The sequence below is a fragment of the Emys orbicularis genome, chromosome 5 (genome assembly GCF_028017835.1).
Source record: "Emys orbicularis isolate rEmyOrb1 chromosome 5, rEmyOrb1.hap1, whole genome shotgun sequence".
NCBI lineage: Eukaryota > Metazoa > Chordata > Testudines > Emydidae > Emys > Emys orbicularis.
In genome coordinates, this window is record NC_088687.1 from 32,618,512 (window position 1) to 32,750,799 (window position 132,288).

General features: G+C 41.0%; 1 protein-coding gene across 1 annotated transcript; it reads left to right on the forward strand.

Moving 5' to 3' along the window:
- The first annotated feature begins 58,781 nt into the window (after positions 1 to 58,781).
- DKK2 (dickkopf WNT signaling pathway inhibitor 2) lies at positions 58,782 to 114,326 on the forward strand. Its single transcript, XM_065405643.1, has 4 exons — positions 58,782 to 59,039; positions 112,057 to 112,207; positions 113,354 to 113,503; positions 114,076 to 114,326. The coding sequence occupies exons 1-4, from the start codon at positions 58,782 to 58,784 to the stop codon at positions 114,324 to 114,326; spliced, it is 810 nt and encodes a 269-aa protein (XP_065261715.1).
- Positions 114,327 to 132,288: the final 17,962 nt, after the last annotated feature.

A 132,288-nucleotide genomic window follows, 5' to 3' on the forward strand; every position in this document is an offset into this window, starting at 1 on the left:
ATTCAAATGCTGTGCAACTGGTTGAACACCATCAATCCGTGCAGACCATCTAGTTTTGGACATCCCATGCAGTGAAACAGGAAGATATTGCTTCAGAATTTCCCACCTTTGTGGACTGCTACTGAAGAGATTGTACATTTGCTGAACAGTTCCAAAGTAAGTAATTGCCTCCTTGCATGATTCACCACAGTCAACACCTACAAGGTTTAGTGTGTGGTTTCCACAGCTGGAGAAAATACAGTTTGAATTATGCTCAAGCAGAGCTGCTTGTACACCTTTGTACTTCCCATCCATTGTCATAGGCTTGACCAATGCAGATTTGAAAACCTAACTTAAAACCTTCTAGAATTGCTAGCAGTTTCTTTTCCAGTGTTTCTTGTGAAATTATCAAATAAAATAAACCTTTCTTCAATTGAAAATTTTGAGCTGTCTACAATCTTAACATATAGAATAACCATAGAAGTCTGTTCCTTCTGAGAACAATCTGGAGTGGCATCAACAATGATTGAAAAATACTTGGCATTTCGAATCTCATCAAATTATTGTTTGTATGAATGACCCACATAGCTCAAACTCATTTTGTAAGCGTTTGGAGAGATAATGGACTTGCATGCACTTTTGACTCTCTCATGATTCTCAAACATGTTTAACATGCTCTGATAAAAGTAAGTCATATTTGCTGAGGAGCTCAACTATGCCTAGAAAGTTTCCATTTGCACAATCACCAATACGTTGACTGGAACCAAAGAAAGCCAATCCCCACTCAGAAAGAAAAAGGATGACATTCAGGATGCGCTCAAGAAGTTTTTTTCCAGTTATTAGTTTCTGTAGAGTTTTCAGTCAAGAGTGAATTCTCAACTGAACTTTCAGCTGATGCTGCCCTACTGGCTGATTTCCATGCAATATAGTTTTCTTTGTGTAACGTTGAACGTTTCTTTGTTGAACGTAATGTGATGGTGTTCGGTCTTTCAACTTCCTCCAACCTCTGTTGATGCTCCATCCTGATTGATCAGAGAGAACTGATACATTTTCAGCACTTTTGTTCAAAATGAAGCAGGATGCACAATACAGAGTGTTGTTCCATACTCCAGCATAACCAGTCTCTTGTGCAGGTCTCACCATTTGGAAGAGCTTTTGTCAGCAGACAAGTAGGGAAAGCATGATTATCAGCATCTCGTGGAATGTCACTTGGAATTTCAAAACAACTAATTTGAAGAAAAGATTGCATTTGGGCAGCATTGCTCTTGTCAATAATTCCAATGTCAGTCACAGTCAAACCTGTAGTACTCATGAATTGCTCATGCTGCGTAAGATCTACATCTTCCAGTTGCTGTTGAGTTTCTTGATCATACACAGGATCTTCTGCTGCATCTGTTACTGTTGGCACTTCTCCTTCTTGACTACTGTCCTCATGTTCAGGTATTGGCATTGAAATATCACATGTTGCAGTTGCGGAGTTTTCATTATCTGTAGCATTGTTTGTTGGGTAAGGTGTGTTTTCCAGTGATTTGAGAAATGAAGTTATTGGCTTTGAGCTCTTAGTTGCTGCTTCACTAAGTTGTTTTTGCCATCTCTTGCTTGCACCACTTTCAAATCTCCTCTTCATAGTGATCTATCTAGTCAATATGTAGCCTATCCACACTTGAAATATTCTGCTGTAAATAAGTAGCTTATCTACACTTGAAATCGTCTACTGTATAAACATGTACACAAATGCTGAATGGTACACAAATGCCGAAAAGACTTAAAACGAAGGAATACTAATTAAGAACATAAAATGAAACAGTCAGGTTATTATCCTTATCACTGAATCAAAACTCAAGCACACAAGGTATAATATAACAGGCTGAGCTGAAGACAAAGGGATGACCTAGCTATATAACTAGTAAACACAGATACAGAGGGATAATGTCCAAAAATTTCAAACGTGCGTCCTCACGAAACTCACTGTACAAGATTGTCCTAACAAATTTTCACCATGAATCTGGGCCTATAGACTACGAAAGCCTATGATGATGGCCAAGCTACCAAGCTAGGGCTCAACCAACCAACCAGTCACCTCTTTAAGCTACCTATGAAGATAATAATGAGGAATTCTCACTCATAAATAATTCTTTAGTCAACTAGATGTAAAACTATAAAGACACTAAAATGTAACAATTCTGTACCTTTCAACACACATTTGATCTAGCCATAAGTAGTGGTTTGTTTATATAATCAGCTGATCTGAGAGGAAACATTCATCATGGTCTAATCTTGTGCCATCAGAATCAATATATTTTTATTAATATTTATGAACATTTTTAACTCTTTAATATGACAAAATCTATATCAGATAACAAAAAATTGTCTTTTTTACCAAATCACATCTCTTATTTGCTTAAATTTGCAGCTCTAAGCTGAGCGAGTGTCACGTTTTGGTCCGATAGGTATGCACAGAAAAACAAGTTGCGAAACTTATCAAATGCCAAAAAATTAGTGTCTAAATTTGAGGCCCCCTTTGAGCTTGAGGCCCAGGCCAAATGGCCCTCCTGACCCCTCTCTGATTGGCCTTGGCTATGTCTGAGGGCTTTTAATATACTGCATCCTTTCATTAGAAAATTGAGACATATACGGTCTGAGGAATCACATTTTTCTTTTTCTCTTTTGACAATAATAACTAGGGTTACCATACGTCCGGTTTTTCCCGGACATGTCCGGCTTTTCGGCAATCAAACCCCCGTCCGGGGGGAATTGCCAAAAAGCCGAACATGTCCGGGAAAAATGCCGGCCGGGCACTTCCCCTCCCGCAGCTGCTCTGCTCCTCCCCTGACTCTTCGGCTCTGTTTAAGAGCCGAGCTGCCCGAGCGCTATGGGCTTCAGGCAGCCCCCTTGCCTCCGGACCCCAGCCGCCGGCTGGGCACTTCCCCTCCCGGGCTCCGGCGGCGCAGGGTCCGGAGGCATGGTGGCTGCCCAAAGCCGGTAGCGCTCGGGCAGCTCGGCTCTTAAACAGAGCCGAAGAGTCAGGGGAGGAGCAGAGCCTCGGGCCGTGGCGGGTCTGCTCCTCCCCTGACTCTTCGGCTCTGTTTAAGAGCCGAGCGCTACGGGCTTCGGGCAGCCCCCATGCCTCCAGACCCTGCGCCGCCGGAGCCGGGAGGGGAAGTGCCCGGCCGGGGGCGCAGGGTCCGGAGGCATGGGGGCTGCCCGAAGCCCGAGCGCTACCGGCTTCACGGTTTGCCGGGCACCCTCCAGACCCTGCACCCCCGGCTGGGCGCTTCCCCTCCCGGGCTCCGCTGCGCTGGGGAAGCACCGGCCGGGGGCGCAGGGTCTGGGGGCTGCCCGGCAAACCGTGAAGCCGGTAGCGCTCGGGCAGCCCTTTTCGCGTGGCTGGGAGTGGGAGGGAGGAGGGGGCGGAGTTAGGGCGGGGTTGGGGCGGGGAAGGGGCGGAGTTGGGGCGGGGCTGGGGGTGGGAAATGGGCGGGGCCAGGGCCCCGTGGAGGGTCCTCTTTTTTTATTTGTTAAATATGGTAACCCTAATAATAACTGTTAGGCATAGACGCTGAATCTATTATGGGGTTGGGGTGGGGCCGAGGGGTGGTTATAGCTACTGTATTTCAAAGTTTGTCCAGTTGACCTCACTTACAAAATTTGTTCCAGTGATTCTAGTAGCTCAGTAGCTGTCAGATTCCATATCAGGTTTCTGCCAATCCATACTCACTTTATTAAAACACAGAAGAAAGTACTCAAACTAGCACACTTAAATGTAAATTTCAGCAAAACCTGTGATGTACTTTAAAGCAGAAGCCAATGGTTGTGTTTCACTTTTCAGTCACACAACAAAATTGGTATTACTGTAGCTGAAATATATTAGGCTTTTGCATATAAGGCATAAAATGTTTGAGAGATTCCAGTGTGCAGATCTGATTGATAGTTTGCAACAAGTTCATATCTCAGAAATGAGTTGATGCAGTTCAATAGCTCTACTACCTGGCAACTGTCCACTCTAATATGTCTTACAAGATTCACTGAGGGCTAGGTATTGGCTGCATATATTTCCTTCTACTAAAACATATTTTTATCACACTGTAAAGATATCAAAATTGTTTGGGCTTTTTCATTCGTGGTGGTTTTGACCCTGAATAAAGCTTTACATTCGTTTGACAGGATTACTGCAGCTAACGCTAAATCAGTGACCGGTGACAGTGAAATGTCATTGAGAGACACCTGAGGTCAAGTTAAGCGTGATGAAGTGTTTTGTATATTTTACCACTTTGGAAGTTATATTTCACCTCATACAATTTTTCCATAATACTCAATATTTCATAACAAATCCAAGGTGACAGTTTGAAGGACCCCTCTATTGTTGCATGCTTTTCAATAGGGTAGGAATGGATTAAACTTGTAATGAGTTCCAGAAAACCAAAAAGAATTTTCATTGTGCACAGTATCAAAAGATCATGCTCAGCAAGAAATACAAAAATAATATAGCCTGTGGGACTGGATAGCACAGGGGATTCATAATAGGATATAGAGCGTATAGTTCACCTTTTAAAATCTAGTCCAGGCGAGTAGTAACCAAAAGCTTTTACTGTTTAAATGTGATTGGGTGGCTTATGTGAAAGGAGATTAATCTCAGTCCTGTTTCCAGTGAATGAAAGTCCACATTAGAAAAAACACTAATTGGCACCAATTCTTTGAAGTTAATAGGAGTTGATGAATCAGGCTCTTTGATTGAAATCTCAGTGAGAGGCTAAGGATTAAATTGACCTGCACACAAAACTATCTTGTGTTTCCAAGAGGTAGTCCCTTCAGTTCAAGGTATGTGGAGGGGCATGTACTGTACTGAACCTGTTTGGATAAAGATCTGGCTGCTCTGAAATCATTGTTTAAGCCATCCATTGTTCGTGGGAATATTCATTATGTTCCTATCAGCTAGGTATTTGAAGTATATCATTATGTTTTATCATGTGTACTTTCAGTTTTGCAGGTCTCTTAGATCCTGGACTGAAGCCCATTGGAATCAGTGGCAGTCATGCCATTAGTTGTTTGACATACATATTTATTTTGATCTATCAGAACAGTGGTGAATCTAAAAAAATGTAAGTGGGAGTATCTTGGTGTTTTTTGAGAAATACGGTATCCATAAACATCTTACCATACTTGATGTCTTTTAAGATATCTACCCTCCTCAGAGATTTCCCTACATTGACTGATCACTTATTTTATATCTGAATAAAAAATTGCTTGAAAATATAAGGATATTTTAGCAACCGCTCTTATGGGATATGAAATTATGTTTTTCCTTTTTCATGGATGTTTAAACTACTTTCAAAGAAGCACACAAGACAGGTAGTAAGTGCCCTACTATTGCATTACATGGACTCAATTGTTTACATCCACTAATTTAGGTGACTTGGTTTTTGGGTGCACAACTTGAGATCTATAGGTGTGTACCCAAAATTAGTAGAATACTTTTGAAAAAGTAAGCCATAATTTTTAAAAAGCAATGCACCTTCTGTCTGTTTTCTGGATTTTTTTGAGGATTTCACTTGAAGTACTTTAGTTATAGGATATATCTTTTTAAGCACAAGTTCATCGTAGGTAAAGAACTGACAAAGGAGCTAGTTTAAATAACAATATACCAAAATTGGGGGGAGGGTGGGAGAATTACTTCCTCTATGTAAGATTAGTTACAAGAGTTGAGTGAATTATTCATAATGAAGTCTGAAACCAGGCTAGAGTCACCCTGAATTTTTGTTTTTAATTACAAACTCAAACCTCAAACTAACTTTCCTAAAGTTCCTGGGCAAACTTTTTGGTTTTACATAAAATTAGGCTAAATTCACACTTTCCTGTGGTTGTGGCATCAGACCAAGTGAAATTCAATATTTTGGATTAATCAGGATTAAATACATAAGTGAAGAGTCAGAACTAAAGAAACTAGGTTTGCCTGAACCCTTGAAATGAGTTTTGTACAGTTCTGTTAGCTACAAAAAGGATGGGTGGCTTCGTTAGCCACAACTATTACAAGTACAAATAGACACTGAGTATATTTCTCAGTATATATTTCAGTGAATATATTCAATCAGAAGCAGTAAATATAAGTTAGGGTTACAAACATCTCACAGTCCTATGATGGCTCTCCGTGTAAAAGCAAATTTCAAAGAAGTTCAGTGTGACAGCACCTTTTTTTTCCCCTCCCAGCACAAATCTTTATGCCAGCTTCTCTTGTACCCCTCTGTTCCCTGGGGAACTTGGGTTCACTTCAGTATTGCTGGATAAGAGATAAAAAGGATCTGTTGAACACGTGTAGAACAGATGCTTAGGGAGAAAAACAATCATCTTGTTCAATTGCAGTATTACTCATTTCCGCTGTCTCACTGTCCATGCAAGCACTGACCTATATGGAGCTAGTCTTTGGGCTTTTCCCATGTCAGTAGCAAAAAGCCCACCCAGGAGATCATTGCTGTAAACATTCATGTATCAAAGAAGTTGACACCTGCTTCCATAGGGAAAGAGGGCTATGCAGAGAAACAAAATGTGAATAGAATCAAACAGTGAAAGAGGTCAATCCTGCAAGATGCAGAGCATGGTGTGCAGCAGCACAGAGGTGAAAGGAGCACAGTTGCTCAGCACCAACATTGGCTCAGTGTGGTATGCATCTAGGTGCACCATGCTGAGCAAGACTTGCTGTTGCTAACTACTACACATGAGTACAGGGTTGCTCAGCAGCCAAAGTGGATATTCCAGTGGGTGGAGTTGGGAAAGGGTTAGGAGTCACGTGCTTATGTGGTGATCGTAGGCATGTATGTAAGGTGCTTAGCATTGGCCTAAAAATAACTTATTTTTTCAATGCACAGTGACTTCTTAGGCAAGTGCACTCAGCTACAGGACTTAGTGATTCTGAAGAGCACAGGCAATACTTCCTCACAGAAAAAAGTAATTGGGATGTGAAATACCTGAAGGTTAGTGAGGGATTGTCAAGTGAGAGGGGTTCTTTTTGCTTGGTATTATGAGGAAGGAAGTATACTGCTAGATATGGTTTTTGTAGTTTGCCTTGAGATCCTTATTTGAGAGTCCAGCTGCAGCATCTGTGGCTCTTTAATAGCTATCTCAGTAGGGCTTAGAGGGTGGGACAAAGCTGCCATGCATTGGTATATGGAAGCATGGATTACAATTGGTTATGAGGACTGCAATCTCTGGGGTAATAAAGATGAGGAGAGAAAGCAGGAAGAAATTGCGTGAGGCATAAATGAAGACTGAAATGTTGCATTTTGATTACATTGGTTTCACCTGTACACAGGAACTCCTGCAATAATGACCGCAAAGCAGAGTTTGGCCAATTTCTGCTGCTAATTAACACATAGAAAACAATATTTAATTTCTTTGCCACCTCAGCCAAAGCAGCAAACACTCTGTCCACTGCAAAGCACTATAGTATCAAAAACTAAATCCAAATGAAAACAAAACCAACTGTTATATCATTGGTTCCTAGGCTCAACTCACATCAGTGGAGCAAACAGTCAAACTAAAAAGATGCCGAAGAAGCCAGACGACTACCTAAAATAGAAATATATGAATCACTTGGAAGAACTAATCAAAAACATTAACAAGTATACTGCTATAGATCCCTGTGCAGAACTATCATATTAGCAGACTACTGACCAGAGTGAAATATGCAAAACTAAGGTTCTAACCAAATACAGAAACTGTGCGGCACATAAATTAGAAATAGAACTTGGGAGACACAAAGCAAAGACTAAATCCAGGAAATATACAAATGAGGTCTCAAGAATGAAGTCACCTGATTTCTCTCAGGAGGGTGAGATGTTAGTGGACAAGATATCTGGTCTTTGGTCCATGTTGGTAAATGTAAGGTCACTGGTTAATTTTATTTAACCATGATTTTATTTAAAGGCAAGACCCCTAATTCTGCAGATATAACCAAGATCTAGTTGGATGGCACTATGGTATGAGTTTTGGCACCATTGCCCCAGCCGGGTATTTGTGCAGCATGATACATAGAGGCCATGTGGCTCCTGCCCCAAAGATAGATCTAATAAAGTGTGTCTGTCTTGTGTTTATCTTGTATGTGAGTAGTCCATAAAGATTTAGTAAGACTCAATTGTCCTCAGCAATTGACACAGTGGACAGCTTTTCCCCCTGACGTAGCCTTCACAGTTCAGCCTGATTCACGGATGACCTATGGCAGCTGAAGCAAGCAGAAAGATGGCTGGATAGCTGGTAGCTGAAGTTTTGTATTGAAGCTGATTGATGGTAGCACAATGATTTCTTGAGGACTTATGCTGTGTAAAGAGGTAAGGAATAGTTCTGGGTCCCTTTTCTGCCAATGCCTGTTTGAAGGAGAGTAGTGTCCCGGTTAGCTTTAAGGAAGTACTTGTTTGGTCTGTACTTTGCAGTTAATAACTTGTCCAATTTTTGCCCAATCTCCAATATTGTAATATATTTTTGGCTACAATGATAGAGAAGGATGAGGCAAGACAGCTTCCTCAATATTTGGATACCTTGGAATCCTCAACCCTTGTCAATCTGGGTTCAGGTTTGCATAACGCACACAGACTGCACTTCTTGTGGAGCTTGAGAGATGCTTCCTGCCAATGGATAAGCAGATGTCTGTGCTGTAACTGTTAGCTCTATCTGCTGACTTTGTTACTGTAGGTCACGAGGTGGTGTGGACTTATAGTGATCTAGATGGGAGTAAGTGAGAATACTTTCAGGCAGTTGCATTCCTTTCTTTCTGAGATATAATCCTAAAAAGTAATGTTGGATTGCAGCTGTCCTAGCCCAGTCACATTCTCATGTGCCACTAGATTCCATCTTGTTGCCAAAAGGGCCATGGTAGGTTCTGAAGATTTCTGGGGAGTGGGAAAGCCCCGGCCATATTTCCTTGTCCCCAGTCACAAAGGCAGCAGGGAGAGGCATTCACATGGAAGCTGCTTTGCTGGCACTAAATTCTTAAAAGATCTCTTTGTGCTCATGTGGCCAGTTATCCAAGCTGTCTAGCTACCTGGCACTAGCAGCACCTTGCAAAGTGGTCTCAATGCAGGGGAAGTTGTGGGTCATATATTTTGCATGCGAACAGCATTTTAAAAAATGCACCAGCAGATCAAGTAGCTATTTTAGTCAATTAGCTTGTCAGAATAGTAGTTGATGCATGTGCAATTTTTGCTTTTTGTGGACACAAATATACACAAAATTGCAGGCATAAGTGACAGTCCTCCAAATGTGACCATAGTAATCTGTAATCTGGTGTTTTCAGTAGCAGTGAAATGGTTTAAAAGAAGCTGTATGTCTTCAGATGAGTGATATAGTCCAACAAATATGCCATACTGCATTGCTGAGCATCATATTGCATTGCTTCCTGTGAAGTGACTTATGTTTGCTTGGCTCAAGAAAATGAAATGTATAGTAGCTATAATGTTGTGATGAAGATCTTAAATATAATATGAGTAGTTCCCAAATCAAGTGACCAAATGGAAAAATAGTCCAGGTTCAGACATGAACACATTACTGATGACTTTGGTATATTTTTTTTCCTCTCCTTCCCTCACTGGCACTGAAATTACTTACTGCTTATCACTGAAAATGTTAGCTACTAAGTTTAGTTTATTTCCTAAAACTGTTTCAGAAATAAACTCTTTTCTATAGACAGAAAACCTCTATATCAGTGGCTATCAACCTTTCCAGTCTACTGTACACCTTTCCGGAGTCTGTTTTGTCTTGCGTAGCCCCACGTTATACCTCACTTAAAAACTATGTGCTTACAAACTCAGACATAAAAATACAAAAGTGTCCCAGCCCACTATTACTGAAAAATTGCTTACTTTCTCCTTTTTACCATATAATTATAAGATAAATCATGTGGAATATAAATATTGTACTTACATTTCAGTGTATAGTATATCGAGCAGTATAAACAAGTCATTGTCTGTATGAAATTTTAGTTTGTACTGAATTCACTAGTGCTTTTTATATAGCCTGTTGTAAAACTAGGTAAATATCTAGCTGAGTTGATGTACCCCGCAGGGGTCTGCATATCCCTAGGGGTCTGCATACTCGTGGTTGAGAACCACCTCTCTACATTAGCAGGTGAAACAAAATAATAGTAAGGAGATAATGACAACTGCAACAGACATGGCAAACAAACATGGAAAGAAAAGCTGTAATATGTCAAACTCAGGTTGCAACACCCACATTTTGTTGAACACAAAAGAACCTTATAAACTCATGGCCTAGATGTATATACATGTGCATTTTTCTGAAGATCTTTGCATGGAATAAAAAACATGGTCAAGTGGCTTTACTTTTTTTATAGTTTCCAAAACTATTGCTATTTTAGAGAGATTAGTTCCACTGAAGTCCCAGGTTTCCTGTTTTTATTATCCACACTTCACATGGTGGTTTAAACTAAATTACCCATTGCAGACTTTGGAAAGCATTCTCTTCAGCTCAGTGTAGTGTATTGCTACTTTTCATAGAAATCTCTCTGGGTTTACATTTTGAGACCAGTTATTTAGAAACATAGTTTTTAGATCAGTCTGTTCTCCTGTGCATACACACTCAGATGCTGCCTTTTGCTACATCCTGGAATCATAGAGCTATTCATTTAATAATTTCTAATTCAGCTTTGTTTTCAAAAACAAAGTAACCTCAAGCTCAATTATTTGAGTACAGAACTTGGTCCCCATTGAACAAGGTACTTAAAAGAACTCACCTAATTTTAAGCATATGACTAGTCTCCTTCAATGTGGGTACTCACATGCTTAAAGTTAGACATATGCTTAAGACCAGAATTGGGGACCTCTACTGTGTTCCTAGACATTTCACAAACTTCATATTCTACAAAATTTTCTAATATTTAAATATCAGTTTATTTTTTCTATGGTTATGAGTACTCATATATTACCTACCTTTTTTATAGTAGTATTAGTTAATTTAATGCGATGAAAATATATATATTTTATATCTCTCTCTCAGAGAACCCTGTTCATACATAGGGATTCTAGACAGTCAATATTTTTAGTAGATTTTTTCGGGGGAGGAGGGGGTTGTTAGCATAATTTCCTTTGTTCTTTCCTGCACTCCTGCTGTATTGTGGATGGATAGTAATGCATGTTAAATGTAGGAATTGTTAGAGAAGAATAATTATTTAGATTTTTATTGAGTACAGTATGGATCTGAATATATTTTCTTTAGTGTGGCTGTGAAACTCCCTCCCTCACCACCTCTTGCCTCAAGGATTAAAAAAAGGTTAATCTGAACCTAAAAATCCAAATGAAATTAAAAAAAAAATGGATTATCCTATAATCTACAAAAGCACTACAATATATGAGCTGTTATGCAATTTAAAGGAATGCCGTGGAAATGATAATGTGTGCCATCAAACACTGAACACAGATGTTCATCAATATTTTTTCCCCACAATGAGATGGTGAACTATCAATGACTTTTACACATTTGATGTTAGTGTTTAGGTAGGACTGAGGCTGAATTTTCTTTATGCATTTTGTCTTCCCATTTCTTATTGTTTTTGTTCAGTAACAAGTGAGGAATCCTTGTTTTAATAGGTAACAAAAAGAGGTGTCTTCCATGAAAAAGCATGAGAAATGGCACAGAATGAGATAAAACCACATTTTTTAGACTGGTGTTATTTCTCTAAGTCTCATAACATAACAATTTATCTCAAATGTATACCCCTCTTGTATGCACATCCCAAATTTGGTTTATTTAGTGAATGTTCTCCAACTAGCATGCCCTTTCTCTTCAAGACCCTCTGCTCATTTTCTCTTGAGACCCATTCTCTGCTTTCTGGGTGATCTCTCTCTCTCTCTCTCTCTCTCTCTCTCTCTCTCTTCCTCCTTCTCCTCCTCCTCTCCTTTCAGGATATTGTCTTTTTATTTCCTTCTCTCTCTGACTCAGTCCCACTCTCTGTTACTGGCGGTTCCAATCTTACTTTACTTTCCCCAGTGAAGACTCTCCATTCAGCCATGGGAGGATGTATCTTGCTAATCTTAGTTTGCTGCTAGGTTTTAGTGAAAGTAGCGTGGCTTTAATGGCATGATTAAAGCTGATGGAACCTCTCAAATGATGTGATGGTATAATATGTAGACTGAGCATTTCAAAGTCATAGGGCCAGATTGTGTTCTCAGTTGCCCCCATGGTTTGTCAAGTCAATGGGGTTAGATGACTGTAGCAGGGGGAAGGATTTGGCCCAAAACATTTTATGTGGGTGCACAATGTACTACTATTCTTACAGCCTTGTGTTTTATACAACAGTCTGTTCTATTCCATAGTGCAATAAGTGTATAATTACCTACACTAATATAATTCTTGGGGTCTAGATCAAGTAATGATTTATCTTTCTCTTGATGGTTAAAAATCCTTACCATAAACTTCAGCATATGGTAATATTCTTCCCAGATTTTCTTATAAGTTTTCTTTTCATGCATTTATCATAGTATTATACATATATTCTTGCAGCAGGTATTACTCTTAAAAATAATTTCAACTCCAGCCAAGGGTGTCCCTCTCCTCCTGTATATATTTCCGTCTACTTGTTACACACATAGAAGTGTTCGTTGGTTCTTCGCCAAATTTTGACTTACATCAGATTACATAAGCAATGTGAAATCTCATCCATTTTGGGGATTAGGGGATATTTAACAACAAAAATCACAAACTGGATAAATGTAGCAGTTTGCTCTTAATTTAATATCTGGGGCTGTCTCCTGATTGGCAAAAATGTTAATCTTCATCTTTATACATTCACACCGACTTAAATCTAGAGTTGGTAGAAATTTTGTGAATTTCAAAATTTCAGTGAAAAATTGTATCCATGTTTTAATGAAAAAATGACAAGAGTTTAATACAGTCCTCAGTCCTCCCTATATTTTTGACCAGTTCTACTTAAATCTCCTCCACTGCCTTTCAAAACTGTCACTAGATGTCTGCTATCTGAACAGGATAGAAGAAGGGAATTTAAGACCACTTTTCATACACACTTGTATATGGTATTCCATTGTACAAATTTGCATGTACTGGCGCAATGCAAATTTATGTCACAAAGAAGGTGATGTCGTATGTCGAAATGTAACTCAGTTTATATATTCATAAGTGATCTCATTATATGCTGCGATTTTGGTGCCCCTGCTAAGTATCCTGCAGCCATATTCTTGAAATAATAAAGACCGATGAAATGCATTAAAAGGGAGGTGGAGATTTTCATTAATAATATTTGTCTTTATAACATAAGTTATGGGTTTGAAAGAAAAGCAATGAATCTTTTTCATTTTATTAGTTTTTGTAGTAAGCTTTGCTATAAAAATTGTTCAATTTTGAATGTTATTTTTTAAATGGGCTGTTTGCCTTCAGTCCAGATATTAGTTATAGCTTGATCAAACTCTTGCTAAGTATGTGTCTCAAAAATAGTTCTCTGCTTGCTTTATATTAGGATATAGAGACATGTCTCCCCAAGTAAGCCCAGACAGTCATAGAAAGCTCTGTATTATATCAGGATTTGACTTACTAGGAGAGAGACATTATTAATAGAAATAGAAGAAAAATGAGGGGGACAACCTATGCGTCTAATGGACAGAAGAAAGAAGGAAAGAAAACTTTGATTTAATCTATTGATTTGCTGTTAAATAACAGAACACCTGTTTTCTTTTATGTCCCTGGATAAAATTCAGTAGGCGCCAGTAATACTTTTGGACCCATGGCTTCTGATAAGACTGAAAATTGACATCTGTTCTATTGTTACTAAATGGATATGGCAGGTTACTCTGCTGTAGGTGGCTAATTTCATGGTATTTTTAATAAAAAACAACAACAACAATATCTCTTTTCCTAGACCAAGACAAAACCAAGAAATATTTAGCCAGGAGTTTTTCAATGCAAAGACATGTCAGGCAGGATTTGAAGTCTTCCCATGAAAAGTGTAACATTTACAGTAGGCAGTTTCACACACAAATTTGATTTGCTCTAAGGCTGCACCATTCCTGGTGCCTAGAGAAAGAATAGCTTATCTTTGTCTGCCTTATTTCTATCGATCAGCGACCTCTTTGAATGTCTAATTCAATAATTATCTATAGTGGTTCTCAAGGCTATATTATTGAAATGCTGAGGTGTTGGAATGAGGTTGTATTAACATTGTCTTAGTTTAACCAACTTCCTCCCCCTCCTTCATACCCAAACATTAACCAGATCACCATTTAATGTAAGTTCAAAGGCTTCCCCAAAAGGTTCAGAAGGCTCTGTGATCTCTAAAAATACATGATTTTTGTTCACCTTGGAAACCACTTGAAGCAGCATAATTCCAGAACTCAGACTGTCTCCTGGTGATTGTGTTTGGGCCTGACATAATGGGCTTTAGACTGAGCCCTAAGGGAAAAAATTAAGCTGAATCATCCATGTACACATGAACTAGACACAGATTACACATGCTTATAAATATTTACACATATAATTGATACAAAGAGGATGAATTCGTGCTTTAAGTGCAAAATACAACTCAGTCATAACTCCATCATTCCAGTCTGTCAATATGTACCCAGTGTGTGTAACCTTGCTGAGGTGTCAGGAGTGACTCTATAATTAATATATTACATATTTTTATAATATATATTATATACATATAAATATGTTATAATTAATATAATATAAAAGCAACCTTAAAGCAGGATTAAAATTCCTATTTTGTATTTTGATGACAAATTAGCTCCCACATTTGGTACAATAATTCTTCATAGGTAAACTGAATTTTTGCTGTAACTCTTTAGTAAAGAATTTTCTAACTTTTTTTCAGAGGAAACATTTGAACATATTCCCATTTTTAAGTTTGGCCCCATTTTTATCATTTTTTCTTTGAGTTCCTTTTGCTAAATAGTCACAGTCCCCCAGAAACTGCAAATTTTAAAACACACATTCTTGTATCACCTAGGAAATTGGCCACTTTTGAAATTTTGAACTTAAATGCATAAAGAATTATGCTCCTCATTCATGATAACCTAAATGAGCTATGTAAAGAATATCCTTGAGAAGAGCTGATAAAACTGGAGCTCCAAGAGGAGTGAGGTAGTGTGGTGGTTTGTTCCCGTAGCACAAAGGGGCATAAAGCTGCCCTGAGTGGGCTGCTGTTGATTCCCCTGCTGGCATTCCCTGACTGACATAGGGCTAGGATATCCAGCTCTACATGACTGGGGAATTGTATAGTTTAGGGTAAACTGAGTTTAACCACTTCTGGTTTGGGGAATATGGTGTTTAGTTTAGGTTAGTTTACCCTTTTTTTTTTTAAACCACTACACCACAGCTGGGGAAGAAGTTAAGCATGGGGGAGTAGTATGACTGGATCACTACTGTGTTCCAGCACTCCAAATTTACATAATGGCCCTTTGAGGGCCTTTATTAACTGGCAAACTTTAGAACAGCCCTGGAGTTTCTCTAACCTATGTTGAGGGCAGAACCGGTCTAAGGATATCACAGGGATCAGGGAAGCTCTTTCCATCCAATAGTAGGGTTACCATACGTCCGTTTTTTCCCGGACATGTCTGGCTTTTTGGTAATCAAACCCCCGTCCGGGGGGGATTGCTAAAAAGCCGAACATGTCCGGGAAAAATGCCGGCCGGGCACTTCCCCTCCCGTGGCGGCTCTGCTCCTCCCCTGACTCTTCGGCTCTGTTTAAGAGCCGAGCTGCCCAAGCGCTACGGGCTTCGGGCAGCCCCCATGCCTGCGGACCCTGCGCCGCCGGAGCCCGGGAGGGGAAGTGCCCGGCCGGGGGCGCAGGGTCTGGAGGCATGGGGGCTGCCCGAAGCCCGAGCGCTACCGGCTTCATGGTTTGCCGGGCAGCCTCCAGACCCTGCGCCCCCGGCTGGGCGCTTCCCCTCCCGGGCGCCAGCTGCGCTGGGGAAGCGCCGGCCGGGGGCGCAGGGTCTGGGGGCTGCCCGGCAAACCGTGAAGCCGGTAGTGCTCGGGCAGCCCTTTTCACGTGGCTGGGAGTGGGAGGGAGGAGGGGGCGGGGAAGGGGCGGAGTTGGGGAGGGGCTGGGGGTGGGAAATGGGCGGGGCCAGGGCCCCGTGGAGGGTCCTCTTTTTTTATTTGTTAAATATGGTAACCCTATCCAATAGGCCCTCAAAACCCACTCCCCAACATCACTTCTGTCTTGTTACTTTCTTTTAGGGAAGGATTAGAGGCCCACTTCTCCTTTGTTAATGTTAGATGGGTGTCTGCAATAACTTAGTCCTACTTCCCATACCTGTCAGAGCAAGAGAGGAGGTGGGGAAGATCTGTGCCTTAGATGTGAGTTTCCAAGTCACAATGCCTCCCAAGGCTACTCCAGAGTCAATGCAGCTTATGCACCAGCAATCGTTCAGGGCTGTGCACAATCAAGGCACAATTAAACTTTGTGTCTAGGTAAAAGGCAACACATAAAAGCACACTGTGAGGCAAACCTCGAGACATGGTAAGAATGGCAATGGAAAGAGTTAATTTTGAACTAAACGAGGAGGAACCACTTGGGCAATCTTGTCTGTGCAAAGCTGGAATTTGGATAAATTCAAATGCAAATTCTAGCTATTTTAATTTCACAGAGATTAAAAGGTTACAGTCTATGAAAGAGCCCAAAAGTACTACAATTAGATTTCCAATAAATATCAAATTTTCATATTTTTAAGGAAACTAAATTTATCGCTGATTTTAGCTGAAACAACCCAGTTAAATCTTGGACTGCCGACACCTGGGATTTTTCAACACTAATATCACCATCTACAATGTTACAAAAATGTAAGAGGCAAAACTGCATAAAACAGTGGTTTTTCACTTTTTTTTTAAACATACTGTGGGTTGTCTGATTCTCAATATGGAAAATAAGCATGTTGCGTAATGTCTTTTGTGGTATTGGAAAGAACAGATTTTTCCCAGATGTGGTGATGTGTAGTAAGCAATTAATAGGCTCCCTATTTTACATGTTATCATAAGGTCATTTTGTCCTATGCTGAAAGCACAGCTAATTCCATATATTGTACTCTATGCAGAAAAAAACTCATGATGAAGAACTTAGCAAAAAGAACTGGGCTAAATACAAATACTATACTTGGAATCCAGCCTTGACACTGTAGTTACTCCCTACGGGTGAAGTTCATGGCAGTGCAGACAGCTCGTGAAAGGTCCTCCACACTACCTTAACCCCTTGATGGAGGATTTAAGTGGCAGGACAAGAATTACTTTCCATTCTTGGAAAGAAAAACAGAGAGAGACTGCAAGCAGCATAGTACAAATTTTGAAACTGTAGCTTGTTCATGAAGAGGTCCAATATAGGTGCTGAATATAACCCAATTGAAGTGGGCTTGGCACCACAGTATTGGAAGCAAATCAATGAAATGGAATTGGAATTTAGATTTAAATAGCACCTTTTTGCTTTCAAAGTAATTTGAAGTGCTTCATTACTGTAGGTTCTGGTAAGAGTATGTGACAGTCATAGCTCTTAAACATCAGGATATCAGAGACAGCTTTCTTGAGAGAAAGAGAGAGAGAGAGAGAGAGAATGTTGGTGGGGACATTGGGATTATCCCCTACTTGAAATATCCCACTAGATCTTTAACTTCCACTTTGTTCAGCTTTACCTGGGCAGACATCAGAAATTGGTAGCTCCATATAGATCTTGGTTTAGGTCGCATCTCAGCAAAACATTTAAACACAGACTCAACTCTAAGCACCTGAGTTGCCCCATTTAAGTCACTGAGATTAGTGAATGGAGATCTATATTCCTAGATTTCGAGGCCAGAAGGAAACTATTGAGGTGATCTAGTCTAATTTTTTGCATAATACAGGCCATAAAATTTCACCCATTAATTCTTGCATTTTAACTCATAGCTCTTGTTGAGGCAGACCGTATCTTTAAAGATTTCCAGTTTTGATTTAAAGACTTCAAATTATGGAGAATCCATCACATCGTTAGAATAGTTGTTGTATTGGTTAACCCTCACTGTTAAAAACTTGGCATCTTATATCTAGTCTGAATTTGTCTATCTTCAGCTTCCAGTCACTGAATCTTGTTATGCTGTCATCTGCTAAATTAAACAGACCTATTCTATCAGAACTCATTTCACCATGTAGGTATTTATAAACCAGGATTAAAACATCTCTAATCTTCTTTTGGATAAAGTAAATAGACTAAGCAGTTTAAATCTCCAGTGGACTTCCAGACCTTGAAAATTTCTTGTAGCTCTATTCTTAACCCTTCTCAGTTTTTCAACACTTAAATATACTTAAGTGCTTTTCTGAATTGGAGCCATTCTGCCTAATCTGAAGCAGCAACCTTTCTAAAATGGTAGCACCCTATCAAGCCTCAGAATGTTCAAAAATTTGATTTGGATAAGAACCCAAAAGTCTGGTTTCTTAATCAACCTTATCCAAACTTTCCACGCATTTTAAGTCTGGAAAGCTGCGCTAGAAATGCTCAAGTGAACAGTTTTTTTTTTAACATAAGATTTGTGATGCTTCAGGGGAGAGGTATATGGCAATGGAAAATGTGTGTGCTAATCTATAAGCATTTGTTTACTATCTACATCTGTGTAAACAAAATAGTGTTATATTGCTGAAATGAACTCAGTCAAGTAACTTGGTTTTGGTATGCAATATTAATGTGGGACAAATTGAACTATCATCATCCAGATTTAGGGTGACCAGACAGCAAGTGTGAAAAATCGGGACGGGGGTGGGGGGGGGTAATAGGAGCCTATATAAAAATCCAAAAATCAGGACTATCCCTCTAAAATCAGGACAGCTGGTCACCCTATCCAAATTCCAGAATGGAGATTTCAACATGCAGACGTCCAGACCATACTTACTATCTTTAGAGTTTTTTCCGTGGAGGTCAATTAAACTATTTATATTAGATTTTCACTAGGCACTAGTTGAACTGACTCTGCATGGTAGAAATATAATAGCCTTGATGATGATCTATTTAATGCTCCAACCATAGAGCATAAATCTATCCAATTATAGATTTGCTTATCTGACGAGCTGAGGTTCATCTTTAAATCAGTATCAACCTGGTATATTCCTTGGGACAGCTACAAAAATATACAGTGGTGATTCACCTAACCTACCACTGGATGTCAGTGTTTACTGTACACAAATACAAGTGTATTAAAGGCTATTGTCTGGCAGTAAAAAATGAACTCTTAAAGAAATCAGCTGATATGTTAAAGTTTAATTAATTCATTAGTCTGTGGTAAGAATTTGATACTTTCATGGTGATCAAGATCAGACCTTATGGCAGTGCTTTGTGTCAGAGTAGCATCCTCTGTGATGCATGCAAGGTGAACATAAATCTCCCTGTCCTGTTATTCCTCGTTTGAAAAACTGCAGATCCACGTCATCAAATCAGAGAGTCACGTTATAATGTCATCATGACTCGGTGGTGGTTAGTAGTGTGGTGTTGCATCAGCAACAACTCAATATTGTCTTATGCTGATTGAGCCTTAAGCACCAGAATGCAGATACCAAAGGGACAAAGCCTTTGAAATATCTAAAGATGTTTAGGTAGATAATGTTAGGAAGTTGTGCCATGACTGTTTTGTAGCTCTAGGTCGGGGACAATATCTCCCACCCTCTGTCCCCCATCTTTCCTACTCCTCCTAGCTTCTGGGAGGGAGTTAGGGGAGGTGTTTCTTTTCTCTCTTCCTTCTGCTTTTCCCAGCTCTACAGTCAACAGGTTGAGTATTGAAGCTTTAGCAAATGTACTGGCCTATCACTTATTCTTGTTTAATTCATTCTGTAAATGTCTGGAGACAAAATCTGCAATGATTCTAGAAAGATTACAGAGTGACAATATTCTGTTGGGAAATTAAGAGACTCAATTCCATGAATGCTCTTTGATTGAAGAAAAATCTTAAATTGGGGTGGAATGAATCACTTAGTAAAAACAAGTCCAGTGGAAGTCATCTCATTTGAGACTGACTCATCCCTAAGGAGGACTCAAAGACTGTGTATAGGCGAGACTGAGAACACACTACCCTAATGGAGTATTTACAGACTAACATTTAGTTGGTGATTTTAAAATACAATCTTTAATTTCTTGATTTTTTTTATATATTTTGGTTTTAATTAAAATGTTTTACCAGAAATCTGTGCAAAAACTTCTTAAATATCTTAAAGTTCCAAAAAGGAAACAAAAACATAAAATGTTTTATTTGTATGTCTGATTGTGGAACACTAGATTACTGTTGACTTAACCACAGAGTCTGTACCATAGCTCGTTTTATTTTTTTTACCGTTGGTTTCCTGGTATAAACCGTTAAGGGTTTATTAATGCACATTTTGCACTTGGTGACATAGTTTGTAATTTTTCATAGGGAGAAGCCCCCTTTTGTTTATGTGAACAGTAAGTTGTGTGCATTTTTCAATAGAACTATCACTTCAACTCCCTGTAGCGGGATGGTCACCTCGCTCATGCCCTGAAGGGCTTAAAACAGCCCTGGGAGAGGGTTGGGGCAGGGAAAAAGCTAGGCTGATTGGGGGAAGCAGCCACAGGTGGGGCCACACCCCAGTCAGGCCACGGCTGGCCCTATAAGAGGGCTGAGGGCCACAGACTGGAAGACTCTCTAGCTTTCTTGAGAGAGAGAGAAGGATCTGGCTGCCTGGGAAGCTGAGGAGGGTACCTAAGGTGGAGCAGTGCTGGGGAAGGGCAGAGGGAGCTGGGGAGCTCCAGCCTAGCAAAACCCCAGGCTGCAGGCCTAGCTAAGGGCCTACAAAAGGTATTGGGGCTGCAGAGGGACAGCCCAGAGATAGGCAGAGGCAGCCGGTCCCAAACCCCCTTGCCGATGATGAGTGGTTTATAGACTGCAGTCTGCCCCAGGGAGCGGGGGCTAGATGATGACTGACAGTAGCCACTGAGGCAAGGTGGGTTTAGAGGCTTGGGGGTTCCCCAGAGAGGGGAGACCCAGAGTGTGGGGGTACTGCTGGGGCAGAACCCTGATGTAGAGGGTGCAGGAGGGATATGGGAGGGCCAGCGGCAGGTGAGACACCAGCCTGCAGAGGGCGCTCCGGGCTAGAAAGAGCTAATTCACTAGACAGCCAGCAGGAGGCACTGCGTCAGTGCATCATCGCCCCGCCACACTCCTTCTTTAAGCTTTGACTGTTCCTTACATTTTTTGGGCATGTACACACTGTCTTAGTAACTGAGCACGCCATTTTTAGGTGTGAAATTGCACAAGTATTTTTGCATGTGCACCTTGGGCCTTTCTGAAAATTTGCACTGCTTTATTCAGAATTTAGTTGGCAATTTTGCTGAGGTGATATACAAGGCAGAATAGAATTCAGTTATCTTTTTCACACCTGTATTTACACTTCAGGGCTAAAGTTAGTAAAAATACTTAGCTGCTAACAGGTAGGGCCGTGTAATTTCACGGACGTTGAAATAAACCCTTCCCTGTGAAATCCAATGTCCCCTTGTTCCTAAGCGCGCCCAAGCAAAGGAGGCTCCTATCTCCAGCTGGGCAGGGGAGGGACAGGACTTGTCCATCTCCTGCACAGCTACTCTGGGGCAGGGGAGGGAGATCAGACCACTTCCATCTCCAGGAACTTCCTGCGGCTGCAGGAAGCTCTGCAGTTGCTGCCTTCAGAGTCCAGCTCTGAAGGTAGCACAGAAGTGAGGGTGGCAATTCTATGACTCCCCCCACAACAGGTTTGTGACACACACACCCCAATCCCCTTTTGTTCGGGACCCCCAAGGTTACAACAATGTGACATTTCAGATTTAATCATCTGAAAATGTGAAATTTACCAATTTTCAAATACTATGGACGTGAAATTGATCATAATGGACCACGAATTTGGTAGGGCCCTACTAATAGGGCTGCATGTCTCTGAACTGATTTCTTGTCAGCAACATAAGAAGATATGAGTAGAAGACATACAAAAAGCAGATATGCTAAATATTAAAGTGCCGATTTTACACAAACATTTTCCTGACCGTAACACACTAGAAAAATATTTAACACATTGAGTTTGTGGGAAAAACTTTTCAAAAACAATGCAGAAGATATACTGACAAATTTAGAAGGCTGGCTAAAGCTGCTTTGAAAATTTGGCCCACAATCTTTTTTGAAATCAAAGTGGAATATTTCTATTTGCTTTAATTTCAAAATCCCCAAGATACTTTAAATATAAAAATAAATCTTTTCCCTCTTCCATTTTTAAATACCATATTGAATCAATTTTAATTAGTTGCAAAATCTTATAAGGAGGATGTCCTTAGATCTCCCTTGAATTAGTTAACATATGAATCATGCCAACATTTGGTTTGAATTCTGTAAGCCATTTGATGAAAGCTAATGAGTAAAAGGAGAAAACTGAAAATTCTGATGCATTTCTTAACACTATTGTGAGTAATTAAAACTGGGAATAAAGTAATGATTATCATGAGAATCAAAAGCTCAGGAACAGTTTATTCTTTGTACTTTTGAGCACTCCGTAAATTAAATGATACATTCCATTTTAATATGCATTTAATTTAGTTACAGTTGACACTTGTAATAAAAACATTTGAAATTGAACTCAATGTTATTTTTGTTGTCTCATCACCGCTATAGATTTGTTATGTCTCAGTGGAAGACTGTCATGTTGCACAGTTTGCCTTAGCCAGTTCTAACCAACATATATGTGATTCATTTAGGGTCCAATCCAAGTAGGGTAGTAAGTAGGAATAGATAAACCGTTTGGATAAAATAAGAATCCATCCTACCCTTAACTTTTGTTGAAAACCTCTCTGAGGCTCTTTGAGTGTCAAAAGTTTGGCTCTCTTCCTAATAAATTTTTAGCAATACTTAAATAATAAACCATTTGTTCATATAACTCTGATTAACCCATCCTTAACGGAAGAGGTAAAAGATACTAAATACAATCCCCAAAACGGGTGGTTTATTGTATAATTAGATTCACCAAGCCAGTAACAAAACAGCTTCTGTAATACCTTATTGGTTACTAAGAAGCTAAAATACAGTTTCCCTTAAGCAATCCAGCCTTTGGCTACCACCCAGACAGCCAGTCTAATATAGTGAGGATTGCTTAAAATCTTATTCATCAGATATAAAGTTCTACCAATCTCAAGAGATCGGACACATTACCCATCAGACCAATGAATATTTCAGATCTTACCCGAATACACACTTACAGACAATTCTTATTAGCTAATCTAAGATTTATTTTAAAAAGGAAAGAGTTACTATGGTTAAAAGATCATTATACATACAGGTATGAATAAAGTTCTTGGATCTGTTCCTAACAGAGATGGTGAACTACTGATTATATAAAAGTCCTTCCAGAATCAGTTAAACAGGTTATAGTCCATGTGCAGAGTTTATTCAAATTCTTCCATGAGAAATTGCAGGAATAATCCACATGGACCTGCAGACCTCAGTCTTGCAGCTTGAACTTCCCCTGACAAAATTTAAGCAGATCTGAGATAAAAAAGGACCAGGCCCTAGAGTTATTTTATAGTTCTCTAGCAAGCTATGCTAGCCTCTTGACAGCAGATATCACAGCAGGCATTCCTTGGATGAAGAATAGGTAACATACATTGTTGCTTTGAAGTAAATCTCTATTTCCTAGGCACACACCAGTAACTAGCTGCTTTCATTAGCATAAGGTAATTAACCATTCAAACAGTTCATAGAGAGTTTACTACAGACTTCAAAGAGAAAAATAGACAATATTACACCCCAAGTTTCATCTAGATGTTAATATTCCCTTTTGATCTCTGAATCAATAGAATATAGTAACAGACAGGAACAGAAGTTTATGATCTAACAGATATAGGTAAACACAGACAAATACAATTAGAGCTACTTGTTGTTCTCTGATAATACAGGTTTATATTTCAAAGACTGTAGTGTACTTAATATGGCTTCAATAACTATCTACTAAAATTGCCCTGTTTACCATTTCAATACTTCTCTAACATGTCTTTAAAGGTTGATTTTGGGTCACTTAGCCTGCTGGCTCAGTGTCACACCTATAATGGAGCATAGTATTAGAGCCAGTAAAATCAGAGCTCTACAGAAGGTAGACACTTTAAAGGAACCCAATACCATTGTGATGGACACTGTAGAAGAGGCAAGATAGACAGGCATGGCACTGCTAAAGATGCACATTCTTAATTGGCCATGTTGTTACAGTCTGAAACTGCTGATGCACATTACTAGTTTCAGTCTTTATTATTTCTACTGAAAACAATAGCTTCTAATTACCACAGCATGAAATATCATGTAACATCTTGTGCCAGCTCAGATTAGTTATGGAAAGGGGATCAAATAAAGAGAGAGAGTACATAGTTCAGTCAACAATATTTGATGTTGTTATTAGTCTTTTAATTCTTCACTCATCTTTATTTCTCTTCTCTTTTCGTTGTCATTTGGAAGTGGCACTGAATGCTGATAAGGCCATTTATTTTGCTTTGTCAAATCCCAGCTAATCATTTTCAGGCAATTAATTTAGTTTCCAAGTATTTTCTGAGGTACCAGATGTTAGCTGCCAATAGGACAATAACAGATTACAAGTTTGGGTGCTATTTCCTTCCTGCTGTGTGAGGTTGGGCAAGTCACTATGTGCCTCTTTCTCTCTCGTGTCTAAACTGCAAGTTCTTCAGGGCACGATTTATATCTTATTGTATAGTTTGTTCAGGGCCTCATGCAATGAGGTCCTGACCTTGACTGGAGTCTCTAGGTACTACTGTAATACAAATAATAATAATTACATGTATTCTATTTTTGACTCTAGCCCATATTTAATTATTGATCCTTTAGTGATCATCAATTTGACTGACATATATCAGCTTTCTTCTGATAGGAATTTCAGTGTAGGCTTATTATTTTAAGTATCTTAATTGAGTTTCAGTTCCAAAACATCATTACAAGTGCATTTAGTCACCCACCTCTTGCTGTACTTACATATTTCTTAGCCTACTGTACGGCTGAATAGATTTTTCAGGACCACATAAAAATGCTACTGTAAACTCATTTGCCCTTCAGCTCACAGTTTATGCAGACTAAGCAAGACTTAAGGCATGCAGAGTGTTGAGATGGTTTTTTTTTTTAAAGCATTTTTTAAACATTCAAGTACTGTTCCATCTTTAGCTCTGTTAGAGACAGCATGTTTAAATAAAACAGACAAATTTAGAGTGGGATTTTTGCTCTGGAGAGAGCTAATTTGATCAGACAGCTTCACATATTGTAATGGGTATTGTTTTTCCAACTGTCAGACATGTTATCCCTTTGAATTAAACCTAAATTTAAAGATATTTTTTTCCAAAATTAAGAATACCAAAATAGCTAAATTTCTGAATTAAGTCTTACAGAACCTTAGCGGATAAAAGGAGAGTGATAGAACGTTGTGCATGAAATTCTTTCCTAATGAAAGACACGTTGCTTGTATGATGGAGTGACAGTTAATGTTTAAGACAATTTAATATTTCTGTTACTAACAAGCACCACCTACATAAATTACATTAGTTTGATCCCTTAGCTTACTATTAATTGTACTGTTTAGCCACTGTGTCAATGTACAAATTACTAATACTCTGAATTTCATTCTAGTCTTAAATGTTTGGATCTGAAATTTTGATTCTGCCTCATAAAAAGCCAATAGGCAAACTTTGGATCTGTTGCAGGTTCAGATGTAGAGCACTTGATGTAGGGTTTAAATTTGGACCCATCTCTATTTATTTGGGCCAAATTCAATTAACAGCACATACTATCTCTTTGAAATGAATAGAAAAAATGCTATAAAACTGCTTAAATCAACCTACCAGTGATTTTGTTAGCAGTGTGTATAGGCTGACTGAGTCTGGAGAATGATTCCAATATAGACAAATTCACATTGCTCCTCCTCCTGTTAATTTATGAGAATTTAAGATTTCATTTAGCTTTTCTCTACACATCAGAACTAATTTCTTATTGTGAAGTGGCCCCCTGGATTAACTCTGCCAATGATATTCACCTTGATCACCCATTTTCCCCACAAGCATCTTAGTGCTTTTTCCTATGCCAGCCCCTCTGGGAGAAAGTAAAAAGGTGCTTTTGGTACAAGCCCCTTTTGATTTTGCTTATTGAAATTGGACACTTTTTTATTTGGAAATAACTGTCCACATGGACACTTGCAGTAAGATGACTAAAGATGTCGATGAAAACTGATTTAGATAGTTCAGTGCAAATTTGTTTATGGACCAGCCTTGAATACGTTGAGACTTGGTTACCTCCGAAGCCACCTCATTCCTTGAGTGAAGTAGCTGCTATTGTGATGTAAGGATGAAGGTGTGGCTGAAAAGACCAAAGCCCATCCTCCATTTTGGAAGGTGGGCTCTAGACTACAGGGAGCTGTAGGCTGAAGTCAACACCAGGCTCTGGTTGCTGTTAAATTACTTTTATTTAAATATTCTATAACATAAGTGCTAAATACAAGGTCTCCCTGCCTTAATATGAATAGCAACACACTTTGTTTGATAATGAGGAAGCCTGAGATCATCTCCAGTGCTGAGCTAATTGGGATGGGGCTGGAAGCAGGTCATACTCAGTGAGGAGGCCTTTAGTTGTGGAAATTGCATCATTCATCATTTTGTCAAAGCCCATGTAGTCCTTTGGGTCACTGCAAGGCCAATTTGTTCTCCAAAGCTTTTCCTGGAAGGAAAAACATAGTTACATTTTGAATGTGGAGATGTGGTAGATTTGAGAAGGTTCCATTTGTTACTGATTGGATGTAACTATTTATAGTTTATATTTATAGTGAATACACTCAGAGCCCAAACTGGACACACATTTATAAACTGAAATAAATATACTTCTATTATTTCCATAATATAGGAAATCTCTCAGTTTTAGCCCTAAAAACTTCTTCATCAGAAGGTTTGCAACGGTATGCATGCTCCCTCCCTGCCCAAACCTAAGAGCTTGTCTCAACAGCAATTTAGTGTAGCAAGCTGGTGTACTACTTGAAACCGGAGTACATGAAAATGCACTACAGAATTTTTAATGCACTGTAGCGGTGTCCACATGTTGAGTTAGCGTATGGCAAGCTAGTGCACTGTACAGTTAAACTCTGGCTTGTCATGCACTAACAGTAACCTGATGTGTAAACAAGCCCTAAGAAGACTTTTCTCGTGTATCCCATGAGACACCTAAGGAATGAGTGGCAGCTTTGCTTATAGACATGTGTTATTTCACATATACAAATTTCCTCCATTAGCCCTATATGCCTTTTTTCTGGCTTCACCATTTCCTCCTTGATATTGAGCTGAAACACATGAAATGTAACTAGATGTGGCATTTTGTTTCTAAATATATATAGCTAGATTAGTCACACTTTATATTAAGGTTCCATGTATAAACAGTTTATAAAGGATTTATAAAAGGTTAATCAATTGTTATAGATTCCAGCAAGTCAATAGGTTGTTTATAACCATAGCTTATAATTATCTATAGCAGTGGTTCTCAACCTTTCCAGACTACTGTACCTCTTTCAGGAGGCTGATTTGTCTTGCGTACCCCAAGTTTCACCTCACTTAAAAACGACTTGCTTACAAAATCAGATATAAAAATACAAAAGTGTCACAGCACACTATTACTGAAAAATTGCTTACTTTCTCATTTTTATCATATAATTATAAAATAAATCATGACACACACACATACACGCCCCAGATTGAGAAACACTGTATGAAAGTTTAGTTTGTACCGATTTCACTAGTGCTTTTCATGTAGCCTGTTGTAAAACCAGGTAAATATCTAGATGAGTTGACATACCCCATGGAAGACCTCTGTGTACCCCCAGGTGTACGCATACCCTGGTTGAGAACCACTGATCTATATATAGCACCTTTAACTGATCTACTTCTAACCATCTGTAATACATACTACTCATGTCCATAACATGCTTAAAACAGCTGTTGATAATTTATTAATTAATTTATAAACCATTTATTAATGGAACTTAATATGAAGTTTGGCTGATATATAATTATAGCTGCAACATTTATATTAAATCATAGTATTTATATGTTGAACCTTGTGAGCTATTCTGTATATTGTGTCTTGTAAAAATTCAGTAAAAATACAGTTAAAAATAAGGCTATTGCAATATGGATATGTTTTGTTGCAGAAACATAGGGGATGCTTGGCTGGCATCTCTGTCACATCATGTGCTCTGAAATCTACCTTTGAATGGACAATCAATGGATCCAATAGTTTCTGATCAACAAACCACAGTGACAGAGAATGGGGAGAATTTGGCCTGCCAGATATTTTCTCAATGAATGTCAAGCAAAGGTATTCTTAGTCCCATTCCTCAGATATCACCACTTAACAGGTGTTGCAGAGAATTAGAATGACTGTATATAGCAGCAAGTTTGTTCATTTATGCCCAGATGCTATATTCACACACTCTATGCACTGGCAAAACTCCCATTGGCTTCAGCAGAAAGGGATCAGGGTCATATTACAATTAATTCAAACACTTTACATTAGGCCAGATTTTACCCATCTATCTGGATGTGATTTGAGGCCTGTACATGGTGCTACAAAAGTTTATAAATTAAAGGCAAATAATATTGATTGTGTGAGTAGCTGAATGAATAAAATTTTGTTATGCAGCATAATGTGTACTGGGTATGTTCTTTTGCTGGCTCCATTTTGACAGAGGTATAATGAGTCAGGGAACTCTATTAGATAGAGTGCAGCACTGTTTAGTGATATTGAAGACTTAGGATTTGATCTTGCATTGAGAACTCTGCTGACATATCCCTTAGCTCTCAATGCTGGATAGAGCCCTATATCCAGTGCTTGATTACATAATTATCCATTAAGTCACGTGGAAGGCATTTTGTGATACTGGAAAATCAGAAGTCTGAAATCATTTATCCTAAGTGAATGTTTTGTACCAGCTCGGTCCTGCAAAGTGTGGAGAACTCTGGTCCCAACTGAGCAAAGCACTTAACTATGAGTTTAGCTTTAGCACGCTGGCTCTGCCTAGGCATACCCTGTGCTTGTTCAGATGCCCATTGAAGTCCATAGGACACCACACGGGTGCAGTGGTCCACCAGCATGAAGGTCATTGCAAGATCCAGATGTAAATCTAAAGAAACCAAGCTAAGTTCATGTTCCATGCTTCAGAAACGTTGTCCTTATACCCCCAAGCGAGTGTGTTACCCATGTCTTCAAGCAGGAATTTTCATTTTGAGAGAGCTGAAAGATATGATTGTACCTCTCCGGCATATTTTTCAAAATGCCATGCTAGGAATGTATTAATATCTCTTTGATACCACAGAGGAATGTGGAATGTGAATTCTGACAGGATTTCCTGTGCTCATTGGAGGAGAGGGCAAATGGGGAGAGAAGCTGGAGTGATGGAATCTCTGCTCCTTGTGGGAAGTAGGAATGGAATTTACTTCATGCCACACTTTCATGCTGGGACTCCTCATAGTTCTGCCAATGGCATCATGGCATGGTATTAAAACATCTGTTCCTAACCATAAGCTAATGCTCACATCTTTCAAATGACCTTGGGACAGTTATGAGTGAAAGACAACCGGGATTTGAAGATATAATGCTTTTAATAAATAATAATAAATAATAAAAATAGAGCAAATATCACATCACATCAGTTTAGGGCTAGTTTTAGATATGTTCATTTTAACTGTGAGCATAGCTTTCATCTAATCTTGCTTAAAGCCTCATTGTATTGTCACATTTTCTTACTGGTAATTTTGAGCTTCTTAAATATTATGGTCTAGCCAATCATTTCAGTTATATGTCACTGCAAAGCCCAAAGGTTTCCATTTTTGCCAAAGGAAAATTCAAGTTGTGCTTTGTAATCATGACCCTTTATGGCTGGCAAAATAGGAGAAACAGAGATTTTATGACTGCCTGAGTTGCAGAGGTATTGACCATTGACCTCAGTGGGAGCTGAGGTGCCAGTGCCTTTGAAAATCAGGTTATTATAAAATTTGTCTCTCTTATTTTGCTGACTGTGGCAGTACTTGAATTTCAATTGGGTGAGTGCCATGGGATGAAAGGTGCTATCCAAGTTTGATTATTATTATTTTGCTTATTATGACTCACACAGCTGGACAATTTAGCAATTACCTTAATTCTTGCCCTTTCCTTCCCAGGACCCTCTTGTGCTCCCATTCCTTCTTTGTCTATCCTTCTCTACTCCCAGGGTAAACTCACATGCATATGCACAAATACACACACATACAAACACATATGCATGTTCTCTCTTTCTATCTAGCTTTATTAACACCTATCATGTACTGACATTTCTATTTATAAGAATCAATCTCTGTGTTATGCCCAGTAGTTTATACTCTCCATTAATTCTAGCTCTTGGTGCTTGTCCTTTGCTCCTTTCTTTAATGTACAAACACTGTAGTAAATTAATACTCTGCCTATTCTTTGTCTTTTGTTCCAGATGTGGCTGTGTTGTACCTTATTTTGTATGTTGGAAGCATGCATTAGTTTTGAGCGAAGTGAAAGCTCCCGTTTTCCTTCTTTCCTACTTAAACAAGCCATTCCAGTTTTTAGAACAATTCTAGATCCTTCTGCTTCAGTGGAGTCTGTCTCTGAGATGAAGTATCTATACATACATACAATAAGAAATAACTAGGGTGCCTTAGTTGCTATATCATGCTCACTGTCAGTAAATATTGACTTTTTAATGTAGATAAATAATACAGCAGGAGAGATGGCTTTTCAATATATGTAAACATGTAACAGTGTAGATGGCATCACTCACAACTAGATGCAGGCACATTTGTATTTGTCAGAGGTCTTCAACTGGAACCTATCTTAAATACTGTGGAATGAATTTTAATGGACTTCCCATGAGCAATATCACTGTGGCCCCACTTCAGCCAGGCACTTAAATGCATGCTTAACTTTAAACAATGGGGTTACCCATGTGCTTACTGACGTCAATGGGACTGCTTGTGTGTTTAAAGATAAGCATATGCTTAAATGCCTTGCTGAACTGGGTCTAAATCTGGGGATTTGTTGCAGTATAGCTCTGAAGAGGAATGGTTTTCGACTTCATTTTAAAACATGAGAAAAACATAACAGATTCATGAGACCGTGTGCAGTATTTGGTTTGCTAGAGTCTGTCCCCAGACTTTCCTGAAAGGCAGTGGCATTTTTTTTCAGTAATACGTCAGCTGAAGCCTTTACTAAAACCTTTCCTCAGGTAAAATCCCATTGACATCAATGGGATTTTTGCATAAAAAAGGAATTTTCAGGATGTGGCCTTATGACCGTATGTGAAAACCAGTGGTCCCTTTATTCCAAACTTGAATGCTGCCTAATTTCATAATTTTCATCCCCCTCCAAGAATAATGGGTATTAGAAACTTTACACACTATTATAATATAATTTTTCCAAAATTTTGGATGGTCACAAACCTTGTGAAGCCAATTCAGTATTCCATCTTTCCGCAACAAGACTTTGATGCTATTACTCTCATGTTATTACTCAAGCTCCTTAATGTGCCCACCCCTCTCAGCTCTTTGGAACATACCTCAACTCCTCAGATCTGTGGGTCCCACCATCACACCGAGCTTTGAAGATCTGCTTTGACATACATTTTCTGCATTCTGGCCTGTTCTGGGGCTTCCAGGCTGAGATGTCCCCCCCAATTGCACTACTCCATACAAAGATTGAGATTTGAAAATTGTGGTTCCCAAGAACCCAGGAGAAGGCAGCCAGATTGTGAAATGGATTCTCAAGTATAGAAGCTACAAGCTTTAGGTAGGCCTGGTCAAAATTTTGCCATCTAAACTGTTTGATAGAAAATTGGGTTTTCGGCTGAATGAAATTTTTCACTAAAAATGTTTGCTGTCTGTAGAAGATTTTGCTGAAAAACCAAACACCTGAAAATGGAAAAGGTTTCCAGCCAAAATATTTTAGTTTTCAGATGAAATATCTTGGTTTTCAGACAAAATATTTCAGTTTTCAATATGTTACTGTAGCGGGGTGGCAACCCACTCCAGCCCTGACAGGGTTAAAGCCCTGTGGGAGAGGGCTGGAGGGCTGGGAGAACAGCCCAGGCTGAGTGGGAATCAGGCTCAGCTGGGGCCACACCCCAATCAGGGCCCAGCTGGCTCTATAAGGGCTTGAGCCAGGGAGGTCAAGCAAACAGTCTCTTTGTGTTCAGAGAGAGAAGGGCCTGGCTGCAGGGAGCTTAACCAAGTACCTAAGGTGGAGCAGGGCTGGGGGAAGGCAAGAGGAGCTCCAGCCTGGAAACCCCCTAGGTGCAGGCCTACGGTAAGGCCAACTGGGTACTGGGGTTGCAAAGGGGTAGCCCACGTGTCAAGGCTGTATCCCTACTTTGAACTTTAGGGTACAAATGTAGGGGCCTGCATGAAGACTTCTAAGCTTAACTACCAGCTTAGTTCTGGTCCGCTGCCACCATCCCAAAGCTAATTCCCTTTCCTGGGTAGCCTTGAGAGACCTTCACCAATTCCCTGGTGAATACAGATCCAAACTCCTTGGATCTTAAATAAGGAGAAATTGACCCTTCCCCCCTCCTTCCTTTCACCAACTCCTGGTGAATACAGATCCAAACCCCCTTTGGATCTTAAAACAAGGAGAAATCAATCAGGTTCTTAAAAAGAAGGCTTTTAATTAAAGAAAAAGGTAAAAATCATCTCTGTAAAATCAGTATGGAAAATAACTTTACAGGGTAATCAAACTTAAAGAGCTCAGAGGACCCCCCTCTTCTGTCTTAGGTTCAAAGTACAGCAAACAAAAATAAACACTCTGGTAAAAGGTACATTTACAAGTTGAGAAAACAAAGTAAATCTAAGACGCCTTGCCTGGCTTTTACTTACAATTTTGAAATAAGAGAGACTTGTTTAGAAAGATGGGGAGAACCTGGATTGATGTCTGGTCCCTCTCAGTCCCAAGAGCGAACCACCCCTTAAACAAAGGACACACACAAAAGCCTTTCCCCCCCCAAGATTTGAAAGTATCTTGTCCCCTTATTGGTCCTTGGGGTCAGGTGTCAGCCAGGTTACCCGAGCTTCTTAACCCTTTACAGGTAAAAGGATTTGGAGTCTCTGGCTAGGAGGGATTCCATAGCACTGTACACAGGAGAGCTGTCACCCTTCCCTTTATAGTTATGACACCACGGGTAGGCAGAGGCAATAGGTCCGAACCACTTCGCCTGTGATGAGTGGCTGATACTGCAGTCTGCCCCAGTGAACAGGGGCTAGATGGAGACTGGGCAGTAGCCAAGACTGAGGTGAAGTGGGGATAGTGGGTGAGGGGTTCCCCTGGGAGGGGGAGATCCAGAACTGTGGGGGTACTGCTAGGGGGCAGCACCCCAGACAAAAGGGACACCGGGGTCCTGGGAGGGACCTGGGGCTAGTGGCAAGGCGGATCACTGGCCTACAGAGGGCGCTCCAAGGCTGGCAGAGCTAATTCCCGAGGACAACCAGCAGGAGGCGCTGTAGTGGTGAGTCCCACACTGCTACAGTTACCAAAAACTTGGTATGTCCTGCATGTGTCACTGTCCTCCACATTTTCTGACCACCCCCTTCACCAAATCCCCCAAAGCTGTAGCGGAAGAAGATAGATGGCATGTTAGAGGGATTGTTTGATGGAGAAGCAACCCACAGTGTAGCTGAGAAGAACTTTTTGCTCTCTGGGGAAGGAGGCTTGGGGCTGGGTTGTTGTGGCAAGAAACCCTCAGCACATTTAGAAGTCACATGATAGAAGGCTGGCACATAGGCAGGTTCTCCTTGACCAAACTGGCCCTTAGGAAGGTTTGATTTGGAGAAAGATCTGAGGTTTGAGCTGGCTACTGTATGATAGGAATAGGTTGGCTATCCTTAGAATTCTTTCCCCTTCTCCTGCCACGAGGGGGTGGGGGGTGAGAGGGGGAAGACAAAGGCAGCATTTTCCTTTTAAGTTTGAAATTATAAAAGAATCTTATGAATGAGGAATTTTAAGCTGTTGGTTTCCCCCACGTTAGCGGTACAGGAGACATAACTGTAAGTGACGGCTGGCCAGCTGAATGCTGTTTGTTTTTACAGCACTGAAAGCTCTTTGAAAGCTCTAGAAGTAGGGATGTTTCTGAAGTTTTATTTCATTGTTTAGCTATCTGTCATCCAGAAGTGCAGTGTTTACTTAAACATTACAAGTTCAGTGTTGTAAATTAACAAGTCCTGTTGTAAATTAGAAGTCTTGGCTTTAAACTGTTGGACTATTAATATTATAATTGAAAACAGCTCAACAAATGTTTAGCTTTTGAGAACTTTCTTTACAGAAATACCTATGTTTTATAAAAAGAAATATGTTCCAAAGGAAGTTTCCAAAGTGTGTAAAACCATAGAGCTGGTCCCTCTAGCCAAGTAGCCTGTCTTCCAACAGTGGCCAGTGCAAGATGCTTCAGAGGGAATGAACAGAACAGAGCAATTTGAGTGGTCCATCCCTGTTGTCCAGGGCCAGCTTCTCTAGTGATCAGAGAAATTTGCCACATAAAGGTTTGGGATATCCAGAAAATGAAGGCTTTGATGTCCGTCATCCTCTTGAGCTTCTGTCTATGCTGCTAAAACATAGGGTTTTGTTAATACTATTAAATGTTTCCAAGAATTAGACTGCAACTTACAGAGTCTAGTTAAAACACATTCTCTCTTCCAAGAAGCTTATGAGGAAGGCATATCAGCTGTGTGCTAGTCCTCAAGAGGAGGGCAGGGATTTAATGGTCACTCTGACAGTCACAGTTCAGGTCACATTTCTCCCTTGCTCCATGAGAGAAGAGCCCAATCTAAATAAGACAAAGCAAACTCATGGGATGCCAATTCAGGAACGACAGGTCTTGGGTTAACCAGTGCAGAGAAGAAGGGAGGAGTGACTTTCTGAAAAGGTTTTTTTAAAAACACGGACTTGTTTTTTTAAAAACACGCGCTTGGCAGATCAGAACAGTGAGACTGTTCCAGGCATTATGATAAAGGGCACATAAAGAGAGGAGACAAAAAGAAGACTAAGGTGAGAAGATTGGGAAAGGCTTCGGAACTGGGAGAGGAATAAAGGGAAATGAGAGTAGAAATTTAATTGTAAATGAGATTATGCATTATTGGTGTGGATGAGGTTTATGCATAACCAATAGAGGGATTTATGGAGGGTTGCAATGAAGTGTGGAGCAACGAGAATATGGAGTATTCAACAATGAGAATGAAAATGATATTAGCAGTAGCAGGACACATAGGAGTTTCACCACGTGGACACCTCTACTGTACTACAGATGGAGTAGCAGCTGTTAACTGCCTGCCTGAAGTCTCAGTTCTTATCAGGGGATGCAAAGACTGCCCCATAGTGGGCTCATCATCAGAGAGCTGGACAAACAATGAGTCCATCATACATGAAAAATCCCTCAAAACAGGTACCTCCTCCTTCATCCTGTTGCGCAGATCACTTAAACAAGCAGCATCACTGCTAGGTCGGTTTTGTTAGGGAGAAGGGACTCCTCTAGGTATATGTGAGATGGGGTTGGCAGACCCCATACTAAGATAAATAGGGTGGTGGAACAGTGCTGAGCCAAGAAGGCCTGCCCCTCAGCAGCTACCAGGCATGCTCTCTATGGAGGGCCCGCTTAAAAGGGAGCTCTGGCAGTCTTGTGGGAGGAACATGGAGGAGAGTGGCCGCAAGGCCAGAGGCGGGGCTGGCCCCGCCGATGGCCTGTTTTATAAAGATGTTCAGTTATAAAATCCCTCTTAGTAGCTGTTTTTGGCTGGAAGGTATGGAAAGGCCAATCAACATTTCAGGAAGGCATTTTATGTTTTTTCATATGAGACACAGTCCTAAATTAATTTAATAAATGAACTAATGATTCATTTTTCTCTTCTTTAAATATAGAGAATTTTCATTTTATGATGAGACTTCAGCTGGTATGCTACTCCACCTCCCACTCAAGTGGTTGTGGTGTGGACAGGTGGGGTCTGCATAGGGTTGAACCATGGCGTCATCCCCACGCACATCTGGGTGGTGGAAACAGGAAGCAATCTGTGCCAAATATCTTTCCCCCTGGAGTAAGGGGGAAGCAGTGAGTTAACTACGACTCCAAATTAAAATTTGGCCACTGCTGTGACCCTTACTCAGGTTGGTTTGTAATGTGCCAATCCAGCCCTTGGGAAACAACTCACCAGAATAAAGCTATTACCCTATGTTTACGTTCAGTAGCATAGCTGGCTTACGTGGTTAGAGAACTGTGCCTCAGATCCTTGTAGGTGGAATTCACCATTGTGCAGACAAACTGCACAAGGACCAATGGATCACTTAAGTCCTGCTTAAGTGAGGTTATGGGAAGCATATTTTTGAAATTAAAAATTGAGGCATCATTTTAACGGTCATGAAATACACAAACAAATGACAAAAATGCACTTTTAAAATGTGTGCTTGTGTCACTACTCCCAGCTTCTGACTCAACAAAGGGGCACATTTCTCTGAGTGGGGATTTTTTTCCAGTAATGTAGCGTTTTAAATGAGTTTATCACAAAATACTGAACAAGTGCCATTGATGTTTACTCTGAATAACAGAGTAACTTTCATAGTCCCAGTGTTTCTCTTCACTCCAAACACTGTTCATCACACTGAACACTCATTCCACTGAATGTATGGGCCAGAACATATGATCGTTTAACTTAAACCTGAAAAATAAAGCTTTCTTGGGATTTAAGTGGTGCACAGGACTTGTGCTCAACATGCATGAAAGAAAACCATCTGTCAGAGTAAAGAAAGAAAATGTTACTTTGTAAATATGCATCTCTTCAATTTTTAGAAATGTGTTTAAATTCTTCATATGACAAGTGCAGTTGCTAGTTCGTCACTAGAGGGCGTTTGACTGTCTTGTTGCTAATGCTGGGGCAGGTCCAGCTAAAATGAATGCAGCAGAGAAGGCAGATGTAGCTGCATTGTAACCGAGACATGTTAGAATTACACAGTTTATGATCCTAACTCACTCACTTGGCATACCATATAGTGGAAGGGAGCTTCAGCCCAAACTCATGGGTGAGGCAGAGAGGTATTCTTCGTAATTCATTCTGAATTCATTTTCTCCAGTTCTTCATTGCACATCAGTCTTAATGTTTCTGAGATCTTTCAAAACAAAACAGATGCCATACTGATCCCCTTCCCTATTAAAGCTGCCAAAACAAGCAGCCCAGATATTATGAAATATCAAGCATTTCTATTTGTAACCACTTAATCTTGTACACATGTTAAAGGAAGTCAGGTTCTTGAACAGTTATTTTAGATTTCAGTTTTCCATAGGCAACAGAGCCCAGAGAACTTGTTTGTTTTTAATATATAAACTATTCCCATTCTTTGGTGCTTTAAAACATACAGGTACTTATGGTTGTCTAATGCTACTGTCTTCACCTGATCAAGAAAAAAAGCAAGAAATTCTCTGCATTTAAAGTATTTTCTCTGCTTTCATTGCCAAAAGCTTTTGGGATTAAAAAAATGCCATCTCAATTTAAATATCAGCATGGATTTCTTTTTCCAGTTTTCTGTTGCATTTTCTCATACTATGCCTGACTGCATCAGTCATTTATAAATATCTAACATCCTAAATAACTTCCAACAAGAGCACTCAGATACTACCGTGGTTGGTACAGTATAAAAAAGAGAGACTGGAATAGAATCAAAGATTACAGATTTCCTTGAATTGAAAGTTCTGGGTCAAATGAAGAGGTGATACTTAATTGTTGTTTAATCCAAACTTTTATTGATGTTAATAGGATTTACCCAAGCTTTGGTATTTTATCTTTTTAAATCACCGTCATAATATATGTGGAGGCCAGTCTTAATTATATTCTAGTTCCTCCAGTTTCATCTAAAAACTTGTGCTGGAAAACCTTGCAAGCCCAGGCAGCTCCAGCCACAATGGAAATTCTGTGTTGCTAGTGTACTTTTGGACTAGGCCATGCAGAGGGACTTGATGCCTTGCTGCTGGCCACGGATGTCACATCTCTCGTTAGTTTGTAAAGAGGCATGGAGTGAAATGACTGTATGTGAAGTTGTACATGATGGCTGAGTGGCCAGTGAGTCATGATATTTTTATATTACCCAAGCACCACCAAAAAAATAAATAAAAGTTTGACAAATACCTAAATAAGTAGGAGCACACAGTTTTCAAATTCTGATATATCAAAGAATAATTTTTTATACTGGATAATATCTTGGGCATAGGTTTTATAAAAGAGCTTATAATGCAAGTGCCTGCTCAACTCATCCATAATAATTAAAGCTAACAAAAGAGTATTGGAAAGGAGATAAAGTCTTATGTTTTAAGGCTTAAGACAAACTCCATTAGGATTTAGGATGAGAGATTAATGGGGACAGAACACCCCATATCTGCCTAAAAAGGGGTTTCTTGCCTATTTCTCTGAAGCATCTGGTGCTGGCCACTGTGGGAGACAGGATACTAAACTAGATGGAACTTGGGTCTGATCCAGTCTGGAAATTACTGTGTTCCTATACTGCATTGTTAGATCAGAACTAACTGTGTTTAAATTTACAAAGGCAAATGTATAAATTGTAAACCTTTACTACCTACCTACTTTTAGATCAGAGTTGCTCATCTTGGAGACACAAAGCCTGATCGTGCAGTCCTTGCCTACTTAAAACGTCCCCTAACATCTCAATGGGAGTTTTGAGTACCCAAGGAATATCTGTTCAAAACCACAACTCTTTTTTTTATCTGTTTAAAGATTAATATAATAAAGGTTCATAGATTTCCCCCCCCCCCCCGAAAGTGTTATCATAGTGGACCTTTATGATAATGGCCAAATCCAAGGGTCTCTACTCCATCCTATTCCTCCTTGACTTCTCGGTTTCTTCTGATGATCTCAATCACACACTCCTTAAAATATTGTCTTTTCTTGGCTTTTGTGACTCCATCCTCTCCTGTCTCTCTTCCTACTCCTGTGATTGCTACCTCTGCATCTCTATCAATCATTCCTTTTCCTCCTCTCTCCTATTTAGATACTGACTCTCTCCTTGAGTCCTTACTTGCCTCCTTCCATTTCTTCCTTTACAACCTCTTTCTGGGTGATCTCATCTAACATTTCTACTCCCATGACCTTTAAATCTACCTCTCCATTCTTGACCTGCATCCATTCTCTCCTCCATCTCAGCTTAACTCTCTGGCATCTCTTCCTGGACATCTTACTAGAGACTCAAACCTTAGATGCAATGATTGATGACAACATTATGAAACGCATTGGTGCAGCCAGCAATGGCTTTGGAGAGCTTCAGCATTGACAGTGTTCCAGAAACAGACTGAAAACAAAAATTAGGGGGGAGGGATAGCTCAGTGGTTTGAGCATTGGCCTGCTAAACCCAGGGTTGTGAGCTCAATTCTTGATGGGTCCACTTAGGGATCTGGGGCAAAAATCTGTCTGGGGAGTGGTCCTGCTTTGAGCATGGGGTTGGACTAGATGACCTCCTGAGGTCCCTTCCAACTCTGATATTCTATTATGTTTACCATGCCATTGTTATAACCACACTCCTCTAAGACAGTGATATGTGGACTACTGATCAATGCTACATAAAATGCTTGGACCAATTCCATCTATGGTGGATAATGGGAATTAAATGGCAAGATTTTGTTCCAAACACAGTGGTCCTTGAGTGATGCACCATCACAGGCACTGACACCTTTATAGTGAGAGCGCAGCTGAGATGGTGCAGTCATGTGGTCTGTATGTCTGAGAGTAGCATACCAAAGGTTGTCTCTTTTTACGGAGAATTGGAGACTGGAGTTGCTTTAGGGGCAAACCAAGAAAACATTACAAAGACACTCTCAAGGCCAATCACCAGTCTTTCAATGTTGACCTCAACACCTGGGAGTTCTTAGCCTATGACAAGATCCGATGGCGGCAGCTCTGCCATCTTGGACTGAAAGATTTTGAGAACTTGTAGATTCTTGTAATCAAGAAGATATGTGAGGTGTAAAGCTAAAACCAGTGCACATTCATATACAATTGTCTTTACTCATGGCACTTGCAGATGGGGCTGCAAGTCCAAAATTTGTCTTTGGTCTCCTGTTCTTTCCTCTAACATGCTTTTTGCTCCCCCAATCTCTGTCACTTATGAAAACACAATCTTCTTTCAGGCATGTTAACTAGGATTCACCTTTGATTCCTTCCTCTCCTTTGTTCCATGCATCCAGGCTGTATCTAAATCTTTCCACTTCTCTTTCTCTGTAACATTTCTATGAGCTATCCTTTTACTTTCTCTATGGGGAGTCAAAATTCTTGTCCAGACACTCGTTGTTTCCCATTTTGATTAACATAACCTTTTCCTCTCTGGCATCCTTCACAAGTACATTCACCCTCTAATCCAGTTGAAACACAGCTGCTAAGGTCTTCATCCTTGCTTGTCTCTCTGTCATCACTGCCCACATTGAATCTTTCCACTCCCAAGTTACACCACATCAAGTTCAAACTCCTTGTCTGGACCTACAAGGCCCTTTGCTTTGTCCCCTCCCCCCCCCACTTTTCTGTTGGTATCTCTTTCTGTGTCTCCCACACCCCACCTCCTTCCATCAATGGTGCCAGCCTTATCTATTTGATGGCTTCTCACACAACCTTCTCTGTGCTTTCTTCTGTGCAGCCTCATATACATGAATTTCCTTCCCTGAACTGTTATCTGTAGGTAGAGTAACCAGATGTCCCGATTTTATAGGGACAGTCCCAATTTTTGGGTCTTTTTCTTATATAGGCTCCTATTACCCCCCACCCCGTCCTGATTTTTCACATTTGCTGTCTGGTCACCCTATTTGTAGGGCCATTACCCTCTTCTCCTTTAAATCTCTCCCCAAGACTCACCTCTGCCACAATGCCTCTAAAAATCAGATGATTAATGAGAGTGAGCCTTAGAGGCAGATGGGGATAGATGATACTTTGTCTATTTACTATCATTTAAAAAACTGAAAATGAATAAGAAAACTGACTCTATGATTGTATCCCTCTCCCCCATCCCTATCATGTCATTTGTCTTTTTAAACTTTGTAAGCTCCTTGGGGATGAGACTGTGTTTCTGTATGTGCCTTCCACAAGGGAGTCCCAGTCCTGACTGAGACTTGTGGACACCATGGCAATATTAATATCAAATCTGATATAGAAGACAAAGATTTTTGTTATGCCACATCTCAGAAGTGTTTATAAAATTCATTCACTAAGTTTAAACCCTTTGAGAAAATTCCTTTGACAAGCCTTGCTTGTATTAAAAAGGAAAACAGCTGTTTTTAAAGCTGAAACCCTTCAAAACCATATTCTATGGCAAACAATTACATTGAGGGACATGACACCAACCTTCTCCCTAAGTCACTTGATAGAGCCAACAAACTGAAATCTGTTCAATCAGGATTAAGCAGACTGCCTTTTACAGAAGAAAATCAAACTTGGGGTATTGAACTAACAAGAATTTTTTAGATTGTTTTCTTTATTTAAAAATACATCTGATATTCAAGTTTGGTGGCTTAAGACCACAATAAAAATCAGGGTGGGCTTCATCAGAAAGTCACATTTCACAGAACATTTGTTATTGATATGTTGGAAAAGTGTCAGACTTGTGAGGGAATGGGAGAGTACTTGCATGATCTAGTAATAAGAAACAGTTTAGTGTACTAGATTACTAAAGCATGGCTAATTTTGAAGCCAAAACCCACACATTTTTAACTTTCTTTCCCAGCTATAGAGCCAGTATCTGCATACACTGTACAGGATTATTCTTTGAAAGCAAACCCAGTGTTTAGCAAATCTGAAATTGAACAAACAGCACAATATATTGTTTTAAGTGGTAATATAGCAGAATCATAGAAGATTAGGGTTGGAAGAGACCTCAGGAGATCATCTAGACCAGGGATCGGCAACCTTTGGCACATGGCCCGTCAGGGAAATCTGCTGGCGGGCCAGGATGGTTTGTTTACCTGCAGCGTCCGCAGGTTCGGCCGATCGCAGCTCCCACTGGCCGCGGTTCGCCGTTCCAGGCCAGTGAGGGCTGCGGGAAACGGCGGCCAGCACATCCCTCAGCCCATGCCCGCAGCCCCCATTGGCCTGGAACGGCGAACCGCGGCCAGTGGGAGCTGCGATCGGCCGAACCTGTGGACGCTGCAGGTAAACAAACGGTCCCGGCCCGCGAGCGGATTTCCCTGACGGGCCGCGTGCCAAAGGTTGCCGATCCCTGATCTAGTCCAAAACAGGTTACGTGTATTCTTGCTTTAAAAGTTCTGTGTTACTTGGATGTTTAATTTGTCTTGGGAAGTTCAAGGTCTATCAAACTGACAGGAGTTATATTAAAGATCCTTTGGAGCTCTGACAATGAGGAATGTACTGTGTTTTCTCTCAGTTTACATTCTTCCCAGAGATCTGCTGTTGAGAGTGAAGTTTTGATAATCTCAAGAGCATCCTGAAAGGACGAGTTAATTTCTATGAACTCCGTACAGTTGAACTCAAACTGCTGTACAACATTCCAAGCTATCATTCTTCCCTTCCAGAAACATTCATCTTCTTTCTATATATTAAAAAGAACAGTAGTGCAACACACAAACTTGGGTGGGTGGGAGAGGGTGCTATCCAGAGGTAATTGTAATCTGGGTTGAATAGTTATTCCTATATTCCAGTACAGAATACAGTAATATACTTCTGTTCTGCTCTGTCTAAATGGGCTGCCGCATTCTGTACCAGATGGAGCTTTTGGATGGCTTTCGAATTTAGCTATGAATGGATCAGGCTGCAGTAGTTAAGCCTTGAGATGTCAAAGATATGGGTTACCATAGCATAGTACTTCATAACTGGGAGGCGTTGGGAGGAATAGTAGTTGCATAACACTACTTTCTGTGACCTCTCTAAAAGGAATGGGAGAAAACACTTTAAGGCAACTCTTTCTAACCCACTGCTGTCAAGTAAGTAACAGATCATGGTCCAGGGCACTGAAGGTTGCAGGTAGATGTAGCAATATCAGCCTAGATGACTGATCTCTATGCATTGTCCTCAGTATGTCAACCACCACCAAGATAATGCATCTTCCATGTCAGAGCCTGATCGAAATCTGAGTGACTGGAACATAAAAATTTGAGGATACCAGATGTTGTAATTAACTAGCCACCAATTTCTCAGTGATCATCCCCCAAAATGGTAAGGTTAAAAACTGAGTAGCAATGTAATTAAGTTATTAAAGTCAAGCATTTTCTATAGCCTGTTATACAGGAAGTCATCCTAGATGATCACGAGTGTCTCTCTGGTCTTGGCATTTATGAAAAAAGATGGTCATTACTTTTTTTTCCCCCCGGAGGGTCTTGACTCTTGGCCTTCCCTCAAGGAGACACTTTTGATTTCCCTTAATAATGAATGCAGACACTATCCAATGGCTTTAACTACAAGAAGCTGAGCTCTACTTCTTTGATACCTGCATAGAAATCTCCCTGTGCATACAGAATCATTTGGCGACTGTGAAACTGGCAAAACTTAGCCAAGGAGGAAGGTGCATTTGTTCTTTTCTGTGGTGGTGGTGCCTCTATTGCTCCAGTGAGATTTTTTCCAAATCTCCTTTTTTTTTTTCTTTTTCTTTCTTTTTTCATTTTTACACTCGGCTCTGGAATCTTGTGATAGATGGTCCACCGCTCACAAGAGTTTACTGGTGAGATGCAATAGCAGAAGAAAATAAACCTCTTAGTCTTCACTACAGCCACAAATAGCTTCACAAAAAACTCCATGTCGTGAAGTCAATCAAATCTTCAGCAATCCGCCACCATGAAAACTCTCCTTTCCTTTCCTCTCAACAGTTGATAGTCATCTGTAAACTAGTGGGGATGTTGAGAAGTAAAGGAGTATCTAGGGGAAAGGGCATATACGATTTGATGAATAGCTTCTGTAAAAAGACAAATACTGGTAAGCAAATATTAGAACAGTAAACATCCTTTTTATTTCCTTTAGGGCCAATGTAGATCAACTAAGTCTCTTTCAGGTAATGCAATACAGTTAAAATGGAACTATACACATTTGTGATAGTTAAGGATGATACATCTGTATAAGACTCTGACAGGCTGGACTGGGCCCTGAGAGAGCCCAGAAGGGGCTGAGACAGTTCAAATCAGGGTACCGTGATAGGCCCTGCTGGACTGATTGAGGAGCGAGCCCAAAGATAGGGCTATAGATCAAGAGACATTATTGCGATAGGCCCAGCTGGACTTGTACCCCGGAAGGGGTTTGCTTTGTTTTTATTTCACATACAGACTGTGTGTGACTTGGCCACAGGGCTGAGCCAGCAAAGACCCTCCACAAACTGGTAGAGAGAGTGTGCAGGCACATGCACTCGGCCAGGGGGCGCTCGCAAGGTGTGAGTGCAATCCCATTACAAAGACTTGGTGTAATTTACACAGAATTGCAAAATTACCATCAAACATCATTTGTCTATATGATGGGGCAGAGCGGGCCCCGCACTGGCGCAGCAGGGGTTAATCCTTCCTTCCTGGCAGAGGAAGCCCTGCCCCAGAAGCCCTGCTGGGCATGCTCCAACTGGAGGCTAGGTATAAGAGCCTGGAAAGCTGCTCAGTTGGGGCTGACCACCGGAGGAGAAGGATGCACACAGCCAGCTCCCAAGGAGAAACAGCCCACGTTCCAGGCTCCAGGAGCCAGCATAGCTGGCCTGAACCCTGCATCTCAGATGGAGGACCCGCCAGAGGGGAACGGACCGGAACCCACGTCTCCGGAGGAGACCGCAACATTGAGGGTAGGAAGTGACCCAGGGGAACTTTAGGGACAAGCCGCGTTAGCGCAACACTGACGTTCGTCATGCTGTGGCTGGATCCCCACCAAGCCAACGGCAAGGGGAATCCCACCATTAGGAGAGCCCTGGGTCGGGACCCGGTGGAGAGGGAGGGCCCAGGTCCCCCTACGTCTCTGGCCGTTGGGCTGCACTACCTCACAGCTGAGGGGAGTTATATGGACTCTGGCCGTTGGGTCGCACTACCCCGCTACTGAGGGGAGTTATGTGAACTCTGGCCGTTGGGCCACACTACCCTGCTACTGAGGGAGAGACGACGGACGGGACACCACCAGGAGGGGGCGCTCTGCTGGACAGAGCTAATTCCCAGAAACAACCAGTAGGAGGCGCCAGGTGGTGAGTCCCAATCCCGTTAGTCTACAATAAAAAACAGATCACACTCAATCTTTTCTTTTTTGCAATAGTTCAGTATCAGTGACCATTTATCCTCAATCTGCAAGAAATTCTTTGAGTTAATGGCAGAAGAAACATTAAAGACCATTCTAATGGTATATCACCAACAATTTATTTACATATAGTTAGGGGTGAAAAAAATATAAAATTCTTACTGGTATGGGGGCCCAGAGCATATTCTTTCTTCAAAATCCTTAATTTCTTGCTCCCCAGATTTCCTCTCCATTCTTGGGCCTTTATAATTGTTTAGGTAGGTAACAAAGCTCTAACTCCTTGCTGGTGCCAGATACTTCTGTGCTGATTCAGAATCAACCAGGGTTGAAATGAATTAGGCAATCTGAGTGATTTGAGTGCCTACCCTGTTGGGATACAAGCTAATTTTCTGGACTTTGAACTAAAGTTCCAAAACTTCAGGGTAGCCAAAGATGATCTAGCAGGAGCTGAAAGAATAAAAAACATGAACTGGAAATCGTCCTAAAAACCCAACAATTTCAATGTTTTCATTAATACATTGTTTTGCTTTAAAAAAATCAGAAAACCAAAGTCAAAGATCAAAGTCTCCATAGCCATCTAAACAAAAGTTAACATTTCTTCTAGATTAAACATGTAAATATAGTTGCAGTTTCTCCTAGGACTAAAAGCAAGGGTCAAATGGTGGAAATAAAGGGAAAAACATGTAAATCTGTTTGTTCTGCATTTCTTGGCAGCTGTAATTTTTCAATATTCTGGTACTTGTTATGCAGAAACATGGAGCTGCCCATGGTGGATATTAGTGAAAAAGGCAAGGGAGCAAATGCACTCTGTTGTAATTCCACTGATTTCAGTGGAGTTCTCCAGGGATGAATTTGGAAGGGCTCTTCCATTGAGTGACACTAGGAGAGAAGGAAACTGGGCAGGTGATGTGGGAGGGGGTGAAGGAGAGAAGGGACTGGATAAACAAATCAGATGAGATATAGCAATTGCACCCTCCCCCACCTCTTAGACTAGCCAGGCATTAGCTGACCCTGTTTGAAAGACAAGCTCTTCTCCTTAGTGACCTCCCACCCACAACCACAGGGTGATACAGACAGAAGAAAGTAGCTGTGGAAATAGTGGGAATGTAGCAGCAATAGCTCATTGTGTTGGTATCCTGTATTTGCACCCTCTGCCTAGAAGATAAAAACAAAAACAATCTAAAGTAAGACCAAAGTCGGAATTTTTGGACCTCTTGTACTTGCTTCATCTGGACACTGCATATAAATCCCTTAAAAAAATATACAGTTTGAAACTACTGTCTGGTGCCCTCTTGTAACTGCCCATCTAGCTGACTTTCAAGCAAGGATGAAGGAAGTTTTTGTGCCGAATGAGAACCAGCTTGAACCTTCTCTACAATCTTGAACCAAACCCAAACTGAGCCATTGTTTGTACTTTTATTTTTCTTGGTTTTATTATGTACAATTATGTTTTCTTTCCCTCATTCACATCAAACAAGTTCCTCCACAGTGACCTGATCTACACCTAAATGGGTCTCACAAGGCAGTCTAACAAGAAATTATAAATAACAAGTAGTTTTAGCAAATGTGGTATAGAGATTAAATATCTGCATGGGATGGATGGATTAAACTTATTTTATCTATTTAACGTGCTCATGACTGTAGTATCTACTCACCAAGGAATTTTCACACTGTCTTTTGGCACTTTGCTTTTGATTTCATGAAAATATACTTAAGGTGACAATATGTTTAGCACATTCTAGATGGTTAAGCTCACTACAATATCAATTTAGTCCTATCCTTAAAGAAAACTAGGAAACAGAATTGAGCATGATAATACAGAAAGACAGGAGAACTCTGTGGCAAAAAAGAGACACTGCTAGATCTCTATACCTGAGATGTTTCCAGATTTTAAACACTGTAGATATAATGTACTACATCCAGAAACCACTGCAATATATTTCAAAGCCTTTTCAGAGTTTTGAATGCTGGGCTTTTAACCCAGTATTTTTTCATTCATTTTATATGTCCTAGTTTCAGCTTGGAAAGGATGGGGAAGAGCCAAAATCCTAAGGATGACATTATCTCTCTAACCACCCTCCTCCCCAGAAGTCCCTCCTTAAGTCCTAAGAACTTAAAATAGGACTTAAATGGTGCATAGATAAGCCTTGTGCTGGCTTTCTGCACAGCAGCAAGTTTATCCCTATGAGAATGGCTGTCCTTACAGTATTGTTGGCCTTACGAGTGCAAGAAATAGTGGAAACATCATAGGAGAACCTATTCTCATACCCTTGTTTTGCAGAACTCAGGACAGTCTGGTTAGGTGTAATTAAGCATTTACACATTTTCCAGAACCTTTTTGAGATGACAGCACAACTTTTAAGCCAATTATTCTGATGTGCCCTGGGCAGTCCTACTTTCCTATTTGCTCTGAAATGTTAATCCTGCCTATACCCCCCCCCACCCTCAGAGTTCTAGCTCCTGGATTTGTTCTTGAAACTGACTTAACATCTTACTGCATTCAGTAGTTCTGTGAAAAATATTGGACTATTTATTTTTCACTGTTAATTTTTTTTCTATTTTCACATTTTGCATTTAACTCTCAAAATTGCCCTATCTAGTTTTAGTCAGAAAACATAATGACCTTATGAATTTACTTCATGTAAAAATGTTCAGATGTGATTCCACAAATTTCAGAAAAAAGTGTGAAAATAACAGTTTTCTTAGTATGTATTATAGCTAGTTTCCTTCTAACCCCTGTTTTCCACCCCTCATAACTTTCTGAAGCTTTCGTCCTTGAGGTTTGAGTTTTATTTAAGGTTATTTTCCTTGGGGAAGTTTGAGCAAAAATGGTTTAGCTGCTTGAGTATGAGGGAAGTTGGGGTATACAAACTTTCCCAACTATAAATAATTATTCAAACTTTTTTTTAGCAACTCTGCATCTCTTGCAGCTGGGGATAGACAGTTAAATTTTGGTAAGGAAACAGCCTTTGGTAAGGCTTGGAGTGTTACAGCAAAATTAGGCTTTAGTTTGACTGTTATGATCTTTGAAAATTGCATGTGGCACATATACACCATATTTTGCTGATAAAGTGCTGCTCAGGCATTCTCTGCGCTTAGAAGAGCATGTGTTCAGCCATAGTCCTGCAGAGGGGTATTTGTAAGGTCAGGGAAGGAGCAGAACATGCCACAGAACCACTGCTTCTTCCCTTCTGGTCCTGGTCCTAGTCTGTTGCCTCTTTCTTCTCTCTCCAGTAGAGGTAGATGAAAGAATCCACTCGATGGTGATTCCAAGAGACCAAGGATGAATTTCTGACCCCACTGAAGTCAATGGGAGTTTTGCCACTTACTCTGTAGAGCCAGGATTTCATCCCAAGTATTTGGGCCGGATCCATCAACCTCCTCCAGCTGCCACCAGATCAGCAATGCCAAGCAGCTGTAAACACGGCTGACTGGTCAATTAAGCCAGATTTATAGATACATAGATTTTTTTTTTTTGCAGACCAGAAAGCACTACTGTGATGACTAGCCTGACCTCCATATGGCTACTTTCCATCACTGGTGCCGTGTAAAGCAAAAAAGCTAGTTCTTTAATAGTGAGAAATACACATTATGCATCAAATTCATCCCTGATGTAACTCCATGGACTTCAGCGCTGTTGTAATTATTCAACGTGTAACAATATTGTCTGATCTTTAAATTTAATTACCATAGCATAGTTTTCTTTGCCACATAGTACAATAACTTTTAGGGAATAGAAATCTTTTTCTCTGTGACTGGTTATGTGACTAAATCTTTCTATGCCCTTTTATCTGCTGCTTTCCGCTCTGGTACCTAATGATTACCGTTGAAGTAAGACTGACCGTTTCAGTTTTGCATCCCCATCAATGGAAAGGAACAAGCTAGTTCTGTACCAAAATCTTTCCTTTGGTTCCTCTTTCTCTCTGATAGGATCTGAGATAAACAGAGTAGTGGAAAGGGTAATCAATACAATTTGGATTCCACTTTTAATTCAATGAATGGGTGAAGGTATATTTAAGAATGTTTTGGGATAATTTTATTTAATTAGAAACCCAATTTTAGTTTCTGAAAGCGATATTTGTCAATACTGATCATTTATTTTGTGTGTGGGATGGGGTATAGTTAGAAACATTTCCTTGTGATTAGTCATAGATTCATGGTTCATGACCATGAATGATAAAACTCCATGACTCGCTTAATTGTCCTGATCTTCCTTTCATGTAAATTGTAAACTTCTACTGACCAAGTTCATCTTTGGCTGATCAAAATGCCAAATCTTAAATAGTTTCCATGTATGAGTAATGCTTGTCCTGGAAAAGATCAATGATAGCCACAGGGTGGACATTAACACACCCTGTTTCTGGCATATTCCTGGCCAACTATTTTTGCCCCAGGGAAATTCTGATTCCCAACCCTGAAAGGTTAACAACTATTAACAAATGAGCTATGTAAATCCTGAATTGTAATTGGCCAAGCCAGTCATGCTACCTACCATGCAGTTAGTTAATACTACTACACTGTTCTGTACTGTTTTTAATCAAGGAGGTGAACTCATGTAATGAGCAACAAGAATAAAACTCAATACACACCTGTTTGAATAAGTCAACATGGACTTTTAACCCATTTTATAAATTACTGCATCCTTTCCCTCCCTTCCTATGTGGAACGAGGTGCTAGAAATTAGACAAAACTATCAGAACATAACATCTCCTGTTCCCTTTCTGGGAGCTACATTCTGTAGCTAGGGCACATTTGTGGCAGAGGGGGGAATGGAACTAGGATCTCCCACAACCCATGTGTATGCTCTGACTACAGGGCTAAAAGTTAAAAGGCAGGAGCCACCACCTCCTCCTACTCTTACGCCTTTTGAATAGGCTGTGATCTAGTAGGCATACACTAAGCACACTATTGGATTGGCCCCAGAGGCAAGATAGGTGTTACCTTCACCTAGTTTGAGGATTCCTCTGACGTAGGGTTGGCAACCCTCCAGGGTTGGTCTGGAGTCTCCAGGAATTAAAGATTAATCTTTAATTAAAGATTATGTCATGTGATTAACTCTCCAGGAATATGTCCAACCAAAATTGGCAACCCTACTCTGAAGGGCAGTCCTGTAATAGGTCTCCAGACACCTATTGTGTCCAGGCAGAAACTTAGGCTCATAAGGGACTTTTACAGCAACACTTTAGCTGCAGAGTAACGCTAGGTGCCTATAGGATTAGGTGACAGCCAAGCGGGGGTTTTGTGAATTGTAGTGGTGCCTAAATCTGGGATTTAGGTGCCTGTGTCCCTTCTGTGGATCTGAGCCCCAGTTCAAAGCCTACTGAAGATGATAGGAATCTTTCCATTGACTTCAATGGTCTTTGGATCAGACCCTTCGTGCTAGTCTGTCATGAGAATTTTCATTGGCGTTAATATAGAAAGTGAAAGTGCACAGCGATGTTCAAATATGAAATGCTCCTAGGCAGCAAAGGTACTATGCAGCAGGGGCATTTGGAAGTCAGTTTATTTTCCTTCCTTTTAGGTATCAAGTGTTACCTCTCCCTTAACACTCTTTAGTGAGCCCAGACAAAACTGGGAACTGCTTTATGACCATGATTGTGTTTTTCAATAAGAAATTAAACTGCTGAGTTGGCCCGAGTGGGAGTGCTAAGGGAGGCACTGGCTATATCTGGGCTGTGAGAGCTGTTGCAGGGAGCGGTGGAAATTCAATGCAGCTGGAGAACCTAAAAAATAAAAATAAAAAGCACAAACAATACACCTTTATTTTATATGTCTTTCATATAATCTGTATCCCACAATGCTTTACACAGAATTAAAAGCAGATTAGAACAGGTGATTTTGTTTGTTTAAGGGGAATAAAAACATAGGACCAGAAAGTGAACTCAAGCTGGTATAAATCAGGAATAACTTAACTGAAGTCAATTGAGTTATGGTGTAACTAGTGTAAAAGGTGTGAGATTAGAATCTGGCCTGTAATATTTTTCACATATAGGTTGTCACCTTAGCCAGTTAAAGGCTCTTTGAGATCCCTTCACTCAAAGTTTGCAACTCCCTTGAAAAAGGGCTATTTCCCACTTTTGAACTAAAATTATATATATAATATATATATATATATATATAATCAGAAAAGACATCAGCTGTCAAAATATGGACCAAATTTTAATACCCGTAACTAAGCAAAAAGCGTGTTTAAAAACTTCTTTTCCTTTTTGTCATTGAGTAAAATGATTTCCAGGATTTTTTTAAATTTCCTTCTTTCTTTCCAATTTTTCTTCTGCCAGTCTAACTTTTTCAGAACATCCTCATCTCTTAAGTTTCAGAGTGACAAAAGGAAAAATGAAGAGGAAAGACATGAAAAAGTGGACAAACAAATACATTGGCCATAATGAATGCATTCTGTGGCACACAGAGGGAGAAGGAGGGGAAAAGTCAAAATTATGAAAAACTAACATTTTAAAATACATAATGTCGAAAATTCATTTCTTTGAAGTTTTGGGGTGGGGAGGGAAATGGGGGAAAAAATCATAAAACTGGAATATTTTTTCCAAAAGTTTCTAGTTTTAAAAAAAAGTCCATTTGATGGTTGGATGAAAAATACATGACCAGCTGTAATTAAAGCAAACGCCCTAATACTTTTTTAGACTTGTTCTAGAAATATATTTTTTTATGTGCAACAGTATGGTTAAAAGCATTCATACAACAACTAAAATGGTTTCCTAGTACCCAGAGAACAAGAGGCTCAGTTAAAGTTGCAAACATTAATGTCCAGAGACAAACTTGAGGGATAAATCCATCAAGGAGATATCTGCATACATTTTTAGAAATAAGAGAGCTTTAGTTAATCACATTTCAACTTCTGAAGCTGTCCTCTTCCTGAAGGGGAAAATGGAAGCTTACTTTTCCCTCACTAATCGTGTGTGTGTGTGTGTGTTTGGTTTTTTTAAAGGTTCACTGGCTGAATCGAAAAGCAAAACATGTTCTGTTTCAGATCAGCCCAAAGCAGTGTTTTTGCTTTCTTGGTGAAACAAGAACATTCACTGGGCGGGAGAGTAAGTGAGTGACTACATAGCCTGATCGTGAGGGAACTCCAAATTTTCTGTGGAAAATAGAAACTAAAAAAAAATATTTAATTGAAAACCCAATTTACTGTCAAAAATAGCTTTGGAAATTTTTTGACCAACCTTATTGTTAGCCCTCAGCCTAGCTTGCATCTTGCTGGGATTCACTACAGTATTTGAGTTTTCAGCTGTTTCTGTGTAGAGAGCAATATTCTTAGTATTATAGGCTGAACTGGTAGTGCCACCTATACTTAATATTCTCCCAACACTTCCCATTATAAAACACTATTTCAATTGCCTATAACTTTGCCAGACTTTTCCCATTTGGGCAGAAATTTTCCATGACAGGTGTTTGCTGCATGCTGATTTAGTTTTTTGTGGGAGAGGGGTAGGAGTGTAAGATAAATCAGTTCAACTGTTATTTAAAAAATACATTGTTTCCCCCATGTTTTTAAAACATAAAGTACAACTGTTTCATTGAGAAGCTTTAGCACCTCCATGCTTCGGAGCAGGGACTTGACAGGGGTATGTGGGAAGGGGCATGTCAGAAGTGTTCCTTTTGCTGTCCCTGTGGAAATTTCCTCAAATTTGGCCAAGGTATGAGCTTTTGAAAAATCTGTTTGCGCATGCTCAATAGAGACCATCTTAATCTGGCTTCTAAATTATCTGAAGATTCCATTCACATTGAGCGTGCACCATCCTCTCACAGTTCCTGGTGCTGACTAGATTGTGCATGTGCCATCCCCAGAGAGTGAGTGAGCATGCTCTATCCTCTGCATGCATCCTCTGCAGGTGGCAACAGACTCTGGAATTGAGCAGGGAGACTGCAGCCTCCCCACCCCACTGCTGCAGCAACTGAATGCAGTGGGGGAAGGAACGAAGTGGGGAGAAGAGGGCAATGCAGGAGCCAGAGGATGAGGGAGACCGCAGGTGAGTGGGCAGCAGTGGTGAGGGGGCAGGAGACTGTATGTGGGATAGATAGAAGCAGAGGAGGCTGGAGATGGTAAATAGTGCAGATGGTAAGTGAAGCAGGAGCTGGTGGGGTTGAATAGGAGCAGAAGGGAGGGAGAAAGGACCCAGGACAGAGGTGGATAGGAGCAGAGAGAGGGGGACAGGAGCTATGGGAAGGGATGGGGGTGTGGTAGGAGCAAAAGCTGCACCCTGAGCAAGTGGAGAGCCCCTTAGCCCTCCTTCACTTAGAGTGAAACCCAGAACTTGCATCTTCAGTCCTCATGGAGAAAATGAACTGTCAGTGAGAGACCATGCAGACCTTTTCTCAAAATCCTGTGAGATGCTGCAAGGCAATCCTCACTCCAAAGAATCTCATGTAAGAAACCTATCATAAAATAGGTCCTAGCCTTTTGGACTGCTGGATTCTCAGTTGGTTTCCCCATCCTCTGAACAGTGCTTATCCTAGGTCACATTTATTTCTGATTCATCCCTCCACTGAACTCAGTAGAATGGTAATAGGATGTATTTGGCTATCTATTATACCACCTTTGGAACCCCCACATTTTTCTCTTTTCTTTGAACCTGTACCCAGGGGCATAGAAGCTAATGGGAATCTTGTCATTTGGTTCATGTTCAGGCTACGTACATGATATATGCATTTTTTTTATTTAAAGACAAATCATCATATTTAGAGTGCAATCCAGCTAGGTGCTCAGTGCCTCCTCTGAGATGTTCAGCACCCTCAATTGCCACTGATTTCAGTGACAGCTGTGGTTACTTGGAACAGGTTTAGATTGTAGCTTTTATTTTCATGGACTCTCTCGGTATTTCTTTTTCTCTCTCAGCCACAGTTTTATAATCCCATAAGAGGCAATATTCCAAATAAACTTGCTCATCATTGATTTGTCTATTTCTGTTGATCTTTAATTAAAATAAATAGAAAATGTATTTTTAAAAACAAATACTAGTGAATGCTAATATGGGGGTTGATCCTGCAACCCTTGCTCAGGCAAAAATCAGGTTGAAGTCAGTGGGAATGTTTCCTAATTGAGGACAACAGATCCACAGTCCCAATAAATTAATTCACTTATGGCCCTATTCTCTTACTTCTGAAGTTAATAGGCAAACTCACATGTACTTCAGTGGGAGAAGGTTCGGACTCTTATTGAGTGCTTACAATGTGTTCCTAGTTATACAAAGCAAAGAGGAGACACTGTCTGTCCCTCAAGGTGCTTACGAAATAATTAAACTGTCAGTGAAGGATCACATTTTCCATCCCACGTGACTGTCTAGTATAATCACCCATAGCTTTCTGATCAATAAGCCAAAAATCTGGTAGAAGTTATGTCATCAATTTAAGTAAGGGGCGGGGGGAAGGTTTGTTTACTTAAGTAGAGTTCTAAACTGATCTTGTATACCATGGGGGAGTGATAACTGAGATGGGAAGCAGAGCCTGCAAAACCTCGCCACTTTATCCTTCTGCTCCTTTGTCACAAGGCAGTGAGCTCTGCAGACTGAGGCTAAGGGAAGGCTGTTTTGTGAAATCCACTGTGAAGACTGGAAAGAGGTGTGACTTCCAGGGTAGTTGTTCTCTGTAGTATCTCAGCTCCTGGCACATCCGTTTGAGAACTCTTCTGACTGCAGGAAAGAAATGCAGGACGTCTCTCACTGCAGTGATAAACTAGTGAGCTGTGTGTCTGTCCATCTCAGTGCGATTTATGTTTGAATGGGGGGCTAGTATGCCTGTGTGTGTGCCTCCAGGAGTCTCAGAGCTGATTGGGTGTTTCTATCTGGCAGCGTTGTAGGGATCTTTCTGTGTGCAGTCTGTTCAGATCTTACTTCACTAGTTTTCTATGAAATTCAAGTTTCTTTCAAATGCTTTAAAATTTTTATTACAGAGAAGGATCTTTTCAACACATTAAATTGCCACCCAGTTCCCAGTCAGACTGGTGTTATAAGTGGAAAAGAGGCTCATCCATATGCGAACTGAATGAGTCCCCTCATGAGAAGTAGCCTTTTGCTTTTGCCCTGATAGATGATTGCCCTTGCTTTCTCTCACAGGTTTCCAATGAAGCAGATCACATGCGGGGAAAGGTGTGTGAACAAAACGGGGGTAGGGAAAAAATTCTTTTCTCCTTCCTAAGGAAATTTCAAAGCACTTCCCTCCTTCCCTGCTAGGAACTTTCCTATAGAAATGCCTTCCATGATTATACACAGATGCAAATGCAAAAATCACCCTTCATTTCCTAACCTTATCCATGGCTCCACAAAGGGGCAAAAGACAAATGCTGTTAGCAAGAAAAACTCTGTCAGATTGTTAATGAAGTTTCATTTCACCTTCATTCCCTCCCCACTAGGCTAAGATAGGGAAAATGTGAAACTTATAAACCTTTGTACTGACCATAATAAACTCCATTTCATCTTTAAAGTACAAAACAAGGACTTATCTGACCCTGGAATCAGACTCTAAACTACTCAACACAATTTATTTTAGGACCCTGTGGATTTAAGATCCAAGTTCTATAGTTGATCTGCTGCTTCTGAGAAATGAAACTAATTTTAAATCCATCTATACTAAAAATGAGTACTGAAGCTGATAACCTCTTTGGATAAGAAAAAAGATTTTTTTAAAATTCCTCCATGTAAAATTGTGTTTAAAAAAATATCAAAGGCTTGAGTTGAAGTTTTTATAGGTTCACTTCCCCATTACCAGGAGCTCCTTCTAGATTACCACAAAGCCTACAATTGGGACACGTTGGCAGAAACAGCCCTCTGTGTTCTTTTAAAAGCCTGTACAAGGCATTGTTTCACATGAGGTCATTGCTGGAGACACAGCTCCTTATCTCCTTCAAAAGGATCTAGCCACAGCTTCACAGCCAGGCAAGAGAGCTCACAGAATTACAAGAATAAAGGATGCTGGTTCGGGGGGCTTTCCTCTCTCTGCCCTCCCTCCTCCTTGCATGCCTTAGTGATTTCCTCTCACACAACTGCTGATTTAACAGGGAGAAGGGAAATGAAATTTCATTTATTCCTCCCCCCCTACCCATGTAAAGGGCTATAATAAGTGGAAATGATTGATTCTATTTCAGATGAGTAGCCCCGTGGAAGGAAAAGAACACGTGATAACCCAGTTACTGAACTCCCCTCACCTCCCAAAATGTTATTGCTTACACTTAAGTGAGTAAATAAGCAACTTACAAGAAAAACTGTTCTCTCCCCTCCTGCCACTCACTATACACACACACACACACACTAAGGAATCAAGGGTTTGTAACTACTCCACAGCAGTACAGATGGTGAGTCTTTTGCAGTGAGTCCCTTTCAGTTAATAAGAAAAAGGTAAAAGCCGGATCTAGACGAATCCTGCCAGATCCTGCTGATTTTTGCACCCAAGTCCCCAGTTCCATTGCCTGTCTCCAGTTGTTTGCAGTGCTGCGATGCAGAGATGTGCCATACTCTCAAATTTTTTAGCACACTGGTAGCAGTTGGATGGGTTCTTAGGTGGTGGGATTTGGGGAACCAGCATGCCCAAATTACCGGAATCCATGTCCCAGATCCAGAAGTTTGTGGCACTGCAGCACCGAGATGTGCTGTATTCAGGAATTTTTTGGTGCACTGATAGTAGTTGGATGTGTTCTTTATTTGGATAATGGAACTGAGAGGCTTGGGCACAAAAATTGGCAGGATACAGAAGGATTCATGTCCTGGATCCGTGTTTTTGTGGAGCTAGTGCCGAGATGTCTCATAGTGTGGAATTTTTGTGCACACTGCTAATGATTGGACATTTTTTATTTAGACAGTGGAATTTTGTGCGCCTGGGTATAAACATTGGCAAGATCTAGCAGAATGCAGCATTTTCTGGCAGGATCCAACTTTTACCCGCATCCCAGATAATTAAGGCTACAATTTTGGCACAATTTTTTTAGTAAATTTCACAGCACAGATGGGGGGAGGGGGGAGGAAGTCACAGAAAGGTCACCCAATGACCCTCCCAGAACCCTTGAGGGAGCCTCTCCCACCAGCATGACCCTGCTGGAGCCCTGTCCCATCTTCCCTACAGCTCCTTACCAGCAAGAACAAGACCTCAAGTGACTGGTCCACCCTGTAACCCAGACCTGGCCAGTCCCTGGTGCCAAGAGGAGCTACTGCTGCAGTTTCAGCAGCCGGAAGTTGAGTTCTACTGCAGAGTGCAGAGCAGGACCTGGCCGACATGTTACACACAGCATGACTCAGAGCAGGACCTGGGGGCAGGCAGGCTGACTGGGCCACGCTGCAGCACATTTTTTCCTGTCCAGGTTTTTAAAAGTCGGGGGCATGGCCCTTTGCCCCCCTCACCTCTGTCTCCACTGCCTATGGAGCTGGGCCCAAACCTGCAGGAGAGAGCCACCGCCACAGCACAAACTCACCATGGGCTTTATTGAAATTCCTGATTTATTCTGAACACCATGCCTTAGTGCCAAAATCTTAGCCTTACAGATAGTCCAGTGAAAAGGGATATGTGTCCTTGAGTGTGCTGATCCCTGAAACACTATGTGTATGTACATGTGTTCAGGAGGTGTGCTGGTTGCTCAGGGGGACACAGACAGATACAGCCCCCTGTGTTCCGAAAGACAGGGGATACTTCTCCTGTCTCCCAGCCAAAATGGGAAGAAAGATCTGCTGTTGGGAAGGTGGGTGCAGGGTGCAAGGGGAGGATGAGAAGAGAGTCAGTTTCACTCGTTGTCACTCTGAACTGGGGGCGGAGGAAAGAGAAATCCATTGTGGAAAGCTATAAAAAGTAAAGGGGGCAGTGGGAGACGAGAGCAAAGTGAGAGACTGTCAGAGAACAGTGAGTGTGTGTAGAGATCTGTGCTAAGGACTTTGTCAGTGAGTTTGTCTAGATGTCTGTCTGTTTCTGCCTGTGTGATCCCGACTCCAGGGCTTCAGTCCCCAGGACTCACCCTGTCTGCTTGTCTGCTGGATGCCTGGAGCCCCTCACCCCAGCACCAGCTAGTCTGTAGGAGGAGAACGTGTCCTTTTCACAAACACTGGCTGCAGAGGCTGAGGCAAAAGAAAGAAAAAGAAGACGGGAGGGGAATAAAAAGGAGGGAGAGAGAGAAACAAAACTAATCCCAGCCCTTGACGGTGCTGCTTGGATTGGATCTGGTTTGAGTTTTCTCCCTGCTGACTTGTGTAGCAAGAGAGGAGGAGTGGGGGGAAATAAGTAACTGACTCTTCGTCTGAAGTTTGAGCAAACCTGCGGGGTGACTCCACTGGTGGGAAGCTTTCCTGGGTGCAATTGCCTCATAGTTTATTGCTTCCAGTCACTAAAAAATTTCCTGAACTTCTCAAGAATCTGGAGGAAAAAGCCGTCACTTCACTTGATCTGAGTGTTGCTCATTTCCTATAGACTGTACTTTTTTTTTAGGGGATTCTTTTTCCTGTCTCTCCCAGGACAGCGGTTTCCTGAGCGTGTGGCATTGTTAACAAAACAACTCAATAGATTTCAAACTTTGGGAGAATTTTTTTTCTTTTATCCCTCTGCTGTTTTTTAAATCCTTTTTTGGTGGGGAGGGGAGATGATGCTGCTGATATGGAATAAGTGCTCCTGCTGTCTCCTCTTACTAGCCGTGATCCTGATGGTGGAGAGCTCCCAGCTAGACAGCTCCAGCTCCAAGGTGAACTCCATCAAGTCCACCCTGATGGGGGAGGCTCCAACGCAGGCAACCAACAGATCTGCAGGCATCCACCAGGGACTGGCACTTGGGAGCAGTAAGAAGGGCAAAATCCTAGGGCAGATGGGAAAAACTCCAAAGCACCATCATCGGCAAGGAGAGGTAGGACACATCTCTCTCTTTCTCTCACTAATGTATAAATGATTATTTTTATGTGTGATCTCTCTCCCTCTCTACTTCACATAGGTCTAACATTCAACTTTATTATATTTAAAAAAAAGTCAGATTTGTAGTCCCTCTCTTCTTGATAGAGCTTTCCTTCCAAAATGAAATGAATTCACTTCTCCAAGACTGTCAAAGACAACATTGTTTTTAGAGGAGTAGATGTAAGGGGGGGATTTACAAGGTTTTAAACCTTTTATTTTTCTTAAGTATCAAAAATTGACTCAGGTAGTCAGTAATCTTAAATGATTGCCTTGAGCATTTCTCTGCTGGAATTGCTCATAAAGACAGCTGGAAATAAAACCATTAATAATAATAATAATAATTAATAATAATAATGAATAAAGGATGTAGTTGCTTGCTATTTATTTTAGTGAGTCAAGTTTGAACAGATGATGTCAAATTAGAGCTCAAAGTGAAAACGATGTTGCTAGTGATAAAATGAAACCCTTCATAAAAATCACAAGTAGGAGATTGAGCAGGAGAAATCATCTTGCGTGAAAGTGTACTAATGAGGGTCAGAAGGCTTTCTAATCCAATATTTTTAGCAAAATTCTTGCGCATAGTTATGTGCTTAGGGTGAGGTAGGAAAAGATTTGCATATTTCACTCTGGGACACCCCACAATGTTTGCAGATGTTTTCTTTGGTCATGGCTGGGGACAGAATGACAGCCCTCAGGATGGGGAGGGCAAAGTTGAGCTGAAATAAAAAGGAGTTACAGTTACAAAAGTAGGATGGGAACCCGATTTGGCTGTGAACAACAACTCCTTCCTCCTCCTGCTTTGGATACACTCAAATCTGACTGAAACATTTCTGCATTTGTGTTTCCTGGATGGCAAATGATAAAGTAGCGTTTTAAGTCATCAGCCGTCTATTGTCTTTTAGGTCTCCACTTGAATGGCACATTGTAGTGATTGTAAAAATGACATAGATAGAGCATGCATTATTTTGCTTTGGAAAATATTGGTTTTCATACAGTCAGACACTAGTAGCACCTCCAGATACAGCTGCTTTTCATAAGCAACAGACAGTGTTGCGGCAAGGGAGCTGCCAACATTCAGCACTGGAGAGGAAACATACTGAGTGCCTGAAGGGTCCCTGTCCTGTTCACATCTTTGTTTAAAGCAAGGAAGAAGCTGCAAATTCAAGTGATTCATTGAATTCACTGAATTATTTCACAGCAGCTCCCTAATAATTGGATGTAGCTATTTTGTTATGAGTGCATGCAAAACTAGCAATATGTGATTAGGGTTTTATTTTAAGCTAATTACATGATTTTTGAATCTCTGTAGCTTCCCTTCTCAGACACCACAATTGTTTTATAATTCACACAGAATTCCTTACCTCTGAGCAAAAGTTTAATAGCAGGTGCTGTAGCGAAGTCTCATATTACTAAGATTATTGCATTCTTTTACTACTTTTACATTTACTAGGAAACAATGGAGTATGACTTATTATAACTCACCGTTGACAAAATAAAGGAGCACTGTACATTTTTATTATTCATTCTCCTTGCTTTCTTCACTGTGTTTAATCACCAAGAGGCAGATTTTGCTACCCATTCTCACACCCCATAATATCTTGCTCTCTGAGCAGTCCCTTAGTTTCTGTGCTGCTGCTCCCACAGTAATGTACTATACAACAAGAGTATGGAAGACAGAATCTGGCTATTTGGTATTAATATGGCCACCCTTATTCAGGATAAGATGTCTTTAGCGCTAAAGACATGTTGATACTATTCACCTAGTCCCAGTGAAGTCAGTGGAACTGCTCAGGAGTAAGATTTGCAGGACTGGGCCCTTATTTGCTAATTTGAACTATTTGTTCATGTATAATGGCTCTCAGTCACTAGCACGAATTAGTGATGCTTTACTGCAAAGCACACTGAGACACCTTTATATCATTATAAATGTCCTTAGTGGGAAAGAAGATACCACTTAGTTTACAGATCCTGTTTTCATATAATTTGCACTACAAATATATCCCTTCAGCCAAAATCCTGCTCAATTTACTCATGTGACTAGTGTCAATATTTCAATGGATTCCGTGGCTGAGAAAGGCAAACAAGATTTAGCTCAAGGAGCCCCAATCCTGCACTCTTTACTCAGGAAAAACTCCCATTAGAATCAATGGCTGTTTATCCTGAGCAAGGAATACAGGACCGGCTCCTGTTGAGAGGGTAATGTATTCATTATATTTTCTCATTAATGAAGCTTCATCCTCATTTGTGGCTACATCGTTAGGTGTGGGGTTGGATAGCCATGAAAATTGCTGAGATTTACAACCAGTAATTCTTAGACATTATTTCTTTCTCTCGTTCTTGAAGATAATTAACACAACACTTCAGTAAAAAAAACAACAACAAATCTTGTGGTGATAGTTCATTTTTGTTGTTGACATTTATGGTTTGAGTTGGTAAGCTGCTGAATTTCTAAACAGTGGTATAGTATATCACAAAACAATTAAAACATGACATTTTAATAATTTTCTTAAAATAGAGCTTTATTAAATTAGTACTCTTCCGTGATTTGTTTAGACAATTGGACACTGTAGTAGGAACTTGATATGTTTGTTAAAAGAGCAGCGCTTCCTACATTTTTCTCGCTAATGTTTTTTTCCATAGCGGGATTGATAGTGTAATAAAAATAGCAGTACCTATTATTTCCTTGGTATTAAAATGTTGAGACTTCTATTTTATGTAGAAATAGAAAATGGCTTTTCTAATAATTAGGGCATAAAGTGCAAAGAAAAACTAATAAAATTTAGTTTTTGGTATTATGACAGCTACGGAGTATGGGCTCAATTATTTGCTTGTGTAAACTGGCAGAGCTCAACTGAAGTCAACAGAACTCTTCCAGCAAAGAATTTGGTTCACTCTGAACAAGAGAACGATAGCCAACAATTAGTTGTTGGGGGTGTGTGTGTGTGGTTTTTCTGGTTAGACCATTATGCCTTTGGTGCATTTCTTACATTTATTTACATCCTATGATGATCTGCGGCATCAAGATTAGGATTGACGCTAATTTAATCAATTAAAGAAATGAATGTGTTAATAGTCCATGATTTCTATGGAATATTGATATGTTTCCTCTAGCAATTGACACTTAATAATGCTTTCACTTAGAAAGGGATGATCTTGCACTTCTTTCTCAGGCAAAGCTCCTATTGAAGTCAATGGGAATATTCGTATGAGTAAGGCAAGCAGAATCTGGTCTGAGATTATATCTACGCAGCAATTAAATACCTGTGGCTGGCCTGGGTCCGCTGACTCGGGCTCGTAGGGTTTGGCCAGTGGGGCTGTAAAATTGCGGTGTAGATGTTCAGGCTTGGCTTGGATCTCTAGCTCTGGACCCCATGAGTGAGGAGAATCCCAGAGCCTGGTCTCCAGCCTGAGACCCCACAGCAATTTTTATCCTGCAAGGCGAAGCCCTCAGAGCCGAAGTCAGCTGACCCGGGCCAGCCATGGGCATGCCTCAGGTCTTTTATTCCAGTGTAGACATACGCATACGGGGCAATCAGGAGGAATATGATTTTTGAATAATTCTTGAACACAATTATGCCTATACAATGAGCATTATTTCTTTAAAAATAGCCATAACATAATTTAGCAGTTTTTAAATTAGAGAGTGAGAGATCATAGAATTATTTGGATTTTGGCTGTCCCTTCATCCCTGTCATTCCTCTTCTCATTTTATGGTTCTTTATCCACTTTCACAAAAGTGTAAAATGTACAAGCAGTCACACTAGGGAAAATATATAGACATATGGGGCCATATGCGCCTCCATTTACTCAGTAAGGGCCTGATTCTGTGTTACTGACTCACATGAGTAATCCCACAAGGAAAGGCGGCAGAATCAGGCCCTAGGTTAGTTGCTGCTCCGTGAGGCTCAGTGAAATCAATGGCTTCTTTTCCTGAATCAAGTGAGCAGGAATAGTGTAAGAATGTGCTATTCTAAGAGGGCCTGGTGACATGTCATCACCTCCTCTCACTTTTCTTTTAATTTTGGATTAGATGTGTGAATTCTAGGAACAGCTACAATTCTGGCTTCTTGAGAGAATGATTGTAGAGTTATAATCTTTTAAAAAAATTTAAGGTTAATGAAAAATGCCAGATTAGCAGCACTGCGAATTGAATTTTTCTAGCCACGTATCATGTATAGTTTACACAATTGCAGGGCAAGCTTTCCCATGCTGTCCCCCACTGTTCTGAAATGATCACTTTTATGGGCAAAATTCTTACTCCTGGTTGAAAGTAATGAAGATTCCCTTGACTTCAGTGAGACTATATTTGTATGCTGTCTCCGTACCCCACTTCACCACAATTTGCATTTACCCCTTTCTTTCCTAGAGACTCTCCACTCTCTGTGCTTCAGCCTTTCCGAGTTCCATCCACTACTGTAGGTGTAGGTCCCTCCCGTCTTCTGACTCCATCCTCTCTGCTGTGCTCTATCCACCTACTAGCTGCAACTACTTTCCTTTACTAATGCATGGGTCCTAGTAGCCCCCCCACACACTTTTCCCTAACCCCAGCTACAGGTCCCTTCTTCCTTCCTACCTCTGCCAAGTCCAGTCCCTTCTCCCACTGCACCTGGCCAAAAGAGCAGATGCTGAGTAGCTGAACCGGATCTCCGCTCCTCAATGGGCCTACCCTTTCGTGGTGATGGTGGGAGTTGTTGAGGGAGTGGGCAATAGCTTTGAGTTGGGCATGAGAAAAGAACGAGGGGTTAAGAGGTTAGAGGAAAGAGCAAGTGAGAAATTGAGTGGGTAAAAAAGGCTAGTTAAGAGAGAAACAGAGAGTGAGGAAAGTGGAGAACATAAGACGTTGAAACCAGCAAACCTTTGTGAGTTCAGATGGGGGTTGTTTTGGTTTGTGTGTGTGTGTGTGTGTGTGTTGACTATAAGCTTTATCTGAGCTGAATCAAAATGGCAGAGCTTTGCACAGCTCTAATATTCACCAGCTCATTTACATACTAGTGTTTCCCAACTGGACATAATTACCAGCATGAACTGTGACATCCTAGAAAATGCTAAGATGAGATTTCTTAGTAGCAGGAAAGTAAAACAGCATGAGACTCGGTAATTGACCACAGTATCCTGAGAACACAGCAATAAAAGGTACCAAAGACACCAAAAATGTAACCACAGTATCTTGAATTGCTAACAACCAAGACAGCACCAATTATTTAACCACAGGATCAAGAATAATTTAACTGCAGTACCCAGCACTATATCCAGCCACAATAATTTTATGTAAGTAACCAGAATTGCTAGCATCCATAAAGGCCACCAAAGAAATTATTCTTTGCCCTCATCTTTAGTTGTCTGGAATCTGGACACTTACTGGCTGACTGTTAGCAATCTTGTTAAGTGGCTGAGGAAACTCTTTCTCTATTGGAGAACTGGGCAGGAATTATTTCCTTTCTATGTCTCACTTTGAGCCCCCTTTAATTTTTAGTTAACATCTTAATTTGGAGGAAGAACTCCCGTAAAATAGTATTATATTTATTTATTATAATTTATGACTGTTCGTATAACAGTAGCATCTAGAGGCCTTCAGCTGAGATTGGAGTGTCACTGTGCTAGAAGCTGCATAAACACATATCAAAAGACTATCCCTCTCCTGAAGATCTCACCGTCTCAATAGACTACACGGACAAACGGTGAGAAAGAGTTTGATAACATTTTTTCCCTCTGAAAATGATTTTTTTTTAGCACCTACCCGAGCTCAGTTAAGCTGAAGCTTTGTATGTGCAAATGATATACAGTTTTAATTTTAGATAAAACTGAGCATTTGTATCTGTTGGCAGCATGCTACATCTCTATCATATTCTGTTAGTTGATTAAGCATTCTGGGTCTTATTACTGACTGCCTTACAACTACGTTTCCCAGGACATATAGTACAGTAGGTATTTAATTCTGCCCAACAGGGACCCCTTGAAACCAGTTCCTGGGTTTGTTTTTTCATGTGTCCCTTTACTATTTTAAGCTTTGCCACATCAAGAATTAAGGTTTTATTCAAAAGATTTTTATTTTAAAAGCAGAGGCCTGGCCTCCTCTGTGTGGACACTAAAGATCTGTGGCCAGATCCCAGGGCACTTTTTAAAAGAAGTAGGCTTTGCCCTAGTGACCTTCACCAAACTTTCCTCATCCCCACAGTACGTGTGCCATTTGGTTGATGCTTTCCATGCTTAATAGTGTGCATCATGCCCATGGCAGAAGTGTCAGATGTGTAAAGATTGTAAATTGTCTAAGGATCCTTAAGCATTAAAGGAACTATCAAAGAAAGTAAAGTCCTGTGTACATTTAGGCTGTTAATCTTAGAAGAGCCTCAGGGGGTCCTTTGAAAAAAATTTTAAGGGCTAGATTGTGCCTTTGGCACCCTTAGATTGAAACTAGCTTCCCTGAGCTGTGACTCCAATGACATGGAGAGCCCCACACAACTGACAAAGTCCTTAGAAGGAAAACTTTCATAATTTTGTTCCAGGTGATGTTTTGTCTGCAAAATTCTCCTTTAATTTTTACAGTGAAAACACGAATGTTCATGTCTTCATTGCAGATCCATCCTTGATCAAAAAGGGGCTTAATTTTCCTCAATGACACCTGCTTTGAATGAAATTTTATTAGGGCTGTCGATTAATCACAGTTTACTTATGCGATTAACTCAAAAAAATTAACTGCGATTAAAAAAAATTAATCGCGATTAATCGCACTGTTAAACAATTGAATTCCAATTGAAGTTTATTAAATATTTTTGGATGTTTTTCTAAATTTTCAAATATATTGATTTCTATTACAACACAGAATACAAAGTGTACAGTGCTCACTTTATAATATTTTTATTACAAATATTTGCACTGTAAAAATGATAAAATAAATAGCATTTTTCAATTCACCTCATACAAGTACTGTAGTGCAATCTCTTTATCGTGAAAGTATAACTTACAAATGTAGATTTTTTTTTTGTTACATAACTGCACTCAAAAACAAAACAATGTAAAACTTTAGAGCCCACAAGTCCACTCAGTCCTACTTCTTGTTCAGCCAATTGCTAAAACAAACAAGTTTGTTTACATTTACAGGAGATACTGCTGACTGCTTATTTACAATGTCATCTGAAAGTGAGAACAGGTGTTCGCATGGCATTTTTGTAGCTGGCGTTGCAAGGTATTTATGTGCCAGATATGCTAAACATTCATATGTCCCTTCATGCTTCAGCCACTATTCCAGAGGACATGGTTCCATAAATAAATTGTTAATTACATTTGTGACTGAACTCCTTGGGGGAGAATTGTAGTCTCCTGTTCTGTTTTACCCGCATTCTGCCATATACTTCATGTTATAGCAGTCTCGGATAATGACCCAGCACATCTTCATTTTAAGAACACTTTCGCAGCAGATTTGACAAAATGCAAAGAAGGTAGCAATGTGAAATTTCTAAGGATAGATACAGCACTTGACCCAAGGTTTAAGAATTTGAAGTGCCTTCCAAAATCTGAGCGGGACAAGGTGTGGCGAATGCTTTCAGATGTCTTAAAAGAGAAACACTCTGATGTGGAAACTACAGAACCCAAACCACCAAAAAAGAAAATCAACCTTCTGCTGGTGGCGTCTGACAAAAATGAACATGCGTCGGTCCACTCTGCTTTGGATCATTATTGAGCAGAACCCGTCATCGGCATGGACGCATGTCTTCTGGAATGGTGGCTGAAGCATGAAGGGACATATGAATCATTAGTGCATCTAGCAGGTAAATATCTTGCGATGCCAGCTACAACAGTGCCATGTGAACACCTGTTCTCACTTTCAGGTGACATTGTAAACAAGACGTGGGCATCATTATCTCCTGCAAATTGTAACCAAACTTGTTTGTCTGAGCGATTGGCTGAAGTAGGAGTGAGTGGACTTATCGGTTCTAAAGTTTTACATAGTTTTATTTTTGAATGCAGTTGTGTTTTGTATATAATTCTACATTTGTAAGTTCAATGTTCACTTTTTTTTACAATGCAAATATTTGTAATCAAAAATAAATATAAAGTGAGCACTATACATTTTGTATTCTGTGTTGTAATTGAAATTACTATATTTGAAAATGTAGAAAACATCCAAAAATATTTAAATAAATGGTATTCTATTATTAACAGAGCAATTAATCACAATTAACTTTTTTAATCACTTGACAGCCCTAAATGTTATCTTTGCTGCAAATGAAGAACCATTTTCTCTTTAAATTTCATGAAAACAGGGCAGTTTTCAATTTCAAAATGAAACTTGAAAACAGTGGAATTTCAGTTTTTCAACTTCATAGTGAAAATTTCACACAGCTCTAGAACTAGCTATAAAAATTCATGTTACAAATACATAATGTGCCCTTACATTCTGCCTTGGGGAAGGAGACATAAATGGACATATACAATTATACCAAATGGCCGAAGTACAAATCAACAGTGCTTTCTCTTTTTTCCCCATCATAATTATGGTTCTCACAATAATCGTTGTTTTTGTGGCAGGCCCCATGCCCATCTATGATTTATTAGTTCCTTTAGGCATATAGACACAGAAGTCATTGATTCTGAAACGAGCATATCTAAAATCATTAATGAAAATAAAAAGCTTCCTCATTTAACTGCTTTGGACTTTCTATGAGTAAAGACTGGAGGAAAGGAAGATAACATTTTTAAGCCCTTTGTCAAGAAATCACTTAAGCACTTGCTTCAGTCCCATGGGACTTGCTTACAGTCTTTGATATGATAGAGTGTTCATATGACAGTTATGAATCTTTGAAAACTGCTCTTTGCACATATGTAGTGCAAATACTACAACTTTTAATACATTTTAGCAATGACAAAGGTGGACTGTTCTGTAAATGCTCAAGGTATGAGGTGTTGCTCAACTCCACAGGAACTCTGCCTCATTCTCTCCACATAATGTAAGTGTTAACCAGGCTGCGTGTGCTTTTAAAAGTAGACCCATTAGTCCAGTGAATGAAAGAATAGGCTTCAGATCTATGAATTTTATAGTTTCCATTGAATGAGCCAGTGGTCTGCAGTACTTGACTGCCGAACTGAAATTTTGACTTTTTTTTTTTTTTAAACGTAGGGATATATTTTAATGGAATGATAAAGAATACAAGCAATGGTGTGTGTATATACTCTGCACTGCAGTAGCTAGCTTACATCCCTAAAACCTCATATTCATCCATGATGTTTCCTGTATATCATTAGGATCACAGCCCTGGAAGTCACAAACCTTATGGGAAAAGATTCCTTAGATGATGCTCTTTTAGACGAGGAATTCTGAGCAGGGTAGTCTCCAGACACCCTTCTTTTATTACATCATGTTAGACTTTGAAGGTTCCCCCCCATTCTGTTCAGTTTAATGAAATTCCCAAAGAGCCTAAAACTACATGGGTTGTAAAACAATGAATCTTAGAAAGAGAATGAGAAAAATCTGCATAACACAACTAGTCTGAAACCATATGTCAAAGCTAGATGGGTACAGTTTGGATAGCTGCAATGGAAACATTTTCAAAAGTGCCTAAGTGACTTAGAAGCCAAAGTCCCATTTTCAAATGATTGTCAGTGAGGCTTAAGCTCCTAAGTTCTAAGTCACCTCTGAAAATGAGGCTTAGGCTCCTAAATGATTCAGATGCTTTTCTAGAGCAGCAGGTCTGCTCTGGCTGCTTTCTCTCATAGTTTTCTTATCTCATATGTATTCATGTAGAATATGTTGAGGTTCTTTTATTTGTTCTGTTTTGTTATCTGAGCTCAGTCCAAAAATATTTACAGATTGGTGATTAAAAAACAGTTTCTTGTACAACAGAGAAGCAAAGATGAGTTTAGGAGATCTTTTCCCTCAATTTCTCCTTCAGAAGAGGCTGCAGATCAGGCTAAATGAAGCTGTCTTACAAGCCTCTGTTCCAGTAGGGGTAGAATGGACTGCACAAATCTCATCTGCTACTTGGCTTCTCCTCTTCTGGGTTGAAGATTGGGGAGAACATGCCAGTTTCTATCCAGCTGCTCTTCATTATGGAGATAGGGAAATGAGACTCTCTCATTTTCTCTTGGCAGAGTGGTGAAAGGCATGTTCTTAGAAAAGCTAGTTTCCCTCCCGCATCTCTTCATGTGGGGGAAAGGCTCCATGGAGTAAATGTTGAGCCAAGATCATCATCTTTCCTCTCTTCTTTTTCGGTAGAATCAGGCTTGGTGAATCTGCTGTTCCCTCCTCACCCACCTCCCTACAAACTGCTACTCTTTGTGAGAGAGTAGGATCAGCTGGAGAGAATCTGATGTCAGTCCTGGCTTCCTCAGGGGGAGTGGCTCTGAGGACAGGACTGTGAGTTTACTTTCCTACTGGTTCTCCTTCTAGTGGAAGTGTAAATGATCAGCTGGAGGATTCTGCCTTCTTTCCAATGGGGCAAAGGGGCTAGATTCTGGAAGGTCATTCACATGTATTTCCTTCACTGGAAGAAATCAGATGAAGAGACGGTTCCCCATCCATCTCTCAGAGGGGAGACGATAGCTCATGGGGTTAGGAGAGAGTTGTCTCTTGGATAGGGGGATCTGCAAGGAAGGATGCTTGTCTCATGGATGGAAAGGAGCACACTGAAGTGACTTAGGGAGGGAAGAGTAAATTGTGCATTGCAAAGGAGGTAACCCACATGGGAGCTGTGTCCTTCACCAGTGGAAGAGGTCTCTGTCTGGGGTCAGAGAATACATTCACCTCAATTATGTATCTGGGGCATGGTTATAGGGTGACATACATGGGAGGCAGGCCTCTTGCGGGAGAAAGAAGGTGGTATTAGTAGAGATAGTTAATATTAAACAAGGTCATTCAGAAATAAACAGACCAACTTCATTGTACTGCTGTACATGAGGTCATATTACATATTTGTGAATATGTGGATGCCACTAAGTAGAGGTAGCAATTCTGGAATCCTAGACGTTTCTACATTTTAGCACAGACTGTCTGAAAAGCCATATTGGAGTGGTATGCAGTGTTGGTGAAGCTGTGTGGGTCCCAGGATATTAGAGAGACATGGTGAGAGCTAATATATATATATATTTTTTATTGGACCAACTTCTGTTGCTGAGAGAGACAAGCTTTCAAGCTTACACAGCGCTCTTCTTCAGGCCTGTGTAAACTTGAAAGCTTGTCTCTCTCACCAACAGAAGTTGGTCCAATAAAAGATATTACCTTGCCCACCTTGTCTCTCTCATATTGGAGTTTTGTCATTCTTTCTCTTCAGTTCATCACCCAGTCAGGCGCAGGAATGATACCATGTGCTTTAAGTAACCAAACACAGGGCGCAAAGAGTGAAGTAAACCGTTTGTGATCAGCTAATGGAGCTGAAATTGTTCATTCAGACCACTGAATGAATACTTACGATTAACAAACGAATTAGTAGCAATCAGGATCAGTTTATGAATGACTCAAAGAATATTATTCACCATGAAATAACTCAGCTAGCTCCTGTGAGGGAGTCAGGACTGGGCAACACATGGGAGTTGTATCTGTGTGGAAACAGCAGATCCTGATGTCTCTGGAAGGGGCCAGGAAAAAAGGTGGGCTGCTATTCTCTCTCCCAACAAACTCCAGAGCAGAGCCTGATGGTGTACACAACATCATGTGCATCTTGTTAAAGACAATGTGTTCACTGAGGCCAAAGTTCTGTCAACTTATGTTTAAAACTCCACTTTTAATATAACGTTTTAGTGGAAGGGTTAAACTGTTTAACTTGGTAAAAATGTATCTGCAATTGTTTAAATTAATACAGTGCTTTCAAAACGCTCTTCAGGAATGCTTGTAAATTTCTGTGCTTGCGTTTTTTTTTTCCTCTCCCTATTGCTATCTTCCAGAACCCCCTTCACAAGGAAATGGCTTTTTAACAAGAAGAATCCTCTTGAAATTACATTTCCAAGGGGGTCCTTGCCACAGCAGCTGCAACAAATTGCAACTGAACTTTAGTCTCAGTTGGTTCTCATTGTTAAAATGATAGGTGACCAAACAAATATTTGTATTATAACTTATTTATTGAGCAATGTTTTGTGCTATGCTGAATTAATTGTCTAATCAGAAAATCAAGCTTTCTGCACAAAAATAAATATTTCCAAGCCCTTATACTAGTGCTTGAATTGAAGGTGCCTGAGGAAATATTCCTGACACTAATCTTATTTGGTTCTGTTTGACTTAGGTTCTTATATCATGGCCATCAATTACTGTGGCATCTGAGTGCCTTTCCGAGGGCCAGATTCCAATACCATACTCATGCTGGTGCAGCATCTTATTCCCTGAGTATTTCCATCCATTTCGGAGGGGCGGGGGCTGTCTGAGAGATAAGATACAACTCCGCATGAGTAAGGGTGGCACAAACATTCCCAGAGTAAGGAAACTAAACAAAAGACTGTCTATCATTCAGCTCCCCACTGCTGAACCATCCCTGCCAGGGATAATTATAAGAGCAAGATGCCTCTGAAAAACAACCCTTTTGTCTTTTGGGATACCAAACTGCATTAAATGGGAAGCATTTTCAGAATACTTTTTCCAGGATCCCCTACAAAAGTTTTATGCTTGTCTTTGTGTTGCTCTGTTATAATAATTACATGGAAATTTTCTTCCTTTTGAGCCTCCCAGAACACTTTGCCGACACAAGCTAATTAAGCCTCCCAAATGCCTGAGAGGGGTAACCCCCATTGTTCCCATTATGCAGATTGGGGAGAGCCTTAATCTTGTTGACCCTCAGTTTCCCCATCTGTACTTAGTTTGTTCCCAGGGTTGTTGTGAGTAAATTTATGAGGACTAGATACTGGCATTTAGATCCTTCCCTATTCATGGCTGTGTCACATTGCCCCAGGGCAACTCAAGAAAATACTGCAGAGAACCTTGGATTTGTAGAGGCTGATTCCCAGGTGCTCCCAGCCAGTTCTGTCACTTGGTGTGTGGATAGAGCCACGGCAGAGCCTGCTTCTCCTCCCTGCTACCCCCTCCTCCCAATTTTGGGGCAATTTACATGTATGAGTCACAAGGCCCTGTGCTTCCCTAAGGCATGTGATTAACTTGGCCCTTGCACGGAGTGCACAAAGGGGTGGGGGAGAAGAGTGCTTGCTAGACCCAGGGACCATATGAACTGTAAACATTTGAGTTGCTCAAATGCATAAAAGGTGCCACATAGGAGAAAGCATTATTATGGTTTCAGCTGTGGATACATAAAACTCTCAAAACTACTGATTTGGTTGCCTAAATCCACCTAAGTGTCTAACATTAGGCACCCACGTTTGAAATTGTTGGTCTAGATACCATCCTCCATATGTCAGTAGCAAAGCCAGGAATAAACCCTTAAATTGCTGCACCGGTGTTGCAGGTCAGAATTTTATTGGCAGAGGCTGTATATGAAGGAAACCTAAATGTTATATACCTAAACCTGTTTCACACTTTAAAATAAAATATACAATCCTAAATTAAAAGACAACATAATATATATAGAACAATATAAGAGTTTTCTTTATCACTGTATTACAGTTAAAAAAATAGGAGAAACAAACTGTGGAATGCTGAGGGGCAGACAGTTCCTGGTAGTTAAAGAAGGAATCTGTAAATAAGGCTCCTGGGTTCTTTTTCCCACTCAGCTCTGTTTTGCTATGAAACTTTAGTACATTGGGAAATCTTCCTTTGTCTCAGTTTACTCCTCTGTAAAATGGATATAATCATTTTTAACTTTGCAGAGATGTTGTAAGGCTTAATTAATATTTGTAATGTGCTTGTAGAGACTCATGGGAAAGGCAACTTGTAAGTAGAAAATCTTATTTTGAAATTTACATTAATTGCTTTACTGAATACAGCTAAATAGGAATTTACACACCATAATTCAAAACTAGAGATTCCCATTAACAGTGAGAAACCTTTTATCTGTATCCAAACTTTGCAGCTCAGGCCCATCTCTACTTGCAACATGTTTGCTTTAAAAATAATGCTCTTACGATATTACAGTGAAAAGGTCCAGTGCCTTTGTATAAACACTGTTCTCATTAGTTATCAGTGAGGGCTAGATAGGAAAGTCTTTAACAGAGGCGGACATGTGCATTGCAGGTGTGAAGGGAATGCTCAAACTGTTTATGAGCACACAAGTCCTATGAACAAAAAGGGCTGAGAAGGATGTTGTAATTTTAAGGGGAAATATGTTTTAAGGGCCCATTAAAAATAAAGTGAAAAGGGAATAGCAAATGAGCTGCAGATTGTCTGTGTAACAGGGATTGTCATTAAGAAAATCCTTTATTATTCTAAACAGGCATGTACTAGAGAGAGGTCAAAATAGTTTAGATACCATTGGACACTGGGGTATCCACTAAGTCATTCAGGCTGTTGTCTGAACTGAAGCATTTACTCATAACATTCCCATTCCCATTGAAATAAACAGGGAGACAGTGTAAGATAATGCTGTCCTAACCCTTCTAAAGTGTGTGTGTGTGTGTGTGTTTTTATAGATATAGAAATGGGGGGTGAAACCCTGGCCACATTGAAGTCAATGGGAATTTTGCCATTGACTTCAATGGGGCCAGGATTTCACCCCTGACATTTGGCCTCTTTTTAAGGTTTAAGAAGCCATAATTGCATTACAGGGAGGGGGGAAAACAAGGAGAAGTAGGTGCCCTCTCTTGCATGATAGCTGTAGTTACAAGGCAGAAGCAGGCATAATGCTTCCAGTCATGCTGAGGCTCACCTGTAGAAGCGATGTAGAAGAACACCTGTAGAGGCGCACACTCAGCACTTCTTCACATCTGATGCACAGGGGAAGTTGACCATGGACACAATCTCACACTACCCAGATACCCCTTCTGGCTTCCCAGGGCTGGAAACAGTTCTGTGTGTTCCTTTGTGTGGACCATGAGTGAAATTCACCCCGTGTAGAGAGCTGACACAAAAACTATGCACCATTCTAATCCTGCTTAAGCACTTGGTCCCCTCTGCACAGGGGTGAATTTCAGGCAGGGAGAGCAAGTAGCTAAATTGTATCTGCCTCCTGGGTCAGGCAAGGGACTCCAAGCAACTTCTTTCTTCCTTAGCTGCCCTGCAGGGAAGTCAGAATTTGGCCCTTTGGGTTATATATATAATTTGGGAGCCACCAGGGCAACATTCAAATGATGCCATGAAAGAGAACTGCTGAATGAGACACCATTCATCTGGCACACTTGCACCAGATAGTTTTCAACAGGCCTCAAAATTAACCCTTAATCTGCTTTCCCTAAAATGATCTAACATTTTCAGTGAAAAATTGGATTCGGATGCAGGGATGTTGCAAGCAGAGCTGCAAGGAGATCCCTTCCTGATCCATCCTATCTAAAACAATTGACACCTAATGAGTTCTGCAGAAGCACTGGTACATATACAAGTATCTGAAACATGAGTGTTTTAATTTTGGCCTTGCTGAAGCACTGGTACCATACTTTTCTTCAGAGAAGTGTCTCCCAATGACCATGGCTATAGTGGTAGCAGCGGTAGTTGGCTGAGGAAGGGCTGTCTAAATCAGATTTAGTTGAGTCTGTGAGAATAGTATGAACAACAGCGGCTGAGGCCAAATTTCTGGTTTTTGATTTCCTCTCTTTCCCTGCGTACTATCTCCAATGCCTTTTCTGGTCACCTTTCAGTAGTTGGTATATTGTATGTGTGTGCTTGAGGGTGTGTGTGTGTGTGTGGGGGGGTGTTTACAGGGAAAGCATTGAAATGTGGAGTTGTGAGCAAAATAATTAGAATGAAGCTTATTAATTTTAAGTTCATACCTATATGGAGTGATGGCACGAGGCCTATTTTGAGAACTTAAGTGGGGTTTTGGGCCTGCACAGAGGTGAATTTTGGTCAAGATGATCCACTCTGTTTCTAATAAGGTGATCCATTCTCATGGTGGATACTGAAATGCTTAGAATACACAGCAAGAGCAGAAGAGAGAAAACATGAATTTGTAGTTGCTCATCAGACTCTCGTTGCATAACACACTTCTGTGCTGTCATCATGATAGTATGTCCTACTACTCTTGATTACTATATGTCATCATATCGAACATGGGGGACCCAATACCACTTACCTTATTCACACAAGTATTCCCATTGCCTTCACTGGAGTCTTTGTGTTTGTAAAGTGAAAAAAGTCAGCCCTTGTTCAGTAAAATATCATACTGCTTTTACTTGATTTCCCTCCAAAAAATAAACGTAAAAGGCAGGAAATTAAGGTAAATTTCTGATACTTGAAGAATTTCGGATATGTTCACCCTGATTACAGTTTACTTTCACAATATGTTTCACCACAAATATTTGGCAGAGCAAAATAACCCAGATATTTCCCTCTTCCTTCCTGTCTGTCTCAAGTGCCCTACATAACAGTGTTTTTAAGGTTTACTCTTAATCATAAACCTAAAGGGATTATTAAGTCTGGCAAGAAAGACGACCCTGCAAATGACAGATTATAACCACAGTGAACCAAAACATTTTTATCTCTGGCAAACTGTTTGCCACAACTCTACAAAATACTACTGTGAATGGGACCAGAATGCAAACGCTGAAACTAATAATGAGAGCCCTAATTTAGCAAGGGTAAAGTTAAGCATCTGCCTAACTTTAAGCATGACCATAGTCTCACTTACTTCAGTGGGAATATTCATGTGCTTGGAGTTAGGCATGTGCTCAAGTACTTTGCTGAACTGAAGCCTAGGATGTTGGTATCCTGTTATGAATATTTCGATATCAGGTCCATTTGGGGCCTGCTCTCACTTTCATTGAAATCAATAACAAACCTCTCATGGACTTCAGTATGGGCTTGTTGTCCAAAGAGGCTGCTTAGCTTCTAAATGAGATTGTTAACTTTTCCAAAGAGAAGATTACTGCAGGGGATGGGGAAAAATGAGCATGGCTCAAAAAAAAAATAGTGGAAAGAAAGAGAAACAGAGTAATAGGTTTAGGGCCAAATTTGCAGAAGTGTACACCACACACAGCTGGGACCGGGTCTTCAGAAGAGTTCTGCTCCTGTTTAGGCAGTTAAAGGACATGGTAAGATTTTCAGAAGCACTCAGGTTTTCAAGTCATTAGCCAATGGGTGCTGAAGTCTTTTAAAAATCTCTCCCTGCAACTTCCTGTGCTGTTCGCTGTCAGTAGTGAAGCTCTTCCTCCCAAAATTTCTGATTACAGGTGAGGATGAATAAACTTTCACAAAATAAAAAAATCATAAACAGGTCCTGTAACTTTCATACCGAGCATGCACAGTAAATTATTTGTTGCTCTGAGATGCAGCTATTAAGCCATTTTTGCCCCCAGAAAAGATTTCACATTTTTGGTGCGGCTCTTGCAGCCCTTATATGTACATAACTCTCTTTGAAGTCATTTAGAGTTCTCCATGGACAATGGCTGAAAAAATCAGGCCTTACAGCAGAATAAGCATAGTTTTCTCATAAGTAAATAGTAGAAGTGGTCAGCACTTTCCCCTGTTTTTGATGACCCAACCAGTTATAGCTATAAAACATGAAACATTTTTGAGAAAATGTTTGTAAAATAGTACATATTTCATTCACACATTCACTGACTACCATATTAGTGCAAATTATGTTTCTTTACCATTTCTCTTTTGCAATCAGTTTGTTCCCAATATAAAGGTTACACCGTTGTTTAAGTCACTGCTTAATTTTACCCAGATACTCCATGGGCGTTGCACCCACTTAAACCAGGGATGAATTTGGTTCATTATCCCCATTTTTCAGAGGGAAGAAAAGAGACACAGAGAACAGAGGCCAGATAGCAATTCAGTATCCGAGTCAGGAATAGAACTCAAGAGGGCTTTCTTCTAGACCCATGTTAAGTTTACTAGATGAGGGACTGAGGGAACCTAATAAAAGTTACTTTGTATTTTAAATGAGGTCTTTGCCCATTTTGATGTTGACTCAGGTAAGTTCCCTTACTTACTGTGTGCACGCAAGAGATTGCATGTCATCTGAAAAATATTGCGTTCCCTTCAGGCCCTCCCCCAGCTGCAGTTTCCTGTTACAAGTTATTTAATAAATATATTTAATAATAAAAATATTTCCCCCCTTTGCCCTACCCTTCCAGCTGTAAACTCCCACCTTGTTTGGAGCCATGATGAATGCATATGTTTAAAATATTTAAAACAAAACAAAAAATAATCTTCTCCCCCGTCTTCTACCTCCCAGCTGCAGTTTTCCAGCCCCATGGCAGTTTCTCAGCCCTTAGATTGCAAAAATACTTCACTGAGAAATCCAAACTGTAACAGTGCTTCTCCCAAGTTGACTGCCATTGCTTCCTCACACTGCTTCTAACTGCTTCCAAAATAAACCAGTCATGAAGACAATGAGTTCCTCCGCAGAATAGGGCAGGGGTCGCAGGCTGGAAGATTCTGTTGTGGGTGGGTCAGCTTTTGTGGCCTGCATCATGCGGGAGGTCAGACTAGATGACCATATTGGTCCCTTCTGACCTTAAAGTCTATGAGTCTATGAGTCAAATGGAGCCTGATGAAGCAGTTTAAACTGGGTGCAAGTGTAATGGGAAAACTGATTTGAAAGTAATCCTCTAATGAGCCTGGCTGTATTTTTGTCACAGGCTCTGACAAATATGACAAAACCCATGACTTCTAGGTTGTTTGATCAAAATCCATGTTGTCTGTCACCCCCATCTGGCTTGCTTTGAAGACATTAAGCTCTGGGTTCCCCGCCCCCACAACACAGTAAAGAGCATGCCAGCTGGCTTAGCAGACCAACCAGCCGTCGTGTCGGGGCTCTGCTCCAGAGCACGTCGAACACTCTGTGACTTGGTGATTTACCTGGTGATTATTAGAAGGTTCTCAGAATAATCCATGATTCTTGATAAAAAGTGACAGAAACATATATACAGTCTTCTCTATGGCATAGATTTAAAGGAGCTTGTCTCCCAGAGCTGGACTGTCTAGTGAATGGCTCTTAGCAGCCCTAATTTTAGCATGTGCTGAAACACTGACAAATGGTGTGTGTGTGTTTTCTGCTGCTTTTTCATTAAATGTATTGATGACCATAGCTTAACTCCCCCCCCTCCCCCCGAGCCTTCCTTTTCACTGGCATGCCATACCGTATAGACTAAGATTTAACAAAATGGGTGCCTAAATTTAGGTTCCTACTTCCATATTGGGGAAACTAAATAAGTGGCCTGATTTTCAAAATGAGCTCCCTGCAGCTTCCAGTGACTTCAGTGTTTCTTCAAAAAAATGAGGAGTACTTGTGGCACCTTAGAGACTAACAAATTTATTTGAGCATAAGCTTTCATGGGCTAAAACCTAAGGACTTATGAGTCTAAGGCTATGTCTACCCTACAGATCTTGCAGTGGCACAGGTTTAACACTGCAGCTGCGCTGCTGTAAGGTCTCCCATGTAGCCACTCTATGGCGATGCGAGAGAGCTGTCCCACTGCTGCCATAATTAAACCACCATTCACAACAAGTGGCGGTAGCTATGTTGGCAGGAGAGCATCTTCCGCCAACGTACCACTGTCCACAGTGTTTTTGTTGGTGAAACTTTTATGTCGGTCAGGGGGTGTTTTTTGTCAGCCCCCGGACCAACAAAAGTTTTACTGACAAAAGTACTAGTGTAGACAAAGCCTAACTTCCGGCACCTGTGTTCAAAATCTCAGCCATACATCAACACTCACCATGAGAGCCTCAGAAACAACATTTACTAAGTTCTTTTCTTGTGATGAGTTATACTAAAGTGAGCTACAGAATGGCTTGGAGGCATGAGAGTTCTAACTGTAAAATACTAAGGACATCACAGTATCTCCACAGTAAGGTGGGACGCCGTTAGCTGCAGGGGCATATCAAAGCTGTATCTTATCTGACTGTGCAGCCCAGCCCAAAACAGTCCAGGTGGAACTGAGAGTGACAGTCAGTAGTAGGCAGTAGCTCAGCCCACAGCTGATTGTTGCTGGCCGACTGCCGGCCAGACTGCCTGGGAGAAAGATCAAGGACTCAGAAGTGGGAGGAAGACAAGAGTCCATCTCAGAGATGTGGGAGTAGCTCAGAAGAGACGTCTGTGTGGGGTGGGAACCAGGATTCTTATATATTCAGGCTCCATTTAGCCTTAATTCACTCCAATTAGCTGTGTGGGTCATTTCTCATTTTTGAAGGGATTTCTCACTTGCTCTCGCAATAGATTTTTTTTAAACTATAGATCTATAAATGTACAATGCCAAATAAGAACAGTAGCCTAAATCCATCTCCGTGTAACTCCACTGTCTTCAGTGGTGTTACGCTAGGGATGAATGTGGCCCAGTATTTTTTTTTAAAGTCACAATTGCTGCCAAATAAATTACAAAATTAGTCTGCTGGCTATTTTCACTGACCAAGGCCAAGGAATGGCAGACAGGAGGTAAGGCATTCAAGAAAAATAGCCCCAGTGACAGGCCTGTTTAATCCATTGTCCTACTTCAAACCCTTCTTCCTCTTTGCACTAGTTAGCAAATTAAAATGATGGAGTTGGTTTGAATTTTCAGGATTTTGTGTGGATCAGAGATTGGCTTGAACACCCCAATATGGCAATTTGCATGGAGTATACATGAAGAAAGTAAACACAATTCCAACTGCAGTGAGCAAAGGAAATAGCCACATTTAAAAAAACAAATAATTTCTTTCTAAAAAAGTCTCATTTAGTTATATCTAATACAGTGAAACTTGCACCAAGGTCCTGTTTTAAGTGATCACTTTAAAAGTAGCAATTTATTTGACCTTTAACTAAAGACCACTTGACTAGGCATTTAATGTTTGCTGGTCTCTTAGGTGAGCTGTTAAGATAGATTTTACCATATTAATTCCAGTAATTGGCTATGTTATCCAGACCTGATGTTCTTCAGCAACGCAAACAATTATCACACAGTAAGATTGCATGTACTGTAACACTATACATATTATACTATACCTTATATTGCAATATATTTAGTACATATGTCCCATGTGTATTATATATATTATAATATTGTAAGCAATCTTCTTGTTCTCACGGTAGTGCCTAGAGGCCTCCACTTAGGTTGGGGCCCTATTGTGCCATGAAGAGTGTACATTCCAAAGCCCATTGAAGAATTTGAGACTCCTTCCATTGATTTCAGTGGGCTCTGGATACCGCCCAAATAAACTAGACAGACAAAGAGTGAGAGAAAGGAAGTATTATCATCATTTTACCCATGGGGAACTGAGGCACAGAAATATGAAGTGACTTACCCGAGGTTACATAGGAAATTGGTAGCAAAACCAGCAGATAAACCACATTTCTTGAGTACTAGGCCAGTGTTTTAACCACAAGACCATCTTTCCACCGGATTCTAGAGATACAGGGGGATGCTGCTCTATAATAGTTTTTACATTTCCAGACAGGCAGTGTATTATGGTTGCAAATTTTTTCTGCGTGACCATTATGTGATTTTTTTTTTGGAATGCAATAAATATTAGGAGGATGATAAAAGAGAAGATCAAACTGGAGGGAGATAGGAAAAGACTGGAGTAGAATCAGAGAGAGTCCAAGTGAAAAAATATATAGAAAATGAGCTGTTTGAAAATTATTTTTATGGATTTTTTTTTTAAAAGTGAGATTTTTCCTAAATGATCAATTTATATTTTGGGATTTTTCTATGGGAAAAACAAAACAAATATATTTTCAATTTTTGAACCCATTTTTTGTCAAAAAAAAAAATCCCCACCCCACCCTCAAACTTTTTAATACAAAGTTTTAGTTTTGGAATACCAAAACCCCAGTAGTTTAACCAAAAACCAAACAGAAAAACAAAAGGTTGTAATTGAAAAATTTTATTGAACATTTCAGTTTTCAGACCAGAAAAATTCAACCAAAATGAAAATTTCCCACACAAATGTATTGTGATTCAAAGCCATTTTCATCAACAAAATGTTTTGATGAAAAACTTTTGCCCTCCTCTGCTTTCTATAGCCTTGTAAATCAGCCTATAGAATTCTGTAGCAGGAATATCATTCTTCTCTATTAACTATGTGGTATACGATGGATTAAAAATTTTGTAGAAAGAGTATCAATTTGTATTTACTTTCTAATCAATACCCTAGTTCTGCTGTACATGCACAATTGACATTCTCTGTCTTTTCAATTTGGCTCAACATTTTGGATGAGAATCCAACATTTATCCTGAATAATTTTTGAAATATCCATGCAGTAGCTGTGATTAACCCAAAGCAGGTGAGCATCAATTTGAGGAGCATCAGAGCCATAGTTTGAGCCCTATGTGTGCAAAACACATTATAAAATTTTCATATCACATGATATTTTTAGATGGGGGCTTTATCTCAGAAACCCTGTGCTCAGACCTCAAATTTGGACTCTAACCCTACCCTGGGCCCCAGAAAGTACAGCAATTTTCAAGACAATCTGAATAAGTATGTGGATTTAAACAGTAAGCTAGTCTCAGCCTTTATATTATTGTAATGCTATGCTATCACACTGTTACAATTTTATTGTATGGAGGGCAGTTCTGTCCCTTATACAATAAGGCAACTGTTGGTGCTGATTTCAATTAACTTATATTTTAGGTATTAGGGGATAGTTTAATTCAATGCTACGGCTATTGTTCCTTTAAAAAAAGCATGACACATGATTTAATAGGCAAACAAGGAGTTTGTTAATTTTTCCCTTGTCTGCAGAGATGTGCATGTTGTATAACCCTTCAAGTCTGAGGATTTTTCCACTTTAACCCCCATTCCGCACATTAACACTCTCCCCAGTGTGGTTACCACCGCCTCACTAAGCAAGATATTCTTTGCATCCCATTGACAATACAGCACCAGGACAGACTGCTGTTCAGTGACACAAGGCACTTCTTTTCCGCTAGGGCCTGAGTGGATATTTTGACTCCACAGCTTTCAAGCCTCTGTCACCCCAGGACTGGGAATCAAATTCAGGACTCCTCTGTCACAGGATGCATTGGAATGAACCAGAAAGTTGAGAAACTATGTGGGACTTTGTATTGCTTTCTGAGAGGTAAATCTAGTTACAACCTCTACATAGCCCTTCACTAGAGTACCACGCCTGAGCAAGAAACTCAAGCTAATGTTTTCAAAAGCACCCAAGTCCCGTTTTTAAAAGTGAAGTAGGCACGTAGGAGTCTAAATCACGCTGACTTTCAATTAGACTTACGCTATATTCCCAAGTGCCTAACTGCCTTTTCAGAATGGAAGTTAGGCTCACAAGTCACTTTAGAAAATTTTACCTTCATTCTTGCCTTAACATCCATAAAGACACACACATTTGCTGACCAGTTGCTTTTTTGGCAGTATAAGTCACTCAACCTTTAAATCAGAAGCATGTGATCCCCCTCTAGCAGACAAATATTTTCCATCAACTTTTTGAAGAGAATAAAAATCTAAATAAATAACCTCCAAGGTTGAAAAGAGTCTATACACCAAACATTGGTAAAGTCATTCCACAGTAAAATAAATGTTCAGCAAAGGGATCTTTCATTTGAAAATTGGATCCAGATTTTGCATACTGGGAAGGGTGAGCAACTGTGTCAAACACAGGGGCAGCACTCTGGGTCTGCAAGCAGCATTGCCACAAGGTGATACTTAGTGTTCTGCACATGCAGCATTGCAGTCCTGAAAAAATTAAGCAATTTGTTTGTATATCAGAATTGTGGTAGTATGAACAAAAAAATATAGTGTTTTCCAGCTAGTTCAGAATGATATAATTCAGGACAGATTTATTTGGCAACACATGGTTTTGAAATTGAAGATTTCTTTTCTTTGAAGAAAGATGGAAAAGTCATTATGCACCAAGTGCATAAAATTAATCACGCAATGAGATTTTCATAAAATCAGATATTCTGTTCCCTGTGTATCTTTTATTCTAACATCACTTTTGCTTCACTGAATTCACTATTTTATTTCTTGTAAATTGAATTTTCGTGTTGAAAAGCATTTGCTTCTAAAATTAATCTAAACTCCTTTATACTAATTACTATTCCTGGCATAGTATCCAGTCTAGAGAAAAGGAAGGAAATGTAGAATGTTCTTTTACAACTGTAAAACCAAATGTAGTGCCTAATAAACAATTAAAAACCAATGGTAAACCAGGTGCAGGAACAATGTTCAAGCACACATATCTATTTTCAAGCTATGTATCCATATATCTAAATCGCAAAGAAAAAATAAGTTACATTATTGAAAATCCAAGGACCTGATTCCTTCTGATTTATACCAGTTTCACCCCAGTGTGCATCTACTGATTTCAAAAGCATAATTCTCAGCTTATGCCACATAAGTGAAAAATGGTTGAATATGAGCAAACAAATATACATTTGGAATGAGTGAAATTCCTAGGAACTGAACCCAAGCCTTGTTGCTTCAGATGGAGGTGAATTACATGTTGAAATAGATTTAGCAAATGTTCATTTAAAATGCAGAATGATAGCTAGAAGAGGAGATAAATAAATTCATGACTATAAAATTATTCAATGTTTATGAAGAAGGAGCAAATAACTTAAGAGTAGGTGTGAGGGGAGAATTTTCCCACTACAGTAACTCACATTTTTTTTAATATAAATTCTTTTGTATTAATGATGACACGTGCACTGTAATTTCAGCTACAGAATTTACATTTTATCTGGCTTACACAACTGTAATCATAGCATGTAAGTAGATCTACATTGTTTGTTTTTAATTGGCTTACAAGGTGATTAAGAAATTTGTCTGAGCTCCCTCTTCGGACATATTTCACTCACCAATGTGTTGCACTTTTAATATTTTATTTCAAAATATCTTTGGAAGGGAATTTAGAACCTTAGCATTAAAGTACAACTATATTCTGAATAGGGACTTTGTAAAAATGGCATCATGGGCTTTCATGTTTATTGTCTTTCAGTCACTCCATATAAAATGTGCTCAGTTTACAAATAAAGAGATGCTAAATTTAACTGCTGGAGCTGCACATTCACCCTGGGAGCAGAAAGTCAAGCTGTGTTCATTTTGGCTCACACATCATCACTAATAATAAAGATTCTACAGTTGGAATTTGGTCAACAATTCTGTTGATGATGCACAAGTCAGAAGAGAATCCAGTTCACTCTATCTGTATCCAGCTGTATTGGCTCTGCAGAGCTAACAGGAGTAAAAAGTAGTAAAACATTTATTTTAGTCAGAAAAGTCCAGAATCCATATGACTCCAGACACAGACAGGGAGCAGATCTATTGAGTATGCATCTGACACTTCTATATAATCACTTGTCTCAGTAATCCACAGTTTTAGATAGACAGACTGAATAGTACTGAAGTCTGTGTAGCAGAAAACAGTTGCTCCTTACGTTGAAAATTTTTTAGCAATTACTTTTTCAACTCAAGAGGCAATAGTTTTTCCTTTAAATTGAAAACTCCTGTTCTTATCATCCCCCTTTCAAACCCAAGAGTGAAGTAAAACACCTCCCTTTAGCAAATATTTGCTGGCTCTTCCATTTGATTTGTGCTGAACTGTTTGTACAAAGTGGAGTTTCTGCTGAGCCCCAGTAGCATCTTCAAGGCTATGAGGCATCCTGGGATTTTCTTTGACAGCAGCAATAGGTTTTCATATAAAGTGCCACTTATACCAGTACCTTCAGGGGTCAGAGGTGCTGCTGCCATTTAGGCTACGTCTTCACTACGGGGGGTGGGGGAGGTCGATTTAAGATACGCAAATTCAGCTACGCGAATAGCGTAGCTGAATTCGACGTATCGCAGCTGACTTACCCCGCTGTAGGGACGGTGGCAAAATCGACCTCTGCGGCTTCCCGTCGACGGCGCTTACTCCCACCTTCGCTGGTGGAGTAAGAGCGTCGATTCGGGGATTGATTGTCGCGTCCCGTCGGGACGCGATAAATCGATCCCCAAGAGGTCGATTTCTACCCGCCGATTCAGGCGGGTAGTGTAGACCTAGCCTCAGTCTCCTTTGAAGAACAACAGAAGCAGGAAAAGAAGATCTTGGGGCAATGCTGAGACAGAATATGCCTGTGATGGTACCTGTAGCTCAGCAGGCTATCTACTTCAGAGGAGCAAGACTAGCACATATAAGACAGAAATAACTACCAAGGCACAGAGAGGGTCTGATTCAAAGCCTATTGAAGTCAGTGTGGAGTCTTTCCATTGACTTCAGTGGACTTTGCATTAGGCTCCAAAAGAGAAATAATAATTAATAATAATATAATAAATAGAGCTTTGCACTTACATAACTATAAACAATACAGCTTAACTCTTAGGGCAAGCTGGTGTAATCTGGCACAGTTCTATTGAAGTCAGTGGCACTTTGCCAATTTCCACCAGCGGCGTATCTGGCCCTAAATATATAACTTTAACTTCCCTTCTTGCTCCCCAGCTTAAATTAAAAAATGAACTACTCTGTCACAACCCCAGCCCATCTAAGCTGTTTTAAATTTAAAAACTCAATAAAATATCCCTTATCCTAGAGCAACATAGGCCCTCAGATAGTACAGAGTTTAGGCTGTACAATGGAAAGACACCCACTGACTTCAATGGGCTTTGAATCAGACCCTCTCTGTATAAGGCTGTACAAATAGATAGATAGACACATAATTGTAATCAATGGTATCCACCAAGCTTCAGTGACTAGTTTAATAAAATTGGAGGTGGAGGTCTGCTGAAATTTGCCTTAAGCCTTAAGTATATTCTCCCACAAACAAACTTTGGAGCCAATTTTTAAAATCAGGATATAATGGATGTGCCTATAAAAACACATGTGTACATCTCAGCCTAACCTGTTACTAAATTTGTGAGTGCAAATGCCCCGTGTTTGAAAAGGTGGCCCTCAATTACAATACCTCTTCCCTATCATCTTCCTATTCAGTAAGACAAGGATGCCAACAGTCTAACAGTTACAGAAAAGTGTCTAGGCCTACACTTATCTTTTTTTTTCTTCATGGTCATTCATTGTATGTTGTTGTAACCAAATGACCAAATCTATGCAGAATATCACATGCATTTTTTAAAAATAATTCAATTAGATAGTCATCCGTACAGCATCTTTTGTGACACTAGAATAATTTGATAAACAACTGTGGGGAAATATTCTTCCAGGGGAAATCGAAGACCCTATTTTCCAGCGGTGTGAATGCTACTATATTTGGAGAGTAAAACAGTATAGATTATAGTGCATATGGTAGAGATCTGAAGAAAAAAATGGCTAATTTCTTCTGTGGAAATGGAGGACAGCTTGAGTTATTGTGGGACACAGAAGGAAATCATGACCTTTTACAGGGACACTTTAAAATCCCTACACCATTTGCTAGTTTTCTCCTGTCGCACCTACTTAAATTTTCAAAAAGGCTTTTTAATGTATTGAGTGTGCTCTGGATCATACTTTTTTTTTGAGCACTTGTGACAGCTTTCAGAGATTGCTGGTGGCTCCCAGCAGATTGTAATTCTAGAAACAGGAGCTTGATGCTAAGCATCTCCACCTGTTCTCCATTATTTTTCTTCAGAAGAAAACAATGCTTGGATAAGATTACAAACTAATGGAACCCATTTTCACTAAATAGGTACATTTGGTCATATGTGATTTGGTGGACCATAAAAGAAAAAAATATATATATAATAAGCTGTTTTCAAAAGAGAGAAGCAAATAAAATGAAAAGTTTCCTAACTAAACATGTTAGATCAGGGGCCGCATCCGGCCCTCCAGATGTTTTAATCCGGCCCTCAAGTTCCTGCTGGAGAGCGGGGTCTGGGGCTTGCCCCACTCCGCGCAGCTCCCAGAAGCAGTGGCATGTTCCCCTCTCCCCAGCTCCTACACGTAGGGGCAGCCAGGGCACTCCGCATGCTCCCCCTGCCCCAAGCGGGAACCGCGGCCAATGGGAGCTGCATGGGCAGGATCTGCGGCCGCACCTCCGCATAGGAGCCGGAGGGGGGACATGCTGCTGCTTCTGGGAGCTGCTTGAGGTAAGCGCCGCCCGGACCCTGCACCCCGACCCCCTCCTGCATCCCAACCCCCTTCCCCAGCCATGATCCCCCTCCCACCTGCCGAACCCCTCCATCCCAGTCTGGAGCAACCTCCTGCACCCCCAACCCCTCCTCCCCAGCCCCACCCCAGAGCCCGCACCCCCAGCCGGAGTCCTCCCTCCTCCTCCCCCCCACACTCCAACCCCCTGCCTCAGCCCAGAGCCCCCTCCCGCAGCCTGAACGCCTCATTTCTGGCCCCACCCAGAGCCCTCACCCCCTCCCGCACCCCAACTTCCAATTTTGTGAGCATTCGTGGCCCGCCATACAATTTCCATACCCAGATGTGGCACTTGGGCCAAAAAGTTTGCCCACCCCGTGTTAGATTAAACCAAGTCTTATGTGTAGTGTATACAGATGTGCAGTACATACAGATCCCCTGCTGGAATAACTGAATTTTCAGTCTGGTGCATTGACATATCCTAGAAAGACCTTGGTTGGACCCAGTTCATCTCTATGTAAATCCACTGCAATCAATGTACTTCTATATCAGAAATGGATGTGACCTCTTCAGGCACTTAATGGAAAATACGAAATACACGTTTGTACAATGCCTAGAACAATGCAGCCCTCTTCTATCCTGGGGCTCTTAGGCTAAAAGAGAAATATTAATAAGAGAAATACTAATAGAATCATAATACTACACCTCTACCCCGATATAACGCTGTCCTCGGGAGCCAAAAAATCTTACCGCGTTATAAGTGAAACCGCGTTATATCGAACTTGCTTTGATCCACTGGAGTGCGCAGCCCTGCCCCCCCCCCCCGAGCGCTGCTTTACCGCGTTATAGCTGAATTCGTGTTATATCGGGTCGCGTTATATCGGGGTAGAGGTGTAGTTTGAAACAAATCTACCCTTATGATATATGTATTGTTCTTTAGGATTATTTGTTATTTATAATATGCCAGTACAGCGTAGCATGTTTATATGAAACTTTAGTATAAAACAATGATAAGTAACAAGGTGGAAGGAATTTTTAATATCATGGTAAGAGTCTGTATTGTTTTCAGTGTCCCCCCACATACATACACAATCTGTAGGAGATCAGTTTTCAGATATGGGCACAAAGAGCATGCCCAGAAAAATAAATCACCATGTTACTCTGTGACGTTTTGAGGTTCACGCAGGCTAGTAAGGGGTTTGGTCAACATGTGCCTTGCAACTCTGGGTGTCTGGTGACTATGAAGCTTTGCCTCATCTTAGCTTTGCCCAACTTGGATAGTCCTTGCAGGCTGACCTTAGTATCCTTCCAGTCCCTATCATTGGACCCTCCCAGAAAAAGTATTAGGTTCACTGCCTATGTAGAAACAGTCTAACATTGTAACATGTTAGCTTACTAGAAGCACATACTTTACTGAATTTATCCAGCACTGATAATTTATCATGAAAGCAAAATAAGATTATTAACAAAAGAGTGAGGATTAGGTGATACCAAGTCAAAGAAATAAAGGTAGCAATGGTTACAAGCAAATAAAAAGTGAAAACATGCATCTAAAGGTCTAGAACTTGATCTATCAAGATGCAGTCTTTGTTCTAGGTGGTTTTTCTCTCACCAACAGTCTTCTTTCCAGCTTTTTACTGTCCAGCTTGGATCACAGAAATCAAATTGCTTGGTTTCTTTGTCTTCTTAAGGTAAAGGATAACTTAGGGGTTCACTTCCCTTATCTTTACAGTTCAGTGAACCTTTGAATACATTCTTCTGAAGGGTACCTCTAGATAAAGTTCATTAGTTCATGTTCAATAAAGGATCCATGAGGTTTGGAAGATAAGGATCCCTGATGGTTCCTCCTCTGCTGGTAGTTGCTACTATGCAAATTATCTCTTCCTGCTGCAACCTCTGATGGCAAGTAAATAGCCCATTTAATTTGGGCCACATCATGTTTGCGGTGTCGTCCTCTTTCATTTGTCTGAAGAAAACCTTTTATCAACTCCCCCTGACATGCCCAGTTTAAACACCTTTTAGTCCCAGGGCTAGTCTACACTAGAAGGCTACAGCAGCGCAGCTGCACTGCTGTAACGTGTCTGGTGAAGACACTCTAAGTCGATGGACGAGAGCTCTCCCGTCAACGTAGTTACTCCACTTCCGCGAGAGGTGGTGGCTATGTCAGTGGGAAAAGCTCTCCTGCCGACATAGCGCTGTCCACACTGGTGCTTAGGTCGGTGTAACTTATGTCACTCAAGGGTGTGGATTATTCGCATTCCTGAGTGATGTATATTATACCAAAGTAAGTGGTAGTGTAGACAAGCCCACAGACTTTAAAACATAATATTAGCAAGTGTCCATAATTTCACATACAGTGTTTTTACACATATTTTACAATGATATTATTGACCAGTGTGGCATAGGTGCCAACTTTCTCCGGCGCCGGTGCGTGCCCGCGCCTCCCTGCCCCTTTCCCCACCCCGACTCCACCCTTTCCCCACCCCTGGCCCCACCCCCATTCCAACCCCACCCCCAAAGTCCTTGCCCTAACTCCGCCCCTTCCCTGCCCCTATTTTTTTTCGTGGGTGCTCCAGCCCCGGAGCACCCATGGAGTCGGCACCTATGCAGTGTGGTGTTAGTTTTCAGATGATACCTCACAAGGCATATTTTGTACAAAAATCAGTGGTGTGTAGGGGTGTGTAGGGGTGTCTATAGTCATATACTCAGGACCCGATTGTGAGAACCTCACTCACGTTGAATAGCACCTTCCTCAGCGAGTAATCCCAGTGTTGTCAATGGGTCCACTCATGGATTAAGACTTTACTAAACATGATACAAGAGGTAACAGAATCTGGGCATAATTGTATTTCCTGTTTTTCCTTCCCTCAATATATTATCACTAGGGCTGGTTGCATAAAAGTAGGATCTTTGTTTGAAACAATAAATCTGCTCCTGATGCTTATTGGTTCTACTGTGAGATACCACAACACACTTATCAAACTCTCAGTCTGTGAGTAATGCTGTTTATTAGTTGTATCTGGGACAAGCACTGCAGCTTCTGTTGTTATTTTTTGTCAAAAAACACAGTACAAAAAAGTAGTCATCCCAAAAAACACTAATAAAATAAAAAGTATTGATACTTCCTAAAACATATGGAAATCCTGAGCATTGAAAATGAAAAGAAAATAATAGTCTTAATAAATTTATTAAAATGAAATGACCATTCCCTCATCACTCCCAATACTCAACTACACAAAGACAAACAAAGTCTGCTGAATTGTAATAGTGGCCATGTGTTTGATGAGACTGATGTTATTTATGTTTATCAGCCCCTGTCTGGTTTGTAAAGCATTGGGGATGGTATGTTAGTAATGTGCCTCATTAAGATGACCATATGAAGGCCACAGAGAACCCCAGCATTGTGATCATTAGTTTTGTATGTCAGTTGTTGAGGTATGGAGCGTGCTACTAGAGCTCTGCTATTAACATCCAGGTTTTTTCTGGCTCACATTTATGGCCTGATTTTCCAAAGTGCTAAGTTCCCAATACCTCCTATTTAGGGTTCAGATCCCTTAAAGCACATAAGCACATGAATGGTCCCATTGAAGTCAGTGGGTTCATTCATATACTTAAAGCTAAGTATGTGCCTAAGTTCTTTACTGGAATAGGTCATAGTGCAGAACTTTTTGGCCTGAGGGCCACATCTGGGAATAGAAATTGTATGGAGGGTCATGAATGCCCACAAAATTGAGGTTGAGGTGCAGGAGGGGATGAGGGCTCTGGGGTCCAGGCTCTAGGGTGGGGCCAGAAATGAGTTCAGGGTACGGGAGGGGGCTCCAGGCTGGGGCGGGGAAGTAGGGTGTGGGGTGGGGGTGAGGGCTCTGGGGTGGGGCTGGAGTTGAGGAGTTTGGGATGTAGGAGGGTGCTCTGGGCTGGGCTGGGACTGAGGGGTTCAGAGGGCAGGAGGGGGATCAGGGCTGAGGCAGGGGTTGGGGCATGGAGAGAGGCTCAGGGGTGCAGGCTCCGGGCGGCGCTTACCTCAAGCAGCTCCCAGAAGCCGTGGCCATGTCCTCACTCCGGCTCCTATGCGGAGATGCGGCCAGGCAGCTCTGCATGCTGCCCCGTCCTCAGGTGCCGCCCCTGCAGCTCCCATTGGCCGCAGTTCCTGGCCAATGGGAGCTGCGGGGGCGGCGCTTGGAGCGGGAGCAGCGTGCAGAGCAGAGCCCCTTGGCTGCCCCTACACATAGGAGCCGGAGTGGGGCCATGCTGCTGCTTCCAGAAGCAGCGTGGAACAGCCCCCAACCCTGCTCCCCAGCTACAGCGCCGGAATGGGGCAAGCCCCAGACCCCACTCCCCAGCAAGAGCTTGAGGGCCAGCTTAAAACGGCTGGTGAGCCGTAGTTTGCCTACCCCTGTCATAGTGCCTAAATATGGATTTGGAGGCTAACCTTAAGCACCCTTTTAAAAAAAATTTGGCCATTAATACCCCACAATAAAAATATTCAGGGGTCAGAAATATAGTTAACGATTCAGTTGATGATGCATGATCTGAAATGGCTCCATCTCACTCTCAGTTATGTTTACTCCACAGTACTAAATAGGAGAAAAATCGGAACACTTACTTAAGTCTGAAATTAAGGTAGATCTATGCTGAATATACATGTGGAGCAGATCCAGTGAGTCTGAAAGTGCCGTTTGGAGAGTGACTTTCCTGAATGCAATCACACTTTAAAAAACATTTGTAGAGTTATAAATATCAGTTCTTAAATGATTATAAACCCAGTTGAGTTACAGAAGTGACTGCTTTTTTAGCTCTGGAAGGTTTATTTTGGATGGAAGAGATGGGCTTGTTCTGATACTGTCAGATTATGAATGACAGCTCTGTAGCTTCCCCTGCTGTATGCAGTACGACCCAACCCTTTTGCAAAGATTAGTGGATGTGCTATTTCAGATAAATTAATAGATAGGAGCAAGTTTTCCTGTACACAGAACTGCTTCTAAAGAGAATGTTTTTTCAATGTTTTCCATGAGTCATCTACCATTCTGAAATAACTCCTTAGAACTGACCCATTCCAACTAGTAAATAAGATTACATTTCCTGGCATTCTTATGTTGCAGCATAATCTACACTACAAGCCTTTGCTCATGTGAAAGATCTTTACTGAGGAAATCCATTGAGACTCCCATTGAAGCCAGTGGGATTCTTTACATCAGTTAGAGCAACTCGCATGAGTAAGGGATTGCAAGATCTTGCCTTTAGCCTTTTTATTTTCAAAATTAATTCATATTTTTGTTCTGATTTTGGCTGGGGAAATTCCTTTATTGGCCTCATAGAGTAGGATTAGCCTACGGATGACTCACTGCTCTCTGCAGGAAGGGAGAGGGGGAGTCTGGAAGGAAGGGCAAAGAAGCCCAGGAGCTCAAAGAGGTGAGATTTCTCCCACCCGGTGCTTAGGGAATAGGTTAAAACTTGGGGAAAGCTTTATGCTGTGGGGACACGAACTTGTCAAAGACATTGTAAATAAAGCACACTGTGTTGAACCTGCGCGGGAGTGTGTGAGGACTGCTTGCACAGTGAAACACATGGGGAGGGGGAACCCACCCTGTGACAGCTGGGAAGCCACAAAATTTCCATTCATTTGTATCAATTTTCTCCAAACAGGACAGATAACAGTGGTGCTGGATATAACATGTAAAATAAACCATTTCCCTAGAGTTTCGGCATTTATCCAGTCATTAAGCAGTGAATAACTTTACTATTATTCATGAAGCACAATAAACAAAACAATGATTTGGAAGACTTATGACCAAAGTTTAAGTCTAATGGATTCTCATTAAAACAATGTTGTTGCTTTTCTTTTGAACCTTTCAAAGGCCTTCCTTGAGTTGCATCTGATAAGGGTACTACTGCACATTCCTCAGTAAATCTGTAACATACAGCTGGGGGTGTCTCTGTGTGTGTGTGTGTGTGTGTGTGTGTGTGTGTGACATTTGAAATAAATGGATAGGTCCTTAAATATTGTGGTTCAGGCTCATCTCTGTTACAATTTCAAATACACCTCTACCCCGATATAATGCGACCTGATATAACACGAATTCGGATATAACGCGGTAAAGCAGCGCTCCGGGAGGGGGTGGGACTGCGCACTCCGGCGGATCAAAGCAAGTTCGATATAACACGGTTTCACCTATAACGCGGTAAGATTTTTTTGGCTCCCGAGGACAGTGTTATATCGGGGTAGAGGTATACTATGATTTAGCCACTGACAGGAGAAAAAAGAGAAAACACATGGGGTTTGTGTGTGTACATATAGACAAGATATTACGTGAGAACATGAAAACCAGGAGTGAAATCCTGGCACCACTGAAGGCACTGGCAAAACTCCCATTAACTTTCAGTTGAGCCAGGATTTCACCATAGGTCTGTATAAATGACAGAAAGACGCACAGAAGTGCATCCGGTCATTTCTGTTTTGTTACCAGACCACCATATCCTCAGTCCCATTATTCTACATCGTAGGTCAGTATTCTTGGTGTGATATAGCGCTGCCATTCATACTGCCAAAAGTCAGCACTGCTATATATATATATGTCTATATCTATATTTAATACTATTTACAGGGTTTCATAACTAGGTCCTAAAAATACAGACAGCAGGGGAAATAATATTCAGGTTACTGCTTTTGAGGCCTTTGGTTTTATCTTTTTATTGTCTTTCCTATGCCAGTCTATAATGTCAACTAATGCTTTTAGGATTTCTGGAGAAACATAAAATTGTTATTTCATTTAGGACCAGATTCTGTTACCCTTATTCATACTGTAGTATCCCATGCCGTGAAAAGTCCCACTGATTTCAATGTGAATTCTCACGGAGTAAAGTATTACTCTACGTATGCCTTTAGAAAATTTGGACCTGACTCTCCACTACCTTGCAACTTGTGTAGTCATTTAGGTCTATTCACATGCTACCATCCTGATCTGGTAGTGTTTTGCATCCCCTTTGCACAACCGCAAATGACTACACAAGTTGAAGGGCAGCAGGGAATCAGGTCCTTGCTTTTCTGCTCATACAATGAGTCAACAGGGTGATGCTGTTGCAAAACTAGCAAACATGACTCTGGGATGCATTAACAGGTGTGTTGTGAGCAAGACATGAGAAGTCATTCTTCCGCTCTACTCTGGTTAGGCCTCAACTGGAGTATTGTGTCCAGTTCTGGGCACCGCATTTCAAGAAAGATGTGGAGAAATTGGAGAGGGTCCAGAGAAGAGCAACAAGAATGATTAAAGGTCTTGAGAACATGACCTATGAAGGAAGGCTGAAAGAATTGGGTTTGTTTAGTTGGAAGAGAGAAGACTGAGAGGGGACATGATAGCAGTTTTCAAGTATCTAAAAGGGTGTCATAAGGAGGAGGGAGAAAACTTGTTCACCTTAGCCTCTAAGGATAGAACAAGAAGCAATGGGCTTAAACTGCAGCAAGGGAGGTTTAGGTTGGACATTAGGAAAAAGTTCCTAACTGTCAGGGTGGTTAAACACTGGAATAAACTGCCTAGGGAGGTTGTGGAATCTCCATCTCTGGAGATATTTAAGAGTAGGTTAGATAAATGTCTATCCGGGATGGTCTAGACAGTATTTGGTCCTACCATGAGGGCAGGGGACTCGATGACCTCTCGAGGTCCCTTCCAGTCCTAGAATCTATGAATCTATGAATCAAATTTCATACAGATTAGTATGCAAGATTCATGTGTCCATCTGGCAAAATAATTAACATAACATAGAACTGTTAAATTAATTAAATAAATAAATGGAGATATCCTATCTCCTAGAACTGGAAGGGACCTTGAAAGGTCATCGAGTCCAGCCCCCTGCCTTCACTAGCAGGACCAAGTACTGATTTTGCCCCAGATCCCTAAGTAGCCCCCTCAAGGATTGAACTCACAACCCTGGGTTTAGCAGGCCAGTGCTCAAACCACTGAGCTATCTCCCACCCCCCCTTCTATTGGGTCAATTGTCTGTGAATTCTAAGACAAATAGCTATTTGCAGCTTCTTTTAAAAATCAGTATTTTGCCATCCTCGGGATTTCAGATTCAGTTGATTTAATGTATTGATTTAAAATATCATTGATTTTTTGTTGTTGTTGCTTTGGCAGTTCAGGCGGGAGTCTGAGTCCCTTTTTTTTTTTTTTTGCTTGGGGCGGCAAAAATGGCAGAGCCAGCCCTGCGGCGCGGCAGGGGGCGCGTGCTCAAAATTTTTTTACTGATAGGGGTGCGCGATCAAAAAAGTTTGGAGATCACTGATCTATAGAATAGGTACAGCATGGTTAGCAGCAGAATTAGCTTCCCCACAGTGCTCCTTCTCCAACCAAGAAGGAGAACATCTATCAGGCAAGAAGCGGGTCACACTGTGAGTCCATTAAATCTTTAGGCTTGTTTATAAGGGCATACACCTTATTTATAAAACCATCTATTGTTTTAACTCTGCAGCGTATGGAACATAAATGCTATGGCCTGAAGCCTCGAATCTCCAATCAGGAAAATCTTCTGGTTGTCAATGGGAATTTTGCCTGTGTCAGAACCGAGTGGCCCATGTAGGGGATATTTTCTCTGCATTTTTCAGGTGGGGATTTCTGACCAGATTTCCCAAGGTTTTTAGGCCACTAAACATGCAGGTAGTTGCTTAGTGGGATTTTCAAAAATGCCCAAGAAAGTTTGGCACCTAACTTCCATTGATTTCATTGACACTCCCATGTGGGGGGGGGGGGGGAGAGAAAGTCATGACCAGAGGACCCCCTCCACACACAGGTTTGGCGGTATGATGTTAGGACTGTGTTGCTATATATGGTAGTTTAGACTTGCAGGAGCACACACTGTACCCGTTGTGTGACATTTACTATGCTAGATTCACACAAAGATTTTACTGTATCCATTTTGTAATACTCCATTTGTTTGAGTGCAAATTATCCTGTGGTTTTTGTATTCACCTGGGCTATTTGATGGGTACATATAAGAAAGAGAACTGGTTGAGATGGAGAAATATCATTCTCATAGATGAGGAAAGACATCTATCATTGCTTCACTGCTTCTCACTGATGGGGTAATGTCAGTTCAGTCCCCATCTGTCCTCTTTCTTTGCCTCCTTACAATGTAATTATGGGGATATAGTCCATCTCTCCAAAAGGCAGAGCACAATGTAACTATAATAAAAGATTATGAACAGATTTATGCTATGATCCAGTGCATAAGTACATGTGTAACTTTAAGCATGCAAAAAATAGTCCCATTGCAATCAAATAGTTCCATTGCAGTCAAATGTTTATGTGCTTTGGTGGATTGGGCGCTTATTGAAAAATACATATTTCCTTTTTGCATGTATGGAAAAATATTTTATTTTTAAGAGCAATTAAAATTACTTGTATAAAGTCTTGTCAACATTAAGATTTCTAGCTATTCAAGTTTTAACAATTACAACATGGTGTTGGGACAGCTAACACATTATTAGAACATACTATATAGACCATAGACCATAGCAGAGTTTTGTCTAGCAGGATTGTGAAATGCAAGAAATGATACCCCCACTCTTATTGTTTTCAGACGGGTTGTAAAAATGGATCAAATGAATTTTGTAAAATATGGCAGGGAAAAGGATAGAGAGAAGTACCAGCAGCAGAACTTGAGGGTAAGGGTGAGTTGTCATATAGTATAGGTACAATAATGTCACTCTTGTGTAAAAGGGCAGCTTTCTATGTACACCTCTACCTCAATATAACGCTGTCCTCGGGAGCCAAAAAATCTTACCGCGTTATAGGTGAAACCGCGTTATATTGAACTTGCTTTGATCCACCGGAGTGCGCAGCCCCGCCCCCCCGGAGCACTGCTTTACCGCGTTATATCCGAATTGGTGTTATATCGGGTCGCGTTATATCAAGGTAGTAGTGTATTTGCACACCAACAGTCATTGGGTTAGAACAGAGCGCTTACTTGGCTTTGCAAATGCATATGGTTTCGCTCTCCCCTTGACATACATTTTGCAAGGATCTTTCTGGAGTTACAGACTCTGGGTCTGGTTTGCATTCTGGTCCCTTTTGACCATTCCTGTGGCATTAAACAAGCCAGAGAGCATCCTGGTGTAGGGGGATGCCAGGACAAGCCTGAAAGTGGGAGGGGACCTGTCAGAGGGAGAAGAGGGTATGGCCAGAGCACATCCTGAGAGGTGCAGCTCAGAATCAGGTCCAAGGTTTGCCTGAGTCTATAATAAGTCTGCAATATACCATATAAATATGTTAGTGTTCATCTGTTTTTATTCACATTTTTGCCTTGCTGTATTATTTTTGTTTTCTTGTTTATGCAAAACTAAATAAGAACAATGTAGGTTAGTCATACAACACCATCATCATGTTTTTTTGTGTTGCTGTGAAAGGTCCAGGCTATTTCGCATAGTGTCCCTTTAGTCTTAATTGGCCTTAGGTAGAGACTGATTATTGTCCTTAATGTTGTAGTATTGTGACATGGACTTTACTGTTGTTAGTGCTGAATCAACCAGAGACCCAGGTGATACCATCATGTGACATTTCAAGGACTTCTACCTTCAACTTCTTCATGCAGGTAGTCCTGTTTGAAGTCAATGGGACTATCTATGCGTAAGAATTGCTGCATTGGGCCCCAATATTATACTTCACACTGTAGTAATAAAGATGAAAGCCCAGAGTTGCATTCAGTGACTTAATTTTGAGTCCCATTCTGCAACCCTTACTCATGCTACCAACACTGACTCACTTGTAAGGATTGCAGAAGTGGGATCTGTTTTAACATATATTCAAGTCCCCATCTATGTCTAGTTCCTGAATTCTGCAGTGCCATTGTGCAACAAACTGTAAATTCTGTGATATCTTGCTTTAAATATAAAAATGGGCATTTTAATCATCATAAACATGAAAATGATTAATACAGTCTGTGCAAGTGCCCTATGTTATTTATTTTGATATTAAAATCAGACTGATTCCTGCTGTCCAGTGTTTTCAGTTTTTGATACGCATCTGTGCTTTGGAGATTGATATCTGAGATTCAGTCCCTGCCAATTTTCTAGCCAGGGGAATAGTACAGATTTCACATAATAGATTTTGCATTGTAAAGTTGAATGTAACAGAGAAGGTGAAGGTTTTTGGAACCTTGGGTGATGACAGTTGTGGCCTTTGACCAGGGCCGGCTCCAGGCACCAGCCGAGCAAGCTGGTGCTTGGGGCGGCAGCTTGTAGGAGGCGGCATTCTGCCCAATCCTAGGGCGGCACGGCCATTTTGGTGTGTTTTTTTTTGTGGTGTTCCGCTCCGACCGCCCTGTAGGGGGCGTCGTCGTGGAGGACAGGAGTGCCCTGCAGGGTTTTTTTTTTTTTTGGCTTTGCCATTCTGGCCGCCCCGTGTTTTTTTTTTTTTTTTGCTTGGGGCGGCCAAAAAGCCAGAGCCGGCCCTGCCTTTGACACCCGGGAAAGCAGTTTGGGATTGTGATGTAAGCATGTTAGTTGGCTGTTCCTGCTAAAATGTTCAGCAGGGAAGTAAATAACAATGCTTCCATATATTGACATCTTTATGTTTCAGAGTTAACAGTCAATTGAGATGAATAGTGCAGGTCATGCCTCTCAGTACTATTGTTTCTGGCTGTCTCAGTTTGACATTGTAGCAGGGCAGCTACCCTGCTCCGGTGGAAAGCTAGGCTGATTGGGGAAGCAGCCACAGCTGGGGCCATGCCCAATCAGGCCACAGCTGGCCCTATAAAAGGGCTGTGAGCCAGGAGCTGGGTTAGTCTCTCTCTAGTGCTGGAGGGAGAAGGACCTAGCTGCCTGGGAATAGGGTACCTGAAGCAGAGTAGGGCTGGGAAAAGGCAAGAGGAGCTGGGGAGCTCCAGCCTGGCAACTCCCCAGGCTGCAGGCCTTGATAAAGGCCAAAGGCAAGTACTGGGGCTAAAGTGTAGCCTGGGGATAGGCAGAGGCAGCTAGTCTGACCCGCTTGTCAATGATGAGTGTCCATGACAGACTGCAGTTTGCCCTAGTGAGAGAGGGCTAGATGATGACTGGCAGTAGCCACTGAGGCAAGGTGGGTGTAGAGGTGTGGGGGTTCCCCTGGGAGGGGAGACCCAGAGTGTGGGGACTGCTGTGGGGGCAGAACCCCAGGGTAAGGGTCTGGGAGGGACAGAGGGGCCTGAGGCAGGTGAGGTACTGGCCACCAAGAGGTGCTCTGAGTGGTGGATGAGCTAATTCCCAAATGACCAGCAGGCGGTGTCACACCGGCGAGTCTTTGCTTTGCTACAGACACTCAGTTCACATTTTCAAGAAACATGTAAACATGAGGGCTAGAAACATGTATTTTTAAAAAAAAAGAAATTATAGATGCTGTAGCATAATTCTGCAGCAATTTGTAGGGATGGGATGGCTTCCATGGTCTAGTCCACAGACATGGAATTGCTGAATATGTGGAGCCTTGCATATATTTTATCACTGTGCAGCATTCTCTATAGGTGAAATCCTGGCTTCATTGAAATCAATGGGAGGTGTACAAGTGACTTCAGTGGAGCCAGGATTTCACCCTATTAATTAATTGCTTTATCTACCTTTTTGTGGACTTCTTAGTACAAAGTAGGTGCATTTCTTGAGCAGCAGTTTGAACCCACAGGGAAAGGCTATAACCTCTTCTTGTTTCCATGCTCTTGGTGCATTTGTAATTTCTCCTGGTCATGACTGCTGATGACTATTATGTAGAGATGGGGTCAAACCAAAACCCCAGATCAAAATACCCTCTTACTTCAGGAAAGTTCAGATCTGGATCCAACCTTTGTGACTTGGGCCCATTTCTACCACTCTGAGATATTCTGTTTAGGCAGGGTAAATTAAATATTGCAAGAAATGACCAGATCTATTTAGGGCTGGTACCAGTACCACTCTCTCATTAATCATTCGCAAGGGGGATACCTCCAGACTGAAGATGCTGTCACAAATTACACATGAGATGGTTCAGGACCGTGACACCAAGCTTCCACAAATCCATCTAAAAGATAAAGTGGCAGTGATTTCACTCTGTTGCATATTCACCTCAAATAGACACTGACACAGGAGTAACAGCTGGTCAAAAATGTTCCAAATTTCAAAATTTTCATAGAAATTTCCAATTTTGACTTTAAAAAAAAAAAGAGAGGGGGGGGGACTTTTTGCAACATTTCCCTCCTGATTTTTTACTTTCTCTACATCAGGAGTAAAGATTTAGATAATATTTAGTCTTGCCATGAATGCAGTGGACTGAACTAGATGACCTCTTGAGATCCCTTCCAGTCGTATGATTCTATGATTTTCCAAAAACGTTCATCATTAAATGTGTTGAAACATTAACTTCTTCCCAGTTTCCTGTCTACATTAATAAACTCCTTACCATAATGCGTGAGTACCTATTTGAGGTTTAATTGCTGGTGCTTTGTATGCTATAGCCTCTGCTAGCTGTTTCCATTTGGATAGTATTCTTAAATAAAAATGCATACTTCCAGCATTAATCATGTATGAAAATTGTTTTTGGCAACCCACTGTTCAGCCATAGCAGTTAATGTGCTGATCACAAAGCCACAAAGATCTTATTCTGGGGTAGATGATAAATAGCCAATTAGAAACCAAATTGAAAAGTAAAACCAGCAGAAATGGGTGAGAAGAAAGCAGAGATTAAAGGACAAACAGACTGTTGAAAGGACTGGATATGGAACAAAGCACATAGTAATGAACCTTTATCTTTCAAGAAGTCTTTGATGAGGCCTTCAAAAGATAGAGGCTTTTTGTGACAACTGATTTAGTTCTGTATGGCTGCTTTCAAGAATTACCTAATGTTACTTTGGTGCCCTCCATTATAATGCTGCTGCTGGTAGTTCATCAACCAATATGAGCCAAAGCCAGTAAAGGTTGGGTCATTCTAACTGCTCCCCAATCTTGGAACATTTTTAACCTGTCTCATCAAACATGTCAATTTTAAAGTGGTATAAGGGACCTGCATTAAAAATCGATGGACATAAATTAAGCCTGGATCCAGGGATTCACAGATCCAGGCCCTGAGATTGGAGGGGACCATAGACCCACAAAATTTACACCCAAAGTTTGAAAGGGAGGCAATGCCCTATAGTGCTGGGGTCCACCAGGCAAGATGGAGCCAGGAATGCCACAAAGTGCTTTTGTTGTGTGCGCCCTTTGGTTGGATTCGATCTGGAGCCCACTGGATGTATTTAGCTATTAATACACCAATTTAGCACTGAAGCTTTTGAGAAAGCATCTTTTTTCCCTTGGAGGTATAGTATATATAGTCTGTATAAACTCAGGCGATTCTTGTTAAATATGCAGAATAGTTAAGAGACTAGTTATTTATAGTCTAATGGCTAGAATTTGTCACAAGGACACACAGGATACGAAGTGCTGGCCTTCCACTGGGAGCCACAGTTCCTTCCCTGCTCCCCAGCAGTAGTATTTTAGGGCTGGCCTACAGTGCCAGCATAAAATTGGTACCTTCTGCCCTGCATGCTGGCTCAGATGCACTGGCTTCTCGGGCTGAAAACAAGGCTCCATCCATTCCCTGCCCCTCCTATCCACTCCTCATCCACTTACTCCAGGGAAAGAGTAAGTGTGTGTGGTCTGCTTACTCTTATCTACCCAGCCCAAAGGTCCAGAGAATTACATAGAGAGGGTCCTTATACTCTCTTACACCTCTAGATGGGTGTGTAATTGAAACCCTAACATGCCTGTTGAAACATGACACCTAACCTAGGGCCAGAAAATGAGTGAGTGTGCAAAGGGAGAAAGCACTAGGAGCCCATTCTTCCAAAATGAAGCAGGGACTGGTCCCAATGGCTGTCCCTATGCATGGTGGATGCACACTGCACCCAATTCTTGGTAGTGTAATTGATACCACCCCTTCTTGTTCCTGAGGCCTCACTGAGACACAGTGCCTCCAATACCTCACCTGAATGGCATTGGCTACACACTTCTCCTACCACAACTCACATGTAGTGTTGCCCATAGCATTTTATTAAGAACTGGGAAAACCTGGTTTGTCAAATTCAGAATCCACTGAATACTTATATACTCTAGATTCAGAAGAGAGCTCAAAACTTTTATGGTCCGAGTTTTATTTAGCTCTGGGAAAGCATGAGGTCTGGACTGCTGCATATTTTAAAAATTTTATCCCCCTGGTAGTCCTAGAAATAAGCTGAGAATTACTCTCAAACATGAATATTTATTTTCTGCTTAACACAGGTTTTCATTTAGTAAGAAATACATGGTTTTAAAAATTGGTTCCCTGGGATAAACAATGCTTTAAATTAAGGGGAAGAAGGTTTTATGTAACTCAATACGTTTCATGAAACCCAAAACTTTTTTTTGAAACATTCTAGAGATTTCATGCAACTCCCTACCTCAATTTGGAGCAATTTTTTTTCTAATTTATGATCATCAACCTTATCATCAGGAAGCTATTCACCCACAGAAATAAATACATTCATGTAAGTCCCATTTAATGCTAATGATAATTAAACAACTACAGTGATTTCCATTCACCAACACAGCAGGAATGTGATTTTTCCCTATACGTAGAACAGGAAATGACTGTAGTTTATCAGATACTCTGGTGTCTTGTGATATGGACAAATGTCCACTAGGGATTAAGCTGAGATCACCAAACTCATTTTCACTTGTGACCTAATCAAGATTTTAACCCTGGTCTCCAGAGCTGAAGCCCTAGTACAACACCTGCATACAGCTCTGTCTATGCATAGCATGCAATTTGTTAAGATTCTCTTTAGGGATGGGCAAATTTGTGCTCTTGAAAGTTCAACTCAAAGCCAAATATTATTGTGCTCATGTTCTGCTTAGAAGAGGCAGTGAAAAAAGGAGCAGAAAAGGGGGAAAGAATAACTATAAAGATGCTATCTTGGATACACTGGGTAGCACAGGCTTCCCTTTAGCCAAAAAAAAACAACAACAACACATAGGCGTTTTTGTTTTTAATTAATCATGAAAAATAAAGACTAGAATGTGACTGGACTGCACAGCCACATGGGGGAGTGTGAGGGGGTAAGAACAATCACACCTGTGTGGGCTACCTGAACATTGGAGTCTGGGGCATAGAATTAAGAAGGTGTACAGCTCTCCCCTGAAGCAGGTGAGTGAGGAGACTTGGCTCCAACCCCCCATCACATCAGCCAATACAGGAGGTGCCATTATTTGCTATCAGAATAAGACAGAAGTAAATTACTACTCCTTGGGGCAAGGAGAAAGCAAGCGGGGAATTGTCTCAATGGGCTGTCTCTGAAACACAATGTCTGCTGAGGCTCTTCTTGAGTCACTGCAACTTATTCACAGTCCCTTGCTAAAGTCCAAATCTAGCCCTAATAATTTACATTAGAGGTGAACTATGGGTGAATTTTGTGAACCCAGAGAATAATTTGAAAAGTTTGAAAAACTTCAAACTCCAGTGCACTTACTCATATATAATTATCTATAATGAAAATGTCTTCAAGGACAATAAAACTGCTAATTTTACAGTGCAGTATTGCTGTACTTCAACAGAAACATTCACACAAATAACAGAGAGAGAGAGAGAGGCAACCTGTAGTCCATGTAATCGGTGAGTTACTAGTATGTGCCAGTTTGGGATTCAGTTACCATAAACTAGCCCCTCCTACCTTGTAACTCGCTCTTTATTTCTTATTAGGAGTGAATCCAGGAAAGAGCCAGTTGCTGTGCTACTACTACTGAATACTCTGGTATGGAGTTGCTGTGGTGTGTCACTTGAAATCAGTATGACAGCACAGTAGTTGGAGTGGGGGGGAAAAACACCAGGGATGGTTAGACTTTTAGGATTCTTTCCTGCAATATTAAAGATGGAACAGAGTCAACATTTGCACCAGTCCATGAGGAAGACTTGAGAATATATAGGGGCAATCCAACTTGCTTGGTATAAAAAAAGCTGGATTACAAAGGCAGTTTGCTTGAATGACTTTTGGGGCTTGCCTTCTACACTAATGCCATAGCAAGGAGCCGGGAAAGCAGAAAACTGAAGGAAAAAGGAGATAAAAGTGGACTAGTGTGGTGGAAACAAATGCTGCATTGCTTGTTGACCGTATTGTCAGGAAGAGCGTCCCTGCAAAACATAGGCAGATGGGGAAGAATTATATCCTGCTAGCTCACTTCTCTTAAAACTGACTTACTTGCAGATATAGTACCTTTTTCCAGAACAGAGGGAGAAATTGCTATGAATGAAATCAGAGGGTGCAGACAGTACCATCATATTCACAGCTGCCAGCAACTTGTGCACAGTTACTGGGTTTTTTAAATTCTTGTATCTTAAAAGAAATCCTAGATAGCAGATCAAGTTGGCAACCAGTTACTACGTGCCCATGAAGGAGAGTAAGGGTATAGGGAGGGGATAAGACCCACTTATTCTCCTACGTGGGCTACATGGACCTACACCCAGAATGGATGGGCAGGGAGTAGGTGGGGAGGGATGAGAAATAAGGAGAGTCTTGGCTCCACACCTCAGCACACTGTCCAACACAGCGTGGAGGGCGGGGGGGGGGGGGGGGGAGGGGGAGGTGGAATATTCTGGCACAGTAATGGGGTGGGGGAACAGGGAGGAACTGTGACTTAAATGGGTGTCTGTGTGGCACAAGGCTTGTGGGGTTACGGGTTGGGGGCAGCAGCTGCCCTCACTCAGGGATACACCAACACACACAATCTGGCCCTGTGTGTGTTGGCTGTACTGCCATCTTCACAGCATTATAAACAGCTGCAGAGAGGGCAAGCTGAGAAGTTAAGGGAGTTACTGGTGCAAGAAAAGAATGAGTCAGTGCCCCCCTTCGTGGCATAGCACACTCAGCCCCCTTGGCTGAAGGGGGCTTGCTTCAGCTGGCACAGACTGAATGTGGCCCATCTCTTAATCCTCACAACACTGCAGAGAGGTAGGTAAGTGTTATTACACCATTTTACAAACCAGGGAAGAGAGGCTACGTGGCTGAGCTTGTGACTACTCACCAAGGGCCCAATCTGGCTTCCACTGAAGTTAGTGGGTGTTCTGCTTCAGTGAGAGCAGGAATGGCCAATTCTGCAGCCAAGATTAGCACTCAAGGAATTCCTGGCTAGCCCCAGCCTCTCACTGAACCCGTGGCTTCTCTCTTTCTCTCACTATCAAATTAAGGAAGAAAATGAGAGCTGAACAAATGATTCGCAGCCAATAGTCTTCTTAGAGGAATTAGCCTCATTTTCTTCTTGCAAACATCTGAGAGCAAATCATGATTTCCACAGTGGAGGAGCTGATTGCCTGTCTGCTTGCACACACTGCTCAGCTTTAGCAGAAGCGTCAACCGTAGCGTTGTTCACCAGCAACTGTGCTTATGTGAAGTTGAGAATTGGCAGTACAGTGAAGAAGCTGCATAGTCAATGAAGAGTTGTGACAAGCTCCCCTCTCATCCACAGATTTTGTGGCCTCAGATAACAGGCAGCACTAAGGAAAGTGGTACATAATAGCCATTTCCCACCCATATCCCGTTTCTCATACGGCCCCAGCCTGTTAGCCAGTGCTTAATTTGAAATGAAAGAAGTGGCGGGGCTCAAGCAATTTTTTTACTTTTATAACTGATGCAGCAAGCCTGGAGGTGCCAGGGCAATGAACTGCTCAGCCTAGAGGTGCCAGGGCAATGAACTGCTCAGCCTAGAGGTGCCAGGGCAATGAACTGCTCAGCCTAGAGGTGCCAGGGCTCAGCCCCGGCACAAATTAAGCACTGCTGTTAGCAATAGTTATTCTACAACAGTGAGAACGCTCGCACCCCGCTCTGGCCACTTCAGCTAGCCTCATACAGTTTTCTTAAGGAACTTCAAGTGGAGGATCTGCTTACTGCCCTCAGAGGAAGCAGCAAATAGTGACATAGTGGAATTCCACCTATGATATGCTGGACTAACTCTATGAGCAGCATGTAGCCACACGATAGTCCTACCTGCAATGCTCCATTCATTCCTAGAAAGACAGCAGCTAGAACTTGACAGGGGCAGAGTGGCTGCTTGTTTGAGCTTCCTTCACACACAGGAACTCAAATTCATTTAGGGGTAAGGAAGGAGTTGGGCAGAAAGGGGGCAGTTCAGGGCAAAAATATCAAAAATGTTCAGAAAAATGTATGTCCTCTAAGGTATTTCTTATTGCTTGTGTGATGCGGCGTTCACCCCATAGCAGTTCTGAAGAGGTTATGGAGGCAGGGTAGGCCAATTAACCATATAGGCGCACCATCGGGAAAGACAGTCTTTGCTCACCTGACTGGCAGAGCAATGTAAGAGCCTGCAAGTCTTTATAAAGGAGAAATTGCATATGAAGGAGCAGCTGCTCCCAAGTATGGTGAGTCCTGAGACAGGAAACCAGTCACCAGCCATAGGGAACACATAAAAAGGGCCCTGTGGATGATCCACATGCATTTGTGGGCAGCTTTTGAGAGGGTAGCTGTGGGTGCGGGCTGGGACAAGGAGATCTGGGCCCAATGTCTAGTGCCCTGTTTGACTGGGAAGGCACAGGTGGCCTATATGGCTTTAACAAATGTGCAAGTGAGAGATTGAGTTGGTAAAGGTGGCCATCCTGGATAGGGTGGGCCAACCCACTGAAAAATATAGAAGAAATTTTGAACTATGAGATGGATGTGGGAGTCCAGCCCTGGGCTTTTGCCCAGAGGCTGCGGGACTGGACCACCCATTGGCTGAGGAAGATTATGGACACTTTGATCCTTGAACAGATTCTACAGAGCCTCCCCAAGAACACCCGAGTATGGGTCAGATGACGCCAGCCTGCCACACTGGACATGGCTGTTAAACTGACAGAAGAATTCATAGAAGTGGACCTCCCCAGGAAAGCTGGCTGACTCTCTATAGGGAGTCGAACCAGGGTAGTAGACAGATTGCCCCAATTTGTGACACTGGGCACAGATTGGAGCCCATTTCCATTTGAGATGTGGTATGGTGCCAGGGGGCCCAAGCATTGGAAAATGTAACCCAATCTGGAGGACATAAAACCTGAGCGGGGGGAGAGAGGAATACTGAAACTGGAAGGATATGGATTGGTAAACACTGCACCTAGGACAACAAACCATCAGAAAGGGAAAGAAAGTGGGGTCTCCTGAGAAACGGGAAGGATAAGAAAAATATGGAAATAGAGGCAGAAGAAACAAATACCCCAAGCCTGGTAGCCAGGGTTGAGAGGTCATCAGGTCCCCCCCTCCACACACACACACACCAGAAGGACAGAGCCCAGATATAGATTGGAGGGTTGGGAGAAACAGGGACCCTGAGCAACCAGTGAAGGAAGGTAGGCCCTAGACCCTACAACAAAGTAAAGGGGTTTAGGACAGGGAGGCTGATTCCATAGTTTGCCCATGATATGAGGACCTATGGGCAGAAGCAGAATTGTGGGGGTGACCTCTGCCCATCAAGTGCAATTTCTGTGGGTGAAGAATGGATGGACTCCACAAGGGGACCCCAGATGACCATCTTGGGGGTGAGGAGAGACTTCGGCAGAGTAACACCTCAGGCAAGGGAGGGAGACCTGAGGAAAGAAAAAAAAACAGGACCTGCAGCAAGAGGGGAGATCAGTGACAGAGAGCTGGGAACCAACAACTAGGTCAGTACTCTTGTCACTTGAACACCAATTAATTCCCCTCAGGCTGGACCTGACCAGGCCTAATTAGTGGATTAGAATGGACTGGGAGAGCACTAGTGAGCAAATTGCCCCATTAACAAAGGAGGTATAAGAAGGCTCAGTAAGGAAGCGCAGAGAAGAGAGGCAAGCTAGTAGGACCAGAGCTAGGAAGGATCTCTGGGTAGAGAATGATCTTTTCCCTCTCCTCTTCTTGGCAGAGAACTGAAGAAAGATTGAAACTGTAAATGCCTGTGGTGTATGGATCAGTAAGGTGGTGGGATGTTTAACAAGTGAAGGTCTCGGAGTCTGTGTAGACAGAGCTGAAGACAAGAGAGGGACATTACCCTATCACAGCTTGTACTAAAAGTGGAAAAATAAGGATTAGTTTTACCACAAACTATGTCCTGATGTTTTCAGCCAATACTGCTGATGTTTTCAAAACTAAAAATAATCCACTTTTGAGGTTTTTTCCATGGGCCCCTTTGTGATTTCCCCTGAATATTCCCATGACTCATTCTCAGCCCTTGGCATTATGAATGCAGCAAAATCACTGTTTCAGGAGGGCTTTTTTTAGACTTAACATCCATACCTCTCCATGATGTGGCTGAAACAGGATAGTCTTTGAGGACTGATCCACCTGAATGCCATGACACCAACTGAGAGATGCACTTCCAGAGACACCCATTGGAAAGCAAAATTCAAACTCTCTGGTTGCAGAGTCCTCTACCCCAGCTGTAATTCAACAAAGTCTTTGAAATGTGGTTTCTTGCCACCAAAATCAGCAATATCTATTATGAATAGGCTCACAACAGACTGAAACTGTGGGCAGGGGTGGAGAGGAGGAGAGCAGCAAACCCTGTAAAAACAAAGCGTCTGTTATTAGATTTAATAATGCAATTTGAGCTTCCAACTTCCTGTCGTAGATCCGATCTGCATTATTCTGTGGTTTTATTGGAATGACCAAGTCTAATTTTGGGCTGAAAACATTAAATGAGTGTATCTAAATGAAGCTGCAGTGAGTGCTAAATATTATCTATCAGTTTCATTGAGGTTCCTGTATAATCAGAGCTGTGCTTAGTGGATGAACATTTAGAGCCATTGAGAGCGACATGGTGCCCCATAGCTCAGGAGTCGCAAGAGCTATGGTGAGCATGCTGCTCTTTTTGCAGCAGGCCTATCTCTGCTGGCCTAGTTGGGGAAGGAAGACTTGAAGGATGAATTATGGCCCTGCCTCTTCCCTGCCCCTTTTGGGTTAATTTGCACCCCCAGGGATGCGTGGAGGAAGCAGTCCCTGCAGTTCCCCAAATGCAAGAGCTGTGCTCATCCCCTGTCCTTGTGTGGGGTGGAAGGATCCTGACTATCTGCCCCCTGCATACCCATGCAAGGACAGGTACAGGCAATCTACCCCTGAATGGTTACTTGATTACCTAACCCCAGCAGTCAATGTAGTGAACCATGATCAAGGTCAATCAAGCTCACTGCTTGAATAAGTTTCAGCCTTTACATTTTCCACAAAAAATGAACTCAGCTCAATAGAGCAGCTGTGCTAATTTACCATTGTGTGAAAAAATACATTTTCCATGATTTGTATAATTCAATGGTTTAAAGTTTTATTTATAAACTGGCTCAGCCACTGTTGATAATGGTACATTTCGTAACACAGTGAAAAATTCCATCTCAGGCTTTAAATTATTCCCACTCATTTGACACATCACTGGCGAACAGCTGGCTCTCTCAAAATCAGTATCTCCAGGCAGATTGTTACAGTGAAGACAAAACTCTACCCATAAAAAAGGATAAGGCTGTGAAGTGATGCAAACCAACAGAACCCAGGAAACTGAAAGCTGAGGCCGATGCTTTGTTCATTTCCCTCACTGTTATATTTAAAACAAAAACAAAAACAAACAAACCAACAAAAAAATGAGATGCAAAAAGTTTTGGTTAACTTCTTAATTAAAAAGATACTCTTTGGATTACCTTCACACTCCGTAGTGGCATTTCCTGCTTAACTGAAATCAGGAAGTACCCTACTGGAAATCTCACAAGAAAACCAGTTAGTTCTTTAGGGCTTTATAGCCAAATTCCCAGATCAAAGGGGCTGGGATAACTTCAGATAAGTACTTACACTTTATTAAGTTTTGCCAAACCAAATCATGACATGCCTGGTGGAGGGGCTGATTTATGAGGGAATTATAGCATGATTAAGCAATGACTAAAGGGAGCATAACTGTCTACAAATACTGAAGAGGGTAAACACCAAAGGACAGATTTTCCCTGGTCCTTGAGTAGGAAAGTGGACACAAAGGATCCCTTTACTTTCCTCTGCAATTCCCATGGAGAGGCAATGGACAGTTGCAGTTCCTGTGCTCAAGAAGCATGATCCAGAGTCCACTGAGGTCAAGTTGGAGTTTTCCATGACTTAATAGGCATTGGATTATATCCAGTAAGCCCAGAGATTGCTCTCCTCATATATCCCTGAAAACAAGTGCTTGGAGATAAGAAGGGGGCCCTGGCTCCATCCCCCTCGTTGCAGCAGCTTGTAGAGCTAGATATGCTTATTGCATACTTCTCCTGCATGCTGAGAGCTCAGAGATGGATTGTGCTCCCTGAGATTCCTAGGTATGCACTGAAAGTCAAGCCAGGTTGGTTTAGGGAAATCAGATGCCCCATACGGTTTAGGGAAATCAGATACCCCATACGGTAAGGAGTAGGATGAGGAAGCTCCTGGTTAAATGCATCCCCCTCATTTAAATTACCAAATTCCAGTCAGCCCCCCAAGCACCTTCTCTCCCTCCACTATCTATGAAGCAGCTGTGTCAGCTTCTGAGGCAGCTACAAAGGAGAAGGAGTAAATGCCACTGAGTGAAGACTGGTAAATTCAAATGTTCAAAAATAGCCAAGTGTTTATTTGTTATTACTACATGTTCATATGTGAGAAAATGGCCTTTTTAAATACTGCACATTGTGCAGGGAGCGAATTCTTTGGTTGGGAAATGGGCTTTGGGGATGTCTACACTGATGTTTGCAGCTCAGGTAGGCATAATTGAGCTAGCTGTAATCTAGCTAGTATGGTAAACAAATAATTGCGTTAATCATTTGGACTGTTTTCAGTGTAAATTTGGGGGGGGGGGATTATTTCAAAAATTCCTCAACATTTTTTGACAGTTGTTGGGAAACTATTTTTTCTCTCAGCACTAGTTCTGAGAGACATGTTAATATCCCAAATCCAAAAAGTTAAATAGAAAACTAAATAAAACATTGAATATAATTTTAAAGCACGTGTGTGGAAAGTCTTGAATTAATTAATGTGAGCTAACATAACAGTATATATTTGCTTGTGTAAGTAGTGCATATTAAATTATCCTTTCAATCAGATACAGCAGTGATGCACAATGACAGCTGCTTGGGAGCCAGTGGTAGGATTGCTGGAATGGGCCAGGGTCCTTATGTGGGTCTCATGGAAGCATTATGTCTGATCTGGAAGTACAAAGCTTCTTTTTCTCTCTCCTTAGGGCCATATTCTGCTATTCTCACATGAAAAAGTGTCAAAGAGAGGTCTTAGTGGAAGAGAATTATGGTTTTGATGAGTACAGGAGTGTTCCATGTGTTCCTTCCTTAGTGGCAGTCAGGCTAGGAGGATGTTGATACTGTTTGCTTTCAAAGTATCCCACTGATAGGTGTCAGTGGGAGCAGTGTGCATGCAAAAGAAGAATTTGTACCAATGTATTCAGTGTAAATATCACGAGCTTATGGGAAAGGTCTCTTCATCCATGTTCTTTCAAAGTAAAGATTCCACCTAAGTATTTAGCCCAGATTTTAGATAAGATCCAGTGCAGAGGACACTTTGGGAGTTTTACTCTCTTCCAGGTGGTCTCCACCAAAGATAAAACTGCTCATTCCTTACTTTGGATTACTGAGGTTTTATGTATTAATTACAGGCCTCAATAATTTGGAATGCATTAAAAAACACAGGCCAGATTCTCTCTTGCACCAAGATATGCTTGATCTAAGAAGGAATAAGGCTACTAAGGAGCTGGGGTTATGGCTTCCTGATTCTTAAGTTGCCACAGCTCCAACATCAGCTAGATAGGCTGCTCTAACTTATAAAAGCTGGCCATAGGTCCCTGAATGACCATATGCCAGCTGTAAATTGCCATAGAGAAGCACACCTTCATTTCACCCCCTTGTAGCCCCTTCTTGGATCTGATAAATTCTTCCCCCTTTCCTCCCCTCCTCCTGAACATACCTCTCACATTTAGTTTTTCTTGCTTTGGTTTTGCTAATATGATGTGAACTATCTGAATTAAGAATTATTGTGCATTACTACTTTATTTTAAATCCTTTTTTTCTTGACCAGGCATACCCTTGCACTAATGATAAAGAATGTGAAGTTGGGAGATACTGCCATAGTCCTCATCAAGCTACTTCTGCCTGCATGATCTGCAGAAGGAAAAAGAAGCGTTGTCACAGAGACGGCATGTGCTGCCCTGGGAACCGCTGTAACAATGGTACTTAAGCACTCTTCTTGTTTTCCTTTTATATATGACAATGACTGGTTTAATAGCATATATTGACAACATATGTAAGCAGAGGACATGTGTAGTAGTAGTTCTGTTTGGGTTACCACAATTCCTTCTTCAGACCAATAGGAAATATCTCAAAAAACTTATAACAACACAGGGCTTGTATAAATATGTCATATTCTTTCTTCCTTGTGATTAGAAGAGATTCCGTGATTTTGCTCTGCTAGTAAGAAACCTAAGACATGATTTTCAAAACTGTGTGGGCAACTGTATGCCTTGTTTGTGGGTGCAGTTATTTTGATTGCATGCTCAAACTGTATTTGCATGTGGCAATAGGAAGTTCGATGCATAACTAGCCATTTAGAGTGTAGTCATGCAGTGACTGGTCAGATTCACGACTCTTGTGTTAATGCAGTGCTGTTGTGTTTCACACTAATACAATGTCAAACACAGCAGGGGAATGTTTACTTTTTTTTAAATCCCCCTTTTCATTGAATTTTCTGTAATGTCATAGTACATTTCTATTCATTTAAGGTATTGTGAACCACCTCTCTGCCATCTTTTAGATTTTTAGGTTTTTTTAACAAAACCTATATTTCATGACTAAACTATGGGTGTGTAAAAGGTTCGTGCCGGGGCTCGACCCTCCTGGGCAGGAGGGGAGCCACACCGACTCACTACAGGGTGGCTGACAGATTACTTAAAATATGGATTAATTCACTGATTCAATAGCAAACTGGATAATCATTCTTTTTCAGTAAATGTAAAGAAGCAAAATCATCCGTGGTGTTAGTCCACTAAAACAATGCCTTGGAAGTTATAACGTATTCTTGTTATTGTTTACATTGCTGATGCCCCACCTGAGATTGGAGATCCTGTGGTACGAGGATTTGGAGTCCCTGCTCCAAAATGCCTGGAATCCAAATAAACAAGACAGACATACGGTGGGAGGGGAAATACACAGGCACAGAGAGGTGAAGTGATTTGCTCAAGGTCACTAGCAGAGCCGTGAATAGAACCCAGGCCTCCTGAATTTCAGTTCAGTGCCCTATTGACTGGACAACACTGCCTCTCAGCCTCTACCACAGCCTTCTAATAGGCCTTCCCATTTCTAACATCTCATTCCCATAGGTATTTGCATACCAGTAACTGAAAGCATCCTTACTCCACACATCCCCGCTCTGGAAGGACCACGCAACAAGAAAAACGGTCTTTATTCTAGCAAGGACTTGGGATGGCAGAATCTAGGGAGACCACAGTCCAAGCTGTCACACATAAAAGGTAGGATTGCTTTTGCAATATAGTCCAGTTCATTCACCTCGCTGTAGAAAGACAAGATACAGCAATGCAGACCAAGCTGACTTACAGTAATCTGCTATGAAATGTTGGGAGGTCTGGAATTGTCATCATCTGTATATCTCAGGAATTCACAGACCACAAACGATATTATACCAATTTGCTTGTATATGTCAGTCATAGCCTCTGTGCTCCGAATAGCATTTGTTCCTTTACTGTAAGCCATGTGTCAGATGTGGTGGGAAAGTGTATTTTCCATTTGTGCAATCTGTGCAGGCCGCATCTTACTTATCTTGTAATGATCATGCAATATGTAACACATGCCTTTGTGACCATGAGGCTTCATTAGTTGAATTTCTCCTTATCAGGCCTTACAGTAGATTGTATTGATATCCTCCTTGCACCTCTCTAACTCCCCCCAGGCCTTGGTGTTTATGTACTTCAAATACCTGCCGATGAGTATCATATCCTCTGTTTCTTAGTCAACATTGAGCCAGACTATTCTGAATCTATACTTTCTGTCTCAGGCACTGAAATATTTTGTTTGCTTTTCTTAGGGCATGAAGGAGACCCCTGCTTACGATCATCAGACTGCATTGAGGGGTACTGCTGTGCTCGCCATTTCTGGACCAAAATTTGCAAACCTGTGTTGCATCAGGGGGAGGTGTGTACCAAACAGCGCAAGAAAGGCTCTCATGGCTTGGAGATTTTCCAGCGATGTGACTGTGCTAAAGGGCTGTCTTGCAAAGTATGGAAAGATGCCACTTATTCTTCTAAATCAAGACTTCATGTATGTCAGAAAATCTGAATGAGGATTGGAAAAATGTTACTAACAGACTGTGAATTTGTGTATTTGCATTGCAGCATGGTCGGAAATGAGGATTGTAAATAAACACAGAATGGTTAAAGTAATGATTGTGGTAGGAATAGAAATCACCCCAAACTGCATTTGTTTTGAACTGGAGGTGAATGCGATGGCGGCTGGAGTTTTTCCATTATGCAACTTCTTTGTATAAATAATTTCAACAGTTTGTGGAAAATGCTATTATAAAAAAGCACAATGGAAATTATTGACATTTATCAAGCTGCATGGTCCCCTGACTTTTCAAGCGTTCAGTGTTAGGGGTGGGATAGGTTTCCGTCATGGTAATAGACTGTTAAATAAATTGTATACAGCATGTTCCAACACAAAGCAGTGCTTTACAGGAAGACTTTTTCTGTCAACACATTATTGGCTACTAAAATATTAGTGATAAATCGCAGCTGTTAGAGATGGGAATAAAAGTTACTGTGAATGTCCACACACCTTGTTAATCAGGGCTGTCACTTGAAAAAGGAAAGCACTCCTGCAGGGCAAGAGTGCTGGATTTTGCAGGCCCCAGTGGGAGTGGCAAAATCTCACCACACAGTGATTTCAAAACACCAGTGGCAGTTCTTCTGATCAGAGGCATTTAAACAGGGTTTTTTTTTTTTTTGTTTAAAATATATATATAATTCTATAAATATTTAAACTGAAATGCCTTAATCGGTTCATCTTCAGTTACTATAATTAATAGCTTGTATTTGTCTCGGTATACTGCTAGCATACATGGGCTGAGCAGATAAAGCAAAATATGTGCATGATGCGTCCAGAATGATACCCATTCAGTTGCTCGTAGACCTACTAAATATAGTTTTTTGTCAGAACATGCTTGCTTTATGGATAGTTCCATAAAGGTGATATTTTGAAAAGTTATGAACATCTGAATATGGAAGGTTATAACAGAAATTGTTTTGCAACCTTAACTATAAGAGATGCTGCCTGCATCTGCTACAATTAGGTTGTATGCTAATAAATTAAAAGTTTGATACTATAACAGTAACAATAGGCTGTTAGTGTAAATCTGGTTCTTCCATGTTTTGGAGAAGCTAAAATGGATTGGATTCACCTTGCACAGTCAGCAAAAAAATTAAAAAGTTGACTTTTGCAAGCATCTCATCGCCTCTCCTAAAGAACAGACAGTGACATGTGATGCTGTCATCTATGACATGCTGCGAGCCGTCATGTGATGTGACACAACAGCTCAGACTGAAAAGAGAACAGGTTCTGGTTGAATGCATGCTAACAGTTTGGATATTGTTGTGAACAGTGGATTCACATTGACTACAGTGGATAAAGAAATCTGTTAACATAACTACCCTGTTCGTGAACTGGCTAAAACGAAGGATGTCCACCATCTGACTTCTCTCTTAATGTCTTTTCACCTCCTCTTACTTTGCTCACTTATTTTAAAGAATGTTATCTGTGTAAACGTAAGTAAAGAGACTGGAATTTCTTTTTAAAACATCTGATTATATAATTAACTTACTGAAATATCTGTTTCCACATTTTATAAGACAATGGCTCTCCCCTTTGGTTAATCAGTTCCAAACAGCTTGTGTACAGCAGAGTAGTTTACTTTAATTGTGAAGACCAACTTTGGACTTTTCCCCCCCTCTCCCTTTATGGCACCTTTCCCCACCCTTGCATTTCTGCACCAGTGCCTTTTGTACAAATAATGGTTCATATACATCTTCTGACTCAAACTTTCTTACTGGAAATCAGATCTGAACTATGCTTCCTGTATCTCTGATAAGAATCTAAATTCCAACGTATATACCGGATTAAAGAGAATGATTTATAGGATAATATTTTTCATATGCAAGCCAGTTTTTATTGTTATAAAGGGAATGGTGTGTAGAGATAGGCTCTCGTATTCCTTAAAAAGTGATGATCCAATTCCAATCTCACTGTCACAAGTGCTACATTACTGCAACTCCAGTGACTTCAATGGAGTTACTTCAGTGCAACTGAGAACAGAAATAAAGTCTGGAAAGTGAATCATTTCAGCAGAACAACTGAAATACAGAGGTCAATTCTGAAACCCTTTCTTACACCATAACAGCACATGCATATAAAATCAGTCTCACTGACTTCAGTGTGTCTACTCGATGTAAGTAGGGGGTTGCAGAATTGGCCCCCCTAGTGATTTGCATCTTACGTCCTGACTTCTGCATAACCTCCCCTTCTCCGCACAAAACTTAGTATTTGGAGTAATTTATTTACAGGAAATTTTTAATGAGATGTATTTTCTTATAGAGATATTTCTTACAAAAAGCTTTGTAGCAGAATATATGTGCTGCCTGATGACTTTGTAATTTAGAAAAATAATGTATAATAAGATGAAATATATTAAATGTCCTTTTTCCCAAAAATATTTACCCACATTCCTTGCCTGCTGTTTAAGTGTAGGTCTTTACTGAATAGAGTGGATTGGAAGATATACTCAGTATTGCCAAAACATCATGAGTCAGGCCCCAAAATATGTAGACTGGCTTAAAAATCATTAGATATTTTTAAAAATTGGGATTCTTTTGAGTTGTCAGCTGGTTTCTGTATTTGTTTCATATTTTCATATTATTTTACAGCACTAAGAGGGCTAGAAACTTTTTTTAAAGCTGAGGTTTTCAGGCAGTCTCTTGACTGCTGGAGTTAAAAAAAAAAAAAACAAGAAAAAAAGCCTACCAAATATTATGAAACTTTCAATAAAATCACAAGAGTTGGCAACACTGTATACTACAGGCTGGATGCTGAAATCAATAGGAGTTTTGCCATTTACTTTAATACACATGCCTAAAGAACAAAAAAACATTTATTTTAGCTGCTCATTCAAGAAGCAGAGATTTCTACTTTTCAATTAATGGTATCTGTTCACTGATATGTGGTGTATATGCAACTGAGAGGAGAATTTGCCCCATAGGCTATCAAGAATAACTACGTTTTAAATAAAAATATCCCCATCTGCATGCGTATAATATTCAGAGTCTAGGAAATCAAATAGAACAGCTGTTCAGATACTCAATGATCACCGTGGTAAGAGAACACAGATAGAAAATAGCCAGAGATTGTACTCAAACAATATGGCATATTGATATTAATCACAGCATGATTATTCTTGAAAACCTGTGAGGAAAAAAGTAGAGAAAACTGACATTTACCAAGGAAACTTCTGTTTCAGCAAAAAAACCCATTTTCCATCAAAAATTTTTGTTGGATATTTTTTTTTAACCATCTGTAGTCAGTAGATGAGGCTGGGAGAAGGGAAAAAAAATTCCTCAACAGTTTTGCTCTTTCTGTTAATGGCCATTGTCAGAGTTGCTGAGCAGCGGCATATTTCCTTTCATCCTCCTAGTGCCCTCTCACTGCTCTGCCAGTCGGCGGCTTACCTGCTCAGTGCAGCATAGTAGGAGATGAGAGAGGCATAGGGAGTGATTGAAGGAAGGAGGGACAGGACCGAGGTGATCAGGTGCTTGAGGTATGGATTCCACTGCTGACACTCCCTACACAAAGGCCTAAGGACGGGGAGAAAGGGAGCTGCTCCTGTTGCAAGGAATGTGCAGAAGAGAATCTGCTGTGTGAGATCCCTGCAGATTACCCGTAAGGGTTTACAATACAAGAAGAATGGAGTGGGATGGAAGTAAAGCCTAGAGCGGGGAACTAGGATTTCCTGGGTGGGAGGCACAAACTAGGAAAAATTCTTTTAAAAAATGTCAAGTCAACTCTGCCCCCGGCCATTTCCCCCGGGTGTTGCTTTCTTGCCTCGTCAAACCTCCGTGTTTCTACAGGTTTTGGATGTGTCAAAACTTTTCAGAAAAACACTCAGTTTGGGCAGAGTTAGCATAGACAACAGCCTGTTGGTGGCCTAGGATTCCCAGTCCACCTCCTTCTGCTGAAAGGCAGCTGCAAAGGAAGGAAGAGAAGAAAGCAGGAGGTGACTGCTGCTGCGCTGCAGAACTCCATCTGTTCCCTTAGCTATTACTCTGAGCACCACTGCTGTGATTGACCCTGATGGATCTGCAACATAGAGTGGATCTCATTGGAAATTTGTTTATGCTGGCAGTTCTGTGTTATTTTTGGAGCTGCTATTGTTATTGCACAAGTGTCAATGACTTATTTACAAATGTCTGGTACAAATAAAGTCTTTGTTTTGTACAGTACCAGCTTGCTCTATGACTGTTTAGAAGTAGTTTGGTGCATGATGCATTTCCTAAAGCAGAGGAATGAATCTTCATGTAGAAATTAACATTTTTAAATATACCAAGATCATTTTTAAAGAAAAAGACAATTTAGAAACTTAGATGCTAGCAAAAAATCCCCCACCCCATAATTAACATAAAAATACTTTTCAAAATGATAGGCAGATTACAAATGTTAGCCCTGGGCTCCCAGGTACACCTGGAACACACATTCCCCTTTCTTATTGTCAAAGCGGCTCAAGCAGTAATTAACAAACCAAAAATGTTATGAATTTAGGCCCCCTTTGTTTTCTGGTAATCAATTCACAAAGCCTTTCTGAGATTGCATATGTTTTTCATCCATATTTGCTGACTAATTTGGGCTAGTGGTTTTTAGACTGTGGATGGTTTGCAAACTGATTGGTTCACGACAACTAACCAGAAATCACGAATTGTGAATAGCCTGGTACTGGTTCCGCTCCCTAACTGAGTGACTGACATTTTCACAGGAGAATAATAAATGTAAACAGTCATGAATAACACACTATATACACAACACAAATACATTCACGAATGCCAATGACTGGTCAAATATTTGGAAATAACAACCCCATGAGCGGTGGCAAATTCAGATCAAGCCATCTAGTTGCAAATTTGTTTAAACCTCTTTTCCTCATTATTTGAGCAGTTCTAGCTATTGTAGTAATATAGTTATATTTAAGATGGAATAAAAAAAATCAATGTATGTGCTTTAAAAATGTGTTCAGTCAGTTTGTTGGGGGGAAGATGAAAAGTGGCTGAATTTTAACCTTTCAAATATGGCATGCAGCTAGCCAATTGTCAGGGAGGAAGAGTTGCTTTGCATGGTCCAATAAACTAGTGGTTTAAGCCATTTACAAGTTATTATTGTTTGAAAGTCAGTGCTGATTACCACTGCTACTGAATATAATGGCCCTGCCTTTAAACTGGGTGGAGATGGGTGTTCATACAAAAAGTGATGTAAAGACAATAAATCCTATAACTTCACTAAAGACAATGAAATTACACTAATTGTTTTTGGTGTAATTCAGTGGACAATTAAATGAGCATATGTGCTCTAACAGAGGTTTTCCTTAGGTAGAAGAAGCCTGTATCTTTGGAGCAGGAAAATCTGATTTCTGTCCCCCTTCTGCCATGAAGTTCTGAGTGACCACAGCATGCATCATACTGACAATCTTGACCTATGGATTTGTCAGGTTGTTTTTAATTTCAACACACTTCTGGACTTTCTTGTTCTGTCCAGGGTTGAAAATGGGAGCACCAAAATAGCATGAGCAAGGCTGTTCTCATAGTACTGACAGGAAGTAGAATCTTAGTACAACGATTCCCATTGGCAAGCCTGTTTTCATGAGATTTCCAGCTCAAAATTTTCATTCAGAAGGTTCAGATACTTTAGAGAAGTATCCAGAATTCTGGGTATTTATCCAAATCAAACTCCTACCGTCAAACCTTTTGAGGTTCGCCTATCACAAAACCTCTACAGGATATGCATTGTTATACAATTTTGATTATATATGCAGCATAGTATGCCTCCAAAACCTGAAAGTTAAAAAATATATAATGCTGGTAGTAAAAGTTAGAATTGACATGCAACCATTTGGCAACGTGAACTAGTATTGTTTTCACAGTCAGTGCATAATTTATCCATTCAAGGAAAAAAATACACCCCAGTGTAAACAGGCACAACTCTAGCACAACCTAACCAAGTTCTTGAGTGAAACCTAGACTACACAAACATTCCAACACCATCTGTATATATGCTGTACTTTAGTATACCATTTGTCATCTAAAACTAATGCACTTTGCCTTTTGTGTGTTTGTGGGGGTGTGACTATTTCTTGAAGATAAATGTTTGCGAAGAGGCAATACGTCTCATGACACCATAAATCTGTGTTTGTGATATCATAATTTCTGTGCCGGGAATGATTTTGTTACCACCATCAGGGAAATAATTTATTTGAACAAGCAAACAGAAGGAGGCTCTTAATGAAGAGATTTTTCGGTACATACAAATATTTAAATACATTAATAATAGATTTTAATAGGCTTAAAAATGTTTTTTGAAGGATTATTAAAACTCATGCTTCAAGGCTTCAGCCAATCTAATATAAGGTGTTAAGATTCATAGAAGGCAAATTATCCCACAACTGCATACTGTAGGGTTTCTTGCATGTTCTTCTGAAGCATTTGGTGCTGACCACAGAGAGAGAGGATACTGGACTAGATGGAACTTGTGACTGACCCAATATGGCAATTCATATGTTCCTATGTACTCTGTGGCAAGCTGTAAGGATCTAAATTATAGAGCAGGGGTGGCCAAACAGTGGCTCCTGAGCCGCATGTGGCTCTTTTACAGTTAAAGTGCAGGTCACGGAGCCCTGCATGCCCCCCCATTCTCCACCTACCAGACTGTGTTGGGGGGAGCTTGGGGCTTCTGCCCTGCGGCGGAGTGATGGGGCTTCAGCCCCGGGGGAGGCACCTGCCGGGACTCGGGGTGCACCTGCTGGGGCTTGGGACTTCAGTAGGAGCAGGGTTGAAACCTAGAGACCCCGCTCCCCTCAGGGCAGAATCCCCGAGCCCCAGTACCTTGCCACAGGGCAGAAGTCCGAGACCCAGCTGGCGCACCCTGCTCTTAAACTTCTGAAGATTATTGTATATGGCTCGGAGGCTCAGTAAGTTTGGCCACCCCTGGTCTAGAGCAATATCCCCTGGTTTTTGTTTCACCTCAGTGCAGCAAACTGAAAATGTGATGTTGGCTTTGGGTTTATTGAATTAAATATGAAAAGGAATGATACAAGTTGTACCTATCAATTGTTATTTATGTTCATATTACATTCCAGTTATACTACAATGTCCCCCAGTTTTCATTGTGTCACAGATTTTTTTCAACTAGAACATGTAACCACTGTATGGGGTGCCCCACACCCATCCCTTAAGGGGTTAAAGGTGGCTAGGTAGGCCCTTTAACCACTTAAGCTGCACCTGGAGGAGGAGCCAGGGAGCAACTAATTAAAGGATTAAGCTCATCTGTGCAGGAACAGGCAGAGCTTGTAAAAAACAGATAGCTGAGGGCAGATAGGGGCTGTAGGAAGAGATCTGCAATTACTCTCTCTGTGGTTAGGGAGAGTAGGTGCAGGAAGCAGTCCATGAAAACAACAACAACAACAACAACAGCAGCAAGGGGAGGATAGTGCAGACCTTTGCTGCTGGTTGTGGGGTCCCTGGGCTGAAACTTGGAGAAGAGGGTGGGCCCAAGATCCCCTAACAGCTAGTGGAGAAGTAGCACCATTAAGAGGCAGTAAATTGGAAGCCTGTCTGGAATTGCTGGTACAGAAAGACTTTGGAACACAATCCCCACCCCCAGAAGGGGAAAACTGCAGTGACCTAGCTGGAAGCAAGGCTGAGCTATGAAGACTGCGGCTGAGCCTTGTGAGGGAAAGAGACAGAGTGAGCACCTGCAGGAAGGGGCATCAGACTGACCACCCTACTCCCCAGCTGTGGCTATAAGGGGAGGGTTTCTGGTGGTGAGTAGGACTCCTTGTGACTCCATGTTATAGAAATTGCTAGAAGGGGAGCAGGAGGTTTTGAAAGCAGTGTAGGGAACATTCTGGTCTGCTCAGATCTTTGGGAGTTTGGGCTAAATACATTCAATGCTAAAGTGATCAGCAGTGAAATACTCATGTTAGCATTGTTGTCATTTAAATTCACTGTAGAGACAGTGAGTTGAATGCTGTAGTTCGTAGCTCTCTCAGAACTAAAGCTGCTCAAAAATCAGGGACTATTTTGCAGGTATCTTTTAAAAAAATAGTTTTCTATTTTATTTTAAAAAATATCATTTCATAGGCTTTGACTTTTATTTAAATTTTAATCAGCTCTCTTGGTTGAAAAATACATTTTAAATTAAAAATTCTTTGGGTCCACCTCTGGTTTTTATTTGTTTTTTGGTCAAAATAGAGTTTTGGAACAAAAAATTGATTGAAAATTTTGAAATTCTGGAAGTTTCCTCCAGCTGTAGTCAAAACTATTGTTTCAGACTGCATGCAGACTTAGGGAGACAGCATTGGTTTATGCTTTGTTTCATATTTTTAAGGTTACCATCACAAGCACTAGAAACCACTTTTGAAAACAAAAAAATTAGGTTCTGGAGCATAACTCTGCTGCAATGAATGGATTCTAATTCTAGGAAAAACCTGCTGTCTATATATTACACTTAGTGCTACTAGGAGTTGAAGTTTGTACTGCAATGTTACAGTAGTTATTTTTCAAATGTTTCAGGAAATGAATATTGTTTGTGAGGGAGCGGAAGGAAAAGGTAGATGCATTGAAAGGAGTCTGTGTAAGGGGCATCATGAGCAGGAAAGTGGGGAAAATATTATGCAGGAACAACGGCACTGTGATGCAAATAAGTTATAATAACAAACACAAGGCAGACACTGCTACGTATGGAGTGGTATCATTCTATTAATCTCTTCACAAAGACACAGTGGCCAGATTCTCAAGGTACTTAGGTGCTGCTCTGCTCAGCACTGCAATATTTTCCCCCTAGGTGGCCTGCCAGTTAGTGCAATCCTCATCCCAGAGCTAGGCAATCAGGATCCCTAATTCATGGGGATAGTTAGGAGCCTAAGAAAGGGATCCTCAAAGCCAACAAGCTGAGCAGGGAGCCAGCTAAGCTGCCAGGAGAGAGGCAGAGAGAAGAGAGAGGCTTAGTCACTAAGTGGCTGACCTAGGATGCCAGGCTGACAGGCCTGAGAGAGGCACCTCCGCCACAAACCCTCTTCTGGAATTGGGCACCTAAACCAGGTCAGCCACTTAAGTTGCCTGTGCCCTAAAACTCTTTCTCCTGCTGCTGTTCAATACCTCTCTCTGTCACGCTACATTTCCTGTGACCCCAGATATCTCTTGTGCGTGTGCTGTGCTACCCCGCACCCCCATCTACTAGTGACTTGCATCCAGCCCTCCTGCTGCAGGGACTGACAGGTCTCAGGTCTGAGCCATACTCAGAGTACATACAGGATTGGGCCCCACTGGGGAGATAAGCATTCCCCGCACCTAGTTTGAGAATCCCACTACAGGCCCTCTGGGGCTTTGGTTTGAGTTAGGATTCCAAACAGCTCAAATAGCTGTTGAACTGGAGCTGGCAATTGCCAGCTGGCAGAAACTTTGGTCCCTGCAGGGACTTACCTACCTACATAGTTAAGCAGCAGCGGAGTGACAGTTTTTTGAAAATGTCAGCGGCACTTAAATACCTCTGAGGAGCTGGGCCTGTGTCCTTGTCTCCTAGTAAAACAAAGAGCAGGAGAACCTCATACTTCTGGTTTAAATGAGGGCCTGATCCACAGCCCACTGGGGTCAATAGAAAGACTTTGTCCATTGACTTAACTAGATAACCCATTGGAGCCCTAAATATCTTACAAACCACACAACTGGAAAATGAAGTAAAGAGATGGTGATAATCCTTCAATCAAACAGTAAAGGAGGCAAAACACTGACTGGTAAAACCACTGACTACTTTATTTTGGCTATATGTAGCCTTAACAGTAACATTTTCAGGTGTATCCCACAGTCTCACTTGACAGCAGTTAACTGTCAGTTAACAGAAATCCTACTAGTTGCCATTCCTATCCTGTGAAACCAGATGCCTTTGGTATAGCTAGGATTACAAAATGCTCCTAAAGCAATATGGTAACTTAAATTACATTTGCAGACAGGCGAGGTGAATATGCAGTAGACAGAGATCTCAGTCAGCATTTTTTAAAATAAATGATTCATGACAGTCATATGCTAAAGATGTTTTTTCAGTTTCAAGTTTTAATCTATTGCGTGGGAAATGCAGCAGTCTAACTCAGACCTGTTGAATGGAGACCATGAGGATGTGAATTAAAAATTGTCTGTCACAAGAGGGGTGGGGACAGATGCATACTTGGCTGGCTGGCCAAGCGTGGAGCAGGAGTTAATTAATCTGCCTAGATTTCTTTCTTAAAGAAGGGAGAAGGAATATAGCTCTTTGTCAACTTAATTTTCAGTCTCTGACCTTTCACCTGAAGCACCCTGGTTTGAATCCAGCATCAACCAAAGGGACTGGAACTTATTCTGATGATGTGACAGTAACATTTTCTACATGTGCTGAGTTTGGCAGTATTGGCTTCAGTCCCAAAGAACTAGAGCACAAATCAACTTTGGTCCAACTGGCAGTATTTGCTCTCTCAAAAAGAGGCCCCATGTGGAAATAAACCAAAGAGAACTTTTTTTTTTCCTACTGACACGTAGGCTCTCCAAGGGCCTGGTAACACAACAGTGAAGTTAATGCCATTGACCTCAATAGGAGTAGGATCAAACCCAAGTAAAGTGGCAAGATACATGGTGGTAAGGTGTGTGGGGAAGCCTGTAGTGTTCTGCACTCCACTCGACCTGTGACAGGAGGAGGATGGACACTTTTAGCCTTATCAAAGCTTAAAACAAGCTTTCAGAAACACAACATTTATCACCTGGCAAAGCAGAATGATTTCATTTGTGGCCACCACAACACAGTCCACAAGGAGATGTGATGAATAAGCTGAGATATTCTGTTCAGCAGACCTGTTGACTTTTCATATGTGGGAAGAGTGAACTGTTCTAGTGTTAGAAATTATGCATCTTCATGTTTCCGGACAGCCTGCTGTAATATCCTCTAACCCATGATGATACAATTTCAGCACAATGCCCTCGAGGCTTGATGCACAAGATCCTGTTTATGCTAAACCAATTCTCACATTTGATACCCTGCATGCCAGGCTGAAGATTTACAGTAGTGACTGACCCATGTGCTCATTGTGGCTATGAAAAAAATGTGTCTATTGCCCTTTCTTTCACAAAGTTTTGCAATTTAGGAAATCAGTAAATGCTATGAACTATTTGAGTGAGATTTTCAAAACTAACCTCCATTTGGCGCACACACATTCAGGGCACATTGCATTATGGCCTTTGAGTCTAGGTTGGGGTCATACATTTCCAGGGGTGCTATTTCTATCAATCACTTCTCTTCAGCCCATCACTGTAATATCTGAGTGCCTTCCACAGAGAACTGATAGCAGTCGCTAGAAGACTTTATGGACTTTCTAGCACTTTTTCCTTTTTGAAGTAAAATCTCTACTTGGGAATAGGGTTTTAATGTTGTTAATTTACTTTTAATTTTTTTCAGATTGATTTGTTTTGCGCCAATTTCTTTTCTTGTTGGTTGGCTGGGGGCTTGGGGCTGAAGGGGAAGTCTGGTGTGTGAGTGTCATTCTTGCAGTATAAAGCCAATTTGCCTACTCTCCTCCTGAAACTTTGTTTCTTGTATTTCTTAAAGTTCTGCACTTTGGGACAAACTCCGCTCCCAGTTATGCTCAGGCAGTTTCATGGCATTCCATGCAGTTGTCTCTAGCACTGGTTCTCAACTATGGGCACATGTACCCCTGGGAGTACACAGAGGTCTTCCGGGGTTTCAGCAACTCATCTAGACATTTGCCTAGTTTTACAACAGGCTACATAAAAAGCACTTGCACAGTCAGTACAAACTAAAATTTCATATAGACAATCCCGTGTTTATATTGCTCTATATACTATACACTGAAATGTAAGTACAATATTTATATTCCAGTCTATTTACTTCATAATTATATGGTAAAAAGGAGAAAGTAAGCAATTTTTCAGTAATAGTGTACTGTGACACTTGTATTTTTATGTCTGTGTAAGCAAGTAGTTTTTAAGTGAGGTGAAACTTGAGGGTACGCAAGACAAATCAGACTCCTGAAAGGGGTATTGTAGTCTGGAAAGGTTGAGAGCCACTGGTCTATGGTATAAGAGCAGACTTTGGATATGTCTACACTGCAGTTGGGAGGTGTGATTCTCAGCTCAGGTAGATATAAAGATAGTAGTATGGCTGGTGGCTCAGGCTAACTACCCAAGTACAATCCTGCCCAACCCCATATCTCATACTGCCTGGATCACCACCCATGCCACCATAACCATACTACTGTTTTTAGTTCACTACTTCAAGCAGAGCTCGTGCATGTATGTCTACCTGAGCTGGATATCACACCTCTCAGCTGCAGTGTAGACATGCAGCTTGTTTGTCCTGTGTGTACAACCTAGTTTAGAGGGCTTCTGTTTATTCAGTGGATTAACCAAATCTTCCAAACTGGGGGGAGGGATACAATTTCTGTGACCCCTAGTAACAATTCCTGAAAGACTTTTAAATACCCGTTAAAATCTATAATTTCCCAGGATCAGATCTAGTGCTAGCATTCTTTGTTTTTGATCAGCCATGCCAACTTGCTGTCAGTGATGAGAGAACTTTCCCCACAAAATCCTTTTAGTAAATCTAAATTCAATTTTTTAAATTAATTTCTAACAAGCAGGTATCCCTTGTTAAATACTATCTTTTAAACAAGATTTGTAAGGATAATCTTTGTTGCTCTTTCCAAAGTGTCATCTGACATTGTATACTGTTTGTTTGCCATAGCTTCCACCATGAAGACATAGATATAAATTTGCCCTGTAGTACTTTTACCCATAAAGAACAGTTATCATTTCTTGCATCACATTTTTGTCCTGCAGTAGAATGCTATTCACTAATCATGTCCGTGTACTTGGTTTAGGGAGATCAAAGGAGGAATTCCATAATGAGTGCTTGATTAAAGAGTGTAATTTAACCTATTTTGTAATCATTTTTATTTTGGGGGAGGTCTTGTCTAGTAAAAACAAATGCATTCTAGAATGACTGGTAGTAAAATGGAATAAGAAGAGGTCTCTGAAATTGTTTGCTAGTTTTCAGGCATTACATGTGCCTTTCATCTCCTTCAATACACTGGAGATGCTTACAGAAGAAACAGATCTACAGTATCTTCTGAGTACATGGTGTAGTTCAAAATATCCTCCAACAAATAGCACAGCACAAACAGTTTCAACAAATTCAAATGAAATAGAGCTTGCATATAACATAGCAAGGGTTATGTCCCCAATTTCTCCCATAACTTAAATTAACTAGCTTTCCTTATGTATTTGAATAAGCTGTTGACCTATTTGAATTTGGAATTCTAGGAAGAGAAACTTCTCCAGAGCAACCTGATTTAAAATATTACTGCTCCTTTGCTGCAAAATGAGCTGCTTAACAGACACGATTTAATTTGGGCCAGATTTTCAGAAGTGCTCAGTTCCTGCTCCAAAAATGCCATGCACTTTGAATGACAATGTGAATCTGGCCATTTGATTTAGGTCTTTAAATGAGATCTGTCTGGAGCTGAGCTTTTCTGAAAATCTGGCCTTTAAGCTTTTGTTCTTTCCCTTTAATAAGGCGATCCAGCCATTTTATTAGACAAGATACCCCTATAATTGATTGTGGTTGTCCATGACAGAGACTTTTTGTAACTGTTTTGAATTTGTCTAAATGCTGATATACTAATGTAGTGGGTAAACAAAGCCATCCATCTAACTTTAAAAAAATGCTCATTTCTCTTATGATGAAAGCATGAGTTGCCAATGCGTACGAGCAGAGTAACAAAATGTAATATGTAACATGGATAAGAAAATCAAAATAGAATGTCACACGGTATCGCACTGGGTTTCAAAAGCAATCTACTAGCAGGCGATACATGAAAAAAGGAATAAAAGCAACAAATGAATGGCTTCATCTAAAGGCTATTAAAGTCAATGGGAGTCCAAAAGGCTTTGGATCAAACAACAAAAACAAACTACAGTGATTGAAAAGAAAGATAATATAAATTAGAGGTCCATATGATAAAGCACCAACTTGTAGCTTGACTACCCCGCGGTAATGAGGCCATCTCATACTTATGCCCATAAATCCTTTATACTACATCACAAATTCATTAAAGTACAAATTTGCATGTATTGTATGCCACATATTCAAGCTGGCAGAGCAGCTGTAAGAGCAGCTTATTTAGGGACTGCTGCACTAGGAAGGGAGAGGTCAAATGAGATCCTGCTGTGGCCAACGCTCTCCCTGCAGCATCCTCCAGACCCAGAAAGGTGCAAAATGCTCCTCTGTCCCCTGCCATGTGGCTTTAAGAAAAGAAACTGCAAGGATGCACGAGCCAGAATCCAAAGCTAGCAGAGAAGCATACAAAGCAGGGACTGATGGACACTAATAGGATTTTCCACAATTTTGACTGGATTGTCTCTGCCCTGTGCTGACTGGTGGTTTGCGCCAATCCCATACTGCCCCTGTCTCAATCTCTTCACCTCAGTCTCACTCAACATTTGCCTGCCACTAATACCTTCCTCTTCACCCCTGCTCTGACCCGTCACTTCTTTCCTTTTCCTTGCCTTGTCTTTCTGTGTAGCTAATCTCCTGACAAATCCACTCTCCCACCCTCAAAAATGGCAGAACTAACGTGCCAGTTGTCACCATCCCATTGATAGCTCTGCTTGTGTGTTCTTATCCTTTCCCCCTACTCCCTGCCTGTCTTGTCTATTTAGAATGTAAGCTCTTTGGGTAGGGACTCTATTACTAGTGTTTGTACAGGACTAGCACAATGGGACCACAATATTGGTTGGTCCATTGGCACTACAGCAAATAACATGCCTTACAATTATCTGTCAGAGGAAAAACTGCAAGAAGAAACTCATGGGGGGCTTCCTTTTCATGGGCCGCCTCCCACTGGACTTTCTGTGGGACGGATGATCTCCTCATGGTGAGCTCTATTAAAACAGTCTCACAAGGTCAGTGGTGCAAATCTCATATCTTCAGCAACTTAAAATAAGATTGGACAAAGCTGTACAAATAGCACAGAGTACAGTCCTTCATTGATAGGGAACTAGATGACCTAATAAGTTATTTCCATTTCTAATGTCTAAAATCCTTTGATTTGCATCTCCTAGAAATTCAGGGAGTGCAGTGGCAATATTCAATCTCTTACAGACATAGCATGTGGAAGACAGAGTTCAGACTCGGATAGAATCTCCTACTTTTTGCTGTTTAATGTTGTTTAAACTGAATTGTTCCATAAATGGTTAGACACTCTTGATAATGTGACTATAGTGATGGATCTTGGACTTGTAACGTGTCACAGATATCCTCATTTAAATGCATATGTGTTAAGAATCAGTGACTCATTCCTTAAAATGTGATGTAAAGTCAAAAATCACCCAAATTCTGCAGATCTTTGGTGAAAACATCTGCAGAATTTGCCAAACCTTTCTGCATGCTTCTGATTGACCTGAAATTAGTTAGTATAATTTTCCACTATGCATTTTTTAAAAAAACTTACTATGTAGTCTGAAGTGTCTCTGCCATATTCTGGAAACATAGGAATATTCCCCATAATTAATTTTAAAATCAAAATTTCCCCACAGCATTTACCAAATTTTGCAATATTTTCCCAGTGATCTTACCCATTAACTTCTTATCGCTCACTTACAGCTTTTCAGGACTCTTACTTGCACCGACCATCATTCTTCCATAAGTTCCTGTGCAGCAAAGACCAAGGCTTCTGGTTGTATCAGGAAATCTCTGTGCTTATGCTTTCTGCTATTGGAACACTGCACCATTGCTAAGCTACTAATAAAACCTTGTAGTGGAATCCTCTTTTGTAAGTCCATTCAATTTAACATTCTCAGTCTTCGGGTTTCTTGATTTATCCTTCCTTGGACTGTTTCTTTGTCCTTCATATGGACACAGCCCTTTTGATGTTACCTGCAATATCCACAGACTGTATGGGTTTTAATCTCTTGTCTTGCTTCAGGTTTCGGAGCTTCTCACACTTTTGCCCCCCACGCATTGATCGAGGGCTCCCTAGTGAAAGATCTAGATGCCTGTTTAACTACCGTACTCAGCATTTTGAAACCATTAGTCAGGACTTGGATTGTGGCCATCAGAATATGGATATTTTGGGGCATGCAGTTACTCCCATACTTTCTTCACCCCCTGCATCTGGAAGACCGATAAGATTAAACAAGATGCTGGGGGACTTATCTCCTATTACATTTAGTTATGAGGATAAGGTAATAGCTGATTCCTGGCTATTCAGCTGAGCAAAGCTGAACTGGATTCAGGGATCTGTGACATGTTGTGTTACCACAAAATGGCATTTGAGCAACATGTCCTGAGATTGGCGGGATGGTAGACTGTGCTGTCAAGCTCTCTACTATATTCTGAACTTCCTTGACATAGTAGGCTTGGCCATTGTCATTCTAATAAGTTAGCCCTGTGACAATCTATATTAGCTGCAAGTCAAATGCATGATCCAGGCCAACTTATTGTCAGTGCAAACTTCCATTACTAAAACCCATTAAATCCCAGGGCTTTCACTGTCATAAATGACAGCTGCATTGTCATAAATATGCATCCTGTGCTGCTGAGTAGCCCAACTGTAAAACTCATCTGTAGGCACTATGCGTTCAACTCGTCGCTATTAATTCACTGGGGTCCTTCCCTTCATTTCAGATTATCTCAAGTTTCTTCTCCCTAAAGTGATGTAACACTTTCTAGGGAGACTAGAAGAAGACTGGAGCTTGTAAAAGGAATAAAGACAGCCAGAGGAAACTTCAAGCCAATCTATGCCTCTTCTGTCAGTAGCAGATTTGATACTGTTGTCGTGGTCTGTTTAACATTCTCTCAGAAGCTGAACTCTTCTAAAGCTTCTTTTGCATCCTCAGATCATCCATCATACTGGGTTATTTTTCTATGTAGAAATCATAACGTGTTAAGTATCAGGGGGTAGCCGTGTTAGTCTGTATCTACAAAAACAACAAGGAGTCTGGTGGCACCTTAAAGACTAACAGATTTATTTGGGCATAAGCTTTCGTGGGTAATCTGAAGAAGTGAGGTTTTTACCCACGAAAGCTTATGCCCAAATAAATCTGTTAGTCTTTAAGGTGCCACCAGACTCCTTGTTGTTTTCATAACGTGTTCTTTCTCCGTATAAAAACGTACAGTGATTCCACTTCCTTCAGTGAATTGTGCTTAGTTACATTCAAACAATTAAACCCTGGGGGGCGGGGGGAATGTAAATATCCAGTGTTGTTGCAGACGCCTACATCCTCTCATAATCAGGCTTTTATCTCAATACAATCACCCATCCCTTTTTTAACAAAAAAAAGAGTACACAGGGCCAGAGCCTAAGCTGGTATAAATCAGTGTAGCTCCATTGACTTCAGTGGATTTAAACCAGCTGTCAATCTGGCCCATGATATCCTCCTGATATGTGGTGGAATTGAGGGGGATGAGTGTTCCAAAAATGTAGTCAACATGTGAACCTGAGATTGATCCGGCCTTGACAGTAGTGATAGTGAATACTTATGAGCAGAATGAAAATGAAAACCGGCCTATTCTGTTAATTAGCCATGATGAAATAGCTCACATGTATCTTCTGCCGTATGGTGCAAACAATGCTTTCCTTGCCTGACAAGAGGTAAGCTACTGAACCCAGTGGCAGTTGTCAGAGGACTGAGATGTGTAGGGTGGAGTCCAGGAGGTGACAAAAAGACAGTGGAAAGCAAGATGGCCAATAAGGGCTGAGCAAAGAGAAAATGGTGAAGGAAAAGAAGGGTGACAGAAAATGGAAGGAAAGGGGACAAAATCAGAGAACAGCACACAGGAAAGAAAGACAGGAGAGCTAGAGACAGATGTAAGACATCCTGCCTGAAATAGGACCTCTTGTCAGTTTTGGGGAAGAAAGGACTAAAAATTGAATAAGAACTCAACAGCAATAAAA

Coding starts and splice junctions, on each gene's coding strand:
- DKK2 (XM_065405643.1), top strand. CDS start 58,782: ATGATGCTGCTGATATGGAATAAGTGCTCCTGCTGTCTCCTCTTACTA. Junction 112,208..113,353: donor TGGGAACCGCTGTAACAATG/GTACTTAAGCAC, acceptor TCATTCCCATAG/GTATTTGCATACCAGTAACT. Junction 113,504..114,075: donor CAAGCTGTCACACATAAAAG/GTAGGATTGCTT, acceptor TGCTTTTCTTAG/GGCATGAAGGAGACCCCTGC.